The sequence below is a fragment of the Protopterus annectens genome, chromosome 8.part1, assembly GCF_019279795.1.
Source record: "Protopterus annectens isolate FY-2018-M chromosome 8.part1, PAN1.0, whole genome shotgun sequence".
Classification (NCBI taxonomy): Eukaryota; Metazoa; Chordata; order Ceratodontiformes; family Protopteridae; genus Protopterus; species Protopterus annectens.
Window position 1 is genome coordinate 174,191,047 of NC_056742.1, and position 142,028 is coordinate 174,333,074.

At 38.6% G+C, this 142,028-nt stretch overlaps 1 protein-coding gene across 1 annotated transcript; it reads right to left on the bottom strand.

The window, feature by feature from the left end:
- Window positions 1-51,230: 51,230 nt before the first annotated feature.
- On the bottom strand, window positions 51,231-104,048 carry CLEC3A (C-type lectin domain family 3 member A). Its single transcript, XM_044081808.1, has 3 exons — window positions 103,871-104,048; window positions 102,197-102,280; window positions 51,231-53,529 (listed from the first exon to the last, which is right to left on the bottom strand). The coding sequence occupies exons 1-3, from the start codon at window positions 103,986-103,988 to the stop codon at window positions 53,132-53,134; spliced, it is 600 nt and encodes a 199-aa protein (XP_043937743.1). The 5' UTR covers window positions 103,989-104,048; the 3' UTR covers window positions 51,231-53,131.
- Window positions 104,049-142,028: the final 37,980 nt, after the last annotated feature.

The following is a 142,028-nucleotide window of genomic DNA, read 5'->3' on the forward strand; positions in this document are numbered from 1 at the left end:
TGTTACAATCCACCAATATCAGTAAATATGAAAAATCTCTGCAGAAGTAAGTCATCTAAATAATTCCACATTAAAGGGATCTGTAACTAATGAAGCAGTTGCTGCTAGCAAACAATTTTCATTGTTTCATCTACAAATAAAGTGTCTGTTGCCCTTGAAGAATAAATTGCCTATGCAACATTAAAAAAATTATAAGCTAGTAATTTTGCAGTGGGGAATGTATGGCAAACTGATAACAGAAACATAGTTACTAGGTAACTCCTCCAAAGGAGGACATTCATAGTACTGCAGCATCCACTCCCTTTAAAGTACAATATTAGTGATCCATCTGCAGACTTTGGGAGCAGAAACCACAGCCTTCCACATCAAAAGCAAGTATACTACCTGTTGTGCTACTAAAAATGCAAATAACATACCATAAGTACCACTAAACTTCCCCTGAAGCTCTCACTCCTTGTAAAATCCACTTGAGACTCAACTAAATCTCTCAACTTCACAGCACAATACATCTGGAAAAACCAACATTTATTTGGGGGGGGGCAAACGCCCAAAACCAGGGACACATTTTAAATATTGCTTGTTTAATCTTAGAAAGTTGCTAAAATAAAATGTTACGTGTTACCATGTGTTTCCTGAAAGATAAGAAGACTGAAACTTAAAGAGCTATCATTCTTTAGTGAATTCAGTTCTCACTGATTTGCCAGAAAACCACAAATTTTAAGAGGAACAGACCAAAAGTATGAGCAAAATAATCTGTGAAAATCTGGACAGTTGAGAGCTATGGGTCAACTCTCTGAATCACAAGTGGTGGTATGGGTAGAGAATTCAGGCTCTTGTTTGAGCCTGAGTAACACTAACCACCAGGTATACCTAACTGGGGCATTTTACACACACATACACACACACACACACACACACACACACACACACACACACACACACACACACACACACACACACACACACACACACACGGGAGTAGCATAACTCCTTCAAATAAAAGAATAAAACACTCCTTACTGGCATGACTCTGGCTCTGGCAGCACCAACAGAACAGCGGCAGCATAACTCCTGTAACACAGAGGAATAAGAGAACAAGAAGAGCTAGTTTAGTTAGTTAAACTTCCGCAGGTGAATCCATGTTAGACTGAAAACTCCATTTCATTAATTTTTCCCTTCAGGTCTTGCAGATGTAAAAGTGTGTGTGGGGGGTCCCCCTCCCCCTGGATCTATGGTTCTGGCCCCCATGCCAGTTCCTTGATTTAACTTTGCATCATGTGGAGGTGCATATTTGACTTCCATGGACAGCAGATTAAAGCACCACTGTTATGTGGATATTGTATGTCATAGCCCATTTCTCTGAGGACATAAAGACCATTGATTGCTCCAACATTGCTATCAAGGCCTCACTTGCTCCTCATGGAGTCTCCAAGAGAAAGTGTAAGGGCTTTCTCTCCATCAAATGCCAGATGGTATGCAGTGCACAGAGTATACACTATGCGGCTCTGCACCATTCAGGCAGTTCCCAAGATTTACACATCTGGAGTGCGTTTCCAGAGCATTATATTAGTTGGTAGGTGCACATATTGCCACCATATTGGCCATGAATTTCCAAACCCATGAATGTAGGTAGCAGAATACTCATAATTATGTCCACTGTTTTGTGTTGCAGATGATGTTGGATATGCTTTGAAACTGTGGCTGATGACACCCATCCACAGCTCTCAGACTGTGGCAGATGGCCTACAATACCACACTGTTAGAGATACTGCATGTAACATCATTAAATGTGTTCAGAATACTGAAGGCCTAATTCCATTGTCTGGACACATTATGTGCCACACTGCAGTATGCTCCAGAGATCTAATGCAAGATATTTGGGGTCTGTGCCATGTTACATTTCATTATACTGTGAAAACTGGTATATCTATATAGGTTTACTATTAGAATTCTGAAACTGCTTCGGTCGACCAGCATGTGGTCAAAAGGCAGTTTTCAAGTTGGCAGAATGCCGAACCAAAATTCATTGACTACAGTACAGAGAATGGGTGGTGTAGTTTGAGTATTTGGGTTTGGCATTGTACAGGGAGATTGCAGTTCAGTGAGGAAAAGGGAATTAGCCCATTTACTCACTGTAGTGTGATCTTGGAGTTGGTATATTTAATTTGCAGGGAGTGTGTGGTGCAGGGGGGCATAGCCCATCTGCAAAATAGTACAATTAATGTACCATTGACTGTAGAGTGTAACGGTACATTAATGTGCATAGCATGGATGACTGATGTCACCTCCTGCTATGTTGAATACATTGAACTATGGATGTCGATGTATTCATTTTTGCCTTGGTTGCTGTTTCAAAATGCCAAATTTAGCATTTTGGGTTGACATTCTGACTGGTTGACTGATGCAGTTTCAGAATTTCAACAGTAAACCATCTATACAAATCTGTGCCAATAGTGGAGGAACAGCCTGGTGAAGAATCATAAGTGGAACAGGTTGTAGTGGACCTTGAGCAAGATAGAGACGGGTGCACTACACTGACACGTGTATTTGCCATGATAAAAAAAAAACACAGAATAAAACAGATGCATGCATTAAAAACTTACAGACTAAATAATACAGTGCATTGATTGGCCATGTTGCATGTCAGTCAATATTATATATGCAAAGGTCATAGAGATTGGCAAGCCACAGTCATCATTTGCACAGGTGGAGTGGGGTCCAGTGACAGGTTACAGCAGTGCTAACTTAGTTAGAAGGGTCGTGAGTGATGGATTTGGTAACCACACAAAAAGCTAGATGGCTGGAGTGTCAGAGATAATTTCACTGAGTGATGGGATGGAGTTTCCATGGGTAGAATGCAGGCTGAGTGTACTATGTTGTCTTGCAGTGTCAGGACTGGAAGCAGCTTATACAGTGGATGGTGTAGAATGTCAGGTGCATCTGCAGGAATGTCACTGTGGTCCCCACTGTGCTACTCTTGCAAAATGATGATATCTGCAATGCCATATATAGATATGGATAGGTGTTATCAGAGGTAAGGCTATGGGGGAGAAGGTCAGTGTCGAACTGGTGCACCCTGAGTGTGTTGCCAAATGGGATGTGCTCAAAGTGAAACCAGAAGAGTGTTGACCACATCCATGAAAGCAGTGACAGCCCAGATGGATGTGGTCAGCACTCTTCATGAAAGCAGTGAGAGCCCAGATGGATGTGGTCAGCACTCTTCTGGTTTCACTTTGAGCACAGAAGAGTGTTGACCACATTCATGAAAGCAGTGACAGCCCAGATGGATTCACCCATGGATAGTATGCACCAGTTGATGACAAGTGAGCCACCATTACCCGGTATGCCTGCTCCAGGTCCCTTTAGGCTATGTCACTTTGCATGCATTAAAAATTTTGCACGGTCTCTGCAATGGCTGAAGGTCCTCATACAGGCCATTCTGCATACTCATCACATTTGACATAATCTTAATAGTGGCTGTCTGTGGCTGGATCATGTACCTGCACACCTGCTAACTGATGTCAAGGGTATCACCCAGGTGAATAAATGTTGTGGAGCCAAGGTGGTGATAGCCATCTACTCACCTCTTCCTAATGCTGCCTGTGCACTCCTTGGGGGAAGTGTATCCCTTTAACGTTGTCCATGTTAGCTGTGTATCAGAGCTGGGGCTGACATGACCAGGAAGTCCTTTGCTAAGCATAGATGATGTTAGGACTTTATCCAGAACCTCCATAGTCTCCCTCAGCTTTAAGTAACTAGAATGCATCACACACTATTAGCAAGGTTGACAATGCCTTTGTGCCATTAGACTGTGCCATGAACATAGTGCAATCCATCTGTAGAGATCTGCTGTTATTAGCCATGTGCTGACCCATTGTAGTGGATCCTCTTTAAGTGGAACATTTTTGTGTTAATGCCAGTACATATTTGTGACCCCCAACACTGTGTGGCACACAGATTGCTACCTGCCTATACCATACAGAGCACACATGTATCTTGGGGTACAGGTTGTTTTTGTTTTACCACTAATGTCCCTGGCTGGCCCAAGTGCAGATGTGTATGTCTCAGTAAAGCATGCAGAAATGCACATGAATGTCCAACTGGAAAAGCACATATCACTGCTCATTTGGGGAATCCCCTAGTAACACTCAGGCGATTGTCATCGGACCAGTTCCCATATCCAATCCACCATAAATACAGGAGTATACAGAGGGGGGATTTAGAAACTGGTGTGATGTTAGCTGGGAGGGGAAGGAAGGGAAGATGATAAAGATAACAATAAAATTACCTATGGAATAGAGAGAAAGCAGTGTACCAAAAAAGTTAGAAGGAACTGTACCTGCTCAGAATTAAGTTATGCTCCAATTACAAGATTAGGCACTCTTGACATAGTTCATTATGGCTTTCCTTAATGGTAAGTTTGCAGATTATCTGTTAATTGCTTATTCTTTAACTTAGCACTGACTAGCAGAAGCTAAATTCCTAAGAAAACTGTCATATAGTGGAAAGTGTAATAGTTTGGAAATGTTTGAGGAAAAAAGTACAGATTAGTTTGTATCAATGTAACGTATCAAACAGGGAGGACATTTTCTAGAATGTAGTAACCTGTGAGATCTCAGCAGTTGAACCACCTAAAGTTTACAGCTCTTCTTTGAACCAGTTAATTCTTGTAGAGTCACAATAATGGGTTATAGCACCTAAGCCACAGACAAAGCTGGAAACATTATTAAAAGTTTACTTTGAAACTGATTTTTGTGACATTAAAACTGGTCATTGCATGAAAAAATACATCAATAAAGGAAAAAGAAAGAATCATGCTATGGTTATGTGGTAATGGATACCCATAATGACATCACCCTGTACAAACTTTCTAGTGTATAATTAGTTTTTAGCAACAGCTCTGATCTTAAGATAATTGACTTAAGTGAGTCAGTAGTCTACTAGAGTTGACCTTTTCAGAGAACCTGCTAACAAGGTCATAGGTTCATAAGTTCATAGGTTCATAGTTGTTTACTGGGCTAGCAACCACAACGGATCTTTTAAGCCTAGCCATTCATGCCATATCTCTAACAAGTTCTGATACCCTAGATAAGTGTAAGCATGGGTCTGGAAGATGAACCATTTACAGGTTACTTGTCTCCATTAGAGACATAGATGCCAAGCAAGGGACAAATTTCCAGTTTCCCATCCAATTTTTTTGTGGATATGCAGGAGGTCCATCAGAGTGGGGTCTGACAATGCCCTGTATGCCAGGCATAGATCTTCTCTCAAAAGCTTGTAGGAGACAGAATACAGGGATAGGGCCTTGAGGCAGTCTGGATAAGACATATTACTTATACCCTATATTCTTTTAGTGAGGAACGTCTGTGGATATTCCAATTGTTGGGTATGCCTGGTTAGATATAAACCAACTAGGGTATTGTAGTCAATGATAGGTCTGATGAATGCTGAATACAGTGGAACAATGACTTCCTTGGACTTAGATGCCATACCTTTGTTTATAAGTTGAGCAACATAGAATGATTTCCTCACCACTGTAGACGGGTGATAGATCTTGTTTCATGTTATTTAGAAGGCATCCTGGGATATTGTCTGGGCCCATTGATGCAGTGTCCATGGTCTTAGAGAGAGCATTAAGGACATGTTCCCTCGTGATAGTAGGAGGAGTTATATTTGATGATATTTCCTGAGGGAAGATTGAGGGGAAGAGAGGGGTAAAGTTGGAGCTGAATGTATCAACCAGGAGGTTTGCTATATCTTCTGGCTCAGTACAGATGGCTGCATTTACAATGAGCTCTACACACAATTGTGTATTACCTTTAAGGTTGCAGACATAGCTAAAGAATGCTTTGTGGTTGTCCTCGGCCAAGGAGGCCAAGCTTGCCTCAAATCTTGCTTTGGTAGACATTATTTGTCCACTGAGTTGCTTGTTTAGTTTGGTGAGAGTGCTTTTATCCTGCTGGGTGATGCACCTCCTAATTTTTGCCATAGTTTTCTTCCTCCTGTTATGCAGTTGATTGATTTTGTGATTCCACCAGAGTGGCTTCTTTTCTGAGTTAGTTTTGTACTTTTTCCTGGTGGGTACAGCTGCCTCTATGCAGTTATTAACATGTTTGTACAGGGTTTCTGTGAACAGTTCCCCATAGGCAGAAATGTTCTCAGGGTTTATGGGGGCTTGAAATTTTGCCAGGTACTCACTTAATAGCAGGAGGTTAACCGTAGAATAGTTTCTGAATATTCCAGATTTAGCTTGGGGTCCAGGTTTTATTTTTACTTCAAAGGAGACCATTTTGTGGTCTGACCTTACCAGGGAAGGCATTATAATAGGGGGTGTGCAGCAGTCTCCCATATTAGTGAGGACCATATTCAGTATGGTTGCACCCCTGGTTGGTGCATTGACTATCTGGCTCAGGGAGTTTGTGTTTACAAAATGCAGCAATCTCTGTGCATATTCATTTGGTGTCATATAGGATTCCCAGTTAATAGTGGGGTAATTAAAGTCACCCATGAATATGGTACTGTGTTGGATGGTTAGTGTTTCTAATAAATTTAAATACATGGTATGGGTTTCCTGGGTCATAGAGGGGATCTATAGCTTGCAAGGAAGGGGTATTGGATTTTACCTATGGTGATTTGAACATTGAGCAGCTCAAGTGCATTGTCCTGTTTGACCAGCCTTGAAGTATATTTACAGTAAACTCTCTGTTAACCGGAACTCAAGCAACCAGAACTCTCAAGCAACTAGAAAAAGAAAATCGAAGAAATACAGTACAATTTTCATATGTTGCACTTTCTGCCCCCCCCCCTGTAGAAACATATCTTACATTTTTAGAGTTTTAGAGTTTTAAAAAGGAAGATAGTAGAAACATACCTTGCATTTTTAGAGTTTTAGAGTTTTAAAAAGGAAGATAGAATAAATTCCCTCTCTCCCCAACCTAAGAACAAGTCAAACCAAATAGTATAGGCTACAGTGTTAGTCAGGCCTATTTTTAATAGTAACAATTAAGCAACCAGAAAGTACAGTTATCCTACATCTACCCATCCCCATGAGTGCTGGTTAACTGAGATTTTACTGTACTTTTGATGTAAATAGAGACCCCCCCCACCTTTAGTCCCTGCCTGTGAAGTACCTAGCCTAATGTATGGAAGGCATTACCTTGCACTGTTGGTGTGCACTCCGTGGCTTTAAACCATGTCTCAGTGACCGCACAGACATCTGCATTCCCTAGGATAAAGAGAGCTTCTAGGGAGTGGAGTTTTTTGTTTAGACTCCTAGCATTGAGCAGTAATATCTTTAGATGTTCTTGGTTTTGATTTGTCATGTTGGGAGTACTTTCAGTTTGGCATTGCCAAAAAAGGCACTATGGGGAAAGGCAATTTTTTAACTAATATTCGAAAGCCTAGAGGGGAGAGGCGCAGACCATCCCTGTCAAAGCAGTGTGATCTGTTGACCATCTCCTTCCATGCTGACAAATATTACACCCCCTTAGAATGACACCAGAAACTAAGCCAATTATTAAAGTCAATCATCTTTTGTTCATATTGTGGCATCATCCTTGGAGAAGGTACAATGCTGCTCAATGCTAGGTTCCTACCAGACTGAGACACATATTCTGAGAGCTTCATGATTTCTCTCTTCATATAGTCTAGGGAGATACGTCTCAGGTCATTTACTCCCACATGGACTATGACTGAGTCATATTGGTAATTGTAGCCAAATGACTTGAGTACATGCGTAATATGGTGGATCAAAGCCCCTGATAAGCAACTGACTATAACTTTCTCCTTACTCAGCCTGATGAGAGGGACATCAGTGTGTCTCACAATGGAGTCTCCAATGATTAGAATGTTGGATTGTGTGGTGGTTTGCCTTATGGTCTTAAAGGTAGAGGTTCCATGAGATGTAGCTCTATGTGTTGATGTGGGTATTATATTGAAAGAGAGCATTTGAGGCTGCTGAGGTTCTTTGTTATGTGTACTTCATCTGATTTAGGAAGGTGAATTGTGCATGATGGGTGCAGTGTGTGTGCTACTGGCAACCTTATTGACCTTAGGAGTACTTTTATGTTAAAGCTTTGCTTCCAGTGAATGTGTAAATACATCTCTCACATACCATATCAGTTTGTTTGAGAATTAACTCGTTGTCAGTAAACATGAGGCAATTTCTCCATTGCCTCAGGATGCCCATATCCACCATGTTGGTAATGGAGACAGTAGGAAAGTTCATATTCATGGCAACAGATCCTTTTTTATTGACTAGACAGCTGGAGTGAGAATATCAGTCACTGTCAGGAGTATCCAGTTTGCAACTTTGTGGACAGTGCTTGTCACTGCAAACTAGTTGTCCTGTGTACAACTAGGTATTGAAGAAATTTAAATTTGCTTTTACAGGAAAAGTGTCACTCAAGGTGTCTGAGTCTGAACAAAGCACTGCCAAACACTTGAAGGGAAACCAATACGCAGACCCTGAAAATATAAGGATGATGTATTTAGGCAGATATTCTGAAGTTAGAAACAAATCAAGCAGTACTTACTGAAAACAAAGAATTAGCTTGTCAAGAATGTTGAAAAGAGTGGAGTTTCATAAATGGCTACTAGTAATGCTGGTCTCACCACAGCTTCACTCCATTGGGATACAATGCTCCTTTGCTTCTTCTCTCACCAAAAGTAAAATATTAGCACCAAACCCAAGAAGCGAAGCAGGCCATGGCCTGTTTGGTGATCCACAGTCTTGTCCCAGATGATGCAAGGGTCTGTAGGCTTGTCTCCTTTTTCTGGTAGATGCCTCAAATAGCAACCAGACCAATCAGGAACGTTACATACAGACACTCACTCCAACCAGAAACAGTCAGGAATCAATGCATTCTGCTTATTCTCTCACCAGGATCAGAATATAAGCACAGATTCCAAGTTGTCACCTATAAAGCAGTTTTTAGGCTTTCTGGTGATCAGCAGTCTCCAGGAAATAATGTCCCTGTACTCCTTCTCTCACCAAGAGAAAAGAAAAAAGCACTAATCCCAAGATGACTACTGATAGGCAGAATGTGGGCTTTCCAATAACTGGTGGTCTTGCAATAGAAGTTTAAAAGTAAGATGAAAAAAATGGTTTATCCTAAACACTGCAGTGTATACTAAGTAGTTAGATATGAAAGTGGGTAACTTAAGTTTTAGCTGTCTAAGTGGAAAGCCACTATTTTAAAAAGAGCAAGATAGATTGAAAGGGAGTGGGCACTTTTATATTCTGGTACCGTGGAATACAGTGGGATGGCCAATAAATTTAAAATAGTTGAAGGGGAGTGATTTCACAAAATGATAATTTTGTGCTTACTCACATCAGCCAGTGAAGGGAGCGAGGGAGATATATTGTCAAATTAACATAAGGGGCAAGCAACTAGAAAGACAGTGGTGTTTAACATAAGAGTAACAGGGTGAGAGGGTGGAAAACATCTGTCTGACTCACAAGAGACAGCTGTGGTCTCTTTTCATGTTTTAATATGCAATTAAAAGCAGAATACAAGTAAAACATAGTGTAAAGAAAACAAATCACATTATACAAAATAGAAAAAGGCAATAAAGAAATACAAAATGCAAGAAATCACAAACAAACTAACCTTTCCCTCACAGTCAGTTGTAGTAAAGGTTACAAGTTTAGCTGGGGAGATTTTATATGCTTTAAACGGCATGCATTTTATAGTTACCATATTTAGAATAATGTCTGAGTCACTTAACTATGTTTGTAACTAAAGATATGATGTATATTATCCTAGCTGTGAAGATGGTATCAGCAAAACATTATCCTGGAGTTGTCTGCATATTGAACTAGTCTGGATATCCCATAGTGGTCCAATATGGTGCTTACAAAAACTGTAAACTAAAGAAGTCTATACATGGAGTCCTGTGGAGTATCTATTGCGGCAATATGAGCAGAGGACACAGCATGCTCCCATTCTGTTAATTGGGTGCAACCTTTTTCTAAGCAGCTACGAGACAAAGTCAGAATTATCAGAAGTCTAGGGAATACAAGTCATGTCAAGAGCAGGTCTTGGTTTACAATGCTGAAGGCTTTACTTAGATCAAGGGATAGAAAACCTGTGAATTTACTTTGACTAAGTTCTGTGGCAAGATATTCAATCATGATGGAGGGCAGCTTTGCACCTGTGCTTTGAGCTAAATTGATTATTGATCAGTATTTGGTGCAGTTATCAGTGAACGTATTTCTTTCACATTTTGGAGATGGAACATAGAATGGTAATGTCTGTGACATAGTTTATACTATAAATGATACTGTCCTTTGATACAGAGCCTCAACTGAAGATTCAGCATGGCATTCTAGTATACTATGAGATAACACACTTGGCTCAGCACAGAACGGTCTCTCAGTAAAACAACAGAACTAAAGCAAAATAATAGTAATAATAATAATAATAATAATAATAATAATAATAATAATAATTCAACCAGCAGGAATATTAAAAAATACAAATGATTTACTAAATCACACACACACACACACACACACACACACACACACACACACACACACACACACACACACACTGATTTTAGAACAAAATGCCCTTCTTCAGGTGATCCAAACAGAACAAGCATAGTATAATCATTTAATGTTAAAATTGCATTTAATTTATTCCATTTAGTGAATCACATAAAATGCTAAATTAATGATAACAGTACAGATAAAACACTCCAAATAACATGTTATTCAAATTTCATAACCTGCCATCTTCTCAAATGCAGTTTGATTCATATGTAAATGTAGGCAATAATTTCTAGAGCTGTTTAAAATAATTTGCCACCAGCTTTCATGATGCAACAAAAATGAAATCCTCACCTTAAATATTTTTTTATACTAGATATAAAATCAGAAATTTTAAAGGTGACCTCATGATTGGTACCAGGAGATTTTTCAGTTAATACATTACTGGTTCTCATATTCTAAAATGCCATTATAAATGATGTATTCTGTGTCATGATCATAGAAAGTACGATAGTGACCACTAACCATATATATACCACTCCACGTTCCTAAGCTATTATCTTTGAATAAAATGATTTGGTTCATTACGAACAAAATAGTTAATACATTTCATAAAGTTATAAGTACTGCAATAACTCCCCAGGCTAACAACAACAACAAGAGCAACAACAAATAAAATTGGAAAAATCCTGAAAAGTGGTGCACTAATGTTGTGTCTTTCGGCTTTTCCCAGTTAGGGGTCGCCACAGCGGAACTCCGGTCTGCTAATGATTGGTAGTTGACTTTTACATGCCGAGTTACCAGCCCTGATGCACAACCTTCAATGAAGGTACGCCCATTCACGCATGTCTCCACACAGAAGACGCTCTAGCTGAGAATCGAACTGAAACAGTGTGTTACTATGAGGCGACAATGCTACCGCAGCACCACCACAAAGAATAAAATAAAATAAAGAAACACTTGTGAGCCTTCAGAGAACTACACTGTTACCACACTTTAGCGGAAAATGTTTTAATAATCGATTTCGTCAAGTAAATCAACTTCTTCAGAAATACTTTCATAATAAAAAATGCAGTTTTAATGCAATTTCAAATACAAAAATGACCAATCACATTTAAAATTCAATTAACAATTAAATTCACTATTTAACCCTTTATTAGATGGCTAACCTTTTCCAGGCTATGTCATCTCTACTCCCAAAGCTATCTTGACCATTCATCATAGACAAGTCTAGATAACATACCTTCAGCTCCTGCTTTGATAGTTAAAAGAATGTCCCAAATATTTTTGATATTTTCCCATTTTCCTACTCCTAGTTTTATATTTTGTGATAAAATTAATTTAATTCCCTGTTTTTATTGTTGTTAATATTATCAACATTCTTATATTTAATATGAATTAATGGAAACATTAAACCATCTGCCCTCATATCACTTATACTTTAAAATGAACTAATAAAATTTGGTTTACCTATGAGCAATTGATTGAAGCATGTTCATTCGACTCACTGGTTACTGAAAAATGAATGTTACAACTTGTGAGTCAAAAACACTGCAAAAACAGAAAAAAATATATTTTTTGCAGGACACAAGCTCCCTTGCACCCTTCACACACAACCTAAACTAACAATTTATCTATTTTCTATCTATCTATAATACCAAGTACATGGTGACACCACAGAAAAAAAAGGAAATAAATTCCTGAAAAATGCAATGTTGGCTTACAGCATGCAACTTATAGCTATGAAATGTATTGTGATATTAAATATTCAATGACACCAAAAACGTCTGAAAAATGAATAAGCAACACCGGTGTAAACACGGCTTGGACAGGAACAAAAAAATACTTTTATTAACTGAAAAATGCATACAAAATAAACGAACAGTTAAGTGCTTTCATCTGATAATACAGACTTCATCAGAACCGTTCTTAATAATTTTTCAGACGTTTTTGGTGTTGTTGGACATTTTATCTAGTTGTTTTTGGTTGTGTTCGTTGATATTAAATATTCACACTAAAGCCGCTCAACCAGTAATGCATCATTCCCCTGTAGCTATGAAAAAATATGACACTGCTTCTGAAAAGTCAAGAGGAGCAACTACTATAGGGTACATTGGGAGGCTGGAAATATTGTTGTGGAGCTTAGGTATGTTGAAACAGTTATGGCAATGTTGTAGGTTACTATGAAACTTATAGATACAATATTTTGTAGGCTGTTTCTAAACGGTTGAAAAACTAAATTCTGACTATGATGCTCTTTTGAAAGATTTGCTGTTTGATGGCTTATTATCTGAAGCTTTGTGTGAGTAGCTGGATATCAAGGAACTACAATACCCAGTTTTGTTCATCATTCTCAATGCTACAGCCTATAAGCTATATGGGTTGCATTTTGCCCAAGACACAATAACTGGACAGCTTGTAAAAGGTCTGACTTCTTCTTCATTACCACTCAGACTGCTAGTTGGACAGCCCTGAAGAGGGAAATCAGCAGAGTGGAATATCTTCAGTACTGCCTTGCCACCTCGTGAAGAAGCAGCTCAGAGGCTTCACAACGAGCAGCAGATGGTCTTCAGCTGCTTTCTGACAGGTAAGTCCACTTTGGAAAAGACTTCCTCACAGAAAATGTAAGTATTTGTAAAATATTTTAAGGTAGTTTTATTTTTGAAAATAAGGTGTGACCCATTAAGAAATACAATTTCTTTATTACTACCTGTGTCCTGTCTGGGGCCACTATTTTAGCTTTGACTATTGTGGGGGCTTTATTTATGAAGAAATGCACTGCTTACTTTGGAAATATTTCTATAAATGTTTAATGTGAGGCAAATGATTTTACTCATTTTCCAATCATTTACAAAGCAGAGATGACTACATAGCATGCAATGCTTGTGTTCACTCTGTGCAAAATTGCATGACATTTACTTCTGTCAGACTAATTTTATTTGTATGGGGTTTCTGACAGGATTTTAGTGTGCTGCTTGTGAATTACTGTGCTTCTGGAGCCTTTCCATGAGAGGGAAGTATATTGCTTGTGTAAATTATTTGATAACTTACCTTCCAAATGACTCGTTCCAGCAATACTAATCACAGTAGTAGCATCCTCCTCATCACAGAATGGATATTTACTCTGCTCCTGTTGTTTCAGCTTCTGGAGTTCCTAGAAAGAAAAAAGAAAATAATTACAGGGCAGCCCTTGCTAACTATGCAGGCTCAATCTTTATTTATTTATTTATTTATTCACCAGGGTAGAGATTTGGCTATTGTGAGTTTTTTTTATGAAGAAATGTACTGCTTATGCAAACTTTGGAAATGTTTCTATAAATGTTTAATGTGAGACAAATGATTTTAGTCATTTTCCCTTCATTAAGAAGTCTCAAATCTCTCCACAGACACCAGTGAGCGATGCATATTTGGAAGAAAAAATATTTCCAGATGCAGCTGTGTGCATCAAGTATAATTTTCCTTAAAGGCACAGAGGGAACAGACTCCCATCCTGGGGCTGGGTTTCCCTCTCTCTCTCCAGGCCCCAAATTAGACTCCACACTGACCACAGCTGTAGAGCTGAGTCCTCAGCCAAGAGTTTCAAGCCAAGTCTCCACCACCCTTTCTGTGAAACCAGTGCTCATTGTCTCTACTCAAAGTAGCTGACACACACACACACACACACACACACACACACACACACACACACACACACACACACACACACACACACACACACACACACCTGGGAAAGGCTGGCACAGATTTACCAGCTATGCTCCCTCTGCCCAGACTATAAGGTAGATACCACCACCAGAACACTCTGAAGCCAGCTACTCTAAGGCTGTTGCAAGAGTACCCAGTTATACTGAGTAAAATTAATACTAATCTAAATGGTAGTGTTTAACCAATGTAGCAAGGCTTTCAGGAGCACCACAGTGTTATCAAATAAATATAAATACTCTTAAAGGTTAAAATATTTTCTAAAAGACCAGCCACAATGAAAAAATTAAATATATTTAATAATGCATAATAAAAGAACATGAAATACTAAATATCTATTTAGAATAAACACCATAGTTTCATATCACAGGAAATATTAAAAATAACAGAGATGGATAGATTCACACAGATACAGCGAAACAGTACTTAAGTAATCTCACTATATTTTTCTGACTAATCTAAAGAGTTACTATTCCCTGGTTACTTACTAAAGCATGGCAAGATGAAGTGGGTGAATGATCCTTCTTTGTCAAGTTTCAAAAACAGACTGACCTGAGACTTCTGTCTCATCTAGTATTAAAACATTATTTCAGTGCTGGATTACAGAATGAAATCACATACATCTGGTCATCTGACTGTGATTTCCATGCTACCTCCTTTACTAGAAACTGACCCAGAATCTATCACATATGTGTCATAATGGATTCCCTTCAGAATCTTGAACTACTGAAATCTTGAATTTCAGTAGCTCGAGACCAGAAAGGCGAAAGTGCAAAATACTGAAACCCAAGAAGCACGAAATTCAAAATCCCGAAGTTCGGAGATTTTGAATTAGCGGTTCTGGTGTTGCAGTGTGTGAGTGGATGGTTGGAGATGTAGGTCAGTGTTTGTGTTGTATGGGTTTTGGGTAGGGGCTTTAGTGTGTGTCTGTGTGTTTTGTTAGTGTGATGTGTGTGTGCAAGGGGAATGTAGCTTGTATAGTGATGTTTTTGTGTGTTTGTGTAGTGCAACCTCGGAGACAGTATATTTAAGTAGGGGGGGTGTGGGGGAGCAGGGTGGCTTGCCCCCTGCTTGTATGTAGGGTAGGTGTTTGTGTTTGTGCATGTGTAGGGAGGTGTATGTTTGTGTCTGTGTGTGCGGTATGTTTAGTATAGAAGTTGCGATTTTAAATTTCATGTTTCTGGGGTTTCGACTTTATGGACTTTCAGCTTCATGGTCTCGAGATACTGAAATTCGAGATTTCAGGATTTTGAGATTATGAAGTGAATCCATCATAATACACACACATAGAGCTTTGCTAAGATGTGTTATAGCATCCTGAAGCTATAAAACCATTTCAAAAACTTCCACCCTTCCAGGGTAGCAATTAGTTCACCCCTAAGGACAATACAGTAGGATTCATAGTCCTGGTTTTCACAGACATTTTGTCTCTGACTGCAATCAGAACTGTAAGATACAATCGTTATGGCCTTAACCAGGTAATTTAATTACAGCCTATTTTTCAAAGTTAGCTGGACTGAGATTAACCTCTTTTCTTCCAGTATCGTCTGTTACTATATATTCATTTCAATAGTTACAATACAGTCTGACATACAGGTGTATTTCTTTTCTGTCCAGCAGAACCCACTGTTGGTACATTTTTAACACATGCAGCTTTACAAATACATTTTCAACACAAGCACCTTTACAAATCAGTTTGATATACAAATGACATATAATTCTTTACAAAATTCCAGCTAGCTATGCTGGCATATGTTACACATCCACTGCCCTACTTCTCCTGGCATAGTTGGAAATACCTCATATCATCACAGTATGGCGTTTCTGACATGATTTTAGTGTGCTGCTTGTGTATTACTTTGTTTCTGGGGACTTCCTATGAGATGAAAGTGTAAGTATACTGCTTGTGTAAACTATTTGACAACTTACCCTCCAATTGACTCATTCCAGCAAATCTAATCACAGTAGTATCATCCTCCTCATCACAGAATGGATACTTATGCTGCTCCTGTTGGTTCATCTTCTGGAGTTCCTAGAAAGAAAAAAAAATACTTACAAGAGAGACCTTGCAGACTGTGCAGGCACAGTCTTATGTATGTATTTATTTATTTTTATTCACCAGGGTAGTGCACTAATCCAAATGAATCATTTGTAGGCACAGTCTTGGTGAATAGGCTCACATAAGAAATTAACAAAACATATTTACAGATACAAGAATATTTTAAAAATATATACATAGTAACATGTACATATTTACATGTGCAGGAATTTACTACAACATTTAGTCCTTACCTGTGCCAATGCTGGGTGAGTCTGTAGTGGCAACAGTTCCTCCTTAGACAACTAACTTACTTGTCTGGCTTTTTCTGGTGTAATCCTTTTGACCATCCTGCACTCGGGGTCAGCCATGTCCTCTTCGGCTGTCCCAGTGTCTTTTAGAGGCATGGGAGAGCCACCCTATCTGGACCACCGAGCTTTTCTGGGGGGATGCTGCTTGATGTGTTAGAAGAAACGGTCCTCTTGAGGGGCAAATATTCCTTCTCCAAGTCAATCTTCACAGATACTTTTAGAAAAAACAGTTAAAGGATATCTATAAGAAGAGAGAATTTTTTGATCTCAGTAGAGAAATTTTTGCAGACAGTCAATCCTTTTACAAAGTATGCTGTATCTGTTAATCAGGTCAGTCAAAATATTTCTGAGGAAGACATGCCAGATGAGTCTGACATAGACAGAGGCAGGGTTTCATCTCCTGTAGATTCTATAGCCCAAATCTCTGTGGATAATCAATTTTGATCTTCTTCGAAATAAATCTGTTTCTCAGTTTACTGTAAGGATGAATGAGGAGTTTTTATGCAACTAAATATATGTTCCTCATGAAATGAGGGGATATTATGATATTTTTTCTCATTTTATACTTATTTCTCCTCTAGTGCCAGCATTGGAGGAGGTAGATAATGCTGTTTGTAGCAACAATTATTCACAAAATTCAGTCCCCAGTAAAGCAGATAGGCTTTACAATGTCTCTGAAACCAAAAAACACAATTAAGCAAATAGGCTTTGCAATGTCTAACAAACCAATAAGCACTTTTTTTCTCTCCCTAGGTCTGACTGCATAGCTACCTTGACACCTACGGAAATAGGTAACAAGCTTCAAGCATCCTCCAACCCTTCCTTCTAGACTTGTAGGGAAAGATTTTGGATGAACTTGGTAAGAGACATTTTTTCATTCACTTCAGCATATAGAATTCTTATCTGACCCATATGTGGAAGTTTTTGATTTTTGTATAGAGGGTTTGAGAAATGTGTCTACTACTCTCAGCTGAAGTTAATGCCTATCTCAACTTCATTATTTCCAACATTTTTGAAGTATCTAAATGCTGTAAGAAATTGTATGATTGTGCAGATACTGGGTCTTGGACCTCTTCATCTGCTACTGTTTTTTAGGTATGCCTGGGTACATACATAACCCAAACTTTTTTTGAGGAGATAAAGTCTGTAATTTTGAATTAACCTTTAGACATGAAATGTTTATTTGGACCTTGTGTTACTTCGGCCCTCAAACAGTATGATGAGAGAGGAGAAACTGTTTCAGGAAGTTTTGAAGATATTTCAGGCCCTGTTCCTTATAAATCTCCCTGATCCTCTTACATGCCTAAGAAATAGAGCAGACAATCCTTGGCTACTCAGGCCAAACAAGGAATCAAGAAGACAGGGCAGCAAGGGAACAAAAAAAAATCAAGGATCCTTTGCAAAAAAGGTGCAGTGTACAACATCAGAATGACTATGCTAGCATTCGTCCCCCACTCCCTCCTACCCAAATATCTGAATACCTGTCCCAATGACTGTCTCTGTACATGCCCCTTAGGCAACAGATTGTGACAGACTTGTGGGTGTTAAAGCTAGTTCAGGAGGGATACATTTGGCAGTAGATACAAAAACCTCTTTTGGGGAGTTCCTCCTTATCCTCCGAATCAAACAGAATCTGTTCCTGAGGTTGTTCAGCACTTGTTCACCCTAGCTGTCATGGGACCATTGCCATTAAATCAAAGGGGCAAAGGCATCTATTCCAGAATATTTCTGGCACTAAAGAAAACGTCTTCTTGGAGATCATTTCTAGAGTTTCACTTCCATATAGACAGATCCTAAGAGTAATAAGGAAATGAATTGTGTTTATATACATTTCTGATGTAAAAACATTGTTTCTTGTAATGTGCACATCCAATGTGGTTAATTAACTCAATATTTACATGTGTAAATGATACTAGAGCAGACTGATTGATATTTCCATTTGTTAAAAGTAACCAAATGAATATTAATAACATTACTGCCAATCAAACTGGAGAGTTTCTTTTAACATAGAATATGATACTTTGAGTAGACAACTGAAAACAATTCTAAAAATGAACTGGAGAATTCTTTTAGCTAACAAAAAAGTGCTGACAATACTCCATGAGTACATAAATTGCCAGATCTACTTACAGCCACCAAGCCCTGGGTGCTCAAATGCCAGCACCTTGCAACTAGGGACTCTGGTGACTTGTAGCTTGTATAGCAATCTGCTCATGGTCAAACTCCAGTACTTTGTTTGACTGAGGTGTGCCATGGGAAGGCGTGGAGTTGCTGCATCTCACCTTGAACACAGTATTCTAATTCAGTGCAGCAGCTATGGGGATGGGAGTGCAGGCTTGGATATTAGTAGCAGTCAGGAGGGGAGGTTTAGGTTAAAGAGTGGCAAGGGAGTTTTAAATTTAAGGGTGAGAAGTAAGTTTAGGGTTAGGAAGTGGGAGGGGAAGTGTAGCTTTAGGGAGTGGAAAGGGGGGTTTAGGTTTCAAGGAGTGGGAAAGGAGTTTTTCTGTTAGGGAAAACTGGATGGGAATTTTGGATTAGAGAACAGGATGGGAGTTTTATGGTAAAGGAATGATCATAGACTTTAAGATTAGGGAGTGGGAAGGACATTTTAGTTTTAGGGAGAAAGAAGGAGCTTAGGGTTAAGGAGTCCTGTTTAAATGTAAGGGATTGAACAGGAAGCGAACAAGTACTTTAGATTTAAGGAAGTGGAGATTTAGGTTTTCTGATCAATCAGGGACTTGAGTTAGAAATTGGATTCCTATCTTTAGTTTTGGAAGCCAGGGGGATGATTTTAGGGTTAGAATTAGGGTTCTTGTAGGGTTGTGTAGTTAAGTAGGTTTGAGTGGCGGGAGGAATAAATAATTTACTATAAACAGGCTGTTGTAAAATGAAGAAGGGTAACATCAGTAATCCATTAGCTAAACATTGTTTGGAGGCCAACTACAAGGTTATATTTAAATTTCAGATTTTACAGTTAGTACACAAAAATATCGAGTGGGTGTTTTATTAATGATTTATTGTGTTGTAGAAACCAACTGCAAATGTTTTTAAACAGTTCTAGAGTTTATGGACTAAATGAACATACATTTATTAAACTGTGTTTGAGAAGGACACTGATTATGGGTTCCTATCAGTTCATCGAAACTTCATCAGTTCGAACACCATATGTTCGAACTGTGAAGTTTGAAAACTGATTATCGGGAAGCTGCAGAAGACCAAATTCTTTCCCCGGGAAAGAATTTGGTGGGCCGTTTCTGTGGCTTTGCGATTTTCAGCACTGTGGTGGAAAGTTACTGGTCAGGTTCAGGTAAGTGTGCAATTGTGTGGATGTTAGGTTAGGGCACAGGTTAGGTGAGTTAGGGTTAGGGCACAGGTAAGTTGGGTGTCCAATAGTGACAGACTTTAGGGTTAGGGTGGGATAGGTGAGTTAGGGTTAGGACGCGGGTCAGGTGAGTGTGCGATAGTGATGGACCTTAGGGTTAGGGTTTAGGTTAAGGTAAGCGGATAGATAGTAGTGTATGTACAGTTTAGTGTAGGGTTAGATGTAGGATTTTAAGTGCATGTGTGTGGATTGCTGTTTTTTTGGTGTACTTGTGTTGTGTGTGTTTCTTGGAACAGCAACTTTTTTCCCTGGGAAAAAAATCACTGTTCTAAGCCTTCGATGATTTTGCACTTTGAGTTTAGAAGTTCGAACATATGGTGTTCGAACTTCTGCCGTTTCGACGAAGTGATATAGACCCACTGATTATGACATCTGAATAACATTGGTCTATATGTTATTTAGATTATTTTGTTTGTGCTGACATCTTTGAGAGACAGGGGCTATGGGCCTTAACTTCTCCATCACTTCCATTAATATGTATGTTTAAAAGAACTAACAGTTTGGAGCCTGAATCCTACTATTGGTTTAAGTGTGCATATTAATTTTTATTTCTAACTGGATGCATATTTCAGTGGAGGTCTAGGGAGAAAAGTGCCACTGTGGAAAAAAAAAGATGCATAACAATACAGTTTAGAAAAAAAAAATAACAATGCCAATACAAATGTTAGAAATAAAGTTATGTGAAGATTTGTAAAAAAAGGATGATAACTAACTTTTCCATATGTGCAGCATGATATATCATATGTAGGAGCAGTGCTAAGTTAAATATTATCTAATAGCCAAAAAAATTGGCCCATATATAGAAGAGACAAAGAAATTATAATAAGGTGAACTGTTCAGTTACTAGCAGCAGGGTCAGTGGCAGGTAGGTAGGAATTCTATAACATGCTAGGGTGTTATTTAATCTTGACGGTAAACTTCTTACGCAATGAAGATGCAGATAATCCCATATTAATCCTTTCTGAAGTATTTCCAGTTGTCTAACAATAATGTAAATGTGGATTATGTCTTTGGAGTCTAGTACATATGGGAGGGGTTGGTGTTTTCTCCCTTTGGTATTATTAGATGAGTATACAGATAGTTGTCAGGCTACTTCAATGTGCCAGTTTCAGGGGAGCTATCATGAATGTGTATGGTAGTTATACATGTGACATCTGTGCACTGGCCCAGTAATCAAGGAGCCTCAATCCTCACCATTAACACCAGTGAGGGACTTGCACATTGGGAGGATGACAAGTACACACACAGTAAAGTAAAATTTCCATTAAGAGCACACAGAGGTCATAGTCAGTCTGGGGCAGGTTTCTCCCTCTCTCTCTCCAGATCCCCAATAAGACTCCTCACTGGTACAGCTACATAGTTAGGATCTCATCCGAGTGGTCAAGCCAAAACCTCCAGCATCCTTGATGTCAAACCAGTCCTTTGTGTCCCTGCCCAAGTTGTTTAACACTTTGAGATTTGAATTATATATAAACACACACACACTTTTGGAGAAGGCTGGCACTGGTTCACTAGCTATGCCCCCTTCTGTCCAGACTATACAGTAGCTATCACTACCACCAACCACTACTTATCAGTTACTATAAAGGCCCTTACCAACGGGTGCCCAATCTTACTGTTAATGTTATTATTATCCAAATGATAAGTGCGACCAAGATAAGGCTATTCCAGAGTGGCCTGTACAGTGTTACCAAATACATGCAAGTACTCTAATAGCTTAAATATCTGTAAGCAAACTAGCCACAATTAAAAGGTTTAAATATATTTAATAATAAATAATAAAAGCACAAAACTATACTCATTAACTCAGCACAGTGACAATAAAGTTCAGAATAACAACGAAAAGAAAATACTGCAGCAAACTGTGTTCAGTAATAGCCAAAGTTAAAACAAAAAACAAGCGACAGAAACTTTTACTTTTTAATAAAAGCAAATATAAAAGGCAAAGTTTTTGTGTTTCCCCTTCATCAGTGCATACTTGGAAGAGTTTATTAAAATCATATAAATAGTACAACACTTAAACCATATGATACAGCCAACCAATCATGACAAATAAATAATTAAACAATTATACAAACTAATGTAATATAATTTGTTTTTTCTGCAGTACTGGTTTCAGACTTACTGCATTTTTCAATCCTGGATATACATTTGCATTCAGTTTCAAAATCCATGAAAACTGAAGATTTTCTAACATGTTATTCACATCCCCACCCCTTACATTCTTCTGTAATGCTTTTATAACCCTGAACTTGAACGTATGTCCTATACCTTCATCTAATATATATTGGGTCTATATTAGATCAGCGAAAGCTTAAACAAATGAACTTTGATTGATATTGATCGACCTTATTTTAGTGAAAGTCAAAAATATCGAAGCAACAGAAACTCAATTTTTTTCCTAGGGAAAGAATTTGGTTGTCCGTTTCTGTTGCTTCAGTATTTTCAGTGCTGTGGTGGAAAGTTACGGGTCGGATTCAGGTAAGTGTGCGATTGTGTGGATGTGAGTGTTAGGGTGGGTTAGGTGGGTTAGGGTTAGGGCTCAGGTTAGGTATGTGTGCGATTGTGTGGACGTGAGGGCTAGGGTGGGTTTAGGTGAGTTAGGGTTAGGGAGCAGGTGAGGTGAGTGTGCGATAGTGACGGACCTTAGGGTTAGGGTTTGGGTTAAGGTAAGTGTATAGTTAGTGGTGTGTGCATAGTTTAGTGTAGGGTTAGGCGTCAGATTTTAGGTGTATGTGTGTGGATTTCTGTTTGTTTGGTGTGCTTGTGTTGTGTGTATGTATTTTGGATCAATGATTTTTTTCCCTAGGAAAAAATTCGCTGATCTGACAGTTCGAGATTGTAAGCTTTCACTTACATAAGGTCAATCAATCAGCGTTCGCTTTTTTAAGAATTCGCTGATCTAATATAGACCCTATATGTTTAGCCAGGGCATTAGTTTCAATGTTCCTTTTAATTTCGGATTTATGTTCTGTCACCCACTCTTTTAATTTCCTAGTGCACTTCCCTACATAGACAGCTGAACATTGCACACAGGTTGCTAAATATACTATTTGTGTCATAGTGCAACAATCAGATAACATTAAAACAAACAGATAATCTAAGGAATGCTCCTCTGAAATTATTACCTACCTAGACATAAAACTAGAGAAAAATGGAAATGATATTAAAACCAGTGCGCATAAAAAGTCAGTCCATGCTAACAGCTACATGCATAAAAATAGTATGCATGCCCCATGTGTGTTTAAGGGCATAGTGAAGAGTCAGTTTGGCAGGGTGAATAGACTGAATACAGATGAACACACAAATATGGAACAAATTAATGAGATGGCCTTGGAGCTTATTGAGAGAGTTTATGCATATAATATGGTACATCAGGTAATGGACGAAGTATTGAAGGAAAGAACAGGCAAGACAGCTCCATATTTTAGCTTTGAAAATGCATCCCTACAATTGTTGGGGTCAACTTAAAGGGATACAAATAAGCTGAGGCACATAATGACTTTCAATAATAGAACACATGATGTTGAGAGAATTATTAAAAATAATTGGGGCATACTTTTAACTATACCTGAAATGAAACGTATTATTAATGATTGCCTTTGTGTATAGGAATGAAAGGAACCTTAAAAGCAGATTATGCTATAAACAGTTGTCAGTGAGTAAGCAGAAGAATAATTCTAAACAGGGTGAAAGAGCATTTGTACCACATTAGGAAAAAGAGTACATTTAATGCACAAACAAAACATGTTAAACAAACTACAGAACAGCATTCATTTAAATTTGTAGTTTTGGGGAAATCTCTAGAGAATCCAAGAGGAGGTGACATTAGAAGTAGAACTGAAGAACTGGAGGCAGAATGGATTGTGAGATTGAGAGCAGATAGGGGACATGGTCTTAATGACCATGTACCCTTAAGACCTACACTCAGAAAAAGACCATTACGTAGATGAAAGGGATGCTATGTTTTTAATGTAGTTTTTACCTTTAAGAGTCTGAATGGTTAATCATGTGACTGGATTTAAATGGTATAAGAATGGTGTTACTTAGATTGTACTCATACACCTGTAGAAGCATCAGTGTGAAAGTGCTTATGTTTGTTCTTTTATTAAACTGCTGAAAAACCTGGAGCTTTGCCTTTGTTTGTTTTCTGCAATTGGACTTTTTTACTTGTACAAGGGCACCTGGATATCATGGGGATATATTTTTGTCTTGTTTGAACTGCAGTTGCTGTTAGGATATATTGACTGATACATGTTTTATAAATTCCATTTGTAAAAGAAAATATAACAGTGATTTATTGCACTATGACACAAATAGTATATTTAGCTACCTGTACACAATGTTCAGTTTTCTATGTAGGGAAGTGCACTAAGAAATTAAAAGAGTGGGTGATAGAACATAAATGAAAAGTTAAAAAGTACATTGAAACTAATTACCTGGCTAAACATATATCTGATGAATGTATAAGAGATACGTTCAAGTTCAGGGTCATAAAAACATTACAGAAAACTGTAAGGGGTGGGGATGTGAATAACTTGTTAGAAAATCTTAAGTTTTCATGGATTTTGAAACTGAATGCAGATGTATATCCAGGATTAAATAATGCAGTAAGTCTGAAACCAGTACTGCAGAAAAAACAAAGGATGTTACATTAGTTTGTGTAATTGTTTAATTATTTATTTGTCACAATTGGTTGGCTGTGTCATATGGTTTAAGTGTTGTGCTATTTAAATCATTTTAGTAAACTGTTACAAGAATGCATTGATGAAATGGAAACCCAAAAGCTTTGCCTTTTATATTTGCTTTTATTAAAAAGTAGACATTTATGTTGCTCATTTTCTGTTTTAATAGTGTTCAGAATCACAGGAAATACTTTAAAACAACATTGTAGAGCAATCTCGCATGAATATAGAAAACAGCTAGACTAATCTTACTGTATTTCTATCCATCTCTAAGAGAAATAACTGTATCTGAATAACTTACTTACAGAGTAAGACAAGTGCTGGTGAGAGGATGTTTACAGATCCAAGAAAAGATACAAAATGCACTCACTTTCTCTCTGAGATAGCTCTTAAGTTAATAATACACATTACTGCTGAATCATCTCATTCTTCTCACCTATGCCTGTTTCCCAGGCCAGCAGGAACTTACATTTTTAACATGTTTCTGTTAAAAATACTTATCTCTCAGAAGCTGACAATTCTCTCTTAGAAGCTTGCCTGAAACTGAAAGTCATAAAACAATTACCTTGGAAACCTGTAATTATCTTGTTTCCAGACAATAGAAAGAAGACCCTAGCCTAGATATCCTGTCTCTTAGCTGGGATAAACTAACTTATAACACATTGTAAAACTCTTTACTTATCTGTTTGTTTTCTTAGAGTTTTGCAAGTTAACTCTGTATGTCCCAATTTCTACTATGAAACCATACATTTGCATTGACATGTAGTTTATACACATTTCTGCTCTTTTCCAGCAGGGTGCACTGTGGTTACAATCTTGAAGCAAAGTACAGAAGATATAGTTTTCTTACATTTTTAAGGCAAGCATGCAAATCATATTACTATTCACAAATGACGTAGAATTATGTATGAAATTCTATTTTGCTGGGCTGGCGGTGTCCCATTTCAATATGAAACATATTAATATTTTCAAGTGACATATAATTATTTACAAAATTCCAGCTAGCTGAGCTGGCAGCATCCTGGTTTATCACATTCCTTCCTCCAATGAGAACTCAAGCTGATTTTTCAAGTGACCATGGAGGAATGTTGCTTGAGAGGATTGAGCCTATCTGGAAATGCCTTACCCCATTCCCTGTCTTGAGATTCCACCTGACTTGGCATTGCTGATCCCAGTACCATGTTACACTGTCCCATCATATGTCTGCAACCCTAAGCTCCGCCACAGTAATTTGGGATTTTCCTGGCTGGCTCCCTGTAGCCATAAATCCCCCTCAGACTCCTCCTGCTTTGTACTGCAGATACTCAGCACAAGGGCCTCCCTATCATGTTATGGTTTCATCATGTTAACATTGTACAGTTTGTGTCCCTGCTTCCTTCCTAGCAGTTCTACCACGTATTTAACATCACTGACCTTCCTTACCACCTTGTGGGGTCCCTCCCAAGCTGCCTGCAGCTTGTTGTGTCTGACAGGAACAAGAACCATTACCTGCTGCCCTACAGCATTCTCTCTGGCTTGAACATTCCTGTCATACCAGACCTTTTTCTGCTGTTGGGCTTCTGCCAGGTTCTCCTGAGCCAAGCCCATGAGTTTCCTGAGCCTTGTCCTGAGGTTTAGGACATATGCCACAACAGACTCCTTGTGAGATTCACACTCACCCTCCCACTCATCTCAAATTAAATCTAGAGGCTCTCTCACCTTATGCCCATACAGCAACTCAGAGGGTGAAAAACCTGTGGATTCCTGGGGAACCTCTCTGTAAGCAAACAACAGATGGGGAAATATTTGTCCCAGTTCCTCTTAAACTGATCTGCAAATGCCTGTAGCATGGTCTTGAGTGTAGAGTTTAACCTCTCAACAAGACCATTAATCTAGGGGTGGTAGGGGGTGGTCTTTAGGTGCTTCAATCCACAGTACTTAAACAGATAAGCCAGCAGGACTGACATAAAACTGGCACTTCTGTCAGTCAGTATTTCTTTTGGGAAACCTACCCTGATGAAAATCTCTAACAAAACTATTTCAGCTCTATTCAGTCTGCTCAGAGGTGACAAGGCCATGTCCAACCCGGAATTAATGGACATGCTCCACCTCAAAAATCCAAATCCACCAAAACCACTAGAGCTTAAACCTTAGCACAGATATAAATAGGACATGCTGGAGGGATAGATTTATCACTCAGAGACTCCCAATGCTGTGGAATAAAATCCCGGTCCATGTGAGGCAGATCACCTCACTGGCTCTGTTCAAAAGAAATCTTGACCTGTGGATGGGAGATCATAGGTTTAGAATCATCTCTGTGTCACTGCTGGACAGAGGCACAACAAACTAATGGGCACAGTATTTTTTCATATAACTAGGCTTATAAATGCCTTAGGGCAGATAGCCTAGTATAAACCTATGAACCTATGAACCTATAAAACACTTGCCGCCTTTTCTGCCTGAATGGAGGACAGAGCCACTGCCTTGTGGTATCTTGTAGCATAATCTACTACCACTAGGATATACTTTTTCCCTTTGAAACTTGGGGTACTCAGAGGCCCCACCGTATCCATAGCTACCTTCTAAAATGGCTCCTCAATCTCAGGAAAAAGCATCAAAGGAGCTTTGACCTTGTCTCCTGCCTTGTCTATGTTTTGGCACTGCTCACAAGTTCTGCAGTACTCTGTTACATCTCTGGAAATTCCAGACCAATAGAAGTTCTGCATATGTCTCTTTGTACGTTTTATGCCTATATGACCTGCAAAGGGAATATCATGGGCTATGGGTAGAACTGCCAGATGGTAGGCTCTAGGCACTACCAACTGCTGTATCCTCTCCCCTTCTAGCCTTCACTCAGGGGTCCACTCTCTATACAGTAACCCTTTATCCCAGTATACAGAATCCCCCTTCCCTTGAAAATCAGTTGCCTCACTAACTACCTCTCTCAGGCCTTGTAATGAAGTGTCTGAGAGCTGAGTCTGTCTCAGCTCTCTCTTAGTAAACCTTCCCAGCTCCCCTTCCACAGGAAGTCTGGCATCCTCTGACAGTGATGCCTCACTGTCAACCTGAGTACTACTACTCACATCTGCCCTTGCAGTCACTCTGTCCAAGGGAACATCAGCACCCACAAGCAGCTGTGGCTCACCTTCAGTCTCACTGCTACAGGGTAGCTCCCTCCCTGAAGTAACCACCTCACCAGTCCTGGCTGCAAGTGTGCGGTCTGTCTGGGTCTCCCCCATGCTACCAGATCCACATGCTTGTCTCCAAGCCTGACTGCATGCAACTGCATGAACACACAGTATTGCATTATCAATATCATTCCCTAGCAGGACATCTGCAGGGATATCCTCAAACACACCTACCTGATGGCTTCCTTTTCCACCCTCCCAGTCAAGGAGAACCCTAGCCAAAGGTATTTGAAATGGGGTCCCTCTTAAAGCTCTGACTGGAGTAGACTGCCCAGACAAGTAGTGTTCCTCTGTAACCATTGCGGACTTCACAATGGTTATGTCAGAGGCTGTGTCTGTCTTAGCAATGGTCTCTTTGCCATTCACTAAGAAAGGATATAACCGCTTATGGTAGTTTGGTACCCTTGTTGTCTCAAGATAGCCTACTGTTGGCGTTTTGTCATTCCCAGTTACTGGCTCTCTCACTGTTTGTTCCCCACCTTGCCTCCGTGGACATTTCTATGCTAGAACCAAGACACCAAACTTCCACAACGTTGCAAAATGAAGAAAAACAAATACCTGCTGAGCTATGAAGCAGTGATATCACTTTATTCACAATAAAAACATATAAAACTAGATAAAAAACACATGACCTAAGCGCTTTCACCCCTTATAGGGCTTTTTCAGAGTCAGCGTGTTAAACAAACATTCTTATTTCCCATGCAGCATGACATCATATCCTGAGAAAACACCCCCTAAAAATACATTCTTAAAAATCTCATCTTACTGCAGTATATACATAAAATTTACTATCCAACTGGTGATTAATGAAAAGTGAAAAAAACATCACAGACTCTGCACAACTCTCTTTTACCACAGTGTAATAAAAACACCAGTAAAATATATGCATACAGAATGAACATCTTGAAAAGTTGTAACATCCAATTTGTATCACTAGGTGGCATACTTGTCAGTTATAGCACTGTTGCCCTCTCTTTAGAATGGGCCTAACTGATATGTAGTCATTGATCCCTGGGCTTTTGTGGGCATTTAATCTTAGTTGCCATTCAACCTCTCTGATCTCTATTTCTAGCTTAGGGTCAACCCCCCCCCCCCCTCACTAACCTTCACTTTCTCTATAATGAAAAACAGGAACTTTTTAAAATTCCTGCATTGTGTACTGTGCGTATACAAGGAACTGACAAACTTTTTGTTCCTAATGTCTCGGACATGTTCTGAGATCCTTTCTTTTAATTTTCTATCAGTTTTGCTGACATAAAACACCGGATGTGCCATGCAAGATGCAACATATACCACACATTTTGTCTCACAGTTGCATCTGCCAGGGCATTCCAAATTCCTATAGAAGCCAGGAATAGAAATGTAAGATCCATCATTGATGTACATGCAAAATCTGCAGAAACAACACTTACTCATCAGTGATCTAAAAGCAGTGGACCTCTCCTTGCCACCTGATTCTAAAATTTCCTTCAAGTTTATACCGCTACCAAAGGTAGTTATGGGTCTACTGCCCAGCTTCAGTTTGAACTGAGTATCAAATGTTCCTTCCAAAATCTATTCAGTCCCGAGATTATCATCTGAGAACAGTCATTGTATTCTACTACCATGACATCCTGTCCCAAGTGTGTTGCCACATTAAAATTAGTGTCACTCAGGCTGCCTTGCATTCTCAGTATAGGTTTAAATCTTGCATTTCTCTTCCTTGTCACTTCCCTTTTTATTTTTACCAAAAATTCCCAAGGATAACCTCTGTCCATTAACATGTCCATTAATATATTCATTTCCTCTACAAAATGTTCTTCCTCACTGATGAGCCTACTTAATCTCACCAGCTGGCCTTTCGCAACACTTTTTTTTAATGCTGAATAGGATGGCAACTGTCAAACCTCAATAGGGAGTTTGAATATGTTTTCTTTCTGAAGATGGTAGATGTAATTTTGCTACCTGACAGTTCATTCCTGATCAAAATATCCAGAGAAATCTATTTAAATTTTACTTGTTCTGGATGTAAATTTAAGGTACCCCACTGTACTAATTAGATAATCCACAAACTGTAATGCTTCATCTACAGACCCTTTCCACAATATTAGGACATCATCCAAAAAGCATAAATAACACTTTATTTTGTCATTGTATGCAGAATCCAGTACATGCTGTGCATCCCAGCCTGCCATCACCAAGTTTGCAAAAAGTGGTGCACACTTGGCACCCATGGCAACTCCTGTCTTTTGACAGAAGAACTCTCCCTCAAAGAATACAAAATTGTTGGTTAGTACCTCCTCCATTACTTCAACCAAAAAGTTCACCTTAGTAGGTTCATATTTTCTGGATTGGGTTAACATCTGTCTATAGTATTCCAAACCTTTATGATGAAGGATGACACCAAATAAATTTACTACATCCACTGCCAAAAAAATGTAGTCATCATGCGTGTTAATTTCCCTCAGTACCTCCAGGCAGTGCCATGAGTCCTGCACTACCTGTTTGGACCAAATATCTATGTATGCAGCCAGAGGTCCTGTTTTTTATTTCCTAGCCGAGACTATGGGTCTAAGGGGGGGGGGGGTCATACTGTTTTTTGTGAAGCTCGGGTATCCTGAACATGGCTGGAATTATAGGTGCCTCTACTTGTAAATAGTCTAATTCTGCCTTACTAATAATTCCTTGAAAAAAGGAATCATTTAAAAACAGGTCAACTTTCACATAAGCCGTGTATATTTCATTTTGGGATACCCTTTCATATGTAGTACTGTCATTCAGAATGTCAGACATCTTAATAGTGTAATCTAACTGACTCATTATAACCAGACCCCCTCCCTTGTCTGGCTTCATGACCCTGTAGTGTTTGTTTTGCACTAGATCTCTCAAACATTTTCTCTCTTCTGTTGTCAAATTATTTTGTATCACATTTCTAGCATTACAGATCCTCCTTATCGCCCTCTCACATAACCTTTCAAATGCAACCACCATTGTATTACTAGGGGGGATGAATGTGCTTTTTATCTTTAGTCCTGGTTGGTCCGCTGCATGTGGTGTACCTCTTTCAACAAAATGCACTCTCACTGTCTGCTATACAATTTCAAGTTGTGTCATTCTTTTTATGTCAGGTTTAAAGCTGGGTACATAATTGGGACCCTTACACAGCACCCTTAAATGTGTTTCACTAGTTTCAAGATCACTCAGGTTATGTAATGTAAAACCCTGATATGTTGATACACTTACAGCAGAAACATGATTTAGTCACTTACCATGTCCATAAAAAAATGTGTACATTCTTGAATGGAGTCATTATCAGTGCTGAAATGTCCAAGAACAATTTCTTGATTACTTTCAGGCCTCAGTTCCATCTCCCCTTCCCTCTCCCCCTCCATCTCGGTCCCTGCACCGACCAATTGCTCTCCTCTCTCCAAGACTGCAGGCCTCTGTTCCTCAGTCACTCTGATCTACGTACTTGGGGTGAATTCACTAAAAATGTTCATTGTCAGCATTCCTACTTTCTGATTCATTAAGACCTGTGTTCTGCCTTCCATCATGATTAGCATGTTGCATGGCCTCAGTTTGTACTTGAGAATCGTATCTTGTCGGGGGGGGGGTAGGATATGCCCTGTACTCAACATATTCTTTGGCATCTTTATCCAATTTATTAACTTTCCTACTAATATTGTCAGTGACATATTTGTCCATGTTAATGAATACCTTGTCAAACTGTTCAACCCTATGCTCAAATAACAAATCACAAGTAATACCTTTATGCAATTCCAAAATGTCTTTTTGAAGGTTGGTCAATTTACTGACATTCTCCCGAGAGATGATTCTCATAGGTTCCAACCCAGTGTTGTCAAATAGCTCCATTCGTTCCTTGTGCATCTGTGACCCATTTACTGTCACATTTGGATACTTCCAATGACTACATATCAGTTAAGCCCATTCTAAAGAGAAGGGCAACAGTGATATAACTAACAAGTATGCCACCTAGTGATACAAATTGGATGTTACAACTTTTCAAGATGTTCATTCTGTATGCATATATTTTACTGGTGTTTTTATTACACTATGGTAAAAGCGAGTCTGTGATGGATTCATTTTTCATTAATCACCAGTTGGATAGTAAATTGTATGTATATACTGCAGTTATATGAGATTTTTAAAAATGTTTTTTAGGGGGTGTTTCCTCAGGATATGATGTCATGCTGCATGGGAAATAAAAGATGAATGTTTGTTTAATACGTTGACTCCGAAGAAGACCTATAAGGGGTGAAAGCGCTTAGTTCACGTTTTTTATCTACTTTTATTTGTTTTTATTATGAATAAAGTGGTATCACTGCTTCATAGCTGAGCAGGTATTTGTTTTTCTTCATTTTGCAACATTTATATGCTACATGGCCCACTGGTTGTATTCAAAACATTTAACCCTAGGTCCTGGATGTGTACCTGGACTAGTGGCTTCCCCTGCTACTGGCAGATTCTGTTGGGGCAGCCTGGGCTGCTCACCATGGGTTCATAGACCCATGAGCAGCACTGGGTGTCCCTTTCCTGTGCAGTGATGCCCTGCTTGATAGGTATAGGTCTCCCTTCTTCCCTAACTCATCTACAGGAAGGCATTGTCTATCAGCTAACCAGATTCTCATGACCTCAGGCAAAGTGCTAAGGGCTTGTTCCCTCACCAAAAGGACTGCCAGCCCATCAAAAGTGGTGACCTGACATCCACTCACCCAGCTATGAAAATAAGTGCTTAGTTCAGCAACATATTCACACACACTTTCAAATGCCTTGCTTCTATGCAAACAAAACTTTTTCCTATAATCTTCAGGTGTTAGCTTAAAAAATTCTAGAAAACAATTTTTTACAACATTATAATTTAAAAAGTCATTATCAGACAGTTTGAATAGAACATTTATAGCTTTACCAGTGAATAAGGAGGTCAGGAACCATACCCACAGCCCTTGGTCAACTTTATACTGTTTACATACCCTCTCAAATATATGAATGAAATTATCAAAATTATCCCCCTCTGTAAACTGTGGAAGAAATTTACTGACTTTGTTGCTTCTGGGGTTCAGTTACTCCCTTCCCCATTACCTCCATGACTCTGACAAAGAGTCAGCATCTCCTTTTCATGTTGCCTCTGTCTTTGCTTCTCCTCAGCTTTCCAGACATAGCAGCTTCTCATTCTCCTCAGCCTGCAGATGTCACAGTTTGTCATTTCCTTCAGTCTCTAGATGCCGCACTCTTTATGTTACTTCTATTTCCAAATGCTTGGCCTCCAACTCAAGTCTCTTTAGCTCCAGACAGATTTTTAAGTTCTCTGTAGAAAGGTTGAGCTGTCCATTCTCTGAGTGTTGTACATCTCCACGGCCAGTCTGATCATCCTCCTAGTTGCTATTCTTGGATGCAGCTGTGACTAAAGCTGCAATCATGTCTGCTTTAGTCAGGTTTCCATGCACCAGTCCTTTAGTCTGACACATCTCACCCAACTGGCTCATTGCCAACTTACCATGCTCCACTGCTGACATGCTTGCCTGCTCTCACTGACTAAGCTAATAAAAGAAATAAAACAATTGTGATATGAACTCTGAATGTTCACTGTGTGGCTTATTTAGAGTACAAAAACACCTTCAGTGATTACTGTACACAAGCTAAAGGAATTCACTATCCACACCACTACAAGCCAATTAATATGTGATGTGACTATCCCAACACTGCCACCAGTTAATATGTGATCCCCGTGCACTGGCCCAGTAATCAAGGAGCCTCAATCCTCACCACTAACACCAGTGAGGGACGGGCACATTGGAAGGATGACAGGTACACACACAGTGAAGTACAGTTTCCCTTGGAGCACACAGAGATCACAGTCAGTCTGGGGCTGGTTTCTCCCTCCCTCTCTCTCCAGATCCCCAATAAGACTCCCCATTGGCACAGCTATAGGTTTAAGATCTCAGCCGAGTGATCAAGCCAAAACCTCCAGCACCCTTGATGCCCAACCAGTGCTTCTCTTCCCTGGCCAAATAGCTGACACACACACGCACACACACACACACACACACACACACACACACACACACACACACACACACACACACACACACACACACACACACACACACACACACACACACACACACACACACACTTTGCGATTTGAATTATATACAAACATACACACACTCCTAGGGAAGGCTGGCACAGACTCACTAGCTATGCCCCCTTCTGCCCAGACTATACAGTAGTTATCACTGCCACCAACCACTACTTATCAGCTACTATAAAGGCCCTTACCAAAGGGTGTCCAGTTTTACTGTGTAATGTTACTATTATCCAAATGGAAGTGTGACTAAACTAAGGCTATTCCAGAGTGGCCTGTGCAGTACCAAATACATGCAAGTACTCTAATAGCTTAAATATCTGCAAGCAAACCAGCCACAATTAAAAGGTTTAAATATATTTAATAATAAATAATAAAAGCACAAGACAATAGTCATTAACTCAGCACAGTGACAATAGAGTTCAGAATCACAGGAAATACTTTAAAACAACATTGTAGGACAGTCTCACATGAATATAGAAGACAGCTAGACTAATCTTACTGCATTTCTATCTATCTCTAAGAGAAATCACTGTACCTAAATAACTTACTTACAGAGCAAGACAAGTGCTGGTGAGAGGATGTTTACAGATCCAAGGCAAGATACAAAATGCACCCACTCTCTCTCTGAGATAGCTCTTAAGTTAATAATACACATTACTGCTGAATCATCTCATTCTTATCACCTCTGCCTAAATTTTCCAAACTAGCAGGAACTTAAATTTTGAACATGTTTCTGTTAAAAATACTTATCTCTCAGAAGCTGACAATTCTCTCTTAGAAGCTTGCCTGAAACTGAAATTTGTAAAACAATTACCTTGGAAACCTGTAATCATCTCTGTTTCCAGACAATAGAAAGAAGCCCCTAGCCTAGACATCCTGTCTCTTAGCTGGGATAAACTAACTTGTAATACATCATAAAACTATTTACGTATCTGCTTATTTTCTTAGAGTTTTGCAAGTTAACTCTGTATGTCCCAATTTCTACTATGAAACCATACATTTGCATTGACGTAAAATTTAACATTTCTGCTGTGTTCCAGCAGGGTGCACTGTGGTTACAATCTTGAAGCTCAGAACAGAACATATAGTTTTTTTACATTTTTAAGGCAAGCATACAAATCATATTACTATTCACAAATGACGTAGAATTATTTATGAAATTCTGTCTAGCTGGGCTGGCAGTGTCACATTTCTATATAAATCATATTAATATTTTCAAGTGACATATAATTATTTACAAAATTCCAGCTAACTGGGCTGACAGCATCTTGGTTTATCACAATACAGCCATAAACTGTTTAGATATAATTTCAGAACATTTTTGAATATGTTGAAATTGATTGTTTTATAGATGTTAAGGTTTGAAACTCTTGGGTTTTGGCTTGATATAGGTATATGGACCTAATTTTCTTTTTGGGATAATGCTATGTCATGAGCTGAGAGATGGCTGAAATTTTAGTTGAATTATATAATATTTTGTGAGCTGTCTTTAGTTGTATACAGGAGATATGATTTGGAAGTTCTAACCAGCTGAGTGTCTTAAGGTCTATGCGGTGGTGAGCTCTGGTGTGGAGGCTAGTGGCGAAGTTGTATAACTTGTTATAGCATTATTTGAGTTTGGTAATTAGTATAATTTGCACATCCATGTAGTAAGCTATGTAATAACAGTGTGGTAGCAGTTTCTATTTTACGATTGTCATTAAAATTATTATTAAAATTGCTATTAAGCAACAATAATTTGCAGTGTTTTTTTATTTGTATGACATAGCTGATATGATGATCAGCTATGTTTTGCTGCCTTGTATAATGGCAAACACCTGAAAAAACAAATAAGCTTTATAATATACATTTGTAGATCAGATATAATGACTGGTACCAAGGATTCCACCCACCTCAGATTGAGCCCAGTGCCTCCCAGTACAGTCTTATTAACAGTAATTAAAGCTCAACTAAAATTATTTTGTGCATACATTTACACAATATTTTCCTGATTGGGAAGTAAATGGTAACACTCCAGCACCACTAACTCCTTCCAAAGTTGTAAGTTATGCTACCAACAGCCATATTAGATTGGCAAACCAAGAACATAAGTTATTGTTCAAATATGTCAGACTACAAATAATATTTGAATGGTAGCAGTAGCTTAAGTAGTAACACTTTGAAGGGTGGATGCTGACCGTTTTTTTTTTTTGTTTTGTTTTTTACCAGTAAAATGCATAAACCCTTAAGCTGATATGAACAGTATCATCTGTAAGCATTCAAAGTCAGGTAATGTAATTGTTTACCTGAAATAAGTAAGTTAGATTGTTTGTTCAAATAAATATACAAAATGTACAAAACTTGCACAAGGGATTGAAAAATCAAGCACTCAAGCAGAGAAAAAAATATCTGGTAACATTTTAACTAGAAACTTTCTGCTCATAGCTAAATGTATAATATGTCCTTGTGTTCCTGAATTTTAAGTCCACAGTAGAATTTGAAAGACATTACACATAGAGAATTAACAGTTAAGCTCTGTCTACAGTTGTCAGATTCAGTACCTGAATTGCAGTGACCCCTGTAACTTAATAACTTACATTCATAGTCACATTGTTTATATGTTTCCAAACAAGATATTTTGTGGATTTAGTCTGAATATGGCTTCTTGTTTCCTCAGTTACCTGTCCAAGGGGGAAGGGTGAAACTCAGCAAGCCAAAGTCCAAATAACAAAATCACCTTTGACCCAGCTCTCATCTGTTAGCAGCATTAGAATTTGCCACAGAGCATACCCTTTTACAATGAAGAAGCAAAGCACACTGCCTCTTAAAGTAACAAATGCACTTATATACAAATACATTTTGTTTCACGTGCGACATTTCATTGCGAACCCAAGTCCAGTCTTGCTTCTTTTACTTTTTTGGTTTAAACATTTGTTACACTGTGGCTTAGTTCACTTCTTATGCATTTTTCTTTGGGAGAACAGTAGCATATTATTAGTTTATTACAGCAGTCTTCACAATATCATCAATTAATTGGGCCCTGTAAAATCAATGAATGGAATTTAACTTTAAATGGTGAAATATATTTAATGCATTTCTCGCTCCATTTAGGTCATCTGAAGAATGATGCAGTATGTTTTTAATGCATCCTGTTGATGATCAGTGGCTGTTTATCTTGCCCAGACTGGTCCATTAGGCTCAGGGAGGAGCAACATGGTAGCAGGAAAAAAAGTTTCCTCTTTATCAGACCCTGTTTTGGTTGCAGCTTATTTATTACAATCAGTTTTTTGTAAGTGAGTCCCTCTCTTGCAGCTACTGCATTGATTTTATCCAGCCCTACTCACACCTATAATTACTCTCCTCAGATAGTACCCACTCTACTATCCCTGACCTCTCTTCCACAGATTCTTACAACCATAAACGGACAATTTCCTATGGTTTCCTCCTGCTAGTCTGTTTGATATGTGCATCCTGAGACAGTGTAGCAACTGCCTTATGTACACAGACAACCCTCTACTGCTACCATCTAGGAACACAATATGTGTGAGAGATGCAGATACATTAAGAACCTAAGATCTTTGCTGTCTCAGTCACAAGCCAGTACATCTGGCACTGAGAAGGTTGTCTGCACAAACATTATGAACACCACACGTCTAATACCACCCATGTCTGTACAACATACTCCTACATATGCAGGGGTTCTCAACAAAAACATACCTAAACAAAAGAGACCTACAAAGCAAAAGCGCACACACACACACACACACACACACACACACACACACACACACACACACACACACACACACACACACACACACACATCAAAACCCACAGCACCAAGCATCACACACAGTACACATGTCTGTATCTCACAGTCTCTAAGGCCCAGCCACAAACCCAAAATACTAGTCACAGGAGACTCTATTGTGAGACACACAGATGTGCCCCTTACCAGGCTAGACAAGGAGAAAGTCACTGTAAGTTGCTTGTCAGGTGCTAGAATACACCATATCACACAGGTACTCCAGTCTCTTAACAACAGGTACTGTTATGACTCTGTCATAGTCCATGTCGGTGTGAATGACTTGAGATGTACCTCTCTGGACTATATGAAGAGAGACATGATTGAGTTTGCTGAATATGTGTCCCAAGCGGGTATGTCCCTAGCCTTAAGCAGCATCCTACCATCACCCAAAATGATGCATCAATACAAACGGAAAATGATTGGCTTTAACAATTGGCTTAGGTTCTAGTGTCATTCCAAGGGGATCCAGTATCTCACAGCCTGCAAGAACATGATTGACAGACCATGATGCTTTGCCAGAGATGGCCTTCATCTGTCTCACCTGGGCTTCAGGCTTCTTGCAAAGGTTCTTGCTCCCCCCATAGTGCCTTTTTTAGCCAAAGTCATGAGCACAAAATTACTAACATGAAAAATTCTTCTAAATGAAATGTAAAGGTCATGCTGCTAAACGCTAGGAGTCTTAGCATGAAACTGCACTCATTGCAAGCATTCCTTGCACTGGAAGATACTGACATTTGTGTAATCACTGAAACTTGGTTCAAAGCTGTGGAGAGCACCCCAGCCTTACCAGGTTACTAATCCTACCATACTTTCAGACTCCAAATTGAGGGCTACAAAGCCAAAGGAGGTGGAGTTTCAATATTTTTCAAAGATGTACACACCTCCATGCTGGTCAGATGATATGACACAGGAGACACTTCAAGTGCAATTGACAAAACACCTATTCACATTATAGCTAGTTACAGACCCCAACCATGACTCAGGATGCTCACTCCACCTATCTGGACTTACTTGAATCCATCAAGATTCAACCTTCTACTCTGATCCCGGGTGACTTTAACTATGCAACCATAGAGTAGAAGACCTATACTAGCCCAAACATGAATGCCCAGAGATTACTCAACGTTGTCAGTTCCAATAAATTGGATCAGCTGGTCAACACCTCTATGACAGGTGAAAATATCCTGGACCTGGCCCTAACCAACATGAGTAGCCACTGTAGCACCCTTGCAGTGTCATCCTCCTTGGCAAGATCTGACCATAAAGCGATCACTTTTGAAGTCACCATCTCCCCTGACCTCCCCTTGTCAGGGTCAAACAAAAAAGCTTTTCCAAAGCTGACTACAATCTCCTCAGAGCAGGTATAAGCAGCTTCACAGCTGCCATCCCTTCAGCTGGAACTAGCACTAATGTCCAGGCCTATACCAAAAAAGTATATGAGCACCTACATAGCTGTATGGATTCAGCAATACGAGTCAGGACCAAATCATCTTCCTCAAGGAATAGTAAACCTGGCTGGTGGACAGCAGCAATAAACAAACTATATAAGAAAAGGAAAAAATTGCTGTCCAAGACCAAGAAGGAGGAGATGCCAAATTGGAAGCAATCTTTCCTTTGTCTGAACAACAAATAAGGTCACTGGTGAAATCCTCGAAGGCTACCTTCAAGTCCAAATTTGCCACATCCACTGAGGACAATCACAAGACCTTCTTCACATATGTCCGCAGTCTGAAAGGTAACACCCAAATCTGCTCTGAACTGGTGATCAATAAACACCACATATACAAATGCTTTAAATATAATCAACCTGCTGGCAGACAGATTCAGTGAAAAGTCCACCCCCTGCCCCCATCAGTAAACCAGGAGATCCCCAGCACCTGCCCCCCTCCCCTCATTACCAGGGAGCAGGCCTTTAATGCCCTTTCAAAGGCAAAAATACAGTTTCCATGGGACCCAATAACATCCCTGGCTGTATCCTACATGAACTGAGGCATGAGCTCTCAGCTCGATTAGGCACCCTATTCAATCAAAGCCTGAGCACCAGCTTCATCCCAGGTGAATGGAGGACAGCCACTGCTTATCCCTCTACACAAAGGTGGACCATCCACTGACCCAGGCAGTTATAGGCCCATCAACCTAACTAGCCTGATCTGCAAGGCCATGGAATGCATTACCATGGACCTTATAAACAAGCACATTGGTAACCTCCAAGCACTTGATCCACAGAGTTTGGTTTTGTCAAAGGGAGATCATGCCTGTTAAACTTGGTTGACTTCTTCGAAATAATCACCAAAGCCATGGACGAGGGGAAGACGGTGCACACCAACTACCTTGACCTAGCCAAAGCCATCAATACTATTCCTCACTCGGTCATAATAGATAAACTCTCCTAGCTAGGCATCAACCCATATGTTACCAGATGGGTAGCTAACTGGCTCACTGATAGAACCCACTCAGTCAAAATAGGTGAAGCCACCTCTACTAGTAGACCCATAATGAGTGGTGTACCTCAAGGATCAGTCTTGGGACCTCTACTATTTGGAATATACTTTTCTGAGCTGCAAGCCAAAAGCAGTGGTCTGTGGCTGACCAAGTTTGCAAATGAATGCAAGCTGGGTGCTGTCTTAAATTCCCCTAGTGATGTGAACATCCTCGAAGAGGGCCTTACCTGAACTAAGGACTGGTGCCAGAAGCATGGCCTCAAATTGAATGCCAAACAATGCATTATTATCACCTTTGGGGAAAATGGCATCCCCAGTAATTATCACATTAATAACAATCTACTAAGCATGAAATCAGTCATGAGGGACTTGGACACCCAGGTTGATAGCAGCCTGACTTTTCACCACCACATTGCCTCCATTGTACAGAAGGCTTTCTACATGACCCACCTCATAAATAAGGTTATTTCATCCAGGAACAAGGAGGTCATAACATCCTTGTACTCTTCCCTTATCAGACCCATTATCAAGTACAATGCCCCCTTCAGCATGTACCTTGCCAAGCACATGCAGCAGCTGGAGAGACCACAGAGGTACTCAACCAGGAAAATCCAGCATCTCAAACACCTATCCTATACAGACAGGCTAAAAGCCCTGTCCCTCTACTCAGTCTCATACATACTGCTCAGAGGTGACCTGTGTGTGGCCTACAAGGCCATCTCAGACCCAGCCTTGATGGAGTTGCTGCATATCCGTAAGTCAAACTCCACTCACACAACCCACACGCAAGGCCTTAACCTGGTCTGTGACATTAATAGAACTTGTTGGCAGGATAGATTTGGGTACTAAGACTAACCCCATCTGTGGAATAGATTCCCTCTCCATGTCAAGCAGAGTACTTCTCTAGCCCTCTTTAAGGGTAACCTAGATGACTGGATGAGATACAGAAAATACATCCCTTTGATCCCACCTGAGTCCCTGCTGGACAGGGGAAACAGGTGCTGACTTTGAGGGAACATGGACTAAATTCCTGGCTAGGCTTATAAGGGCCTCCGAGCCAATAGCCTAGTATCATCCTATGAACCTACGAACCTATACAGGGAGAGGAGCATCAGTGTGCCGGAGAAACCCAGATCAGAAATTAAGGATGCTGGAACTGTTATTACTGGGTACCAGAAGGGACAGGATACACATGATGTAGGTACAGTACCAGAAGGGACAGGATACACATCTTGTAGGTATAGTACCAGAAGGGACAGGATACACATGTTGTAGGTATAGTACCAGAAGGGACAGGATACACATGTTGTAGGTACAGTACCAGAAGGGACAGGATACACATGTTGTAGGTATAGTACCAGAAGGGACAGGATACACATGTTGTAGGTATAGTACCAGAAGGGAAAGGATACGCATGCTGTAGTTATGGTACCAGAAGGGACAGGATACACATGATGTAGGTACAGTACCAGAAGGGACAGGATACACATGTTGTAGGTATAGTACCAGAAGGGACAGGATACACATGTTGTAGGTACAGTACCAGAAGGGAGAGAATACACATGATGTAGGTATAGTACCAGAAGGGACAGGATACACATGTTGTAGGTATAGTACCAGAAGGCACAGGATACACATGTTGTAGGTACAGTACCAGAAGGGACAGGATACACATGTTGTAGGTATAGTACCAGAAGGGACAGGATACACATGTTGTAGGTACAGTACCAGAAGGGACAGGATACACATGTTGTAGGTATAGTACCAGAAGGGACAGGATACACATGTTGTAGGTACAGTACCAGAAGGGACAGGATACACATGTTGTAGGTATAGTACCAGAAGGGACAGGATACACATGCTGTAGTTATGGTACCAGAAGGGACAGGATACAAATGACGTAGGTATGGTATGAGAAGGGGAAGGATACACATGATGTAGATATAGTATCAGAAGGGACAAGATACATATGATGAAGATGTGGTACCAGAAGGGACAGAATACACATGATGTAGGTACAGCACTAGAAGGGAGAGGATACACATGATGTAGGTATGGTACCAGAAGGGACAGGATATGCATGCTGTAGTTATGGTACCAGAAGGGAGAGGATACACATGATGTAGGTATGGTACCATAAGGGACAGGATACACATGATGTAGGTATGGTACCAGAAGGGATAGGATACACATGATGTAGGTATGGTACCAGAAGGGACAGGATATGCATGATGTAGTTATGGTAGCAGAAGGGAGAGGATACACATGATGTAGGTGTGGTACCAGAAGGGACAGGATACACATGACGTAGGTACAGTACCAGAAAGGACAGGATACACATGATGTAGGTATGGTACCAGAAGGGAGAGGATACTCATGATGTAGGTATGGTACCAGAAGGGACAGGATATGCATACTGTAGTTATGGTAACAGAAGGGACAGGATACACATGATGTAGGTGTGGTACCAGAAGGGACAGGATACACATGATGTAGGTACAGTACCAGAAGGGAGAGTATACACATGATGTAGGTACAGTACCAGAAGGGAGAGGATGCACATAATGTAGGTATTGTACCAGAAGGGACAGGATATGCATGCTGTAGTTATGGTACCAGAAGGGAGAGGATACACATGATGTAGGTGTGGTACCAGAAGGGACAGGATACACATGATGTAGGTACAGTGCCAGAAGGGACAGGATACACATGATGTAGGTATGGTGCCAGAAGGGAGAGGATACACATGATGTAGGTGTGGTACCCGAAGGGACAGGATACACATGATGTAGGTATGGTACCAGAAGGTACAGGATACACATGATGTAGGTATGGTACCAAAAGGGACAGAATACACATGATGTACGAGAAGTGACTGGATACACATGATGTAGTTGCGGTACCAAAACAGACATGATACACATTATGTACGAGAAGTGACAGGATACACATGATGTAGGTACAGTACCAAAAGGAACAGGATACACATGATGTAGGTATGGTACCAGAAGGGACAAGATACACATGATGTAGGTGTAGGGTATAGGGTAAGTGGAGAAAGGATAAAGGAAGGAGGAATGGAGAGTAATGAAGTTGTTAAATTCAGTTCAGGGGCAGTTTAGATAAGTAGCCAGCTATTTGTTTCTTCCAGCGAACTGGTGTAAAACAAACAGAAAGTTCTATTAGTAATATATTGAGGGCTATTAAAATGACAACTGTTTAAGAAAGAGCTAGGTTTGTAGGAATATATATGTGGCATGTAATGCCCTTTTACCATTGTTTTCAGTGTCAGTTGTAGTGGTCCCATGGGTGTTCTTTTGTATCTCTTCCAGAATAATAAAAAATAATTATTCTTCTGGTATTGACTTCTTTGGTAAAGTTAGAGGAGGATGCTTATTTGCTAGAGTAAAATTGCATTTGTTTAGTAATGACCAGAAAGCAAAACATCATTCCAGGCTGTTGCAGAGTTTGGTAAAGAAAACAACTATTTTATGACAGATTCCTAATACCGACGACAGCAGTCAGGCTAGGAAACTTATAGGGCAGCTCACTGCCTTGGTTGACAAACCTATGAACCGGAAGGAGAAGACTCGGCTCAAGACCTGGGAGCACGGCAGCAACGACAGAAGAGGAAGAGACCTTGTTTTGGAAGTGGGAGAATACTAAGGGAAGGAGATGAACCGAACGGTTCAGTATTCGATCCGGCAGTTACTCCGAATGCTTTTCAGGAGTCGGAGACAGAGGAAACGATGGTCAACTTTAGTGATGTGACGGAAATATTGGAATGTTCACAAGGTACTGTTTCTAATATGAATACCGTTGAAATGAATCAATGGCTGAAAGAACAACGTAATTTTAACTTTAATGTCAACTTTAATCTTGAAAATGGTGAGGGGCAACACCGACTAGCAGTCAACGCTGATTCTTTCAGTAAAAAGGTGGACAATGCTTCTAAGTTGATGTATAAATATAAATCCATTATAGTAGAAAATGGTTATCTTAAAGAATGTTTGAGACGGAAAATAGTCCCTAAGGGACTGCGTACGTGGAAATACCCAAACAATGTACAAATTGGGTCTATTTTCCACAATGAACTTGTAAATGTTTTTAATAATTGTGGTTTAGAGATTGTGAAATGCATTATTGATGAAAACAACAGAAATTTAACAATGATTCATGAACAAATTATTGAACTTGATGGTTTAGTTAAGGAAGATCTGGTTTATAGTATCAAAGAAGAGAGACAAAAATATATGGAACTTAAAAAGGAAATAGATGGAAGATGTAATGTATTAGTTAACAGAAAGATGGACAAGTTAAAAAGGGATGTATTAGAATATGAAAAGGACATAAGTTACCCTAAACCTGTGTTTAATGGTGCATCCCTACACAAAAATACCCACAAGAAGGAAGGGGGATATTATGTTGATTATAGAAAAGGGGAGCCCCAAACTGAAACTTTCTATGATGATTATGACACTGAATTTCCACCACTAGGTAGATATGAGGGGGAAGAACATTTTAGGAATGGTAATCAAAGAAATTTTTACAGGAATGGGGGGACAAGAGGAAAGGGGAGATACATGTAATAGACCCTTTGACTAGTGAAAAACGGAAAACAACAGAAGGAATAAAGAAAAAAGGTAACAAATATACAAAGGGCGGGTTCACCATATACAATTTCAGTAATATACAGTTGAGGGGTGAACATTTTTCTTTATTGGAAAAAGGATTTAAATTTATTCCATTAGTCAAGGGGAATAGGGTACAAACTTTGTTAGACATAAAATTGTTTATGAGGAAAATGAATCTAGAACTTCTATTCAAAAAGGAAGGGATTGATAGGAATAATATAAATAAGACAGAAGAACAAAGAATATTAAAGAACAAATCTATATTCAACCCACCTATCCATGCTCAACTAAAAAACTTTGAAAGTTATATGGAAAATGTGATTAATAAAATGGATAAAAAGGTTAAGTATAAGAATAACTTAGAAATGGGGGAAAAGAAGATTTTGGAAGAATTAAAGGAAAGTGCAGGTATCAGAGTTATGAAACCCGACAAGGGTGGGGGGGGTCGTGATCATGGATGTCATAGAATATGAAGGGAAGATGAATGACATTTTGATGGATACAACTAAATATAAGATTGTCTCCAAGAATGAGATAAATATTGCCTATAGACGGATAGACATGATCCTGGAAGATTTGACCCTTGAAAAAGTCATAGAAGGGAAAATGGTGGCATACCTTACGGTCAGTAAGCCAAAGATACCTGCCATCTTCGGTATACCGAAGATACATAAGGATAGTAAAAATCCCCCATTTAGACCTATTGTAGCAGCAGGAAGTTCAAAAACTACACCCATGGCAAAATTTGTTGATGTTAAAACAAAACACATATGGAAAAATAAGAAAGCAATACTGAGAGACTCATGGGATCTACTAAGAGAATTAACTCCAGAAATTTTTGACAAAGAAATTATTTTTGTAACAATAGATGTAGTAGACCTGTTTGGATCCATTCCATATGAAAAAGGAATTAGAATGTTTGAAGAAGAAATATTTAATGACAAAAATTAAAATTTGAAGATAAGATAGCATTTTATGGATTTAATTTTGAAAAATAATTTTCTTTTTCATAAATTTTCAACAAATTTGGCAATGGGGGCAGCTTGTGCCCCTACTTTTGCCAATTTAGTACTTGCCAATTGGGAGGAAAAATATATTTTTGAATCAGGCTACATGGAGTATTGTAAGTTATATAAGAGGTTTTTAGATGACATAATAATTTTTTGGATGGGAGGTGAGGACAAGTTGAAAGAATTTATAAAATATATTAGTGGTACAACGGACTTTTTGAAGTTCACATATAATATGTCCATTAAGAGTATAGCATATTTGGATATTGAGATTTATAAAAATATGGATTTCTTTGACACTAGGGTATTTAGAAAAGAAACATATGTTAACTCATTCCTTCATTTTGATAGCGGACACCCCATTTACTGTAAGAGAAATTTAGTAAAGGGGCAGTTCGTCAGAGGTTCAAGGATGACAAGCTCTGAAACTGATTTTACAAAAGAATGTGATAAATTAGAACAGATGTTCCACGAAAGAGGTTACCCAGAGCAGTTTACTAAAAACTTGAGGGATGAAGTTGAAATAGGGAGAAAGGGAAGGTTCAAACCCATCATAGGGGAGAAGGAAAATGTACAAAATTCAGAGACCAATGAAGTTTTTGAGAATGAAAGTTATCAGCAAGCATTGGTTCTTGAGTATAATGCCCTTAATAAGTCAGTGAAATGGTTATTTCAAAAAGAATGGGAGAAATTTAAAAGTTTAACTGACCTAGAAGGGCTCCCAGAGCAAAAATTAAAGGTGGTATTTAAGAATTCAGTTAACGTAAAAAATATTTTGGAAATTGGAAAGGTAGAAAGAAGATTGGGTGACAGAGGTAACACATCAAGAGTAGGTACCTATAAATGTGGAAAGTGTAGGCAATGTGGGTTTGTTATTAATCAAGAGAAAATATATTTAGAAAGTAAGAAACTATGGCTACAAAGTAAGGGCTACTTTAATTGTGATTCAATAGGGCTGGTTTACTTAGCAATATGCATGAAATGCTCATCCTACTACGTAGGGAAAACTGAGAGATCCCTGAAAAAGAGGATCTATGAGCATATGTATGAAATGGGTAAATGCAAAGAAACCAATGCACTTTATAGACATGCGCTCACATGCAAAGAAAATGATTTTAAATTCTTTGTATTGGACCAAGTTAAAAAAGATATTAGGGGAGGTCCTTGGGAGGAGAGTATTAGTTACAAAGAATTATGGTGGCAAGTGGCCCTAGAAGCCAATAAATTTCCTGGTCTAAATGAATATATATCCATCTTACCATTATTAAAATTAAGAGCTGCTAGAATATAAAAAGGTGGATGTAGTAATTATAAAGACCAGCAGATGGCACTATTCTACATTTAAAGTCCATATAAACTGGGTTTCATGAAAGTTTTTTTAAAATAAAAATATATTATATTTTTAAAGGCATGTTTTAAACAAATTAAATCAAAGTTGTGCTTTGATTTACTAGTAAAAGTTTTTTTAAAAAGTATTTAAGTATTAAAATTGCATAATATTGTTTTAACAATAATATATACAGTGTTTTTAAATGAATAAGAATAATAATCAAGTGGTAAAGCAAGTTCATTTGTTGATTTGAATTAATAGGCATTAAATGATTGGTTGAATGAAATGAACCTATGTATATTAATGAATGTCTACTAGGGGTTGTGTATCTGATGAAGTCCATAGGGGACGACTGGGAATAAAGCGTTCATTATTTTGTTCAAAAAACTGTGTGGTGTATCCAGCTTCTCAACTTCTTTTTCGATTTTCTTTTTTGGATTTATAGATTCCTAATATAACATGAGAACAGAAATGTCTCCGCTACTCTTTCATTATGCCAGATGCATTCCTGCTGTCAATAAATATTTTGCATATATTATATACTTTAGTTGGCCTGACTCCTTTTGTTTATATCTATTTGTACTTTATATACTTCTGTAGAACTGTTCCTTTTTCCATATAGTTTAAGTTATGTGGCTGCAAGTCATTGTGACTAGACAGTTATGCATATGATCTTAAGAGTTATTATTTAGGATTCAGAAAAAAATCACTTGTGCTCATGTGAAATTTATACAGCTGTGAAAAATGGAATTCAGAGAGAGCTTTAGCTGCAGTGAAGACCTCATTACTGGCTCATCTGCATGCCTCTAAAGCACATTTTCTAGCACTAGTGCTGTCAAACCTAGTGCAATACTTTGGAGATTTTTGGTCCATGCATCTTGCTTGCACAGCCTGCCCACATACATTCGGAAATTCATACACAAACACACATATGCACACACACACACACACACACACACACACACACACACACACACACACACACACACACACACACACACACACACACACACGTTGAGATTCATGATACAACCACCCAATATGCAAGCAGACCCACACTCACGTACACACACACAGACATGCACACACACACATTCACCCAACTCCACTTATGCCCCCACAGACATACACATGCACTTCTGCACATATACACACACACTCACACCCCCCCACCCCTACGTCTCATCATATGAACTTCACTGCATTTATCTGCACAGTGACTTCTTCCATTGAAGTCAGTTGATATCTGCCATGTATGAGTGTGTTGAACTTTCCCCCTCTCCATGGTAATTTACACTGCTGAGCAAGTCTCTGAATCACTCAGCAGTGTATGTCAATAGCCTTAGGCATTTCTGGGGGAGAGCACTGGGCTAATTAGAATTAGCTACTCCTCTAGATTGCCTCATTACTATCTGCCACAGCTGACAAGACCATTCTCTGTACTGATACTCCTCGCTAGACAATAATCAGTGCATTAAGGTGGAGATGGCTATTAGGAAGTCAAAGATGTTTGTGGGAAGGCTTACTGCCTGCAGTAACCCTTTTGGAATTCCAGCCTTTATATAAAACTTACAGATGTATGAGAATTCACCATTATATTATAATGCTTTGTCTTTATACAAGCTGAATGTGTTCATAAATTGTTGTTATTCGTTCTTCATATTTCATATGTATATGTGATGTACATAAGAATTCTCTGCCTGGTAAATGAGATTTACCTTATTTATTTTGAATGTATTTAATGTTATTTATAGAGGTAGCATAAATCTATGTAACCTTATCGGTCAAGTCTACAGTACCACCTCCATAGGACACTGTAGCTTTGAACAGAGGTGCTGTGTGCCTTTTATTTAGTTATTCTGTTAAAGAAAATAAATGCTTCTGCCAAGTTTCTTTACTTTAACAATCAATCAATTGAAATGATAAATACATCAATAAATGTTGTGTCTTTCGGCTTTTCCCAGTTAGGGGTCGCCACAGCGGAACTCCGGTCTGCTAATGATTGGCAGTAGATTTTTATATGCCGAGTTGCCGGCCCTGATGCACAACCTCCAATGAAGGTACGCCCATTCATGCATGTCTCCACACAGAAGACACTCTAGCTGAGAATCGAACAGGACAACGTCTTACTGTGAGGTGACAATGCTACCACAGCACCACCACCGCAGTTTCATAAATATATCAATAAATAAATTAAACAAATAAATTGCAGAAAGGTGACCCTAACTGAAAGGTGTGCTAAGCAACCACCTAGTTACATATCCATAACACTTGCCATGACTGTTTAAGGATGTGCAAGAGACGTTAGCTTGGATGAAAGACAGTTTTGATGAGTTTGGTATATATGCTCAAGAAATCAATGGTAACAGCATTTGTAGGGGATAAAAAAGCCAGTAGGGCTACCATAATCAAAAGAAATAGAATTTGGATTTTTCTCCAACAGTATGAGAGAGACTAGTAGGAGTAATTGGGAAGAGTTACAGGATATGGTAAAGGGCTTGCTGGATAATTGGAGAGGAAAGGTGATAGCAGTAATTAGGATAACAGAGGTAGTGAAAGTAATAGAGGTCATACTTTCTATGCTAAGACGTGTGTCTCAGATAAACAGCTGTATTAGTAGTGGATGGCCCGTGACTTGTGTAAATGGAGAGGAAAGAGAAATAGGACATAGAATGTATGAATGAGGGCCCAGAATGCATCAGAGAGATGTCTGCCTGAATGTTAGAGGTATGCAGTGGTGTTGAACATATAACAAAACCCGAGAGTTGTGGAAAATAAAAAAAATTGTTGAAAGATATAGTAGGATGATGATGACTGAAGGAGGGAAATGAATATTTTTAGCGAGATAGAGAAAACAACAGAAGTGGGACTGAGGAAATTCATAAAAGATGCAAGGGAAGGAAAGGACCACAAGAGATTAGAATTAGGCAAGTGAAAGGCAGTGACAAATAATTCAAGAAAGTATTGAGGAATGGAAACAAAAAGGGTTGTGATATATTGAATAGATACAAGAGTAGGGGGAGTGAAAGTAGTGTATGATGTCTAAACAGGTGATTGGTACTTTGGGATTAAACATAGGAGGTTGGTTGGTGTATACGGCACTAATTAGGAGATCAGATGCAGAGAAGGAAGAGCAAAGACAGAAGTGAAAAAAGAGAGTGTTACATGAAAGAGATGTGCCTGGAGAGGAATGAAAAAAGGGATGATGGAGTATATGTGTAATGACTTGGGAAAACAGGAGGAAGCAGTTGTTTTAATACGCTCAAGGAAGGGTGGGTAAAAGCAGTTGTTTTAATATGCTCAAGGAAGGGTGGGTAAAGGAAAATGAAAAATGAGTAAAATATGACAAGTGGGCTTAAGCATGACAAATGGTAAAGAGCTTGAACATATCAGGGCTAGTGTGAGATCAGCATATAATGCTGTTACATCAGTGGCATTGCACTCCAAGGATATTAGAAAAAAGATGTCAGTAAGATTTGTATATGGTGGGGATACAAGGTACTGGAGAATGAATGGCAGGCAATGAAGGCAATATGGAGCAAGTTGTCGAATAAAGAAGAAAAGGAATGTTAATGTTCTGCTTATCTGGAATAGATGCAGGGCAGGAAGTATAGGTGAGAGATGAAATGAGATAGAGGCTGGTAACAGCAAGGTGGCTGAAAAGAGAAATGCCTAGGGCTAGGAAAGCAAGTGATATTAGTAGCATCAAAGCAGACAGGACAGAACAATAGATAAAATTAACAGCCATGAATGAGCATAATAGGAGGTGGGTAAAATGATTAAATGAGAAGCTGGTTGTGGTAGGTTGAGGTAGAGAGAACAGATGTTGGGACAGTGACAGAAGAGAAGTACAATGAGTGAGTAATATAATATGAGGGTGGAATTAACATATACATTATTATGAGTTACATAAGGGATAGATGAAACAAATGGGAAGGATAAGTATTATACAACAAATGACTTTATGCACCACATATAATATTAAACACAGCTCAGTGTTGTAACATGGATGGAGTGAAGCTTCTGTTGGGTTTCATATGCTGTGTCTATGTAAATCCAGTAAACATGGTTCAGAGTAAAAAATGCAAACTTATTTAATATTTAACAGTTAGCCATAAGGCAAATATTAAGCTGACCAATGAACCTATTTAGCATTATTCTATCATTATCAGAGCTTTATTCATCATATCACTTTAAAACAACAGAACACAAATGTGTGATTTCACATTACATTTTAACTTATGAAGCAAGGGAGATTGTTAGTACATTTTGTTTATTTAAGCAGCACACTAAGAACATTTTGTTAGAAAGTTGATCATATCTATAAGTTCATGTCTAAAAACATTTGTGAAGCAGAAGATGAAGAGCATTGTGTTTAAATCACACACACATGGGGCAAACAGCATAACAACTTAAATGCAGAATCATGTCTTACATAGAAAATTTAAAAAAAAGTATGTAAAATAAAAATAAAAATGTACAGCTTGAGCAATGATATAAATTCTAAAGTAGCAGCATATAGTCAAAAGCAGTTTGTGTAATGAAAGTAGAGTTTATGAGCTATAATAGTTTAATAAAAAATTAAGGTGATATTGGCTGCGATTCATAACGAACCAAATCATTGCATAACTTAGCCTTATCTTTACACCCAAAGACTGTCATGGACTTAAATGTATGGAGTTAGCTGCATTACAGTGCATTAATTAATCGATGCTCTCAGTACTATTGCAGGAGTTTCCTACAAGTTTGAAGTAACTATGCTAATCAGAATGAAAAACACAAGGCTGTAACCTCACAGCATTGTGCAGGCAGCACTTGCATGCCCCATCAACCCCCAGACCACTCCTCCATGTAATGTGTAGTAATATAGTTATACTGAGCACTTACGCCGACATTATTTATCACAAAAGATGTATATTGTGAAAATGTAGATGTTCACTATCTAGAGTCCTTCCCACTCATCCCAAAATAAGAAATAAAATGTTTTTTGTCTATGCACACCCCCCCCCATCCCAGAGATGTACAGGATAATATAATTACCCATGTCCAGAATAAATGGGCAGTAAAAGTTATCCAGGTTATCCTACTTACCCCCACTATGTACAATAAAACGTCTTGCACTAAACTGAATCACTCTTTTGCACCATAATACACCTCACTGTGCCAAATCAGGCAGGTTCTTGAATATGCTGCATATACAGTTCATATAAATAGCTCTTACATTATAGATTCATAGATTAGTACTAGGCTACCTGCCCTTTCAGGCCATTTTAAGAATAGCCAGTTACCCCATGTGAGAATCAAACCCTGCACCTTGTGTCTGTAAGGTAAACACCTTAACCATTGGGCCAATCTCCCACCCCTGATGCCAGCTCAGTAGGACATACTTATATGCCACAAAAGATTCAAACAAACTGATAAGCATGGTAGCAGTGGGACAACCAGATAGCTTTGCCTTGCTGATGTACATGTAACAGAATTATCTAGAACTGCACCTACCACAATAGTATACAGTAGAGAACACACAGTATATGATGTGTTCATGCTGGGCAGTCTTCAGAAGCAGATATATCTATGTCACTGTGCTATATACCATAAGATTATGGGTTCTAGTTAGTCATGACACTGTTCAACTTTTTTATTCAACTGGGCAGAATGCAAAGCATGGTATAGCATAATGCTGACTAACTCTCCGCTATGCTGTACTAAGTTATTGTACAATGAAGGGCAAATTTTTTACTCCTTCTTACACCATGCTTACACCACTCCTTCTTACACCAACTGTTGAACAATGCATTTATAAGTAGTACACTTGAATCCTGCTGGAGGAAGCATGGTGCAGCAAACAAAATGAATGTATGCCTTATTGTGCCAAAACAAAACATGCAAATGAAATTGCCCAAAAGAAGTAAATTAAGGAAGAAAGATAGAAAGAAAGAAAGAGCAAAGTTCAGGAAAAAACATTATAAGCAAATATACTAACTAGAAGAAATATTTAGAGCCTGCAGAAATTTTATGAATGGAAGGAGAATTACAAACAAATAACTTATTTAAGTATTATTTATGGAATAAGAAATTCACAAATATACTTCTTGGCATCACGGCACACTTCATCTTTCCATTTGCCTTGAGCTTTTTGTGAAACCATTGCACAGTTTTCACGTTTTCCTCCATCTGGCTGCTTTGTAGAGCGATCCCAGTTGAGAAAGCTGACGGCAATCCCATTAACATCAACAAATTTTCCTTCATTTACCATGTCTGTAATACCTAACCACCATTCTGAAGCTTCCGGAATGCTTATCTTGCCATATTTCATAAGGGCATCATTTTCATCACTATTTCTGGGAGTAGCAAGTGTCCCCCCTTGTGCAATGCAGTCCTCATTTGCTTCATGGAAATGCTTGGCTTCTTCAATTGCCAGGTAACATTTTTTATGAATCTTTGTGCCACGGAGACATACTAAAAATAAAAATCAATACAAGAAGAAATAATGATTTAATGAAAAGAATAATTTTTTTGAATTTTTAAATTACTTTTGCAGCCATTTTCAAACCCTCAAAAGACATACATAATAGTCATTTGGTAGCTCTATACCATAGAGTAAGAAATTCCATCAACTGTTGACATGTTTACAGAACACCATGAATGGATTGTAAACAAAAATAGATAGCAAATTTTACAAACTGTTACACAAAACAGGGAACAACACCACAGTTGAGCATATCAACCAACATTTAGTCTTTATGAGAGGCTTATACTGCATTGTACAGCAGTTTGCATATATTCCATACAAATGCAGTTGTACATATTTTGTCTGCCTGACCTAACACCAGTGAAACCACACTTTTTCATACTTAAATCAACACAAGAATATACATTATTTGCATACCTGGGGAATGTTAATCAAGGCTGAAATTTGAATGAATACTGCAAAACTGACAAAGGTAGCATACATGGACTTTTTCTGTCTGGTACTCTGTAAAATATTCCATATTCCTTTATTAAAATCATTTAACCTACTTGGGGTGCTAAACAAGAAGAAACATTTACTTTGATTCTGCTTCAAGGACATATTCAAACGGCCTGATTATTCTTTCAGGAAACTGAATATTTCAAGCATAGACCTAAAACAGGTAATTATCCCCACAGACTGCATGATGTCTAAGGCACTGAATAATAAAGACCTCATGAAGGTAGTTTATAGTAAAGGGAAGCTAAATGTCTCATTCAGCCAGCTCTACATTATAAATGCACCAAGTTACACACTCATCTAAAGTTGCCAAGGATAAGTAATGACTTTTTCATCAGCTCGTCTGATGCAGCAGTGGGGTGCATCTCTCTAATATATATATATATATATATATATATTTGTGTGTGTGTGTGTGTGTGTTTGTATATGTGTATATATATATATATATATATATATATATATATATATATATATATATATGTATATATATATATATATATATATATATATATATATATATATATATATATATATATGTATATACATACATACATATATATATATATATGTATATATATATATATATATATATATATATATATATATATATATATATATATATATATATATATATATATATATATATATATATATATATATTCACTATGGAATCTCAAAATACTGAAATGTCGAATTTCAGTATCTTGAGACCAAAGTGTCGAATCTGCAGATGCGCTAAACTGCAGAATATCGAACCTGGAAATGTTGAACCCGCAGTACTGACTGCACGTTGTGTGAGTATTCTTTTTTAAGGGTTTTGGGGAGGGTTTGTGTGTTTGTGAGTGTGTCAGGGAGTGTTAGGTGTGGGTTAGGGTATGTAGGTGAGAGTGTGTCAGTGTTGAGAGTGGTGGTGTTTGTATCTGTGTGATGTCTGTGCGAGGGAGGTGTGGAATGTATGTTGGTAGGTTTTGTGTGTGGTGGTGTTTAGTGTGACCTCTGAGTTAGTATATATAAGTAGGGGGAGTGTGGGGGTGCAGACCCCCACATGGGGGGTGCAGGTGGGCTTGCCCCCTGCATATATTAAGGGTAGGTGTGTGTGTTTGGATGTGTGTGTGTGTGTGTGTGTTGTATTTCTTTTTTGAAAGTGTCGGAAGGTATGTGTATTTGTATGTGTTGTGTAGTGTGTGCTGTGTGTGTTCGAGAATTTGTGTTTCACGGTTTTGTGGTTTCGGTAATATGGATTTTCGGCTTCATGGTCTCGAGATACTGAAATTTGATATTTCAGTATTTTGAGATTATGAAGTGAATCCATATGTGTATACACACATATATATATATATAATATATCTATATATATATATATATATATATATATATATACATATATATATATATTATGCATATACACACACACACACATATATATATATATTTTTTATGCCTATATATATATATATATATATATATATATATATATATATATAAAACATAGGTGTATGTGTTTTATAGATTAGATATGTACATATATATATATATATATATATATATATATATATATATATATATATATATATATATATAAAGAGAGAGAGAGGGAGAACATTATCACTATGTTATTTGTTCATTTGTATTTATGGGCTACGATAGTGTAAACTGGCATAACAGTTTTCCAATGGGGGCTTCATTAAAGGCCATGGATAAAAGCTCCACACAATCCATAAGATTATTTTTTCAAGGAAAGCATAGTACACACATATATGTCAACCAAACAGCTAAAGAAGAATGCCGCTGTATACAGTATGTTCAGTTATGCAGTTACTTTATTGCTTCAATGTAGAAGTTTGCTATACATGTTATTAAAGTTATGTATAAGTTCAGTATTGCTATTATTTGAATGAAGAACATACATAATATCTGAATCAAGCAAAAATAAATTTGACTTAAGCTAGGCAAAATATAAAGTGATACTAGGGTAAAGAGGAAGAACTGAAGAAATAATCTAGTGAAACTCAGAATACAAGATGAACTAGCTTAGATAATGAAGGAAAGATGAGTGGGGCTGAACACAGGGAGATGCAGAAGAGATAGTCACAAGATACAGGGAATATAGGAGGAGAGGAGGATTAAAAGAATATATAGTATTCAAGAATATTATGGTGGGAAGAGTTAACTGATAAATGAGAAGGCTAGGGTTTTATTCAAGGATGGCAATTGGTAATCCTGTCTGCGATCAGACTGCCCCAGCCTGGCTTCCTTTCCATCAGGACTATGGTTGGTCCCTGCCATTACTATCTTCAAATTGCAAGTTGACTGCAGTGATAGTAAATGTTTGCTGGGATCCTAGGAAATCAAAACGGCTGGAGCCCCCAACACAAAATTATTATTGGAAGGCACAAGCTTTGCTAAATAAGATGCTAAACTAGTTAAAGTCCTAGGTGCCAAACTCTGCTAAATAGGATACTTAGCTAGTCAAACTGTCTTATGGGCCAGTAATAAAATAATAAAAGATGAATAAGTCAGTCAGCCAAATCAACACTGGTAAACATTAATAAGTCAGAACAACATAATCAGATATGCCCTTAAGGACACTGTTTATTTATTTCACATCTGTTACTAGTTGGTGAATTGTTCCCAGGATTTTTTTCAGAAATTACATACCTTTATGAGTTGAATATATACTCAGGCAGTCATTAACTGAAGCAATGTAAATTAGTGCTTTGCCTTTAGCAGTGTAAGGAAGAAGCACTTCAGTTCAGGAGCAAATACAGGCAATATACAGAAAGATAATCATGTACGAAAACAGAGTAATGAGCAAATACAAAATATACACAAAGGCAAAGATACCAGCAAAGCTCAAAGCATATAGTAAAAAAATATAAAACATATAATCCAGATTACTTAAAAAATACATTTGTTGAACAAATCAACTCCCCAAACACATTCTTTAAAACGTATGCAGATGAAAGTATAATTTCAGTCACAGTACCAAAATGAAAAGGGCCTGTTTAGTACTAAAATTAACAGAAGAAGAACCTAACCAGTATTAATAATGCAAATAACATGGATCTGAAGAATGCAAACCGAGGAATCATATGGAGATGGAATACCTAATGGATAAATTGTACATATATATCAGAGCAATCAGACTTTTTTGGATAGCAAAATCATCAGAAAAGAATCTAAAAAAAAATCTTACGAGAACTGCAAAATTAAGTAAAAAGATCCTTGCAACCAAACTACACTATGGGACCAGGAATAAAGTCCATATAAATCAAATCAAATGCACCTGTGAGCTGAAATTAACAGTACATCACTGAGTAGTAGATTCAAGCAAACAGCCAGGACAGTGTCAATCCGTGATCTGTGCAATAATCATAAGCATACTATCAAATCTCTAATCTGATGTTGCCTTACAGTAATCTGTCAAAGCGAATGAAAATGAAAGCAAGCAGCATCATGGACAAAATGGTGTAAAAGGGGCGGCCAAGATACCAGGCATGCCAAATAGTATGGTGTTTACAAACATGATTAAGACAGTGTGAATGTAATCAAGATGAAGCATGGAATAGCTTAGAAAATATGGAGATACTAATCCCCATATTCCTTTCTACAGTGGCAGCATGTCTTCCAATATACTCAACAGAATGTGCCTTATAATGTTCCTAATTTTAGAAACCTATGAGTGTTGTTTTCTTATGTCAATAATGTAAATCTTGTTGGTTTTATGTTTTACATTACAGGTGGTGCATTATGGTGGCAACTAGCCTGTTTGCATACACAAAACATTATGATGCCCATAGGTTCATAGATCGTTACTAAACAAGCGGTCCATGAGAACATTAAGGAACTTAGTCCAAATTTTTTAGTTAGCTCACTGCTATGTCTGTTTAAGTGACCTGATTAAGGTCACACAGCAGTCAATTGGAGGTTGAGAGGATGAAATCCTGTACCACAGCTAGAAGCTTATTAACCACTCATACTCTTCATCCTCTGTGGTGGCAGACTATTTATTTATTTATTTCACATTTGTTAACCAGGTTGGTCCAGCTGAGAACAGGAGTGGAGACCCAAGAAGAAAAGTTCCAGCAAAATGTACAAAATGTTCAATTATACAATTTTTCACAAAGTTTTCACAAAAAATTGAGTAATAATAATAGTTACACATTGATCACAAAGTTGAGTAATACAAAAACAGAGAAAGTAGCAAGTATAATAAGACTTGTAGTATATACATAGAGGACCTGTTACAAATCATACAGGAGAAAGATAATTATTTATTGGGCAAAAAGTTGTGAGAAGATACCATATATGTAATAATGTCAATACTTTCTGTACATGCTGTCTGAGTTGTTTATTCTGTCACACCTTTCTAATAATTTTGTTAAAATATATCCACACGTGATTGTGCTTTTTCTAATGGAGCATTCCTTTCTGGACCTTAACTGAAAAAGGGTTATGCTTGGATGGACCATCCATGTCAACAAATAGCAATAGACAATGTAACCCTAGTCAATAAAATATAAGAAAAGAAGAGAATGTAACAAAGACATTTATGCCATCTAAGAAAGGTAAGATGGCATATCATTTAAAAGAAGTTCATCCATTCATTACTTTTGCTCTAGTACTTACTACTGGGATTTCTGCCACAGAATGTCTAATATATAGTCTGATTTCCAGAGCTTATCACCCTCTTCCTCCAGCCTGGATAGACACTCACATACCTGGGATTTTTTTATTTTGTTAACACATATAATGAATTAACACTTCAGACATAGGCAAACATACATGTATATAAAACAAAACAAACCACATTAACATATTCACTGTTACAAACATTATACATCACATACATTATTTTATACAATATTTGTCAATCCAACATTACATAAGTTGCTCATTTCCTGCCTTATCTTTTACTCATTCATCCCCCCAACATTATTTTACATGTAGTGTTCCCACAATTTTCATTTTGCTATGTGATTTGCTCCTAGAATTTTCTAAAGATTCCATTTTCAGTTATTTTCTCTGTTACGATATTCACTACTTCAAATGCAGTTGGTTTAGACTTTGATTTCCATTTTCAAGTAACTGTTTTTTTTTTTTGTAAAAAGAAAAACCCATGATATCCCCTGAAGTCTCAAAAAAAAACAGTATGCAACCTCTACTGGGTCAAAAACAAAAACAAACCAAGCAGAAACTTCACAGTGTGGAGGTTGTGAAGTTCACTCCTTGAAATATGTCATGCAACTAGTTTACTAATAAAAATCAAACTTTAAAATACATACTACAAAATAATAAAATAAAATAGTAGGTAGTCCACAGTTGAGTTAAGAATGGAATATCCTTTATTGAAACACACAAACAAGTGATCCTAGTTGAGTTTAATGAAAGACATTAAAGACATTCATTATTTATATATAATCAGGTTATTTGGAGCAAGGGATTGGTTACAGATGGTGGGTCTGTTAAGAGAAGTAAAAGCATTTAACTCATTCCTTTAACCAAGTCCCCCTTTTCCCTTAACACCATAGGGTAAACTGAGACTGTGCTACCTTAGAATTGAAACTAAAAAGCTAGAGACAAATTAAAATATATAATATAAGAACAGCTTATTAAGGCTAACCTACTAATCCAAACTTAATTAAGAAACCAACTCAATAACAAAATGACTAACTAATTAACTAACAACAAATTAACTAACAATAAGATCTACCACTATTTTGGTAGATCCTTTTGTTAGTTAATTAGTCATTTTATTAATGAGTTGGTTTCTTAATTAAAAATGTTTTAATTAACTAATGAAACATTAACTAACAAAAATATCTACCACTATTTTATTATTTTGTAGTACATATTTTAAAGTTTGATTTTTATTAGTGAACTAAGTGTATAACATATTTCAGGGAGTGAACTTCACACCTTCCACACTGCAAAGTTTCTGTTTTTTTTTTTTTTTTTTTTTTTTTTTGCAGCCACCAGAATTAAACTTAACAAGGCTTTAGTATGTCTAGACATTTCAGATCCTGTATCCCAGCTCCAAAAAGAATAATTTCCTTAGGTACACCCATTTGCTCACCTAATATTTCTGAGTACTTTACAGGGAATTTTTAAAGTCTGTCAAGTCATTAAACTCCCAAAAAAATATGTTCAAAGTTACCTCTTACTTCCCCCATCATACCTCCAAAATTTGTCATCTTCCTAATAAAAAATTCTTTGGAGTCTACTTGGGATATAAAAATACCTCTGCAAACTCTTCCAAGCAAAAATCCTAAATCTTCTAAACTTTGTTGCATATTTGGGAGCCATACATACATCCTCTCATTGTTTCCTTGTAAATTGTTTATCCAATCTCTCTTCCAAAATTTTTCCGATCATCCTCTGATTGACTCTTATAGTTATTGTGAAATATTTTATATGACCTACTAATTATCCCTTTTTTAACAGTAGCATCTGTTCTAGAGCCAATTAAACATTTACCAGGGCAGGTATTTTACTTATGATTCCCACTCCCTTTCCCTTTTCCTATACTCTGACATCAATCCCTGACAGGGAAGGCAAGCTATAGCCTGCAGTCCAAATGTCTTCTTAGCCTCTTCCCATTCTATTACCTTTCCCTCTCTAGTTATTTGCTCCCTTTACCTTGGTTACTTTGCCAGTTATCTCCAGTAAATTGTAACCCCTCTTGCCTTTTCTCTATACCTCTAATTGTAGTCATCCCTATCACCAGAATCTCCTTTCTCCATTCTCATGTTGGCTTTGTTCTTAGAATACTTTCTGCTACTTTATGAATATAATATTCTCTATGACTGTTGTTATTCTCCTTAAGAATCTTCATCCAAAATCCTACTTTCTCCTTATTTCTTGAATTTCCCTCCCACTTAATCATCCCTTTCCATTTCAAATTATAGCTTTCTGCTTGTGTTATGCATTTCTGCCTTAATTGTGCATATATTAAATATCCCTTCAAATCAGATGATCCTAAACTACCTGGTTCTATTGGAAGGATCAACTTATCCCACTGGACCATTGCATTCTACCCCCTCCTCAGATAAAATCATTCAACTTGTTATTAATTGCTGTCCACAACTTCTTTGGTTGCTAAAAATATACCCGACTTGCATATAAACCTTAAGGGAATAAAAACATTTTCACTGCTTGCATCTTGCTGGCCATATCCATAAACAGTTTTTGTATCATCTTTTGTTTAGTCTCTTCCCAGATATCCTTTGCTGCCAAAACAGAATCCTTTTTATCCCATACTTCTAAATACTTCATTTTATTGTGTCCCCATAAATATGGGTATTGTTGAACCAGATCATATGTGGTTACATAGTTTACAGCTACAGGCTTTGTTTTGTCTTCATTAATTTTATATCCTGAAAAAGTTGAAACTATCTCACAATGTTCTGTAACAGTAAGATGTCCTTTTCTGGTTTTATCAGGAACAAAAAAAAAATCTGCAAATAAAAGCAACTTGTCTTGATTACCATGCCAATTATATCCTTGAATTAATTTCTGAGTCACTTACTTTCTTTGCCAATGGCTCTAAATATAATACAAATAGCATGGGGAAAGAGGACACCCCACCTGGTTCCTCTGTTCAAGCACAACTTATCATAGAGGAACTCTACCACTTATATTTTTGCCTCTGATCCCTCCTATATCTCCTAATTAACTTTATTGTTATATCAGGGAATGCAAATACTTCCATTTCCCTGCTTATAAAATCCCATCTTATTATGGCGGATGAGTTCTTTGCAGCAAGACCTCTCAAACAACAGTGGTATTTTCTTACTTTCTGCTTTCCTCTGGGTTGTCATTGTTCTATTCAAATTGTCAAATGTTTGCCTCCCCTCTACAAAACCACATTGATCTATATCTATCAATTTTCGTAAAACCTTTGCCATTCTTTTAACTATTATAGGTTTAAACACTTTATAATCATGGTTTAAAATTGAAATGGGCCAATATGAATCTGATTATTTTGTACCTTTACTGTCTTTAGGTATTACATTCACTGTAGCTTTCTTCCAGGATGGTGGAACGTCCCCTCATTTTAAAATACTGTTAATCAAACCCTTCCAGGTCTTTATCATTTTCTTCACTCCTAACTTCCAGACTTCCACAGGAATGCCATTTAATCCAGAATACTTTCCTGTAGATTGATTATGTCACAATTTTTATCTCATCTCATCCTATATTAACTGTTAATAGTTCAGCCTCATCTACCTCTAACCTTGACATATTTAAGCATTCCATAAATATTTCCATTTGTGTTTTTTCTTGATTTCCACATTCCTCTGCTTTACGTAAGTGTTCATAAAATTTCTGAACTATCTCTAATACCTCTACAGGATCTTTAATTATTTTTCTTGTTATAGAATCCCAAAGTTTGACAATAACCTTTTCTACTTCCTTTTGACTAAGTTGTTGTGGTAAGAGTTTTTGTAGTCTGGGTCAATTATCCAAAAAAATTCCTTAGCAGCAATCATTCTAATCTCATACATACTGTATTATCCAGATATTATCTTATTTTCTCTTTAACACTCTGCAGGCATGCCTCTTTTTGTTCTGTAAGATTCCCCTTATTCTCAATACTTTATTTTTTGTCAACCCCTTGAAATAATTCTTGTTACTTCTTAACCATATTTCTTTTTTTCTTTTCTCTCTACCATATTTTAAACTCCCACTTACTAGCTATAACTTCTGAAGACATTGCTATCTTCCCTAATAACTCTAAAATAATTTCCACTACCCATTGCTTTCACATCCTCCCTTTTTAACAGATAGGTGGAGAAGTGCTAGTGTCTAATTTTTACTTCATTAACCTGCATTTTTGTCTTAGTTGTTATTGGCGCATGATCTGAAAATGTCATTGGATGTGTGTTAAAGCTTTTAATTAAATGCACATGTTCTTGTGAAATATAATTTCTGTCTAGTTTAGCTCAGTTATTGTACCTTGGGGAATAATATGCAAATTCTCTATGAGTTCCTACTACTAAATTCACATCTTCCATACCAAATATTTTCATAAATTTCTTTAGAAATCTACCCTGTTTTGTTATATTTCCTTTCCAGATCCCCAGATACTTCCTCACTGTTGCAAATCAAGTTCTATTCCCCACCTATACGTAATATTCCCTGCTGAAAGCTGATTATTTCTCCCGACATTTTCTTAAGCTCTATAGCAACAGTTTTAGGTAGAATATAACACATGCCAGCATAATCCTCATCCCTTGCCAGTAGCCCCTTATTACTGCAAATCTACCATTACCAGCTGTGTGCAGATTTTAAAATTAATTCTCAGACACAACAGATTATAGATATATTTAAAAAATCTCATGCAAAACAGTTTGGCTCCACAAAAGGGGTGATAAGTTATCCTAGTGACATCCAGGTAACTCCAGATATTGGAATTAAATTATATTATATTGAAAAGGAACTGCACAAACTGGATCCAAACAAAGCACAGGGAGGAAGGGAGGAGACAGAATTAGTAACAATGACCTGAGAACACTTCAGCAAGGACTTATGGTACCATTATGTCTATTATTCACTGGGTCATATAAATATGGGGAGATTCCTCAAGATTGGAGACGTGCTTATTAAACCTGTGTTCAAGGGAAAGGGGAGTAGGACACATCCAGAGTCATAGAGACCCATAAGTCTACTTTCATGTTATGGAAAAATAATGGAGAAGGTAATATTGGATAAGTTATTGTCAGAAATGGATAGGCTGGGACTAGAAACCATATATCAGCATGCATAATTTGAAAATAGATTTATTACTAACTGTAACATGATGTTCTATAACAATATAGTAACAGCTATGAATGAAAAATTGTGTTGTGATGTAATTTATATAGATTTAACTTCAGCATTTGTCAGGGTCATATACAAAACACCGATCAATAAATTAGTACAACTAGGTACTGATGTACTCTTGATAAGATGGATAGCTGTATGGCTTATAAATAAGACATGGCAAGTATCATACAACAGCTGGACAGGTGAAATCCTTAGATAGAGTTAGAGTGTCCCACAGGGCTCTGTCCTATGCCCTTTCTTGTTTAGATTGTATCTTTCAGACCTAACTCTTCATCTGAGGTGTTCTACAGTCTATATGCTGACAACCTGAAATTGCGTTAACTGATTACATGTATTATGGATAATGCATATCTGCAAAATAACTTGACCAAATTGACCATTTGGGCACAGGAGAATAATATGCTGATAAATACATCAAAAACTAAGCATATGAGATTTGGGAAACATCAATTGAAAGGTGAATATTTAATACAGCACACAGTGATTGAAAACTGTAGATTCATTTAAGGACCTGGGTATATGGGTAGATTCAGCTATGTGTTTTTCTAATCATATCAACCAATTAGTTAATGATAATTATAGAACTATAGGTTGTATAAAAAAGATTTATAAAGTCTAGGAAATCAAAAATGATGAAGTCATTGTTTTTTAGTTACACTAGAGTGAAACTTGAGTATGGAATAACAATATGGAAACCCTATCAGAAAACAAGCATGAGTAAACTGGGAAGAGTACAGCGGAAATATGCCAAGAGCATCACGGATGTGAACATTTAAGTCATTATTAAAGACTAAAATATCTGAACTTGTACAGCATCTCTTACAGATATCTAAGAGGAGATCTTATTTAGGTATATAGGGCATTTAGAGACAACTACCTCTGAGAATGTTTGGGGTTATCAAAAAGTACTATAGAATCATCAGACAATCTGTGTAGAAGATTATGTAGGAATGAGAAGTGTACTAATTGGTTCTCTGACAGAATAGCTGATGCATGGAGCAGACTACCAGATTACATTAAACAAAGTACTAGTTTAGATATTTTTAAGAACGGCCTGGACACTTACTATGGGAACAAATATTGTGGTATATTGGCAAGCTAGAAAGGCCTGTGCTTGAAATATTTGTATGTATGTACTATCTTTTTCCTCCTCTATCACCATTAGAGCTCCTCTGCTAATTAATATAAGTAGTCCAATTTTCTTTTGTCACTGATATTCTGATGATCATCCATCCTGAAATCCTTTCTTTATCAACTTCGCATGCAGTAAACAGATTCATCATAATAACTACAATACCAAATGTGCCTTTTGCATGAGTTCTGGGAATGATGTTTCTATTTGCAATATCTACTAGTGCTTTAGTCATAAGACTATAATGAGAAGTGAACAATCCCTGCAAGACTATCAAGAAAAGAAGAAAATGAAGTCCATGGACAATATCATTACTATGCCTTCCATAATATCATATTCTATCACAGACATTCAGATAGAAAGAGAAAGAATAACACGCTAAGGCAAAGAATGAATGGGAAGCAGACGCTGAAGTCCTTGTATGGCTTTAGGATGGCAAGCCTGGTGATGTACATTCACAACCCTTGCTGTATGCATCTGTATCACTTGATGCCTCTGGTGTTGCTCCTTCAGGAGCTGCCATGTCTTCAGCCCCAGGCACATACTTCTGATCTAAACACCTTCCAAGAGATGTCTGTCAAACTCTCACTGCAGATGTCTGACTCTAATGGTCATTTCATTATTTTAAAGGGGAAGGATGGAACTTTCGCTGTGGAAGTGTGAGTAGATGTCCATGTCTGAAAGATAAAGTCAGTTAGTGGCAATTGCCAATGTACCTAGGACTCCAAGGCATCACCTAAAATCAGGACTCCTTTAGCCAAACAAAAGACATCTATGATTTTAATCTCCCTGATATTACCTGGATTTCAGGCGGAAAGTGAACCCTCTCCCACATTCCCTTCCAAGGCTCAGTCTAAGGAATGGTTAAAACTGGCCCAGGCCTTCCTTTAATTCATACAAAACTTTTATCCAGCTATGGATCAGTCATCCGTGTCTGTAGTCTGATTTGTTAAAAGAAAGAGGGATCCCTTTCCATAGAAGGGCTCAGACTCTTCAGACAATAAAGAGGAAGAATTGTTTTATATTTTGCAGATGTCTTCCCCTCAAATGTGTGATACAAACACAGAAGGCATTATGTTCTTTACTTTTACCGCAAAGAATATCTCATTTAGTGGTATTTTATGTAAAAGGAAGGAGCATGTTACATGGGTTGCTACAAAAGGCCCAGGTACCCATACCTGCAATTTTGATTTTTTGAGCCTGGAGGTGTCTAAACCAGTGGCTATCCTTTCAATTTTATGAAATGCAGAGGATGTTTTCCTTATCACAACTCGCTGCCAGGAAAAAGTCTGACCAATACTATAAGGTCAGGACTCTCAAGTTTTATATAAGAGTTCCACAGCTGATCCAGCAGTGGTGAGTTTGCATTCAGAGAAGGAGTCAGACCTATATTCTTTCCAGTGACGAATATAGTTGGAATAAATTCTCAGCAAGTTGATGACAAAGCTAGGGGAGATATCTGAATAAACTTAGAAGGCAAAGCTATACTTCTCCAAAGAATTACTCAGGTAGGAAGGCATGCCTTTAATTGTGGCTGTGATGCTGTGGATGCAGCATCTCATTGCAGAAGACATAGGATCTATAATAAAAAGACATACCTAGCTGTGAGTTCAGCCCATGTAAAAGGATATCAAGACACAGTTCCTAAATTTCCCAGTAGCCAAAAAACCAGGTCTTTCAGCCAGCCATAACAGAACTGTCTGCTATCCTTCCAAAAGTTGGCCATACTAAAACCATTATGACAAAGGTGAATATGTACAGGGCAAAAAATAGCAGTGTTAGAAAAAAAATGACAGGGTTACCAGGGAGCAAACCTTGAGTTCTCAGGGTTGCATCCCTCAAAGGGAGCAGCCATGACTATCCCATACTGCATCCTACCATTCCCCTCTACCCAAAGCCCTGCCCAACCATAGTCCTCCTCCTATCATTTATCTCCCATCCACCATCATGTGGGATGGCTGGCATAATTCTCAAAGAGTACAGAAACATGAGCAAAGTGAAATGCATCTGGTGAATAGAAATTCAGAGACACAGGTGATATTTACAGTCAAAGCCAACATTTGCAGACATCTCACCAGTACCAAAGGATCAAAAATGCTTAGTAAGTTCTCCCAGATGTGAGATGTACTTCAAGGTGTGATAGAACTGATCCCCAAATAAGAGAAGAATAAAGGATTCTGTTTAAGACTTTTCCTAGTGCCTAGAAAGTTGGGATCCTGGAGGCTCATGTTGGACTTTTCCAGGTTAGATACCTTCTTGAGGGTTCCATAATTCAAGGTGCACTTGCAACAGGTCCTTCCTCCCATCATTTATCATCAAGCTGTAATGATAACTCTCATTGTTAAAGATAGCTACCAATGTATTTCCATCTACAGTACATTACAGTAGACACCTTCTAAGATTTGAAGCAGTGGACTCCAATTACCACTTTATCTCCTTGCCCAATAGTTTAGCTACTATTCCCAGTGTGTTTACAAACTGCTTGACTCCAGTGATTGCGTATTGAAAAACCAAGGACATCCATATCTATCTTTACATTGATGGCTGCCTGAGTAAGGTCCAGTCTCAGAAGGTTGAATTAAAATGGCTCTTATTTTACAATAGACTGTCTCCAGTCCTTAGGTCTCTCCATCAGTCTACCAAAGTCAAGCTTGATACCTTCTAAAGAATTACCTTTCTGTGAATCACCTTGTTTACCACTACCCAGAGTGCTTTTCTCCCATGAGAGAAAAACAATAACACTGTATTTTTAGGAGCTCGATTACAGCCAGCAATCCACTAAAGTCAGTGGGTGCATGGCATCTACAGCTATGATGGTACCTCTAGGAAGGTTGCATACTAAAAGTCTCAGTGCTACCTCAGGAATGCATGGAACTAGCACTGCCAGAACCTGGAAGAAAAGATCCTCATTCCACCTACTATAAAGAAAGTATTAGAATGGTGAAACAGGCAAGGAGGTCTGAACAGAGAAGATCCTTCCAAACAGTGTCCCTCAAAGCAGACACAGCCTGAAAAGCTTAGTTAAATGGCTGAAATCTAGGCCAAGCAAAGTAACTACTTGAGCAAGACACTCATCAACATAAAAGAAATGCTGGCACTCATCAAGACCATATTGGCATTCAGACCAGTCTGGCAAAAGGGAATACTTCAGGTAATGTGGTGCATATACAATGAAGGGAGGACTCAGTCATACTGCTATGCAGCCTGGCAATGATTGCTTAGGAAACGGCTCTAGAATCAGATGTGAACCAAAAAGCAGCCTCCACTCCATTCCACTTAAACTCATTGCAGACTGAGCAGATCAAAGGTGGATGCTCACAAATTGTTTCTGAAAAGGAATGTGTTTCTGTAATTAGGCAACAGGTTTGGTATCCCAGAGACTGACGTCTGTACTTTGAACAAAAGATAACTAAGGAAGTTCGGCTTCAGAGTATCATACAAAAAAGCTTCAGCAGGGTCTAGTTGTACATGTATTTGATCCAGTCCTGCTTGTCCCCAAGATGATCTGAAAGGCAAAGGACAAAAGCCTATTATGCTACTGAAAGCACCATTTTGGCCCAGACAACATTGGTTTTCTCTTCTCTTAGCAGTAAACAGAGAGTAGCCATTAATACCAAGGTGTGAGCAGACGTTTGACTCATAGCAAGGGATCCTTATACATCTAACATGAAGACCTTGCAAATGACAGCACAGATGACATGCCCTTTCTTCAATGCAAACATTCATCTGAGGACATGTTTAAAGTCTTAAGGGAAGCTTACTAAAGGGAAATATTAGCCAGCCAAATTGAAAGGATTCTCCCTCTGATGCCAAGGTAGGAATCAAGACCGTTGTACAATCTTTGCTATTTGATTCTGCAATATCTGTCTAAGCTGTACATGACAGGCCTAGCCTATATTGCAACGAAGGTACAGCAAACAGCTAAAAGGCAGGAACTACACAGTGCATGCAATAGGTACCTCATCAGAGCATGTGAAGGTGACCAATGGTGTCCCTTAGGGCTCAGTGCTGCGACTTCTTTTGTTCAGTATTTGCTTTTCGGTTCTCAGTAAACCAGGGAATTGTTATGGCTAGGCTTGTATAGGCTCTAGGGCCGATAGCCTAGTACCACCCTATGAACCTATGAACCTATTAAGATCTCTAGCTAACCAAGTCTGCAGGCAGCAGTAAACTGAGTCATTATTAAGCTTCCCTCTGATATTAAAACCTTTCAGCTTGAACTTACACTTGTAAATACTTGGAGTACTAGAAATGGGCTCAAATTAAATGCTAATTGTCATGACTGGCAAACAACCTCCTCTCCAGTGTACTACATAGACAACACCCCACTCCAAATGAGAATGTTGTTAAAGACCTTGGAACTTGGAACTCCTTCTCCTTTTATCATCATATAATGATAACAGTCAGAAAGTCCTTCTACTCAGGGTACTTCAGCTGCAGATTTGTAATGCATTCATGGCTGAATGACTATAAACCATCTGAAGCTCAATAGTCATGGTTATATATACCACATTGCAGGAATGGAATGTTCTAGTTTATCCCCTAATGACAAATATAGGATGTCAGACTAGAATTTTTTATTAAAGATGTACAATTTGGGGATTGCTGTTTACAACAAGATGACCTTACAGAACCAGGCTTCAGCAGTAGTCAAATCATCCCGTTTTTATTTGAAGAACATAACCCTCATCAAGCACCAGATTTCATCCTTAGATCTTCCTGTTTTGGCACATTCCCCCTGGTATCTTCTGAAATGGATGATTGTAAAGCTCTTTACTCAGGGCTTTCAGGTTGTGAACTGTATTGCTTGCAGTTTGTTCAAAACTCCATAGCCTGGTCACTGACAGGGGTGTCATGATATCATCACATCACACCATTTCTGAATGAGGTTCAGTGGCTGCCTGTTTATCAAGGTATTATTGTAAGGAGTCAAGGTTCTGGATTATTTAGACTTACATGATTTATGTCCTCTTTGTCTGTGATACCAGCTGTTGTGGTATCTGCCACCATCTTATCCCCTATGCTCAGTTATGGAGAAGTTGTGGGCAGTTACAGTACTGAGGTTTGTTTCCTTTAGTTTTTAGACATTTCCTTATCACAGGCCATGCATCTGAACTATGCTGCCTATGTAGCTAGATGAGTTCCCTTATTGTGTGTGAGTTCAAGCACTACTTAAATGAGCTGTCTGTATGAACTATACTATTGATTTCACATATATTCCTTGCATTTTGTCATAGCCTTATTCTCACAGTGCATGTTATTGTGTATACAGCTTATTTTACTGTCTTTTATTCTAATGTACTTGTACATATTTAATATCTGTATTGACATTTTATCTTTAATCATAATGGTATTGATCTGTAGGCCCTAAGTAAGTTAATAAATGCCAACTTAAACTTGAATAGCCCTTTTCCCAAGTCATAAAAAAAGAGGAGTGTTGGACCAAAGCCATATGCTCACCAAAATACAATTCTTTCTTGAAGTGCCAGCTGCCTTCTGGTCATTTTGCTTTCAAGTTCTTATGCCATATTACCAGCCCCTGCCTCACAAAAATAAATGTATCCATTTGTCCTGCTCCCACCATATCTGCATTTATATCACTTGTGTATGCCATGCATCACTTCTCAGACTCCTGGCTAAGATCAAGTGTAGTATCTGACCCAGGAGAATCTGAATCACGTTGAAATTAGCTGTGTAAGCAGTATAGTCATGAAACTCTATAGTGCACTACATTAAGGCATGGCATGCGAGAGCAATTCAGTTTGGTGTCAAAAGCAGTGCAACTACTGAAGTGGGAGAGAGTCCCTGTAGACAAGAAATGAAGCAGTCACTTCATCAATGAAGACTGGATTGGGGTGTACCTGTGGACAATGAGTACCGTCTTGCCTTATAAAGATGGGTGGAGAGTGCACCTGCTCAGTTAATAGTAGGGTAACTTTTAGAGGGAGGCAGAAACCGTAGATAACAAGCTTAATGCTGTTTCAAAAGTTGTGAGGTGAGAAAAGAAAACCTTAGGAAAGTTTCATATGGATAATGTATTAGGTAGTAGTTCCAAGGACAGTTTTTATGTTTACCTTGCATGTCATGATGAAGAAAAAAAAAAAAAAAAAAAAAAATATATATATATATATATATATATATATATATATATATATATATATATACTGCCTGGGTAATACTGTAGAGTGGTACCTACTGACATATACTGCTAATGCCATACCATGAAATTCTTGTCCCACTACATGGTACAAGAGTCAGATTGACTAGGATGGGATACTTTTACTATGCTTTGAGGGAAATGAATGATTAATGTATTGTATAACCCAGTCAGGTAATGCTTCACATCGAGGTCCATGACAGCTCTTGATCATATTGTACAGAGTGCACTATTTCAAGACATAAATCTTCATGAAATTTACCCACAGTTTATTTCTTTTTATTTATTTACCTAAAAATATTTAATGTATGACATCAGTAACAACAGACCCTTCATCTTTGCTGGGACAAAGGGCTTCTGTCAGTTAAAGTAAGTAGTAGATGCCAAAATAGTTGTCTGTGAAGGATATAGTATTGTTTCAAAACCTCGGACAGCATTCCAAGTAAACTCTATTCAAATGTTTTAAACAGTACACTAGAACAGTAAGTATAATGTTTTTACTTGCAGCTCTGTGACACAGAAGGATAAAGCGCTGACTGCAGCCCAGCTGATCCAGGACTGACTTGTGACACAGACAATGGATGAACAGGCCATGGAAGGTGGGAGTCAGAAGCTATTACTTACTCCCCACTCAGGATGGTTGAAGATGTGTAGTCTGGTAAGTGGAGAATATGTGTCATAACATGCAGCATATGAGCTGAGGAGGTGCACTTGCCTCTGGGAAGCAGCATGCTCATATGTGGTAGCTATCACTGAGTGTGCGTGTGTGTGTGTGTGTGTGTGTGTGTGTGTGTGTGTGTGTGTGTGTGTGTGTGTGTGTGTGTGTGTGTGTGTGTGTATTTGTGTGTGTGTGTATTTGTGTGTGTGTGTGTGTGTGTGTGTGTGTGTGTGTGTGTGTGTGTGTGTGTGTGTGTGTGTGTGTGTGTGTGTATTTGTGTGTGTATTTGTGTGTGTATGTGTGTGTGTGTGTGTGTGTGTGTGTGTGTGTGTGTGTGTGTGTAAGCATGTATACAGCCAGGGATGGCATAATAGGCTTGTGCTTTAGTTGGTGCACAGCTGCCAGGGGATGGGGATAGGCAGAAGCAGACAATCTCCCCATGGAATGTGAATGATCGCCATACTACAAATCTCCCCATGGAATGTGAATGATCGCCATACTACAAATCTCCCCATGGAATGTGAATGATCGCCATACTACAAATCTCCCAATGGAATGTGAATGATCGCCATACTACAAATCTCCCCATGGAATGTGAATGATCGCCATACTACAAATCTCCCCATGGAATGTGAATGATCGCCATACTACAAATCTCCCCATGGAATGTGAATGATCGCCATACTACAAATCTCCCCATGGAATGTGAATGATCGCCATACTACAAATCTCCCCATGGAATGTGAATGATCGCCATACTACAAATCTCCCAATGGAATGTGAATGATCGCCATACTACAAACTGCTTTTGCTCTGTTTATTGAATAAATTGGCTCTGAACATGCTGGGAGGCAATGTTTCACAGGAGTGGAGAGAAAAGCATATAGAAATATTATCACTATTAACTTTCTTTCTCCAGATATTTTCTTTTGTTTGTTCCTTACTAGACCTGCCAAATGGCTCTAGTAATTTCACCCAGTTGGCCCATTGTTTCTGCCAAAGGCAAGGTTGTATCATCTCCAAGCTATGTGAGAAGTCCTACAAACCATTTGTTCATACTTGGAGTACCTTATTAGCTCATCTGCTCCCCACCCCATGGCAAGATTCTGATTATAGGGAAAGTATCAGCTTACTGGACCAGTAGGATGGCCTCCACTCCTCCACTGGAGTGTCCCCTCCCTTGCAGTGGCTCACTGGGCTTTAGTTCCATACTGCTGACAGCAGGGAGTGTGTTTTTCATAATCTCTCAGCTTACAAACATGCATGCTGGCAGTGCATGATCCCAGGCTTGTGCTGCATGGGTGCAACACCTAGTGCTCCAACTATGTGAAACTGAGGTGGTGAGCTATAGCTGTCTTCTCCTTCCCCCTCCACAGAATGGGTGAGCTGACAGCAGATGATCATTCCTATCCTCCCTTGCCAGTTCTTACAGATGCCCCAACCACTAGTCAAACTCAGGTCACCCAAGCCATAGTTAGGGCTTTATCAGGTCGCCTATGCCATAGTTAAGGCTTTATCAGGTTGTCACCATACCGTAGTTAGGGCTTTAGCAGGTCACCCATACCATAGTTAGGGCCTTATTAGGTCAACCATGCAGTAGTTAGGGCTTTATCAGGTCACCACTATTCCATAGATTTATTGATTTATTTATTTTTTTATTTAACATTTGTTAACCGGAAAAGTCCGACTTGGAACAAAGCCAATTTTCAGCGGATGCCTGGGGAGAAATGCTCCAGATGCATGTCTTTGTAATAGATAGGGCCTTATCGGGTTGCCCATGCCATAGTTAGGGCTTTATCAGGTCATCCATGACATAGTTAGGGCTTTATCATGTCACCCATAGTTTCATAGTTTCATAGTATAGTACTAGGCTATCTGCCCTGGGGCATTTGTAAGCCTAGCCATAGTGATGTGGCATTTGCCACCCCATGAAATGGTACAAAAATGTACAGAATAAATTAAGAATATTGTGTCTAGTAGTGACACAATGAAGGTCCCCTTATATAATAGAATTAGTTTACTGTGCCCCTGTCTAGCAGTGACACAGATGTGACCCCAGGGGTAAACTTACGATCTCCCATCCACTCATCAAGATTTCTCTTGAAGAGAGTCAGTGAGGGGCTCTGCCTAATATGAACTGGGATCTTGTTCCAAAGCATGGGAAGCCTCTGGGTTATGAATCTATCCCTGCAGCATGTCCTATTCATACTTGTGCCGAGGTTTAAGTCTTTAGCTCTCGTGGTCCTGATGGACTTGGATTTTTTGAGGTGGAGCATGTCCATCAGATCCTGATTGGACATGGCCTTGTACGTCAGGCAGAGATCACCTCTGAGCAGGCGGTATGATACTGAATAGAGCTGAAGTTTCTTTAGTCTGGCAGAATAAGACATATGTTGGAGACCCTTGATCCTCTTGGTGAGGTACTTTTGTGGTCTCTCCAGCTGTTGCAAATGCCGGGTGAGGTACATACCAAATGGGGCATTGTACTCAATCATGGGTCTGATGAGGGAGGAATATAGGGGTACAATGACATCCTTGGATCTGGATGTGAATCCCTTCATGATGAGGTGTGCAAGGTAGAATGTTTTTCTAACCACTTTGGCAACGTGGGTATCAAATGAGAGGTCGCTGTCGACTTGGGTCCCTAGGTCTCTGATTACTTTTCAGTACTCAGTGGGTTGTTGGCTAGGTGATAATTTGTCGGTACTTTGTTTTTCCCAAAGGGAATGACTATACATTTTTTGGCATTTAGTTTAAGGCCGTGACTCCGGCACCAGTTGTCCGTTTCTGTGAGGCCTTTTTGTAGGATGTGTGTGTCTGCTGGTGTATCGACTATGGCGCCTAGTTTGCAGTCATCTGCAAACTTTGTCAGCCACAGCCCTCCCGTGTTTGCTTTAACATCTGAGAAATAAATGCCGACCAAGAGGGGTCCCAGGACAGATCCCTGTGGGACATCACTTGTGACTGGCTTTGAGTCTGACATTGCTCCAGTGATTTTAACTTTATGGGTTCTGTCCTTTAGCCAGTTTTTCAACAAATCACTGAAGCCTCCACGATAGCAGCAAATATTATTTTATTGGAATAAAACAAGCGCTTTCACGCATCTAACAATGCGCTTCATCAGGTTACAAATTTTAAACAACAGGAATTCATTTTATATAGTAAAATATACACCCAATTAACTAAAATTCAGGCGGGAAAAATAACAATTAAACAATTATAAATCCTTGATTAACACTTGTAATTAGATTCATGCCCATATATGGAAAGCATTTCCTGTAGTAAGACTTCTTTGAAGCATCATGTGAAAATTTTTTATAGAAATACGTTAGATAAATGTAAGTGTAAAATAAAAGTGTTCCCCATCCTTTAATCTTCTATCCATCTGGATAAACATTATAGTAGATTTGAATATGTTGTAATATCTTCTTAGCTACAAAGAATTTAATCTGCGACGAGTATCATATACTGCGTTCATTCTGTTATTAGCTACAAATTAAAATACTATACCATATCCATTTATACTAGCACTGTATGAACCTTTACACTAAAATAAACAGCATATATGTTGATACATTCATAATACAAAAGGTTATCATAGATCTAAAATAATATATATATCTATGCAGAAACTATGTATTATATGAAATAAATAAAACCATCAACTATTGTACAATAAAAATATATATGGTATAAGAATGTATAATTAAATTAACACCATGATTCCATGTCAAATAGAAGCATATAGAATTAATATAGAATTAATATAAAAATTATTTACATAGCTTTATAAGTCCCTGTCTATACATATAACCAATTATTCATCTATTCCTGATACTAAAATCAATTCGCAATTACATTTATAATAGTGCTGGTCTAATATTAATCGCTGTATTTAGACCTGGCTCTATATGTGCCCTGAGCAATAATATCCATTTTAGCTCATAAAATTCTAAAGTGTCACGTGCATTACCTTCCCTTCTACTTGGATAAAGTATCTGTAAGACTCTAAATTTAAACAAATGCGATGTAAACATTTGACAATGTCTGGCTAGAGCATTATTGATATTCATTTTTTGTATGTCATATAGGTGGTTATAGGCTCGATCTTTGAGCCTGCGTGTTGTCATGCCCACATAATATACATTACAAGAGTCACATGTCGCCAGATATATAATATTTGTAGTATCACAAGTAGCATAAAAGTTAGGTATAAAATTATATCCTGTCTGCATGTTTTCATATGATTGTTGGACACTAATGTGCTTACAAACACAACATTTATTACATGGATAGGTTCCTTGCCTATATTTCATCCTAATGTCTAAAGGAATATGTAGTGTTTTCTCTTTACACAATAATCTTTTCAAATTAGGACAGTTACTGTATCTGAAGGTGGGGTGTGTACCCACCACATTCTTCAGATCTTTGTTCATATAAAGTAATTTCCAGTTCTTCTGGATAATCTCTTTTATGTATTGAATATCATTAGTGAATTTAATATCATATTGTATCTTGCCCCTATTCGATCTAACATGATACCTATATCCACTTGACTTGTATTTAGTACAAGTCATATTTATTTTATCTTCAGATATCAGTTGCAGATGGTCAGAATATCCCCTATTCATAAAACATTCATTTTGAAAACTCAAAAACATTTCTCTGTCCTTAATATCACTACATATTCTAGTTATTCTATCCATTTGATTTTTCACAATGTTAGGAAAGATATGGCGTGGATGCATGCTCTCATGGTGCAATATGGCATTTTTCCAGCATGGTTTTCTGAATAATGATGTAGTAAATCTATTCAGATTATTTTTTATTATTACTACATCTAGGTAGTTCACCTTATGTAAAGAGGCTTCATAAGTGAATCTAAGGAAAGAGGTGGTAGATTCCATATACTTAATGAATTCTTCTAAGGACTCCTTACTCCCATTCCAAAAGAGTAGGATGTCATCCACAAATCTCCTGTAATATATTGCATTTATAGCAAAAACCTCATTATTTAGGATATAGGTTCTCTCCCACTCAAATACAGCTATATTAGCATAGACATTTGCACAGGGGGTACCCATGGCTACCCCCCATGTCTGTCTATAGATCTTATCCTGATACATGAAAATGTTGTTGTTAAGTATAAGCTCTAGCAGAGCACATATTACAAACTGTTCACTCTGACTGCCCATTTTAAATTCATTCAAACAGCTTCTAACCGCCTCTACACCAAAGTCATTGGGTATACTTGTGAACAAGTTCTTTATGTCTAAGGTGACTAATAATGTCTCTTGATTTATTTTTTCAATCCATGGTGAGTTTTCAAGATCTTCCAACAATTTGTATGAATTTTTTAATATGGTAGGAATTTTGTCTATCAAAGGAGCTAGTTTATATTGCACATATTGTGATGCATTCTCGGTCACCCATGATTGGCCTGATACTATAGGCCGTATTGGTGGGGGATATATCCCTTTATGCATTTTAGGGAGTCCCTTTATGATGGGAATTAAAGGGGCTTCTATTTCTAAATAATCATATAGTTGTTTATCAATGCATCTTGTCATTAGGAGATCATATAAAGATTCTTGAACATTTCTTATTATTAACATGATTTCTGATCTATTAATCATTATATATGCTGTGTCATCACTCAACATCATAATCATCAGGTTATTATAGAAGCTGGAGTCCATTATTACCACCCCCCCCCTTTATCTGCGGGTTTAAATACCACACTCTCATCATTGCACAGCGAATCTAAGCTGCATCTTTCTATTTTATTCAAGTTATAGAACAATTTTTTATGTCCTTTCTCTTTGTAATAGTTGTAAAAGTCAAATTCACATGCTCGTAAGAAGCATTCTATAGAGCCAGGTATCGGTGGAGTAAATGTACTTTTCCTTTTAGGAGCCATAGGTTCAGGTATGCCATCAACACATTCTGGATTCTGAAACAAGAGTCTCAAAGTCAGCCTTCTGGTAAATTTCCGAAGCATTATGAGAGTCTCTGACAGTTCACTGCCTCGTGAGGGAATATAAGATAAGCCCTTATTGAGTATGGAACATTCAATTTCTGTTAATTCCCTGGATGAAATGTTAAAAAACAGGGTATTCAGAATTTTTTCTTCCTGTTCTGCCAGTTGTCTCCTGACATCTTGCGCTTCCCCCTTCCCCTGCTGGTGGAGCGCATCGGGGCACGTTGTTTGTATGGGAGCGGGGAGTTTAAAACCGAAGCCTTATTAGAAATGGCACTCAATATACTTGTACCTTCTTTAGGTCTGGCTCCTGTTGTTAGAGATTTTAAACCTTGCTGGTTGCAAGGTAAAGATGAAACAGAAGAAGTGAAGTCTACTTCTGCTTGCGGTGAAGTAAGTACACCACTGTTAGATGCACTATTATCTAAATTAATAGGAGTCATATTAGTGATTGAGCTATTTGCCAAATCATTATTAGCCCGATTAGTCTCTCCAGCTGCTACTGCTTCATTGTACCTCGGCCAAATAAAAATATTGCCGACATGAAAATCATTACAATCTCTTTTCAGCTTTTTTAACTTCACTTGTTCCAGCTTGTTGCTATAGAAAGTCACTTGCGATAACATATTATTAAGTTTGGATATACAATGCTCACTTTTGTATCTTGCAATTATATTTTGGTGCTCACCTTCAACTTTCTCAATAAGTTCGTTCTCCGTTGGTTGGAAATAATCAATGAGTAGTTTCAGGTAACTGTTACCAAGCTCTAGATTGAGCTGTTGCCACCTCCGTAGGAGTTCTGGGTGCGCCTCTCCATAGCTCGGCATACAGAGGACACGCATGCCCCGCGGAATGACCTTAAAATGCAGGCATGCCTCCAGATGTCTCCTCTGCCAAATGAGTCTATGGAGTTTGCAAAGATTATTCTCCAGGCTCCTCAACTCTCCATAAAAATCCTGCATGTTCTCACTATGGGTATTCACCTCCTGTGCAGCGTTCCCTTGAATATTAAAATTCAGTAAAGAATTTTCACGTTGGTGGAAGATGGTATTCCAGTTCACAGCATCACTAGCAACTTTTGGTGTATAATCCAATTCTATGTTGAGATTTTCCATCGTGTGATGATTAGCCGGAAACAAGAAAAAAAGAATCCAAAGTATCAGCAGCAGACCCAGCACGACCATCCAAGGCTTCAATAAAGAAGTAAGGTACAAGTTGTTCAACAAATCACTGAAGCCTCCACGATAGCAGCAAATATTATTTTATTGGAATAAAACAAGCGCTTTCACGCATCTAACAATGCGCTTCATCAGGTTACAAATTTTAAACAACAGGAATTCATTTTATATAGTAAAATATACACCCAATTAACTAAAATTCAGGCGGGAAAAATAACAATTAAACAATTATAAATCCTTGATTACCACTTGTGATTAGATTCATGCCCATATATGGAAAGCATTTCCTGTAGTAACACTTCTTTGAAACATCATGTGAAAATTTTTATAGAAATACGTTAGATAAATGTAAGTGTAAAACAAAAAAATTCCTCATCCTTTAATCTTCTATCCGTCTGCATAAACATTATAGTAGATTTGAATATGTTGTAATATCTTCTTAGCTACAAAGAATTTAATCTGCGACGAGTATCATATACTGCGTTCATTCTGTTGTTAGCTACAAATTAAAATACTATACCATATCCATTTATACTAGCACTGTATGAACCTTTACACTAAAATAAACAGCATATATGTTGATACATTCATAATACAAAAGGTTATCATAGATCTAAAATAATATATATATCTATGCAGAAACTATGTATTATATGAAATAAATAAAACCATCAACTATTGTACAATAAAATATATATGGTATAAGAATGTATAATTAAATTAACACCATGATTCCATGTCAAATAGAAGCATATAGAATTAATATAGTCATCTGCAAACTTTGTCAGCCACAGCCCTCCCGTGTTTGCTTTAACATCTGAGAAATAAATGCCGACCAAGAGGGGTCCCAGGACAGATCCCTGTGGGACATCACTTGTGACTGGCTTTGAGTCTGACATTGCTCCAGTGATTTTAACTTTATGGGTTCTGTCCTTTAGCCAGTTTGCAACCCATCTAGTGACATAAGGGTTTATATTTAAGCTGTTGAGCTTATCTATGATGCCTGAGTGGGGTATTGTGTCGAAGGCCTTAGCCAAGTCCAGGTATGCTGTATGGACTGCTTTGCCCTCGTCAACGGCTCTAGTGACTGTTTTGAAAAAGTCAACCAGGTTTAAAAGGCAGGATCTTCCCTTTACAAAACCGAACTGGGTGGGGTCAAGTGTCTGTAGGTCCCCTATGTCTCTGTTTATGAGTTCCATAATGATTCTTTCCATAGCTTTGCAGACCAGGCTGGTTAAGCTTATGGGGCGGTAGTTTCCAGGGTCTGTAGAGGCACCCCCCTTGTGAAGTGGGACCACTGTAGCTGTACGCCAGTGTTCAGGTACATATCCCGAAGTAAGGCTAAGGTTAAATAGCATTTTTATGTGTGGGTTTAGCTCCTCTTGGAGTTCACGTAACACGCAACCCGGGATACCGTCAGGTCCCATTGATGCTGTGTTTTTTGCTTTGTTTAGGGCGGTTCTCACTTGGACATCTGAGATGACAGGGAGCTTACATTCAGCTGGGATAAGTATTTCTTCTTTTGGGGGTGAAGGAGGGGAGAAATTTGCACTGAATCTGTCAGCCAGAATGTTGGCAATATCTGTGGGTTCAGTGTATTTTTTATTGTTGTGAACCAACTCTGAGCATATCTGAGGGTTTCCTTCAGGTTTCTAACATAGCTGAAGAAGGCTTTGTGGTTATCTTTAGTGTCCTTAGCGATTTTTCTCTCAAAGTTGGCCTTGGATGTTTTTATGAGAGAGCGTAGTTTTTTGCTAATGTTGATCAGAGATGTCTTCCCTTCATGGGATTTTGCTCTGACGTGCAGTAGCTTCCTTCTTTTGTTATACAATTTGTTTATGGCTGAGGTCCACCAGACAGGACGCTTACCTTTGGTGGAGAGGGACTTGGATTTGTTTGGGATTGCATGATCCATGCATTCTTGGAGATGTCCATAGAAAGCATTTGTGAAGGATTCGGCATTGTGGGATGTGGTATCCACTGGCCCAGTGGGCTTAAAGGATACCATCTCAGTCTTAAGAAGAGTGAAGTCATGCCATAGTTAGGACTTTTTCAGGTCACCCATGCCATAATTAGAGTTTTATCTTTCTGTGTCATGGAGCTGGCATTGGATGTTGTTTAAGACTCCATACTGAGATCTTAAAAGAGCTGCATGACAGAAAATGGTGAAATATTCTGTCACATGGTTACCATTTATACAGGAAAATTGTGCTGAGTAGAAAACCATGCTTACATTCTGCACCTTTTGTTATATGCCATCTTACTTCACAGCACCTTTGCTAAAGAAAATCTGCACAAAGCCAAAAATATTGGGGGGGGGGGGGAGTAAAGACCAAAATATGGTACGATTTCTAAATATTACTCTAACTTAGAAAATAAATAGAATTATCAACATGCATTTTGTTAGCAATAAGAAGTACACAGCTCTAACATCTGACAACATAATTCAGTACTGAGAAACTGTAGTTTTCAGCCTTAATAGTAGTGCAAACGTTCCTTAAGGAAGAACAAAACAAAAAAAGGGAAAACTAGGTGTACAGGAATGATTACTGATGATATCAGAATATGAGTTATTAAAATAGACCATTGTCAAAACTTGTTATATAAGATCAAAGCTCTCTTTGTATTTTTATCAAAAATAAGAAAACAGGATTAAAGGTGGTATCACTTGTTTAAACTGTGGTTCATTATGTTTAAGGAGTAGTTCCTGTATAACCAGTTTTCCTTTTTCTTTTTGTTTTCAGCTGTAATAACAGGCATTATTGACTTGACTGTAAACCTTACTGATTACCAGAAAACCAAAACGTTTCAAGTGACAGAATAAAAATATGAGGCAAAATTCAGGGCATTCTACAAAATTCTGGATAATTGAGAAGTACATATGATACATATTAACACTGTCATAAAAAAGCATAATTGCAGGCTGTGAGCAATTTGTTATGAGTCAGATAGTACAATGAATACATCTTTTAGGTGGTAATTCAGAAAAAGTGACTGAGATGAAATACTGAAAAGAGCAAAAGGACTGTACCTACTGCGGAGAAGCTTGTGTATCTCACATTATACTGTGGGAGATTACGCAATTAACAAACATTAACTGCTATGCTTTGGCAATAAGCTAAATAAACTGAAACAGTACTGATCCGCATTCAGGCATGCAGAACCATTGATAGTATTTATTAGCAATGGATAGTTAAATCACATAACAGATTCTTTCCTTGTTCATGATATTTTTTGCAGAAATCCTGAGGACTAAATCTAGGATGATAGTCCATGGTGAATATCAGACACTGATGTAGCTTCAGAAGAAAAGCACTTAACCAATGTGTGTGTACCAGTGTTAGGCCTTAAAACAAGCTCTAAACCTCATAAGAGGGTACTGAGGAGTTTGCAACTAAAATATTCAGGGTCAAAAGCCCTATTACACTTAGAGTGTCTTACATTTTTAAACAAAACAAGCACTGATGCATGTCTCACAGTAAGAGATTTGTTCCACAGCCCTAAAAATCTAACTATGATCAAAATTTTCTTTATTCTCACTATACATTACATTAATATGAAATAACAAGTTACAAAACTGAGGAGTTTGCAACTAAAATATTCAGGGTCAAAAGCCCATTTATGCTTTGAGTGTCTAACATTTACAAACTAAACAAGCACTGATGCATATCACACAGTACGGGTTTTGTTCCACAGCATTAAAAATCTGTCAACAAAATTTTCTTTATCCTCACTATAAATTACATTAATATGAAATAACTGGTCATCAAAGTGACATGCAGAGTATGGCTATAGATCTATAAATAGAAAGTACAGGTTGTCTTACATAGACTAGAATTCTAAATGTATAATTACTAGTGTGTTCGATTAAAGATGTACATTCAGCTATCAATAACAATAACTCACTAAATAAGAACACCATACACGATCGCTGACATCAGCTCACAAGATCCTTTCTGAATTTCCTACTTGCTGTGTACTACTGAAGATCACAGGTTCAGATCAGTGTGCATTACTAATTTATCACTTCCTGTATCAGAGGTGGATGCATAGAGAAGGGGAAGCTTCTTCTATTACATTGAATCAGCTGTTTCCTTTTCTTTTTTCTTGAAATAAATATATGCCAGTCCTAGGGCTGTCCCCACATCACAGAGATTTTTTTGCTGGGGGGGGCTTGCTTCTCTGCAAAAATGCGTACTTGTGCCTTTTATTTCGTGTGTGTGAAGTTTCAGGTGATGTGTGTCGTCAGTTGATGTTTTTGGACTCTTCTACTGACTTGACTTTTCAATGTGTATAGTAATTTATTAGCTCCTTTATATATGTCCTTTAATGACTTGCCCTGTAACCTGCTAAGTGAAACAAGGGATTCTCTGAAAAGGTGCCTCCATGAAAAGAAAAATTAACAAGTTGTTATCAGCACACTTTTATTCCCATAGTGCAAGCAGGAAATATGATGTATACTGTGAAACATATATCGTCACACAGAAATTCTCAATGTAAAACTGCCCTAGTGTGAAAGGTACACAGTAATTTATTTTGTAGGCCAAATTTTATTGAGTGGCATGTCCTGAAAGCCTGCTGTGTATTTCTACACTTTACATAATGTAAGAAGACCAGCTTTTTCAGTGTGAATTAAATAAGTGTAATTTTTTGTGGTAGGATTTGGTCTGTTACAGTTTATATGTGTTGATATTTTTTATGAGAGGAACTCTCTGTCCTGCCAATTCAAATATTACATTAATGCAAAGTAGAGTTTTAGTATAGTGATTTTTTAGTTCTGTTTAAAGTACATTTTGTGAAGTAGAGTTTCCAGGTAGCTTATAAAGTAATGAGATTATACTTCGGGTAACAGTATGTCATCACCTAGGTCTGGATCCACTTTTAAAACAACAAACAAAAGAAAAGTTCACATTGCATTAAATATTTTATCAACTTGCATATTTATTTGGGAATTCAGTACTAGACAAAACTGTTGATTGTTTGGCTAGCCAGCTGTCGTAAGGTATTAATGCCACATCAGGAAACAGTGGTTTCATGTCTGGCATTCTGCCATAAGAGCAATGGAGGCTCTTTTCAAAGTATAAGCTTTCATAGCCAATAGAAAGTGAAGTCTGAAAAAGTTAATACACTACCGCCTACTGCTGTTAATAAAAAAATGTAACATTTTATCTTATTATGGAAACAGTATATTTTCTGTCTTTCAGCCTTTCAGTCTCCCATTCCCATAAACTTTATACACGTACACACAAGCACACACATACACATGCACATACATAAATAGATAAATAGATAAATAGAAGGATATGAATGTATATGTATGTGTGTGTATATATTAAGGGCATAAGCTTTATTATTTGTTATATTATTATATTTGTAGCATGTTTTCCTCTGTTCAAAAATGAATGGATTATGTAGACTTGCTCACTAAAGCAATTATATAAGTCAGCACTAAAATATTAAAAGCACTACACCCTCACAAACTCCCCTTGAGTACCTCGTTCCCCATTGGCCCTTTTTTCCAATTATAAAGGAATTCCCAATACTATTCTAGCATGTCCAAAGGTCAGTTGTCAATCTTCTCTCCAGTCCAGCTGGTGAATCTGGGAATCTTGAGGCAATGTTACAACTGCCTCATGTACACAGACAACCCTCTCCTCCTCCCAACAAATTCCAGCACATGTGAGAGATGCAACCATACAGCCATAATGGAGGCTAAGCTCTCTCAACTCAGTACTGGCGAAACCAGTCAGGAGGAGAAGGAAACCACACTCACTACAATTCCAGTCTCACATAGACCTACCACGACAGCAAACCAAACACATAAACACACAAACACATACTCGGAAGCTCTAAATAAAAATCTGCCTAAGCAGCAGAGACCTCCAAAGCAGACACCCAAGCAACCGCTACCCCAAAACAAAACACGTGCAACACATAGCTCACAAAGCCTGTGCCGTATAGTCACAGCCCTTAAGGCTAAACAACACACCTGATACACTTGTAATAGGTGACTCTATCGTCAGGCACACTGACGTCCCGCTCACCAGGCTGAACAAGGAGAAGGTCACGGTGAGCTGCCTGTCGGGCGCTAGGATCCGCCACATAACACAAGCACTCAGGTGACTCCAAGGCAAGTACAAATATGACTCAGTCATTGTCCATGCTGTTGTGAATGACCTGAGACGTACCTCCCTGGACTACATGAAAAGAGACATAGAGGAGTTCTCTGAGCATGTAGCCCAGGCCGGTATGACCCTGACGTTGAGTAGCATCTTAACCCTCACCAAGAATGATACCACAATATGAAGACAAGATGATCAATTTCAACAATTGACTTAAGCATTGGTGTCATTCAAAGGGGGATCCAATGCCTGTCAGCCTGGGATGACATGCTCGACAAGCCACGATGCTTCGCTAGGGACGGCTTGCACCTGTCACCCCTGGGCTTTTGGATATTGGCAAAGGCTCTTGCTACCCCCATAGTGCCTTTTTTAGGCAAGGTTCAAAAGACAAACCCACCTCCATAGGTATCACAAGGGATAAGAAACTAAGAGTAATGCTACTCAACGCCAGAAGTCTAAACCTCAAGATGCATGCACTCGAAACTCTCCTTAGCATGGAGAACATCGATATCTGTGCAGTAACAGAAACCTGGTTCAAGGCTCCCAAGAGCACCCCAGCACTACCAGGTTATACCTCATACCATGCTTTTCGGCCCCAAAACGTGGACCAAACCAGAAAAGGGGGGGGTATCAATATTAGTCAAAGATACCCACACCTCCAGGTTGGTGGCACAGCACGAAGCATCAGAGACTATCCATGTGCAACTAACAGTGGGTAAAACTGCCTTCCAGTTTATAGCCTGCTACAGACCACCCTCCCAAACCCAGGAACCCCACTGGGCCTTCCTGAGAACACTGGAAAATATGAAGGTCTCTCCAAACACCATTATATTGGGTGACTTCAACTACCCAAACATAGACTGGGAGCATTACTCTAGCTCCAGCACCCTAGCCCAAAGGTTCCTAGAATTTATAAACTCAAATGCTATGGAACAACTTGTTACCACTCCCACAAGAGGGGAAAACATACTGGACCTGATCATCACAAACATGGGGACTCTATGCTCCAGACTAGAAGTGTATCCCTCACTGGTAAGATCAGACCATAAACTAATCTCACTGGATATTCACATCCCGACTCCACCCCCTGCCCTGAAAACCACAGTGAAAAACTTCTCTAAAGCAAATTTCACACTTCTCAAAACCGAGGTGGAATCCTTCAAAGCCCCCCAGGCCTGTGGAAAATACGGCCTAGACCGCAGAATCCTTTATAAATGCATTCTATGAACACCTTCAGGAATGCATGGATCATGCAATCCCAAATAAAACCAAGACCCAATCCTCCAAAGGCAGACTGGTGGACCCCAGCCATAAACAAACTATACAATAGAAGGAGGAAGCTACTACATGATAGAGCAAAATCCCAAAAAGGTAAGGCATCTCTGATCAGTATTAGCAAAAAACTACGGGCACTCATAAAATCGTCTAAGGCCAGCTTCAAGAGAAAAATTGCACAGGACACTAAGGATAATCACAAGGCTTTCTTTAGTTATGTTAGGAACCTGGGTGGGAATTCCCAGATATGCTCAGAATTAGTCCAAAATGACAAAAAAATACACCAAACCCACAGACACTGCCAACATCCTAGCTGACAGGTTCAGCGCAAACTCCCCCCCCACCAAAAGGGCAAATATCTATCCCAGCAGAGTGCTGTCCCCCTGACATCTCAGATGCTCAGGTAAGAGCTGCCCTCTCCAAAGCAAAAAACACAGCATCAATGGGACCAGACGGTGTCCCGGGCTGCATCCTACATGAACTCCAAGAAGAGCTAAAAACAAACATAAAACTACTGTTCAATCTCAGCCTTACTACAGAATATGTACCCAAGGAGTGGCATACAGCAACAGTGGTCCCTCTCCACAAAGGTGGTGCCTCAATGGATCCTGGAAACTATCGCCCCATAAGCCTGACTAGCTTGGTCTGCAAAGCTATGGAAAGGATCATCATGGACCTCATAAATAAAGATATTGGGGACAGACACTGGATCCTACCCAGTTCGGCTTTGTTAAGGGCAGATCCTGCCTTTTAAACCTGGTTGATTTCTTTGAAACAGTCACCAAGGCCATTAATGAGGGGAAGGTGGTCCACACAGCCTACCTGGACCTCACAAAAGCCTTCGATACAATACCCCACTCGGGCATTATAGATAAGCTCACCAGCTTAAATATAAACCCCTATGTCACTAGATGGGTTGCAAACTGGCTCAAGGACAGAACCCACATGGTTAGAATTGCTGGAGCCATGTCAGACTCCAAACCAGTTACAAGTGGCATCCCACAAGGCTCAGTCCTGGGACCTCTCTTGTTCGGTATATATTTCTCGGAGGTACAGGCCAACATGGAAGGACTGTGGCTGACCAAGTTCGCAGATGACTGCAAACTGGGTGCCACAATCGACTCTCCAGCCGACACAAGCATCCTCCAAAAGGGCCTCATAGAAACAGACAACTGGTGCCAGAGCCATGGCCTCAAGCTAAATGCCAAAAGTGTATAGTCATCCCCTTTGGCAAAAACAAAGTGCCCACAAATTACCACATAGGTGGTAATCCATTAAGTACAGAAGAAGTAATTAGGGACCGGGGACCCAAGTTGATAGTAATCTCTCATTTGACAACCACATGGCCAAAGTGGTTAGAAAAACATTTTATATAGCCCACCTAATCATGAAGGGATTCACATCTAGATCAGGGGAGGTCATCGTGCCTCTTTACTCATCCCTCATCAGGCCCATAATTGAGTACAATGCCCCTTTTGGGATGTACCTTACCAGACACCTGCAGCAACTGGAAAGACCCCAAAAGTACCTCACCAAGAGGATCAAAGGGCTCAAACAGATGCCATATGCTGCCCGGTTAAAGAAACTCCAGCTCTACTCAGTGGCATACCGCCTACTCAGAGGCGATCTGTGCCTGAAGTATAAAGCCATGTCCAACCCGGAATTAATGGACATGCTGCACCGCAGAAAATCCAAATCCCATTGAGCTACGCACTTGAGAGACTTGAACCTTAGCACTGAAATAAATAGGACATGCTGGAGGGACAGATTCATAACCCAGAGGCTCCCTTCACTCTGGAATAAAATCCCAGTCCAGGTTAGGCAAAGTCCCTCATTGACTCTCTTTAAGAGGAATCTTGATGAGTGGATGGGAGATCATAGATTTACCCCGGGTATCACTTCTGTGTCACTGTTAGACAGAGGCACAGTATACTAACCTCGAAAAAGGGCATAGCAAAATTAATTTAAAATGGGTGGCGAAAGCCAAACACAGTCTGGTTAGGCTTATAAATGCCCTAGGGCAGATAGCCTAGTATGAACCTATGAACCTATGAACCTATGAACTGGTAAAACTTTTATGATCCAGATAAAACCTACAGGCCTATAGAAGTTCAACACTGTTGTTCTAAGCTGGGGGCAAGCAATTAATTTGAATGTGTAAGTGTTATAAAATCCTTAAGAAGAAGAAGCCACATAACAATATGGTGTTGCAGGTCAGTATATGACCACATCTTAACTGTGTTTGTATTCCTTAAAAGTGAAGCAAAGTGGAGACAGTATATTGTTTGAGGGACGGACATGGACAGTTGTGAGAGGCAGCAGTATTAGACCATAGAGAATAACAGGAAAACAAAATCAAAAATGGCTGTACCCCTGTTCTGTGTTTGTATTGCATTACTGAATACTCTCATGACAACTGATTTTAATGATAGTGTGTGATACATGTGCAAAGTGCTAGTCTGAAGGCCTAATGAAAGATTTTAATTTGTTCCTAATGCCATTCACTTTGTTTAATCGTGTCCCTATGGAAGAAAAAAAACTAATAGCTTAGTATCACTGTATACCATTAATATAAAAAAACTTGTACAAGTTTCAACAATTTATTACATTGTGGTGTTTGTGCACACACACACACACACATATATATATATATATATATATATATATATATATATATATATATATAAAAAATATATATATATATATATATATATATATATATATATATATATATATATATAAAAAATATATATATATATATATATATATATACTCTTTAATGCCCAGTCACTCAGCCGTAAAGTAATTGTATCTTGTTAGCTATCTGCTTCTTATCTTATGTCTTATACTGAACAGTTTATTAAAAAGGTAATGGAATATGTCATCTTTCTATAATATAAAGGAAAAATAGGCAGAAGTTAAAATGAATAATGCTATCTGTCTTTGGTAATATGTAATCAATTAGCCAGGATTTTAAGTGTGTCTCAGCTAAAGTGCTGTTAAGCCCCTGGAATGTCTACCCTGGTAGTTAACTCATAATATGGAATGATTTATTGTGCATATCACATTTATTTGCTTATATCTGTTAATCTGAGCAGTACACTCATCCCAGAAGGAGCCAATTCAATCACAGCCCAGAAGATCCAACAGTTTGAGGATGTAATAAAGTATTTTTCAGAAAAAAAATAACAATTTATATTACCCATATCTAAACACAGCAATTACTTTTGTTTGCCAGCTATTATATGTTCAGGTGAAATTATTCAGCTAACAATATTTCTATCATATATTGCACTGGCCCTCAAGTATAGCTTAAAGTGCTGCTGGTGAGGTTCATCCTTTTCTTCAGACTTTAAGGTATGGTAATAAAAAAGCCAGCTGTCTTTATTGAAGAACAGTTTATTTTAAGTAGGACACACACACAGGAGTAGGTGTACAAGTGCTCAGATTTATATTATAACATTGTACCCAATAATCAGAACATAACATAATTGTAGACAAGATGATATGCAGGGTAGAATATGCTTCAAGAAATCACAATGTGGTATTCAATTATATCAAAAAGCCATGTTCAACTGCCTGCCACAAACCTATGGAGGGACCAGTAGACCAGCAGGAAAGAATCCTAAAGTCCCCTAATGTCACCAGTAGCAGTACAGGAATGGTGGTGTGGGGAACCACTAGACACGAGGGAATACTCTTAAAGTGCTGTATTGGCACTATCTACAGTACAGGGATCAGGGATCGGGGGAACCACTAGACACCAGGGAGCACTCCTAAAGTGCTGTATTTGCACCATCTGCAGTACAGGGATTAAGGATGGGGGAACCACTAGACACCAAGGAATAATTGTAAAGTGCTGTATTGGCACCATCTGCAGTACAGGGATCAGGGATGGGGGAACCACTTGTCACCAGGGAATACTCCTAAAGTGCTGAAATGGCAACAATGGTAGTATGGGGAATGAGGGTGGGTCTGATGTTCTAGACCGCCAGAGTTTACCTTTAAAGTATTGTAATGGCACTGACACCACAATGTACGATACCAGGTAGGAGGAACCTGTACATACCAGGAATTACTGTGATTAGAAGTGCCATAATAGCATTGAGTAATATTGGAATTGGAGATGGGGGGATACACTAACTATCAGGGCATATTAGATAAATGCCATAATGATACTTCAAATATTATGTAGGTGGAGGGAAAATTTGAGGGCAAATAGGTTACAGACTGGCATTTGTGTGTGTGGGGGGGACAGTGACTTAGGGGAGAATGCCACTGCTTACATGAGCAACTGTTTATGGGTCTATATTAAATCAGTGAATGCTTAAAAAAGCGAATGCTGATTTATCGACCCCATATAAGCAAAAGCTTATAATCCCGAACAGTTAGAACAGCGATTTTTTTTTTCCCCAGGGAAAAAAAAATCACTGTTCCAAAAAAAGAAAAAAAAAAGAAAACTTTAAAACATTACATATAATGGGGGGCTTTGCCCCTCACACCCCCCCACTTAAATATACCAACTCCGCACTACAGTGATGAAAATGGCAAAATAATGAAGGCAGCCAAGTGATTTTTTTCCCAGGGAAAGAATTAGCTTACATGCCATTTCGGTATTTTGCCATTTCGTGCTTTCAAGTTCGATCAAGACGCATTTGTAAGAATGCATCTTCGATCATATAATAGGGAACCCTGTTTACTACCACAACATGCAGATCAGCAATGATGTGCAGATTATAGTAGTAGTAAATGCAATTCAGGGTCATGCAAGTTAGCTGATGATAAGTTCTTACCTCATCACAACTAACGTCACTGAGTTGCAAATGGATACTTTTTGGGAGAAGGGCCTATCTAGCACATGCCATATGGCTCCTTATAGGCACTTCAATGAATTCCCTGGTTTGTGTATTTTCTTTGAGTAATGGAGATTTAAGAGGTGACTATATTAAGTATCAGGAATATGGGAGATGTGCTCACACCCATGTGTGGATTTTGGTGGGTTTGTCCACTGCATAAGACAATATGTTCACATAAATGTCTTCATAATTTTCTGATTAAAATCTGTGCATTCATGGTTTAATACTGTACATTTTGGAACATTTCAACAAACAAATACTGTGACTTAAAGAACCTGTATTCTTATATCCGAATTGTGCAGTTACCCAGTGTTTCCATAATGCTCAATATACAGACTGATAATACAGTCCAGTGTTGGAGTATGAAAAAGTTAATATAAGTGTTGTTGAATATTTCTTTATGAATATTAGTTTTAAAGCAAGTAAATTAGTTGATGAAGGGTTGCCAGCAGAAGGGTGAACTGATTAATTAGGTGCAAAACATCCAAAATGAGAGTATTTTATGGAATACCCAACATTCATAGGCAGCTTGAAGACTCACGTATGAGACCAGTTATTGCTGCTGCAGATTCCAAAATGGACCCTCTTGCAATATTTATATAGTATATGATAATGGATATACTCTGCAGGTATGAAAAGTAAAATGTATTGAGTGTTTTCATCTCCAAATGCAAGACTTCTTCAGAATAAGTTAAAAAAAGCACAAACTTCCCTATATATACACGCACAGCCTCCTGCACAAGAATTAATTGAACACTAATCAAGTCCCCACCCTTAATTAATACAAGTCACATAAAAAAAATCCTGACTGAATCTCATGAAAACACTTCATAAAAATTAAAACGTACTCATACTAATAACATTTAGACCTAAAGAATATTAATTTAGCCCATTGTATTCATGAAATAAAGCCCTTATGTTGACATGCATTAACACTGCTAAATGCAAAGAGCAGATTTTAATTTCATTAAGGGGCAAAGTGTAATTCTATTATTAAGTCCAGGATAGATGGAAGCATTCAATCTAACCTGCCATTTCATTTCTAAAAACTCAAGATAATCATCAGAGGGACCCCCTCTTGACCCAAGGTCTACATTATCAATCACAGAAAACTTAAAAGTGTGGTTAGGATGGTCTCTAATATGCCTGAACAAGGCATTGTTTTCATTTTTGTTAAGAATGTCATAATTCTGCTGATACACTCTCTGCTTAATGGCGCTCTTGGTCTTACCCACATAGAACCCTTCGTAGAGCTGGAACATAGCGACATAAACTACCCCCTTAGAATAACAAAAATATTTCCGTCCACTTTGGCAGTTAATTCAGCCACCACCGATGAAAATGACGCAATGGAAGTTAAAAGTAAATGTAAATCAGCTCCCTGCATGCCAGACTGCTGTTCTCCACCTTCCAAAAGCAAAACCACTTAAACCACAAGGATAAGAACCAAGAATAACAAGGGAAGTAGAAGTAAGCGGACAAACTCCACAGGTATGAAAAGTAAAATTTATTGAGCGCTTTTGTCTCCAAATACAAGACTTCTTCAGAATAAGTTAACAAAGCACAAACTTCCCTATATATACACACACAACCTCCTGCACAAGAATTAATTGAACACTAATCAAGGATGAGGTTGTTATCAAGAGAACTGATGGTGTTTACTGTATTCGTTTGGGTAACAGAGATGGGATGGGACAAAATGCTTCCCTTGAAAAGGCTAACAGCTTAGTGTTACCATTTACAAAAAATGTTTTTAATATCCGTAACATTGTTTTTAAACATTGGAATGTATTCACACTGGAACAAGAGTTAATTACTGTTTTGTTAACACTCCTACTATTGTATATAAGAAGGAGACCTCATTTAAATGTATGTTGGAAAGAGTTCATACACCTTTTATGGAAGGTGGTTGTTTTAAATGCGGTAGGTGCCCTCAGTGTAAGTTTATGTTGGAAGCAAAACAGGTCAGAATTCCCCATTTTGGGGTGATAAAACCAAGGAAAAATATTTTTGTTATTCTAAGGGGGTAGTTTATGTCACTATCTGCCAGCTCTGTGAAGGGTTCTATGTGGGTAAGACCAAGAGGGCCATTAAGCAGAGAATGTATCAGTACAATTATGACATTCTTAACATAAATGAAAACAATGCCTTGTTCAGGCATATTAGAGACCATCCTAACCACACTTTTAAGTTTTCTGTGATTGATAATGTAGACCTTGGGTCAAGAGGGCATCCCTCTGATGATTATCTTGAGTTTTTAGAAATGAAATGGCAGATTAGATTGAATGCTTCCATCCATTCTGGACTCAATGATAGAATTTCATTTTGCCCCTTACTGAAATTAAAATCTGCTTTTTTTCATTTAGCAGTTTTAATGCATGTCAACATAAGGCATAGAAGCCGCAGTGGTGCAGCGGTAGCATTGTCGCCTCACAGCAAGAGGTTCTCCCGTTCGATTCTCAGTTGGAACGCCTTCTGTGTGGAGTCTGCATGTCCTCCCTGCAGTCGAGTGGTATTCGAAAGACATGCATAAATGAGCGTGCCTTTGTTGAAGGTTGGACATCAGGTTGCCACCTCGGCACCGTAAAAATCTACTGCCAATCATTAGCGGACCGGAGTTCCACTGTGGTGACCCCTAACCGGGAAAAGCCGAAAGAAGAAGAAGAACAACAACAATGCATGTCAACATAAGGGCTTTATTTCATGAATACAATAGGCTAAATTATTTTTCTTTAGGTCTAAATGTTATTAGTATGAGTACGTTTTAGTTTTTATGAAGTGTTTTCATGAGATTCAATCAGGAGTTTTGTTTCATGTGACTTGTATTAATTAAGGGTGGGGACTTGATTAGTGTTCAATGAATTCTTGTGCAGGAGGTTATGCGTGTATATATAGGGAAGTTTGTGGTTTGTTAACTTATTCTGAAGAAGTCTTGTATTTGGAGACGAAAGCGCTCAATAAATTTTACTTTTCGTACCTGTGGAGTTTGGCTGCTTACTTCTACTTCCCTTGTTATTCTTGGTTCTTGTCCTTGTGTTTTATAATGGATATATTAAACGGCATAAGGTCCTTCATTAAAAGTTCTTCTATTTGATCAAGAAATTAAAGTCTCTTTGTGAAGAAGAAACTATGCTCATTCTTTTCTTTGCCCCTGAATTCAGTTAATCATCAGCCCCTCCTGAACAAATGGTTCATTTGTTATCCATTACTGAAGCAAGGGTTGAATGGGAGAGGCCGTCATTTAGACAGCTATTGGGTGTAGTTGGAGGTTTTTGACTGCTGAATTATCCCAAACATGTACCCACCAAAGCATCTAGGACACAGGTGTCTTTCCCTTCACTTCTTCAAGGGGAGTTTCCTCTGAAGAAGCCCCGTCCCACCCCTTGAAGCATGAATAGTGACTTCACTGTCTCCACTAGGGAAGTCACACAACCTTACATTATTTGCTTTAATATTGCTACACACTCAAGTGTGCTAACTTGCACTACATTTACAATATATAACCGATGAGAGAAAGTTTACTCTTCAATTTTTCCCTTAGATCTTGCTAGACCGCTTCTCTCTTGCACTTTAATTAGCTTATTTACCTAGCACTTCATCAGGCTTTTTGTAGGAATTATTGTAGCACACATAAGTGCTATCAGCACTAGATGTCCTATAAGGAAACAGCTCCAATACTTAGTAATGATGACCATCCCTCCTGGCATGTCTAAAGGTCAGTTTCCTGTGCTTTCTTCTATTAACCTGGTGAAATTGGGCATTCTGAGGCAGTGTAACAACTGCCTCATGTGCACAGACAACCCTCTCCTCTTACCTCCCAACACTCAGACTTATGAGAGATGCGCTTATATCTCCAATTTGGAAGCCATGCACTCTCCAGCCAAGACCAGAATAGCTGGTCAAGAGGAGAAGGTCAACACCTGCACCACACCACATGAAACACATAGCCATCCAGAACACACACCATTACAGCCCTCACATGAAAACACAAACACACACCCACCTTTGCGGAGGCTCTGAATAGAAATCTACCCAAACAGCAGAGACCTCCAAGGCAGAAACCCACTTGACCACCACAACACAGCACAAACCACAAGACATATAGCACACCTCAGTGTGCCCCTCAACCTAAGCCCCTAAGGCAAAACAGCTTGCCCAATACAATAATCCTCCCTGGTTAGATCCGACCACAAACTAATCACCATGGAAATCCACATCTCACCCACACCCCCTGCAAAGGTATCCACCATGAAAAACTTCTCCAAAGCTGACTTTGGACTCCTAAAAACAGAGGTGGCTAATTTCACGGTACCCATGCCAATGAAAAATAGATGCATGACTGCAGAATCATACACCAATGCACTGTACGAACACGTACATAAGTGCATGGAATAAGCTATACCCAACAGAACCAATGCTCTCCTCCAAAAAAGGAAGCCAATCTGGTGGTCCCCTGCCATTAATAAACTCTACAACCGAAGGAACAAACTGTTGCAGAAAAAGATGAAGCCCCAAGACTGGAAAAATTCCCTTAGCAACCTCAACAAAAAGTTGAGATCCCTCATCAAAACTTCCAAAGCTAGCTATGAAGGCAGAATAACGGCACACGCTAAAAACAACCACAAAGCCTTCTATATTTATATCACAAATCTCTACAGCAATACCCAGATTTGCTCTGAGTTACTGCACAATGGTACCTCCTATACTGAGCCAACAGATATTGCCAACATACTGACCAACAGATTCAGTGCTAACTTTACCCCTCTCTCCCCCCCTAAAGGACCAATCTCAATACCAGAAGAATGCTAGGAACTCAGCATTACTGCAGCACAGGTTAAAGCTGCATTGTCCAAGGCCAAAAATTCAGCTTCCATGGGACCCAACAGTATCCCTGACTGTATTCTACATGAATTACAAAGTGAACTGGCACCACATGTGTGTGCCCTGTTCATTCAGAGCCTCACCTCAGGCTTAGTCCCTACTGAATGGCACACTGCTACAGTAATCCCTCTCCATAAAGAAGGAGCAACTACAGACCCTGGAAAATATTGCCCCATTAGCCTAACGAGTTTGATATGTAAGGCTCTGGAGTGCATCATCACGGACCTAATTAACAAGGATATAGGGAATCTTCAAAATCTAGTTCCCATGCAATTTGTTTTTTTTTTTGAAAGGTAGATCATACCTGTTCAACCTGGTTGACTTCTTTGAGTCAGTCACCAGAGCTCCGGATGAAGGTACGGTAGTCATTACAGCCTACCTCAATCTGGCCAAGGCCTTTGATACCATTCCTCACTTAGGAATTATTGATAAACTCATCAAAATAGGCATCAACCCCTATATCATTAGGTGTGTTGCAAACTGGCTCACAGATAGAACCCACAGTGTGAAAGTAGAGGACTCCAAGTCAGACTGCCGACCAGTCATGAGTGGAGTCCCTCAGGGATTGGTCCTGGGTCCTCTCCTGTTTAGCATCTACATCTCAGAAGTCCAGGTCAACACGGAGGGACTCTAGCTGACCAGGTTCACAGACAACTGCAAGCTGGGAGCCATTATTACCTTCCCAAGTGATGCAGACATCCTACAGAAAGGCCTCACTGAGACCAATGACTGGTGTTGAAACCATGGCCTTAAGTTTAATGCCAAAAAATGTGTCGTCATCCCCTTTGGGAAAAACTAAGTTCCCACTAATTACCACATTGATAGGAGCCCACTGAACACTGAAGGTGTTATAAGAGATCTGGGGCCACAGCTTACAGCAACCTCTCCTTCGACCACCACATTGCCACTGTGGTCAGAAAGTCCTTCTATGTGGCACATCTCATTACCAAGGGTTTTGCATCCAGGAAGAATGAGGTCATCATTTCTCTCTACTCTTCCATCATTAGACCAATCATAGAGTATAATACCCCATTTGGCATGTACCTCACTAGACACCTGCAACAGCTGGAGAGGCCACAAGGGTACCTTACAAAGAGGATCCTAGGCCTTAAAAACATGTCCTACGTGGACAAACTCAAAAAAACTCCAGCTATTCTCTGTCTCATATCATCTACTAAGAGGCGATCTCTGCTTCACTTACAAAGCCATGTCTGACCCAGCTCTGTTAGAAATGCTACATCTAAAGAAATCCCAGTCCCTCTGCACCACATGCTCCAGAGACCTCAACCTCATTACCACAATCAACAGAACATGCTGGAGGGACAGGTTCATAACCCAGAGACTGCCCATGTTCTGGAATAGACTTCCCATACATGTCAAGCAGAGCACCTCACTGGACCTCTTCAAGAGAAATCTTGATGAGTGGATGGGAAATAGAAAGTTCACCCTTTGAATCAGTCCAGTAGTTCTGCTTGATAGAGCACTGGGAACTAATGTCTGGTGACACAATGCCTGGCACTTCTATGGGCTAGGCTTATAAAGGCTCCAGGGCCATTAGCCTAGTACACACCTTTGAACCTATGAAACTTGTGTGCCCCCAAGTGGATGCATTCCTCCCCGGGGTAACACTCCCCAGCCCATCACCCTTCACTCATTCCCCCCTCCCTACCTGACACCTGCAGTGCTGGGGCCACTAGTTAAACTGTTGTCACCTGGATTGCAGTCTGGGCTCTAATCTCTGGGCCACAGAGCCAAGCTTGTAGAAAAAATATTGTTTTTTTTTTTTTTTTTTACTTAATGAGGGTATGGATTTTTTATATTCTGTAATCCTTCATGATATAAAATTAAAGTGGCTTGCACATATGCTGCATGAAAGGGAAATTTTAATGTTACCAAAATTAGGCTACTTAGGATATGTATGGCTATATAATTATTATCTAATATTTTCCTTTTAAAAATAATACTTACAGAGACAGAAGGTGTAATGGGTGCCACTCTGAAGGACACTTTATAGATGATACAGAAAAGTACTGAACAGGATTTGGCTCAGTTTTTGGAAATGTGAAGTAATTCTACACATTTTTAAAAACTTTATGCTGGATACAATATTCTATCAGTGAAATGTTTAGATCTTTTGGTTTATAAAGACAGACAGTCTAGAAATTTGTTCTCTAAGATTCAAAGGAAGGATGTAAGTAGTAATGCATTTTGCTCTATAAGATTATGACTATTTTAGTAAGATGACAGGTCAAATATGTGGAAAGGATGGAAATTAAGTAAAGCAAAGGGTTTTTGGTAGGAATTATCCCTATGGAATTGTGAATGAAGCTGTTTCTTTACAACTTTTATAGAGGTAATAATAGGCAATGTCCACATGATCATGGAGTTGTGCAAAGTAATACCAGCATCAGTACAGATTACTAGAGCTACCTTATATATTTAGCAGATTCTGGAGGGATATAAAACCAATATTTTTTAAAGTCTATCCAGAATTATATGCAAACAATCTATTTATAGAAATAAAAGAAATACATTTTTTGGAAAAAAAGCACAGTAGCTGTAAGAGGGGACTTAAATGCATAGATTGCAAACTCTTGCAAGTTCATTATTGAAGGTTCCATTTTCTATGTGATTGTTATAAAAATTTTGAATGTAGTTTGATTTTCTCTCTGTAGCATGCTTTACATGTATGGTACTGCAACTAGGTTAAACTATATGTGTTTTTTTCTTCTTAGGCTGAGACTGAAATCGGTCAATTGTGATCAGTTCTCTACCTTGGTCAACCAATTTTAAATAAAATAAAATAAAATAAAAAAGGTGTATATTGCACATAAAAGAGTTAAAGTGGCAGATTCAAAGGACTGATTGCGTTGTGACAGATCTGAATGATACCCTTACTTGTAAATGTATATTTAAGGCAAAAATCACTTAAGCATTGAATTTTGCTATATCATACTGTTATGTGATTTATTATACTGTATTATTTAAGAAATGTTTTCCCTTTGAGTTTCCCTCTATGACTGCTGACCATTAAACCAGCATTTACTGGACTTGAGCCTATTCATTACCTAGGGTGAAATTTTCCCCTCAGATACTCTAGGGTGACAGTCATCTGGAGAGGCCACTTTTGTAATCATCCTAGCATTCATTGGAAATTTGGTGTTCTTTGTGGTATCCTGTTAGTAAGAGCATCTTTTACTGGCCCAACCACTCACCTTGTGTGGTGATGTGGCCATCTATGTCACTGCAGGGACACCTTTCTCAGTTCACACATGGTCCTTTGCAGAAGGGATACTGTCACGGGCTTGTGTAGTCATGTCCATGTTGCCAGAATAACAAATAATAGTTATAGTATGACATAAATCAATCAATCAATCAATCAATCAATCAATCAATAAATAAAGTAAAATGCATTTAAAATCACTGGGAAAAAAAATGCATTATCCCTTAAAATATTACCATTTTGTTGGCTACGTTCTTAGCAATTACATTTAACTTCCACTCATTTAAATGGAAGAGATGGATGTGAAAGTGAACTGTTCTGTAAGTAAATGATTGTTTCCTCAGGCACCCAGTGTAGCATTCATAGCATCATTTATCAGGGACAACATGTGACTTTATTAGCAGAAGGCCCATATGACATAGGAACCAAAATCAGGAAAACGAGTATCAAATGTAATATTTAGAAAAGGCTTCACTTTACATAATCCTACATTTAAAACTTATGTTTGTGTCCATTTACACCTCACTGTTGATCTTGGCTTTTAATCTTGCAGAGTACGTTACTAGCCGTGTAGTATTTCATATGCGTGCCAAGGGGGAAAATGAATGCATTGTATGTCAGCAAATATAGCAGATTAAACTGACAGCTTATAGCAGTTCAGTTAAATTTCATTATTCATTTTCTTTATCTGTATACTTAAGCAAGTTTTGTATCATGACTAATAAATGAGTATGACTATGTAATAAAATAAATATGTGCTGAGCGACTCCTTCGGTGGGCATCTAGTATATGTTACACAGCAGCGTAAGCGTTCCACCCGAGAGCGCGTTCCTGTTAAAAAATAAATCAAAAAAAACCCAACCACAGGCATACCTAGTTGCTGTGTTTATTAGCTACTACCCGGTTCAGTTACAATAGCTAATGTTCATTGTTCAAAGTGTTCAGACAAAATTACAAACACCAAATTCAGGTTTCCAAAATACGAACGTTGAAAGCGTTCAGCTAACTTCAGCTAACATGTCAGTAATTGAGTTTTAAAAACAATAAGCTCAACAATTTAAAATTTCCGTTCTTTATTCTTTCTTTATTCTAAAGTATATTATCAAAGGCAAAGGGCTTTCTCCAACCCTCGAAAACTAATTACAAAACAACATACTTTTAAAAGGCACAGCCTCTAGGTCTAATAACTTAATTCTAAATACCCCATCATAAAAATCAACTTAAATCATATTACATTATTTATTATCTATAACCCTTTATAATTTTTATCAATTTTAACAAAAAAAAACATTTAAAAAAAAACATGAGCCTAGAAACAAACCAGTCTCAGTTAATTCCAATAATACTTAAAACTCTATATTTAAAAACTAAAGTGCATCAGTGTATTAATTTTTTCATATGGAGAGTTCTTATATTTCTTCATATTAAATAATAAAAAAAATAATAAAAATTCATGAGGGCTTTTTTAATAATATTCCTGTCTAGAACAGACAGACATCACAATTTAGTCTTTGTTTGTTGCTCTCTCTCATCTCATCATGATTAAATAAATCACGCTTTCTGTCCTACAATCATTGCCGTCTTTAAATTATATATTATCCTAGTAGGTGATTTAAACTTTGTATCAGTGTTTTTATGAAAACACATTTTACAGTAGTTACAGGGAATTGTGTTTTGTGTGTGTGTGCTATTATATGGGTGTTATAATTTTATGACACATCTTTTTTTATTTGGCTTATTTCTATAACAAAATTTGGTATATCCCTACCAAATACCAATCTTTTTCTCTCTTTTTCTCTAACCAAAAAATGCTAAATGTTTTATGATAAATATCTTTCAATTTATGATTTTAGCAACTATGTTCTCCTCTATAGTCTATCCATAAATAAACTTCTGTTTCTGCCTGCTTCTTCTTCTTCAAAAATGATAGTAGGATTTTAGCCGACGCCTCATGATCTCCCTTTAATGATGTTATCAAGAATCAAATGTCATATAAGAATTATAACAATCTACAATACACACAGTAAACACAATCCTGTAATAACTGTAAACACAATTTGTTTTCAAACACTGCATACAACACAGTTTAAATCATCACGGGATAGAATAGAATATAAATTTAGAACGCATTGTAGGACAGACAGAAAAAATATATATAGCCCAATGTGTGTGTTCTGATGTATATAGATAGGAAAAAGACAACCACAAGAGAGAACGATAAGAGAACATATGTATGTAAGAATTTTTGTTATGCAAGTGATAACTAAGACCATTAGAGGAGGGATATTGAGAACTATACACTGAACAACAAAGCTAAATGGATCTCATAATGTAGGTCAGATCATAGAGTTTTAAGTTATTGGAATTAACTGAGACTGGTTTGTGCTAAGTAAGACAGAGTATTAAAATGATTAAAATGAATAAAGGGCATTAGATTATATAATGTCGAAAGTTTTTATTCAACAAACTGGATGTACTGACAAGTTAGCTGAAAGTCGAAAAACAACGCTTCATGTCTTTGATTTTTTGAACCCTGTGTTGGTGTTTTTTCTTTTTGAATCTAGTATATGTTGCTTGGTGAACTGCAAAAAGCAAAGAGCTGTTCACCAGAATACAGAATGAATATGACTTCAGTAATTTTGGGATTGCCTTCTTTAGTTTTACACCTACATGCCCTTTCATACTGCACATGATTACATTTCATGATTCCTGTCGTGGCTGGCCATAAGCTCTGGATCATATATCTTCATTTAATGTAATGGTTCTTACTCACTTATATATGGTATGTACATACATGTGAAAAGTAAAGTAAAACAGCTGAGACCACATCATGGTCAGTGTATTAAACAACAAACAAAATATTTACCTGTTTGCAATGCCTGCATTTCTTTAAGTGAATTCACTTCTTTCCACAGTTTTTCAATTTGGGTCTTCAAGTCATCATCATCTCCTGAAAAAAGAAAACTCAAAATGGCTATAAGTGAACAAGATGTTTGGAGCCCTGCACATGAAGTGAAGGAAGCACACATGTTAAACAGAAACACTTGCTTTCAGTAAAAAGAACATAATTAAACTTTTATTACATGTATTGTGAACCAGTGCATTTGAAGTAATATTTCTTGGGATAATTCTCAGGCATAAGTAATAATATCTGTGACTTACTAACCTCTACAAAGAGCCCAGTGTTTAACAATGGATTACCTAAATTAAACTCTGGTCATGACATTAGCTATGTTTCTTTTTCTATGCCTAAATCTTTTGCAAAGAGCTGTTATACATGGCTAAGTCAGTACAGAATAATACATGCTTTCTAAAGAAAGTATTTATTTTTCTGTATTTGCCTACAGTGTACACTATTGATTGATGCAGTAGCATATTATCTACTATCATTTAGTGCTGCCTAATCATCAGTGTTAAGTCTGATAATAGTACACAGAACAGATTGATATCACCTCCTCAGCCAGCAACTCACAATACAGTTAAAATACTGTCTTTGTTCATAAAGCAAGCAGAGATGTAAGCAGCTACAGCCAAAGAGAATCTAAAAAGGTGGTGCTGGCTGCTGTATAATTATCAATAAATAACATTTATTATCTGTATGTCTGCCTGTCTGTGTGTCTGTCTAGCTTCCTACTGGGCAGAGTCCTGTGTCAGTTGGGACCTGGGAAGACAAGCTTCAGACAAACAACATAAACCATTAGCAGGATACAGTGATGGAAACAAAGTTTAGCATAGTCAAATATATACTCCAAAAATGCTTAGCAGAGTATAATTAACATGAGATTAGTATAGGTTGGATAAGGTCGTAGTTTTCAAATTAAATGCACTGCAATGCATGATCACATATTAGTGACTGCACAGTAAATGCCAGTTGAAAATGCTGTAAAATATTTCCTTAATCATGCATTCAAGTCATTCTAGTTGAAGCCGGTATGAAAACACAGTATGTAAGTTTCAGTGTGTGTGTGTGTGTGTGTGTGTGTGTGTGTGTGTGTGTGTGTGTGTGTGTGTGTGTGTGTTTGTGTGTGTGTGTGCGTATGTGTGCGTGTGTGCGTGTGTGTGTGTGTGTGTGTGTGTGTGTGTGTGTGTGTGTGTGTGTTGCAATAAACAATGCAACTTTAAGGCTAATACAGCTGCTTAAACAACAGAGAACAGTTAAAAGTACATGCTATATAAAATATCAATCATCTCAAAATGGAATTCTATGTTAGCTTAAGTAATCAATGGCAACATATTACGTTTGCTGTTACTTGAAGGCACTTAGTTCCCTATGTGGAATTACAGATCATTAAATTATACTGCTTTTGTCCATTTAAGGGTAGTTTAATAGTACTGTAGCACAGATAAACATTTAGTAAATATTGACGTTTGTGTACCATAAGATATGAACAGACTCTATTTATGTCTAAACAGATATTTTCTTGTGACAGGTTTGTCTTTTATCCTAACTCTGGATTTCTAGGCTTAAAATAACAATTTTATTTTGCCAACAAAACTCACATTAAGGGAGAATTTATTTGAAAGAGAGTTCACAATTTACCTCTGACATGTTTCACTTTGTTTCGGTCAGGTTTTGATCTTGCTGACTGCCCTTCAGTTTCGTCCAGTAATAATACTAGTAACGCAAAGACAAAAATGATCACCCGGTTTAATGCCATGTTGTTTGCCGATAGTCCTTATGGATATCTGAGGGCACTGAGTAGTGTAGCATAAAAGCTCTGTCTGCAGTCATACCTAAACAGCGGTAACAGGGGGCAGTTTTATAGATAGACTCTTATTGGCTGTCTGGCCACCTAAGTTACCAAGTGAGTTAAATGCCTCATCTGTCTGAAGCACAGTCTATCTTCTGTTTCCATCCACAGCATAACACTTCCATTCATATTAATTTCCCATTTCCATTTTCACAGGCATGCCTTCAAGTCTATGTTTAAAAATATATTGGTATTTATCTCCTAAGATTTATAGCAGCTTGAACATGCAAAACAATTTGTAATCACACTGTCCCTAACAGCAATATAAAATATATAATGTAAAGCAAATACATAATACATAAATAAATAAACTGAACAACTTGCTTTCATCTAGTTCATTCTAAGGCATGCTTTCACTCCTTATTGTGATTTTTATTCAGAAAAATGTGAAAATCAGGGAACTGGCTGAAATGCATCAGTAAGCTGTTTGGACTTCCAGAAAGCAGGTTTTGGAGGGGAGGGGAAATTAAGCATTTTACTTAGAAATGTCAGGATTTAGGATCATTCCTAGTGTTTTGGGAAATAACAACATAATAGCCTTTGCATTTCTCTTTCTGCTTGTAAAATGTGATTGTGGAAGAGATGAATGCAAAATCAAGTACCATAAAGTACAAGTTCTGATTTCATTGTATTCTAAAAGTGAACATGGGCACAGAAACTTACGTTAGTAACTCCAGTTGTATTTCCTAGCATGACATGCTGTTTTTCTTGTCATGTCAAACAGCTGTAGAATTCAAGTTTTACAACAGTGTCTAGAAACTTCATGCTTAAAGTTAGCAGACATTAATATACTAAATAAACAGCATTATGTATTAAGTGGCTTATATTTTGCAGCATAATTTCAAAATGATTGCAAGGAAAATCAGAAGACAAGACAGGACATGCTTGCACAGACTTGTCTCAGATCTGGTAATATTATTAAAATATTTGTTCCAGTCTTTGGCATTTACTAGCAGACATCTTAATCTGTGAAGTCAACTATCATGCTAATAAAAAAAAATAAACACTAAGAGGTTACTGGTTCTAAGGTTGTTTTAATCAGAATAGCTGCAGATCTTCATTGAGACTGTAACTTACAAACCTTTCTTGAGAAATGTTAATGCTTTTACTTATGGACTGTGGATATCTTCAGGCCAATAGAAGTGTTTTCTTTTCTTTTTTTTTTTGTTACATGGCCATCCACCATTTACTTCTAGTTTCAGGAACAGAATCCTGAAATAATCAGGACAAATGCTCAAAATCAGGGACACTTTTCAAAATATTAGCACTATTAACTTGAAAAGTTGGCAGGTTAACATGCATTTTCTGAAGTAAAAAAAGTCTAAAATTATTAATGATTGTCTTTTTTTTTATTAGATGTGATCCACTACTTTTTTCTTCAAATAACCAGTTTTAGGAGGGATTGAAAAGGATGGAGAAAAAAAGGAACCAACATCAAGAACAGCTGATGGTTGGTGCAATCTGATGATTCAAACTTTATCAAGAAATATGAAGCAAGCAAATCAAAAATCAATGCTGACCAATGATACACTTCTTACCCTAATATGGATCCACCAAATGGATATACCAGGAAAAGTCACTGTGCCAGTTCATACATAACCAGTCACTGTGTGGAGTGGAAGGAAATGGTCCTTTGAAGAAAATGTGTGTGTGTGGTAGAAATGGTGTGTTCCACAAAGGGTCTCTGGAAAGAGAGCACATGTTGCCTAGTGATGTCCCTCGACAGGATTTTCAGACGGAGGTGGATGGCTGCTCAAAATGGAGACTTTCCACGACTGATGCAGAGTAGGTCATTGCCAGAGTGCACATGGTCCCAGGATGGTCAGCTGAGAATTCCCTCACAAGCTATGTGTTGGATTCTGGTGAAGAAATCCTGATAAAAATCAAGTGAACTTGGAAAGGACTAGCATGCATAGCCAACTGCCCCTGATTTCATGGAATGTCCCTGATTTTCGTGTATATTTTTTGGTGTATTCTTCATAAAATGTCTGACTTTTTGGAAAATCATTGAGGATTACACTTTCTAAATAATGATAAACATTTGAGTCTTAGGCTTCATACCCTTCAGAAAACACATGCTATTGCAAAACCTGTTATTGTAGTAGCTCTCTAAAAATTTAAGATCAATATTTAAATCACTTTTCTGATTTTTAGGCCTTTGCCCCCTATTATTTTTCACTTTGCCCATGGTTCTTATGCTAAAATGTCAAGAGCTATGCCAGCATGATGGGAAACAACTGTCAACTACTCAGCATAGCCTGCTCTGAGGACCAACAGAATTGAAGGAAAGCAGTTTACTATAACAAGGATTCTGAAGGTCCCCTAGAGAGGGTGGGATTGACCTCTGCAGGGGGAAAGCTCAGGATATTCCAGGATCAATGTGTACCCCATGCCAGATCTTGGATAATCATGTCAGTGTCAGTGGTGGAAAACGTAGCACACTCACTTTTAGAAAATCAGAAGGCTGTGGGTACTGTCACCTGAAGTGGTCACGCAACCCATAACGTTTTGGTGCTAGAAGATCAGAAGGCTGTGGATTACATTACCACCTCAGGTGATTAGAATGCTGATACTGTTATGCAGAGTTGGGGGTGGGAGCTGCAGTCCTGAGTGCATCATCCTTTGGATGAGACATTAAACTAAGATCCTATGTGCTTGAGTTGGTGGTAGTTCAAATGGATATAAAAGATCTCATCACATCTAATGAAAAGCTGAAAAGTTCTACCTTGGGTCTCCCCTAAAAAGAGGTGGCATTTTCTACTACTATGAAAATTTGCCCAGTGAGACTACTTGGCTAACAAACAATAAACAAATATGGCCACTAGCTCAAGATGTGACTATTATACTAGTATGGACTAGTGACCTGTAGTTAGTCTTTGATGTCCCAATCAGGTGTGACTAGATGGACACTAAGTCAATGAGCATTAAACAGAAGACAGTGAGAACAGGTGGGAGACTATAGATGGAACTCTGGGACATGCCTGGGAAACAGGACACATGTGTAGCCTTGCTGCTGACTGGCACCACTGACCAGCAGACACAGACTGGCCTTGTTGTGGTGAACCTTGAAAGAGTTTACTCTGATTACTGAGAAAAGAGAAAACACCATGTGCCAGCCGAAAGTGAGGGGGTGCACCAGCCTCAAAAACATTACATAAGGTAGGAAAATTGTAAGGTCTTCACAGAGAAAAGACCTATAGAAGCCAGGAGAGCAGGATATGGAAGACAAGAATGTCCTGAGAAAAGCTACCTGGTCTCTTACCTGCCTGGGGGACCAGTTGAGCAGAAAGGGTTTGAGCTTGCTGCATGCCAGAGAACAGGATAATAATCAAGGGATGGAAACCTTGCACTGATATGGAAGACAAGCTTAGTGCATCTTTATGTGTTGGACAATGCAAAACTCTAAATAAGGATAACAGAAAAAAATGCCTGCTTGACAAATCTATTGAAAAGCAGTCTCCATGACACCCAAGCTAAGAGATGCTATCCACAAGGGATAGGTGGTCAAGGGGCTCAGATGGACTAGTAAAATGCCAGATTGTTAGATGACAGATATGTCACTTTTGATTGCAGTTCAGGCTGCTTATTGCTTAATGCTGATATTGTAAACTGTAGAAAACAGAACTTACAAAACAGGCTAGAAAAGTATATACATACAGAACAAATAAACTGCCAATGACATAAACTGAGTAAATAATTCCTAACCTAATTTAAGTTTGGGTGGCATAGTATTTTATCCATATCTTTTTTGGAAGGCAGCATTATTAAGCATATTTTCACATTTTGTCATCACTTACTTTTTATAATTTGTCACTCTTATAATGTATTTTCATAAAATTTGTTGTGCTTTCTCATTTGTCATGAAAAACATCTTATCTCTCATTTGTATTTTTCTGCTATACTTCTGACCTCACCCCCCAGTGAATATTAATAATTTTCTTTAGTGAAAACTACCTCAGTATCTTACACAATTATCATTTTGAGAATGATCCTCCCAACAAATATACAACATCGACAGGCAATATTTTCTTCCATCTTTATACATGTGTTGTCATCCTATGACCATCATCAGACATTCCAACATGTTTGATTTCAGATTTATTTGAACCATCTGCCAAAAGCTTATGGTATTCCTGTCCCATATTGCACATTCCACTTCTTAATTATTTCTAATACACTTTCAACAAGCTGCCACCATGTCAGTTCTATCATTTCTATTCTCCCTTTTGTCAGACATTTATTATGGACATGATTTAAATTAATTGCCAAAGCAGGGTCCTTTTCCTCATCTATGGTGCCTTCACTAGTGATTCTTTTTGCACTCCTCACAGCAACAGTTAGCCATTAGCTGCATCCTGGAGTCTCTCCTCAGTCATCTACTCCACCCTTTGTCTGACACATGACTTATTCCTTAAAAACCTGGCCCTGAAAACAGGGGAATCCTAAAGTATTCAACTGCAGAAGTATTCAGAAAGGTAATTGATTAGAAACTCATTGTCAGATAATATACAGTTATAATTGTTACATTTCCAATTTACATTTAGAATGTGATACCCACTACAACATTATTTGTAGTAGAAAAAGATTTGACAGTTGTTTATTTTTTCCCAGCACCTCATTATTTGCATGTACTATTACTCCTAATATGCCTTATTGCTGGAGATAGGTTTATAGGTTCATAGGCAATTACTAGATAGATTGTGTAATCCAGTAAAGTGTTACATAAGTAAGCTGCTCCAATCAAGCCTTATTATGTGCCCTAGGAATGAATTTATGAAGATCTGTGCAGTTGTCAAGCCTTGTTTTAAAGGTGGTTAACGTATTGCATTGTTTGTTATGTAAGGAGAGTCTTGTCTGTGGACAGAGGATAAGATAGATTAGAGTTGTATAAAAACAGCAGGTCAGATTTATGCTAAAATGAAGACTGATACCATTAGACTAGGGCTTTTTAGTATTACCATTCCTTTGAAAGTGGAAGACATAACATATACTGTTTTTTTCATGGTATGTGAAACAAAGCAAAGGTCACCATACAGAAGCCTGCATGAGATGGAATAAAGTTATAGACCATTTAGAGTATCTAGTCACTTAGGAAGCTTAATCTTGTAATTTTATAGTAAGGGACTGTTGGGTCCTTATGTGTTGGGCAAGATATTTAGGACAGGGTACATTGGAAAGGGGGCTTTGTTTTCTGTCAAGAGACCTAATGATGGAAGAGATGAATTATGACTGTCATAGAGCTAGGGTATATGAGTTCAGTCATTAGCTGAGCAAGGCAGAATGACTTTTTTCCTGAAAATATGAAGATAAGTGTTATCCTCTGCTCATACAAAAACACAAGCAAATAGCTGCACTCACAAACACACACACACACACACACACACACACACACACACACACACACACACACACACACACACACACACACACACACACACACACACACACTTCCTTCACCACTTCATTGTAAACTAATACAACTAAGTCTTATTGCTTTTTGTTGTTGATCATCTTTTCATTGCAGTGTTAAAACCAATATAAACAGATAATACTCATTTGAAACAACATTTTACAAAAGAAATGTAAATGATGGATGTAGTAATTCCTTCAGATATTAACATAGTCATCCACTATAACAGGAAGAGATAACTGTAAATTCTAATAATGTAGTAACTAAAAATGATTACAATCATAATAAGGAAAAGATAAAATAAAAAGCCAAATCCTTATATTGCTAAAATATTAACTACACACAAGAGAAACAAAAAGAGCCCTTACTGCATAATAGTTTAATACTATATTTTCTAAGACAAACCCAGAAAAAGAAGTGAATTAAACAATGTAAATATTGGAAGAAGGTATTAGTATTTCATCTGAGTATTCAAAACTTGCTAAACAACCATGGTAAAAGCCTGTTATTGAAGCTGTTGTTTTGAAGCTGTCTTTCTGCCATTTTGGTTGTTTAGCAAGTTTTGAATACTCAGATAAAATACTAATACCTGTGGTGTAATGCTCCTCCAATATTTACAATATTTTCTAAGACTTCAGAGAATCTAAAAACTTGTGTTCAAATTTTTAAGTTTCAGTGCTCTTAAGTACCTAGGCATATTAATAGCAAATATGTTAATTTATTTCAGTCTGTCTATTATCTGGTGATAAAACATTTGACCAATGCAGTGGTCAGACACAAAATGAGAAATGTTTTCTCTTCATATTAACATCTCAGCAATTCAAAATGGCTTGCTATCAGATTCATTTCATAGTGGTGACTTAAAAAAATATGCTTTCCATTTATAAAATTTCAGAGATTATTAACTGTGAGGTTTAACAAAATATGCAGAATATAAACATCTAATGACCATAAGATAAGCAATTTAATGAACTGTGTAGATACAATTAGCCTTAATTTTGCTGGATCAAGTTAGATATTAAATAATCTTAATGTAGTTTTTTAGAAATTGGACTTATAAAGTAATAAAATCTCATTGAACACTGAACATTTCAAATGGGTAAACTAGTGTACAAGGAGGACCCAGTGAAAAATGAGAGTAGATATTTATAGCATATAATCCTTACGCCATTAAAAAAAGTTTTGCCATGCCAATATTTTTGCTATCACTATCATAAGTGACTCAAGGCCTTGTCATAATGCTTTGACTTTGTTCATTGCTCTTTCTATAAAAAATACATTTTTAATTTTTGTCCAGGATAGTTTTAACTGTATTTGTTTTTGTATAGCATTGCTCCATTCTCTAGTCAGTCTGCAAAGATGTTTATAAATGCTGTTTATAATGCTATGTATGTTTGTGTGTATGTGTGTATGCGTGTGTGTGTGTGTGTGTGTGTGTGTGTGTGTGTGTGTGTGTGTGTGTGTGTGTGTATGTGTTCATGCACTGGGAATCGAGGTTAGGGTCATCAGTACTGCAGTAAAGTTTGCACAACACATTTTTGCCTGTATGGAAGATTGGTGATACCCTCACAGTAGCAGTTATTTTCTTGCATGGTTTCATAATAGGTGAAAAATGGTTTATTCTTTATGTTTCTGCACATTTTTTTCAATGATACACATAGTGTATCCATTCTTCAGTCATGTTTTTCATCTTCAGTTAATGGAAGCTTATATTTTGTACATGAACTCATTGTCATTTGCTTTATATATTGCTTGAGTGCAGACTTTGGTCTGTATGACAAAATAGATCATAAGATCTGTGGTTGACCTGCAGCAGGTTTTTATCAGTCCTTTGGGTTCAGGCATTTATTGACTAATTCCTTAAAGGTAGCCCCTTACACTAGTAGAAAAAACTTTTATTTCTTAACAGTAGGATTTAACTTAGCTCTGAAATGGGTTAATGCTTGTATGGTGACTGCTTGTGCATCAATTTATAGTTCCCTATCTTAGTGTACTGCTATCAGCAGATAAGACTAAGCCAATAATGTAAGACGTATAATCAATATTATGCTCAAATGGAGAAACTATTTTACATCTAATGAACAGATGTTTTGCTTAAATAATAAAAACAATATTAATCTATACAGTTGCTCATTTTGTAAGCACAGTAGTGCTAAACAAGGTGGATATTACAAGTGAAACGATGGAACTTTCAGTGCTGTAGAGGTACTCTACTTGTGATACCAGGCCTCACAATAACTTTGAACAGTTCATTATTACTCTGTAATCCCTACTCTGTTGAGCATTACTGCTTCCTTGAATAGGATAAAGGCTAAAAACATGGACCTTAGACTTCTCCACACTTTAGTGTTATATAAGTTGCTATCCAGTTTAACCTAGCAGGACGAATAGAATACACAGTGATTATACTTAATTTGAAATCATTGAATAGGTATTAGAAATAGGTTTAGTTGAGATTCATGTTTGTTTTAATGAAACTTTATCTTATCTTATATTTATGAAAACTGTTTATCAAAATCAAAGAGGTCCAGACAATATTTGTTGCTGATACAGGCATAGCCATTAAGAAAATGAAAAGCATCATGATTTTTGACAGTGGAAGAAAAAAATGCTTAAAATAAATGTCAGCTGCAACTAATTAATTTAAGAGGGATAAACTGTGCAAACTTATCAGAATAACATCAGTGAGAATATAATGCTCATTTAGTACTGGTTGACAAAACTTTAATATAGATTTTAAATTAAGGTCCTTTAGAGTTTAAAAAATAGAAATTAATCAATGTTGGTTGACATAACTGTAAAATTACAATATATATTTTAAATCAAGCTCTTTTTATGTTAAAAATAATTTACTCAAGAACTTTGAGGACTTTAAAGCTTCTTAAAATATTAAGGGTAAAAAAGGTAAAACTATAGAGTTATAACTGATTTGCACAAACTCATTATGCCAAATTGGTAACCAGAGGACTATTTTTCCATTTGGAGGGTGATATTTTGCACACAATTTGGCTGTCTCGGTAAGTGAACAATACCAATATCAATTTTGCAATTTGAATCCACATGAAACATTAGGGGCTGACAGTTTATAGTATGGTAGTCTGACAGATTTTGCAATCATATACATTTTAATAGTTCATTGTGTATATCCTTAAAGATTTTAGATTGTACACATTGATACATTCAGTTAACAAAAAAAGGCAAAACAGATTCATTTTGATAATGATTTATTCACAGTAAAAAGAATTTCACGTATTTTATCTAAGTCTTTGTGGAAAGTATACTGGATTCTTACAATAGTATTTTGATTATGGTTCATATAACCATGTGGATAAATTATGCCTAGATATTTAGAATGATAACTACTTTTATGTCAGGTAGACCCAGTAGATTTAATGAAGAATAGGAATGCATGTGGGGGAGTAAATTTAATCTGTTTAAGTTCAACATATAATTGGACACAGATGAAAACTGCAGTAATATCTAAAATTTCACTACAGTGATAAAAGTTATTTATAATCAGCTGCAGAGATGTTGTAAGGTATATTAATGGCATACAAATTGTGAAAATATTCCCAATACTAAAAATTCTAAATACTGGTTAAATAATTGGAAATTAGGGCAACCTTGCCTAATACATTGCATATTGAAATAGTGGTAGAGTAAACTTGGTTAATATACAGAAACATATAAGAATTAACAGTAAGAATACAAAGTGATTTATTAAATGGATATGGAAAATCAAAAATATTTCAAGATGTTAATATAAAGTTAAGGATGATGAAATGCCTTAGTTTCATCAAAAGTGAGAGAAAAATGATTACTGTTTTGATCATTAAAATATTAGATATTCTAGTGCAATTGTTTGACCACACACCTGAAAGATCTGTAAAAATATTTTCAGTGAGACACAGTTAAAAATATGACTTTCTTAAACCTGTTTTCTATAACAGCTGCATATATTGTAATGTCTAAATTCATTAAGGCTATTATTAGTTGTTTGGTTTTAATGGATCTCTATTTTACTTTGTTAGTTTTTAATACAAATTAGAAACCCAACTACTTTGTATATAGCTGAATAAACTTACAAACATTTTTACTAATTTTGACATTAAATACACACTGTAGTGTACACCTGCACCTTAATTTTCTTCATATATCTTACAGTATGCAACATTTCACTATTTTGAAAGGGCATCTAAGTAGGAATAAAATTAAGGAGAAATAACTGACAAATCCAGAGGAAAGTATTACTTTAGTCAGCATTAGAACCATTAAAACTTAATCAGGATTTCTAAATAAATCAACAAAGCATTTGAAAATAATATCAGTATATTTTAAAGTGATTTATATTTCTAGGTCAGAATTGCTTGTCTTGGCCAGACCAAAACCACATGTGCCCAGTGGTGCTTGCCCACCAAGAAGGCGAAAATGTAAGTAAAGGATTACTCATAACTCTGATAATCAGTAAATCATTGATACATTTTGAGTGGACAGGGACATTATAAGGGTCAAAATGGGCATGTTTGACCCAAATAGGGACACATAGTTTTATCATGTGGATATATATATATATATATATATATATATATATATATATTTTTTTAATATGGATAATATTGGCTCTAAATTTTAATTCTATTTGAGCCCATTCAGTGTAATTTGCAGGCATCTGTGCTTCTATGACAGCTGGGTGTTTATTGAGGTATTATGTCCAACTTTTATTTTTAATTTGAAGTAGAATGTCCTGAGTATTGTTTGAAATCAATGTATTTTCCATAAGCTTGATATCCATGAGTTCACCCTTCCTTTGATTCTTCATTGTTTAAATGTGAGGCTTGGCTTATTAATAATCGACTTATCTCAGATTTAAATGACACCCACTGTATAGTATTTTAAGTTGAAAAGTGAACAATTTGTTTTTTTAAGTCAACCAAACTCTTACTGAAAACTTCCACTGTTTGAAGGATAGGGAATAGTTTAGAATTAAATAACAAATTATACACTTTTTGATAATGTTATAAAACTATTCATATTAATTTGTCAATACCTTTGAATAATATGAAAAGAATCTAGTTTCAGTTTTACAATCCACTATAAGTTAAGCAAGAGAACTGGATAAAAAAAATAAGTTAATTCAGATTAAGATATATGGATACACAATTAGAAAGTAAATTCAGGTCTATTGGGGCAGAACGTTCTGAAAGGATCTGTTTAAGAAAGAGCTTAATTCAAATGTAATAAATATTTGCGGTGTTAAGGTTAGAAACTTCAGCCTTATCCTTCCTGTTCATAAACTAACCAAGAACAATGTTCAAATCCTCATCTATAATTTCTTAATAATTTTGAAATTATTTTAAGTAAATAGTTACCCATAAGAGACACAATAAAGGACAGCAGATATACTGGTTTATTTAACTATGGAACCTTGGAAATTAGACATCAACATTTCCCTGCTGGAACAAAACCAGTAGTAGTAATTTGAATATGAGTTGCTTATTTGACTAGTACAGAAATACCCAGCTTGTTCTTTGAGTAAATTGCAACAATAATAACTTGCAAACATGTTTATATAACATGTGGATTTCCTGCAGAAGCATACATTTAGAAACAATTTTCTTTTGTTGAACAATTTGTGGCCAGTATTCATAGTCATTAATGCAAAGACAAGATTCATGGAGGTCATTTATGCTAATTTGTGGTGTTCTCAAAAGTAGTTATGCAAAATGAGCAGATAATGAGATGACAGTGAGAAGTGACATAAATGCTTGTATGCTAATTAAGACTATTTTACACCATTTGTAATTCATAGTCAGTTTTTCCTGCTTTCCACCGATTGTCACAGATGTGCTATAAAAAGGGAAGCCTCATCAAATGTATCAGATATGCAATTTCAAAAACACTATCTCTTGTGGTAAGCTTTGCTATTTCTAGGTCAGAGCTGCTTGGCTTGGCCAGACCAAAACCACTTGTGTCCAGCGGTGCTTGCCCACCAAGAAGGTGAAAATATAAACAATGGATTACTCATTATAACTCTGATAATCAATAAATCCCTGATATGCTTTTAGTGGACAGGGACATTATAAGGGTCACAGTGGGCATGTTTCACCCACATAGGAACACTGAAGAAATTTGTGGACTTCCTATTCCTGTGGTCACAAAACTATGTCTATTCCTCACTATACTGGCTACAGTGAGCTTCCAGGGATAGTCTGAGGGCACCTCAGGGTATCACAGGCTTCTGCCTCGAGGATATTGAAGGAGTTCCTGGATGTACACTTGACACATATGGATTAGAGTATGTATTTCCTGGTGTCACTTCTGACATAAGTTCTTACTCTGCCTGCCTTTTATGGGATGGCAAATTTCCCTGAGGAAGTTGGTACAATAGGTTGCACCCATGCTGCAGTTAGGGCCCCTCCTGGTCCACAGGGTGAGCAGTACCACAATAGGAAGGGCTTCCATTCAATCAACTACCAGGCAGTGTGTGATATATGGGGATGCATCACCAGTGTCTCTGTCCAGCATCCTGGCAGTGCATATGATTCCCATATCTGGCACACTAGCTCATTGTACTGCCTCATCCTGTATTGTAGGATGCCCAGTGGTCTTGTTGTTGGATAAGTTGAACATATTTTGTTCTTTTTCTTGAGTAAGTAGTTATTCATGCTAAATGTAATTGCTGTATATTAATCTTAATTTTCTTATTTTGACTCCCCTCTTTCTTACTCTGTTTTTTTTTTTTTGTAAGGGGATGTTGGCTACGGAATGGAGTCATGGCTCATGACTCTGGTTAGAAATCCATCTGGAGCTTCACAGGATAAATATAACACATCCCTGTCCCAGATCTGTACTGTGATTGAGAGGGTGTTTGGCCTTCTGAAAAGCCATTTCAGGTGTCTGGATGAGTCTGGGGGTGCCCTTCAGTATGAGCATCTACCAGTTGTAGGATGTTTACTGCCTGTTGCATTCTGCATAAGATAATCATGCACCAGTCTGATAGTGAAATGACCCATACTGTCATTAAAGCTCCTAGCTCTAGTCCCACTTTGACAAATGATGACCAACTGGCAGCAGTAGTAAGGAATTCCATGTGGCAGACTTGTGCTTGGCATGCGGCTGCACAATTTAAGAGGCAGCATCTAGTCCAGAACTGTTGACCAGGACATTTGGGTTAGTGTTCTTTTTATTTTATTTTTTTAAACACATAGAGTATAATTGATACATACAGTGATACATGTGGGCTATGCTTGTGATGCATGATCTACTGTCACTGTTCATCTGACATCCTCTCTCATCTTAAAACAATTGTTTTTATTACAAGCTGTTTGCCTGAGTGCTCAGTGATTCCTGATCAGTGATACTAAAAGGCAGCAAATCATTAAATAAGTCAACAGTTGCATATGCTGTATTTAATAACTGTTTTGTTTAATTATTTCAGTATTTATTTAGTTGTGCAGTGATGAAGGTGTACTGGCAGCAGTTAAGTGTATATGGCATGATGATTATTTCAGTCTTTCATTTCTGTATGATGTAGTGGACTTGGAAATGTCTGCTCATTGCTATTGTGATTTCTTATGTAACCTGTAAGCATGTGGAATGGTAATGCATGCATCACTGAATTTTGGCCCACTGTTAAGTTATGTTATCAAATGTACATAGGCTTCTCCCCTCCCCACAATACAATTGCATTTAAATGCAAATTTACAATATTGCTGTTTCAGAATATGGTGAAAGCAATAGCTGGAAAGGGAAAAACTTCACATATATAGCCACCCCCAATCCCAAATTAAACCTTATTTCTAGTACACAGACATATTTATCAATGAATATAAGTCACAGTTGCTCCAGATCAAATGAGTCATACACAGTTCCTATTGATACGGCTGGTGATGGTACAACTGATCTGGAGGATGGGTTACCATGAGAACTATATGATGAGTTGGTGCAATGGTGTGATCTATAGAAGGAAGGTGACCTGTCAGTGCTGCATGACAGTGACCTTGAAGTGGAATGTGAGGTTCTCCTAGATGTAGGTGGCCATTGACATGGCCTGTAAGAAATGTGCTGTGATTTCTCACTGTGACTGCTGACATTACTGTCTTGAGAGACAGTGTTAGTATCATGCGATTTCTGCTCCACATGTCCAGATAGTACCCCATCCCCTTCCCCTGGTAAAACCGACTCCAGCTTGGCTCTGGTGTGTCTGAACCAGTCTATGAATGGAGGCTGCAACTGATGCCTGGTGTGCCACCAGGCTTCACACCAGTGAAACCATGGCATTATTCCTGCTCTCTGCCAATTCAAAGTACTGTTTGAAATCTTCACACATACCCTGTAGGACTTTCACTATTTCTAGCTGGCTCTTTGTTGCACTGGTTTGAGCCATAGCTATGTCACAGCTCAATTCCTGTTGTGTAGCCAATGCTTTACATGTTTCCTGAGGTATTTCAAAATAATTTCTTCACCTGGCACCTCTTTGAAATGTTGTCAGTGTTGGAAATATGGACTCACACTGCCTGCCTTCATTCTCAGACTGTTCTTTTGCATGTGGAGACACTGGTGTAGACGTGCAGGTTTGTTCCTGGTGTACAAGTGTGAGTGGATTGTCAGGCTGTGTTTGACTTTGTTGATGCAGCATCACTTTCTATAAAGTTACTAACATGTTGTGAGGTGAAGGAACCCGCCAATACACTGGAAGGCTACCTGCCACATCCTTCAGTTGGCCCCATAAATACAACTACATTATCATCACCATCAGCAGCAGCAACACTCATTGTACTGCTGATTTCATCCGTATTTATTGGTACAGTTGAAATGTTTGTTTCTGATGATGAATCTGTAAAAGAAATCATTACAATACATTAATAGCAATGCAGCAATGTATTATAAAGAATCCTTACAAAGAGGGATTGGGACACTTACCTTGAAGTCTGCATTAATTTTCATTAGCAACTGATGTATAAGGCTGGCCTAATAATAATGAATTGTGACTTGTTTTATTACAGCACTGTTTGTCACCATTCAATTTTAAACATTTAAAAGGTGTATACTTTAAACCCACCTTCAGCAGCTGATGAATGCAAATGCTGCTGCAGACTATGCTTTGAAGGAATAGTGTCCACACCACCTCAAATTATTCCATGTGCATCATGTATCAAACTCATCCCATGGATGGACAGAAGATATTCATTATCTGCTGTTAACTTAATAATATTCAGACCCCCCCCCTCCCGGTTGTAGTCCTTAAAATTGCATTCTGTCTGGCTTTGCTTCTAGCATGTCCTACCATATTATTTGCTCTTTTCTTGCACTGTGCCAGAGATCTGTTTCTGTCTCCAGCTTCATGATTTCAACAACTACTTGGCTCCACTGCGCCTCTCAGCTTATCTGGGCCACCCTTTACCAAAAAGAAGTTTACTATTGCCCTAAGTACTGCCATGAGTACACAGTTGTCCTCATGGCTAAAGTTGTCATTTGTATGCCTGGATCCCTTATTCACCATCTGTAGTACACAAGAAAAACAAAAAGACAGAAAAAAAATAAAAGGGCTGCAGTCAGGTACCTGCCACTGTACTGTCTGGATGACATCAGCAGTTAAACTATAAACCACTGGCCTGCTATTCCTTCCACCAACAAAAATAAATAAATGAGCAAGCAGAACTGTGATTTCATAGTATATAACTTGAGCTTATCCAGTACTGATGAAAGTGATTACACCAAATTCAAAATGCAGTACTATCTGCCATTGCCAGGTATTCTTCCCTCACTGACAGTAGTAGAACGCTTTCACTATTCATCTGCATTTCTGTCTTCTGCACCGTGCACACTCTCAACTGCAATAATCAGATTTTAGCAGTATGGATAATACAAAACATCTGCAATAATGTACTGTTAACTTATTACAATTTCAAGGAACAGCACCACATGTCAAACAACTTGCAAGCACTTCACCATAATTAACCAGTCATGAAATGTTATAATTAAATGGACAATATAGTTCAAAATGCATTGCAACTGACCTTTAGAACATTATGACAGCAACAGTTAATTTGCCTATTAATAACTATTAATTAATTTATAATCTTTTTTTTTTCACTTTTTGATGTCCGTGGTATCCTAATAAATTTGCCATATAACTTGGCTATTAGTGAATCAATATGGTGCAGCTCAACCTTGTGCATGAATTCAGGCTGATGTACACATTTAAATCCACAAGGCACACTGGAACACACACCAAGAAATCTCCAAAGGAACTCTAGGCAAGAGCAGAACTGAAGTCAAACTTGTTAAGCAACAATTTATTTTTTTTTTATGTTCGTGTCTTACTTGGTGGAATTAAACAGTGGAACCTTTGCTGGTGTGTTTCCTGCCTTCTACTAGGCTGTTTTGGATTTTTTTCTTGGTTTTTGGTCGTTTTTCTACACTTAACAATTTATTTCCCCAAAGCTTTTCGTTCAACTGATAGCCGAACTTCTTCAGACAAACAGAGCAAACAACACCACACCCATATATACATCTCCCTTTACAAACACATGTTAAAACTAATTAACATTTAAAGGGACTATACAATAAATAACAAGACTGCAAGTTAAAAATAAAAAAAAACTTTTATACATGATCAATCAAATATTACCCACTAAATAAAAACCAACATCCTCAAATGCTGGACATGTAAAAATCCTACTTAGACTAATATAAAATAAACCTAATCCAGTAAAAAATCAAACAATCATGAAATGTTACCCCAACGTTCACATTTCAAGATTTATAAAAACATGCTGTTAATATAATGCTTGCTTAAATCTCATACAAACATGTAGACAAATGGAAATAAGTACACATCAATATATGTGCAACTACCATCAACACAAACATCAGATGGCCATTGCTCTATCTCAGTAGACTTCTTAATTTCAGTATGCACGAAAGAGAAACCTTGTCATTAAGACCCGGAGCTCTGTAAGAATTCAACCTCAGCTGCCAAATCAATTCCTGTCTCTCTAACAGTAACTGGTAAGGGCCCCCTTTTACATCTGATGTAATTTGATTTAAAACCCTAAACACAAAAGAGTGAGTGGAATTCTCACTACATTGTTTGGCCAGGGCATTCTCTAACCTAGCCTTCCTTATGCTGTATACATGCTCATAGATCCTTTCTTTCAACTTCCTGTCAGTCTTGCCCACATAAATTGCGGGACAAAGCTGACAGGTAGCAAGGTAAACTACAGACCTCGAAGAGCATGCATATCTTCCCTTTATCCTGTAAGTTTTGTTAGCAACTGAAAAACTGGCCCCAGTTGCCAAGTGCCTGCAACAACTGCATGCCTCACACTTGAAAGTCCCATCAATCCGGTGACACATTCCACTATTCATCTCCATGATACTCTTTAAATTATAACCTTTTCTGTAAGTGACGTAAAGTCTGTCACCCAATTTACTTATTATGTCAGAATCAAAACTGAACAAACCCTAGTTTCTCACCAGGATACACTTTATTAAATCTGCCTCTATACTGTAAGGGGTAATAAATCTCATCGTAAAACTCAACCCATTATCCTCCACATTATTTTCATTAATGGAAACAACAGAAAGGGAGCCTGTGTTAGTGTAGCCAGTACTAGACATCATGGTTTGCCCTGTCAAAATAGGTTTGTAAACTCCCATTCTTCTTTTGTTTTGTACCTCCTCTCTTATTTCCAAAATCATTGACTCAGGGTAACCTCTCTTGGTGAACATGTTCTTCAAAACCTCACCTTCTTCAACAAAGGAAAGGATCTGAAATACTGAATACTGATACTGAAATTAAGAAGTCTACTGAGATGGAGCAATGGCCATCTGATGTTTGTGTTGATGGTAGTTGCACATATATTGGCGTGTACTTATTTCCATTTGTCTACATGTTCGTATGAGATTTAAGCAAGCATTATATTAACAGCATGTTTTTATAAATCTTGAAATGTGAACGTTGGGTAACATTTCATGATTGTTTGATTTTTTACTGGATTAGGTTTATTTTATATTAGTCTAAGTAGGATTTTTACATGTCCAGCATTTGAGGATGTTGGTTTTTATTTAGTGGGTAATATTGATTGATCATGTATAAAAGTTTTTTATTTTTAACTTGCAGTCTTGTTATTTATGGTATAGTCCCTTTAAATGTTAATTAGTTTTAACATGTGTTTGTAAAGGGAGATGTATATATGGGTGTGGTGTTGTTTGCTCTGTTTGTCTGAAGAAGTTCTGCTATCAGTTGAATGAAAAGCTTTGTGGAAATAAATTGTTGCTTAACAAGTTTGACTTCAGTTCTGCTCTTGCCTGGAGTTCCTTTGGAGATTTCTTGGTGTGTGTTCCAGTGTGCCTTGTGGATTTAACTGGAGTTTCTTTGGTATACCTAGTTTGTGATGTACACATTTAGTATGCAAATTAGACTAATTTGTATGCATGTCTATGAATCATAGTATAATGCAAATGTGTTCTGAAGTACATTAATGTATTCCAGATTTTTGCCAATTGTGAATGTGCATCACTCAGTACATGAACAAATCTGAAAAATCTGCAAACTCCAAAGCAATCTGCAGCAATGCCAAGCTGTTCACAGACACATGCTGCTTGGCCTAAACTACACAATATAAAAATATACTTGTAAAATTCAAAAAGGAATTATTTGAATGTCAGGTTGAAATTAGATTGATGGTTAATCCCTGGCCATCCAAGTCTGCATGTCACACGCAGATAAGTCCTACAAATAATGTTCCTATTAGTACTGACATTTATTTCTCTATTAATCAAGAAAAGGAATGAAAAAAGGAATAGGTTCCACTGCACTGCATGAAACCAAATGCTGCTAGAGTAGGCCAGGACAAAATGTAAATGTTATGAAGAAATATTACTGGCAATACTTATTGTTAAAGATAAATTTAGAAATAATCCATTAGTAACTGTATGATCAGGTAAGTGTTTCCCTTAAGGGAAAAAAAGTGTGTGACAAAGCAGGTTTGGTTATACCAAACCTGTCAATGTCATCAATACCTGGTGTAATCAGCATGTTAGTAAAAAAGGCTTTGTGACTTAATCAACCATTACACCGAGTTGTCTGTTAAGATCTACCAATAAGGGTCTGGTAGAGGTATCCAAAAGCAAATATATACTCAGGCGACTCCCTATATTCCTGCACCATTGCAAAAATGTAGAATTCCCTCCCACTTGAAGTTAGGACACAGACAAATATATTTTCAAAAATCAGCTAAAATCCTACCTCACCAAGTCCTGGATATGTACATATTCCAACCCAGGCTAACTCTTTTATTATCAACCTAGCCTCTTTAATCCCTTTGTATCTGTTACAAGGTCTTCCTAGATCTGCAAAGCCCAATTAATACCTTCTAATACAAGTTACTTCAATTCTTAAGGAATTACATAAAGGTAAATTCAGCTTAGCTTGCTGTTGTGTATTCCAATGTGGTGAAACTATGTTTAAAATACTGTAGACTACTACATTGTTAAGTTTTAACAAAGTTGTGTATTTTCTTTTTATCTCTCCACTGTATGACTAATACTCCTATGGGAACCTTTGTCAAATTGTTAGCTTGTTTGTTAAACTGTTATATGCTTTCTTTCAACTAATATGTTGTATGTTTAAACATTTGTTGACTGTGTAATTGTACTGGAGCTTATCTCCCAAGGCCTCTGCTGGAAATGGGCAACCCTACCCAGTCGAACTTACCCGGTAAACACATGTAAAATAAATAAATAAATAAATGTCACACCCCACAGGGAGTGGTTCTAACCCTGCTTAATACATACCACCCTCACCATACTTTCCTCATTCTGGTTCTGGCTCCTTGAATGATGGCAGCACCTGTGAAAGCATGTGGCTGTGCTCCTGGCTGGTCTGAAAAAGAGACATTAGTCATGCACTATATTCTCCATGACTTGTACCTGGAGAAGATCTGGGCATGCATGCATACGTGTATATGGAAGAAAACAGATATCTCCTGCTCTGGTCAGCAGTGCCGTCATGGGTATGATGACTTGCAAAAGCATAGTGCTGACCAGCTGGCTGAGTGACTTGACCATGTTAAGATGAAGGCCAGAGTTCTACAGTAAGTACAATTTTTAATATGTATATAGTTGTGTGTGTGTGTGTGTGTGTGTGTGTGTGTGTGTGTGTGTGTGTGTGTGTGTGTGTGTGTGTGTGTGTACATATATATATATATATATATATATATATATATATATATATATATATATATATATACATACATGAAATAATCAACACTTTATCTATTTTTGAAAGAAGAGACCTGGTTACTAAAACTTTCCCCAGGATTCAGCAAGCTCTGCACAGTGTGCAGGAATAGTGCAAGAGCTGCTGCAGGCAATATGGCTGACGTGCGATACAGGAATGAGTTCCTGGGACATGCATGAGCGCTCCTGCACTATTACTGCACAGACACAGTCCCTGTATGCTAATTACCTCATTTGCTGGTGAAAACCATGCAAATGAGGTGAATTAGTGATCCAGGAAGCAGGCAGGCATCCGTACAGGAATAGTGTAGACTGCAGAAATTTATTCAGCCAGTAGCTGAACACATTTCTGCAAACTACAAAACAGAGGCATGACAGCTCATAAAAACACATGTATTAGAAGGGTTAGGCATATCAAAGGCCAAATATATGGCCATAGGCATGAAAATAAGTAGCAAAATTTTAAAAATTAACTTTTTTTTGTTGGCCGATTTCGGCCATTTAAGCGCAGGGCAGTGGTGCGCAAACGGGATCGGCCCAAAAATAATAAAAAAAGCTGGACATAAGCTTTTAAACCAAAATCATAATTTTGCCATAATAGTCACTGGCATACATAACACAACAAGACCATGGAATAGGGTTACTAAGGGGGAATGACTGAGTGTCGGTTTTGTAACCATGCATCAGCAGTCAATCCTATGCAAATGAGGGCAATGATACTGAATCACAGATTTCCCCTCAGTGATAGCTTGCACCCAACTGTTTAGGTGCAATAATATCATGGTGTAAGCCTAAGAACTAGATGACTTCATAAGGTTGTGTGTCATGGATGCTGTAAGCTTATTGGTGCTCTGTGGCCCATGTTTGCTCTTATCTAAGCACAGCTAAGGAAAGGGGTGTGTTTGAAGCTGCCTTGCAGTATTTACATTGCCTAAATGGATGTGCACGCCATGCACCGGATTTTAAACAAAAACAGAAAATAGCAGCTCAGTTCACATCTGAGCACTAGGTTTGTGCAGCACACCTCGGCGCTTAAACAGGAAGGCAATGGGAAGGGAAAGCAGCAGTAGGAAGGTAATCAAGGAGAACTAGCATAGCTGGCAGGTAAAATGTATCAGAACCAGCCAATTACACAGGCAGGTGAAATGTATCAGAACCAGCCAATTACACAGGCAGGTGAAATGTATCAGAACCAGCCAATTACACACGCAGCAGCCCGGCCCAGCCCAGCACACTACTATAAACTATGCAAACACCTTTCCCTCTGGATTTCCCACAAACTGTACACCACTGGTGTACACAAACAGGAAAGTTTTATCTAACAAAAGCAACAAAATGATAGGGGCTGCTTTTGCTCTCATAAATCAATATGTGGAAGAGGCTGAGGGTGATGAGGATGAGAATGCTGATGACCATCCCACAGTGAGGAGAAGGAGAAGAGTGTACAGACCCAGGGTAACCTACCAGGGGCTACAAGAGCTGGAGATAGTGGAGCACTGTAGGGTGGACAGGGACCTCCTACAGCAAATTGTTGTGCTGTGCTGGCCATGCCTCACCCACAGAACCAACAAAGGGAAACCCATCCCAGTGGATACCAAGGTATGTGTAGGCTTAAGAATACTAGCCACAGGTACCTTCCAAAGGTCAACTGGGGATATAATGGGGATCTCACAGGCATCAGCATCCAGGGTACTCCACCAGTTGCGGGATGCCATGTCAGCACATGCCGGTGATTACATATATTTCCACAACACCCATGAAGCGTTGACCAGCAGTATGCATCTCTTCCACCAAATAGCAGAATACCCTGAGGTAGTGGGTGCTATTGATTGCATGCACATACACATCAGAGCCCCACCTGGAGAGTGGGGTAGGGTCTACATAAACCGCAAGGGCTTCCCCTCCATCATCTGCCAGGTTGTGTACGATGCCCAGGGCATTATAATGAATGTGTGTGCTGGCAGTCCTGGAAGCTATCATGACTCCCACATTTGGCATATGACACAGCTGTACCAGAGATTTACCAATGGGGACATCCCATATGGCCACCTAGTGGGGGATGCTGGTTATGCACTGCAGCCATGGCTGATGACACCCATCAGAAATGCACACACACCTGCACAAAAACTCCATAATGAGGCACACGCACAAACCAGAATCATAACAGACCATGTGTTTGGGATGCTCAAGTCATGATTCCGGTGCCTGGACATATCCGGTGGAGCCTTGCAGTACTCTTCAGCTACATGTACCCAAATTGTCATTGTATGTGCCATGCTACACAATATGATCCTGCAGAAATAGCTGCAGCAGGAACAGCATGGGGCAGGGCCACACAGCCCCCCACCATTGCAAAGGCCAGCACAGGCACAGAGTGACTCAGAGGGGGAACAACCTGATCCTGCCCTTATAGGCAGGCAGAGGCATGCCCAGTATGCCCAGGCTTTGGCAAAGAGGCAATGCATAGCACATGGACTGACATGGTAGGAACCCAGGGAATGACACCTCTCTCTGACTCGCACATACAGTAAAAGGGATGCCAAACATGACACTACCTGTGCATAACCATGTATAGGGAGTGTACTATGTGCATCTGACATAGTCAACCCTTCAGAACCATTCTCAATACTGGCACAGCCACAAGGTAAGTCACTTTCACTATCAATTACTAAATGGAGTAATATGTTCTGCTACTTGTATCTATGGTATGGATTTGAGCATGCAAGGGAATCAGGTGGCTGAATGGGATGGCAGCAGACAGTAGACACCTATATGGGCAAAGTGAAATCCATAACAAATACTGGTGTCAGCATAGTAGGCAGTAGTAGAGAAGGTGACAAATCCCACTGCAGAACACATGGTAGGCCAAATGTGTGTGTCCATAGGACACACACATACATGTCAGTGAGGCTCACATACCCAACAACAGTCTCAGCCAGCAGGACAGATGTAGATGACCACAAAGAAAGGCTGTGTTAAGGCTTCTGATTGATGGCAATGGAGAACAGCCCCCCCCCAGACCTACACAGACAGACAACAGGTCAGGCAGTAGGATGTTAGTTCTAAGGGACAAGAAATCGGAAACTGAAATGTAGATCAATAAAACCTAAGAACTGTAGTACACTGATATGCCTCTAGTGTGCATGATAGGTCAGAATACAGAATGAAATGGAAGCCATCAGAGTACCTGAAATACCAGTACAGTCATAGCAAATGTTTACAGTTGTCAGGTGTCCCCCCCTCACAATCCTATGTAGAAATGTAGTAACATATACGTGTGGGTATAAAAACAGTGTAGCACAGATTACCTGAGCTGGCCAAATTAGCAGGATAGATTGTTGCACGTGTACAGTATGCAGGGCTCTGTGTGTTAGGTTGTTTTGTGTTGCATATTGTGTGAAAGTGGTCAGCATGTAGGCATGGAGGGTTGTGTCCTGGTGGCCTATGGCCAGTACTGTTGATGACAGGGCCAACAACTTCAGTGCCAAACACAATGCGTCCCAACAAGACCCAGTCCAGCAGTAATCCATACTAATTGTTCGGATGTAATATTTATCACCATCTGAAAGATGGACATGGCATGAATGTGGGCCCAAGCATACACACAGTACACAGGTGGAAGTACTCTAGACAGAGAGTGTATAAAATCTTACTGTCAAATGGACACACCTTTGGAATTGTACATACAGGTTAGCAGCAAATTTGTTGTCTGTGTAGTATGGAATACTGATGTAGTCTGGCCAAACACTGGCAGACCACAAAAGGCACAGGCATGAAGTACTGAGAAACTGCTGATGTCCCCACACAAGCCAACATAAGGGGAATGCCCCATGTATATCTGTGAGTCAGCTGCAATAAGCTTCCATAGCACACATGCACTCAGCTCACCACACCATCAGCCACAGATTCATCACAGGCCATATCCCTGCTGTTGGGAATGAGTACAATATGACCCCAACTTCTGTATGGGATTAGTAATACCGACAGAATGCAGCATGTTGAAGAGGTGTCCCATGCAGGTGTGTCCCTAGCTGGAAGCAGCACCCTGCCAGCATCCCCACCGATGGATTAATAAGGACAGAAACTATTGCCATTAACACCTTGCACACCTTCCCTGTCACCCCAGGGGAATCCAGTGGCTTGTAGCCTGGTACTGTAGGAGTGACAGAATGCACTGGCCTGCAACAGATGGCCTGCATCACTACCAAATGCCCTACAGTCCTCTGTCAAAGGCCTCTGTCTCACCCATACTGCCAATGTATATTTTCTCATGGAGTCCCAAATAATGACATAACACAGTCCACAGAACACAAATGCAAGGCCATGTCAACAAATTCCAGTAGCATGTCCACCATGTCCAACTGCATCAACTGTGGACCAACCCCTAAATACTGCTGGGATGAAGTGATAACTATAGGGATACTTATCAGATATTGCTTGCATAATGTTAGGAAGAGGTTAGAATTATAGGGGGGGGGTAGAAGCATGGACACCATGGAGTGTGTGAAGTCTGAAACTCTGATGTGTGCCCATACTATCCCTGCCTGCAAACCCAGGAATGGGTGGCTACAAACCTTCTCGTAAACCACAACGTGAAGGAGAAATGACCAGATATATGAGCCCTACCTCTGGGTAACCTGTGTGAATCTCTACAGCTGAGAGGTATAGCCACAGCAGGATATGGCCATTCTGTCACGTCGATAGATGTACACGCATGGGATCCTCAGCTACCACAGTACCAAGGTGCTGGATGATTTACACAGACCCATCAGCAAGTGTCTTCAGCTCCCCCTCCAGAATGGCATGATTGTGCAAGAATATGTAGGCTGCAGATGACAATACTGTACACAGCTTCATTCCTCTTGTATTCCCTAGGAAATTACTGCGAGCACATACATATATCTGTCAGTAGTTGATGACATAATACATCACAGTGTAAAACAGTACATATGTCTGAATATCTCTGCTAACACCAAAACCATGTGGCAGAAGCAGCACAGACACAATTAGTTACAGTATCCCACTATTCTTTGCCCATTGTGACTCCATATTGTCAACCTATCTACAGATATCCTCAGACAAAGGTTGCTAGCTGTAGGTGTAGAACACAAATGCCTGCACTGGAGTACAGCCTACCTGGAATGGATTCACACATTTAATACAAAAGGTCATACCGAGCATGCTCCCACACATAGAGAAACGAAACCCATGTCTGACAACAGTATACAGAAGGGTCATACTGGGCATGCTCCCACACTTAAAATGAAGCCCATGTCTGGCAATAACAGTGGACTATACATATCTGTCAGTCACAGATGTCTGTGCATGCACACCACATTGCACACCAGTCATGCTTTGCACATACATCAGATAGGAATACACACATATATCCAAGGACAACACACTATAATAGGTCAAACATGCACAAAGAGAGATGTGGGGAAGAGAGAGACAGACAGTAACAAAGAGCTTCCCATCATGAGGCCTGTTCCACCCACCACACATCCAATTGGCCAATATCACATGATGTGCCAATGTCTATCACTGTAAACATTTGCTTCTGGTAGCCCTCAGCACTATAGTGTCTGTAGTGCTTGTGATAACTATATAACATGACAGTACAAGTCATTATTCATCTAGCAGTCATATACACAGTTCTGTCAAATGTAAAGTCGTGTGTGACTGAGTGTTTTGTGTGTGTTTCCAGAGGAATGGTTTACGGCCCATTCACACACACTGCACTCTCCATTGCCCTAGGTTAGCTAGTCTGCTGATGTCAGTCACCTTGAAATACCCTTTTGGACAAGAATAATCCCTAAAAGCTCTGTGGCTCATGCAATAACTGTGTAATACTATAGTGTAATGTACTCGTTAGGTAGGAGTTCTAATCCCAGACATGGCAATTGTGAAACGTTGTGTGTGTGTGTGTAGGGATCAATGCTTTTGAGGCCATTCACAGTCACTACACCTTCCATTGTCCTATTTTAGCAAGCCTGCTGATGTCAGTCACCTTGAAATACCTCCTTGGACACAATTCAGCGATGTAACCTCTGTGACACATGCATAACTGCATAATTCTCTAGTGTAATGTACTAGTTAGGTAGTAGTTCTAATCCCAGACATGGCAACTATGAAACCCTGTTTGTGAGTGTAGGGATCAATACTTTTGAGGCCATTCACAGTCGCTACACCTCCCATTGCCCTACTTTAGCAAGGCTTCTGATGTCATTCACCTTGAAATATACCTTTGGATAAGGGCTAGCCCTATAAGCTCCATGGCACATGCAATAACTGCATTATGCTATAATGTGATGTACTAGTTAAGTAGGAGTTCTAATTCCCAACATGGCAACTGTGATGCTTTGTGTGTAGGTATCAATAATTTTGAGGCCATTCATGGACACTACATCTCCCATTGCCCTACTTTAGCAAGGCTGCTGGTGTCAGTCACCTTGAAATACCTCCTTGGACAGGATTCAGCCCTGCAAGCTCTGCAGCATGTGCAATAACAACATGATGCTATAGTGCACTGTACTAGTTAGCTAGGAGTTCTAATCCCAGACATAGCAAGTGTGTGTGTACATGTGTGTTGGGAGTAATGCTTCTGAGGCCATTCACAGTCACTACACATCCCATTGCCCTACTTTAGCAAGCCTGCTGTCAGTCATCTTGAAATACCTCCTTGGATAAGATTCAGATCTGTAAGCTCTGTGGCACATGCAATAACTGTGTAATGCTATAGTGTGATGTACTAGTTAGGTTGGAATTCTAATCTCATACATGGCAACTGTGGAACTCTGTGTGTACAGACTAATGCTTTTGAGGCCATTCACAGTCACTACACCTTCCATTGCCCTACTTTAGCAAGCCTGCTGATGTCATTGATCTTGAAATATACCTTTGAGAAGGGCTAGCCCTATAAGCTCAGTGGTGTGTGCTATAAATGTGGAGCAATGTGGTAGCAGTAACTGCACAGCTATGGGGTTTGAATCTCATCTGTGGCAAGTGTTTGTGTGTATACACCAAAGATTTTGTCCCTATTTACAGCCAGTAGACATCTCAGAGCCTGACTTTAGCAGTCCTGCAGATATCATCCACCTTACAAGTATCTGTTGCAAAACCTATACCATGTCAAGTCAGTGGTGCATGTCGTAAATGTGTAACAAAATGGTCCGTAAAGGTTGTTAGATAAAGGCTGGAACCTCACCCCTGGCAAATGTAAATGTGTGATTAGGGTAAAATTATTTTTGGGATCTCTCACCCACTACATCACCCAATGCCAGTATTTACAATACGGTATATTTAAGTAGGGGGGTGTGGGAGGCTAAGGAATGAGGTTTTGACATTGTAAGCTTTCACTTACATGGGGTCGATTAATCATCGTTCACTTTTTTAAGCGTTCAATGATGTACTATAGACCCTATATATCTATATATCTATATATATATATATATATATATGTATATATATCTATATATCTATATATATATCCATATTTTTGTTATGTATAAACATGACTGTTGCTTATACCTTCCCAGATGTATCACACCATATTTATCTGATATGTGTATATTTAGATACAGCATACTTGATTCAACACTAATATCACTAACAGGTACTATACAATTGTAAAAGTAAAAGCAGTTGTTCAATACTATTCAGTATGACTACTGACAGATATATTGGAAAAAAACAACAACCATTTTCACAGTGGTGATGGCTTAGTGGTTAACTGCTGTGAATATAGTGTACAGGGTCTTGGGTTCAAGACCTGCAAGGGCTGTTAATTTTGTTTTTGGGCAGAACAAGGGCTGTTGGATACAGAGTGGTTAAGGCAGTTTTGAGCAGTTTTAAGTGGGTTTGCATGGGTTTGCAGAACGGTAAGCACTGCTAACGTACTGTTAAATGTATGGCGCTTAGACTATTTCAGCTTCGCTTACAGTGCGCAAATCTGCTTATCATTTATATTGCAGCAATGCTGAAACCTGCTAAGCATGGCTCAGCCCTGGTAACCAGTGAACACATTCAAGTCTGATAAAATAGCAGAGTAATGACATCTTTAATAAGTGTATTTAATTCCATGTACATAACATGCCTCTGTGTGCTGTCATTATAGTAGCAAGGCGAGTGAGTCCTCTGTCTGGGACACCTGAGTATATATGGCTTGTACAACACTCTTTTCCATTTGAATGTGTTACGTACATGGGTAGTATCCCAGGTTATATGCAGTCACACTGGCATGTAGTGTATTATTACATTTCTACTGTTGACAGTGCTTTACCAAGTAAAAGTAGATTGCAGATTGTAGTACCGGAACCAAACACCCCTGCATGCAAAGATGGACTCTGAGTCCTCACTGTCATGTTCTTGGTGTGTGGGCGGTGTGTCATTAAATATTTCCTACTGGATATCGATCTGACATGTGGATATTAACTGTAGACTACTGTGTGTATAGACATGTCATTGAGGGCTGCTGTCATGTAGTAATGGCATACCTATCAGTGTCAGACATCTATCAGTCAACACATTCATCCTAATGCATAACCAGTTGGCTAGCTGATGTCTGTCCTTTGTACAGATGTGCAGATGTCAGGTATCCATCTTGGCTGCTTACAGGCAATCTATGCTTGAGTGACACTGACATGTCTGCCCAGCTGTGTTATGAATGCCACAGCTAGGAATCCCCACCCTGTACGCACCACATGCCATGGATACCTCAACTACACTAACACAGTCAACAGAACATGCTTGGGTACAGGTCTCCAAGACAGACACTGACCATGTTATGTAATACATGTTGAATACATGTCAATTGGAGCACCTCACTGGCCCTCTGCAAGATGCAACCAGATGACTGGATGTTGCATTTAACTCTCACCCTGAGGATCACTCCCGTGGCATCAGTTGATAGATGGCCTGCTGGCAAATGGCAGGTGGCATGATACCACTGTAACTGGTTGGAAGTATGATACCACTGTACCCATAGCCCTACTCTTCCCATCTCTCCATGGACAATATCCTGGTACACACCTATGAACACCTGCACCCATGGATCCCAGTACTTGCAAATGTGTCAGTGTGCATTACTGAAAATAACAGTGTCTGTGTGTTTGTAAACATGTAGTTGATAATACCCTGAGGCCCTTCACAGCCACTAGTCAGATATGGCTGCTGCTGTAATGGACATTACATGTACCTTGTTACACTCTTCACACTATGGGCTACCTGGAGTACCAGCACAACACTGTTGTACAAATGGGTAGATAGGCATGGGTTACCCTCTGAGTCCTGGCAAGTGTGTGTATGTGTGCAAGTGTGTATATTTGTAGGATACAGCATTCTGAGGCCACAATCTCCTTATACAATGTACCTTTCCACACAGTATAAGGGATAGTGATGTTGCTGACCATAGGAGAGCCATGACAAAGCATCACCCTACTATCCATGTGGCATGTGCAATAAATGCATATCCCTGTAGTAGCACTCTTGAGATAGACAAGGGGTTGTATTGCAGTCCTGGTCAATGTGTGATGGTGGGTATGTCAGAGTATTATCATGGGTTTCAGTGAGTACAATATCCAATGTAGGGTGTGGGTGCTGGGTATACTGTCTTTACACCATGGTACCCCCAGTACATGTCCCAAGGTCCATTGTATGGGGACCACTGTCACCATCAACCACACAGATAACTGATTACACTATCCAGCCCAATGATTCATGTGTTATGTGCAACTTATCTGTAACAAAATGGACACACTGACAAGGTAGTTAGCACTGATAAACCCAGGTCTCTCAAATGTGTTTATGACTGTTATGTGTTTGTCAATGTGTATATGACAGTATGCCACACTATGTATTGTTCATAAACAACCAGCACATCCCCCATTATGATAATGTACCAGGCCTGGTGATGTTCTTCACTTAACATTTAACCTGGAACACACCTCATCCTAAAAGCTGTGTGGTGTGTGCAATTAAGGCCACACACATTAGTAGCACTAAGCACCTAGGTATGGGTTCTAGTCCCAGTGTTGCCAAGTAAGAGTGTGTGTGTATGTGAAGGGATCTACTTTAGTTTGCAGAATATATATGTCCCAGGAGGTCATGTGTCCGAGAAATGACTGGCAAATGCTAACATTTCACAGGTATCATCTTCTGGAAATTCATTCCATTAAAACTAGTAGTAGATGTGTAAATGCCCTCTTTGCCACTGCATATCTGTACAGCAATACTGGGGTTGGTATATATAGCTGGGTGTGGATCTTGTGGACACAGCCACCATCATTGTTGTTATTGTTGAGTGTATCCCCCTGCTTAGTTGGCTGTAATACTGTATAGTTCATGTTAACAGGTTAAGTAGTTGTCAATCACACTATCTGTGGTTCTACACAACCCCACACCATCCAAAGGGTAGGGCTGTACCACCCACACCAGCGCAACTTTGTTTACCTAGTTGAGGATTGCACTACATTGGGGAAGGGGACATATACCCTACCAGTACCATTGTCAGTTACATTAAACTAGCAGACTATTATTTCCCAATGTGATGTTGTGCCTATTCTGTCTTGGTGGAATTACATAGACTAAAATGGGTTCATTGCAAAAGTACATGCATCCACGTGTACAGTATTCTCTGTGTAGTGCATCAACAACAAAGCCTGTGTGTGCGTGTTGTGTGTGTGTGTGTGTGTGTGTGTGTGTGTGTGTGTGTGTGTGTGTGTGTGTGTGTGTGTGTGTGTGTGTGTGTGTGTATGTTATACACAAACATGTAAACATGTGGTGTGTACCACCCAGTACACTTACCATTGTCCACTGTAGAAGGGCTGCTTACATCAGCCACCATGCACTCACCTGTATACACCCCTCAGACCTATCAGGCATGTGGAACATGCAGTAACTGTTATACAGACCTGTGACTTGTGTTCAGCTGTACCCAGGCTATGGCACAGTCAAGGTGTCACCACAGTGCCATACCCCTAGTAGGAAAGAACAGCAGACCAACATCCTGCTGACACATAGACACCTACAATACAAATGGAATACATTATGGAGACCACAATCACTCAGTGTTAATAGCAGCTATAATGCATCATGGCTGGACAGCTACACATCCTGATATGTAAGCATTAAACTTTAGTGCTGAAAACATGTTACACAGAATTACATTGATACACCGTAGTAGAGTCACCCTGTACATCAGAACCATATTAGCTTGTCCCTGCATCAATGTTATGGATGACAGGGATGTGGCACAGGTATCATCATATGCACAGGGTGTGTTGTGGGTTTGCCAGAGACCTAGGCTGAGCCATTCATTTGACATCATGTGTGTGTGTTAGGGGATTTCATTATTAATTGGGCTGTGCAGATGTGGTGTGTGTAGGTATGGGGTTGCCCTAGCTGTGTTGGTGATGTGTGTGTATTCATGCACACAGCTCTGCCATGTGGCTGCCGTATACAGGGGTTTGTTGGACAGCTGCAGAATGTACCTGGCAGGGTGTGTAGTTCACCATCTCTGGCCAAGGACATGAGAACTGTGCCTGCCAGGGGTTCCATGGGCACCACCAGGTACAAGCTATGATATGGTACTCTCCCCTAATGACATATGTCCACTGGATCTGGGTCCATCTTGGGACTGACCAGGGACATGTGCATGAGACCCACAATATAGTAGGCCACATGTAAGTGGCCAGGGCCACGTTCATGTGACCTGCTATGTTGTGGTGTGAACAGTGCCCCCCTTCAGTGCTGGGGCTGGTACTGCTACTATGGGAGCAGCTCTGACCTCTTGCATGTCCACGTCGACCTCCACTTGTTGGTGTTGCTGGCCTACATCCACATGGCTGTCACACTACTCCCATCATGCTCAAGCATAGACATTCCACGGTTGAGGATTCCTACCATCTCACCCAACCGTCTATCCAGGATCTTTGCAAAATAATGGTGGGCACCTGCAAGATCACAGATTTTGTCAATAAAAGCAGAATGAGTAGCCCTCTGCAGCCTCAGACCCTGTCTGGTATACCATTCCATATGTGCCTGTGCCTCCATGATGGCTTGAAACATGCATCTGGTGACACCAGATGTGGCACTTCTGCCAGGGACATGATGACCAGCAGCCATCCTACGAGCACCCCTGTGCATCTGCCTGTGTGGTACCTCATTGTGCATCCAGCTATGGCTGCTGTGTCCAGACACACATGCCATAGACAGCACACTGTCCTGTCCCATGCCACTACTCGCCAACTGTATAGGCAATGTGACTGTGTGTGGGGATTGGGTGAATAACTGTGGGATGTCAAACGATGGGACAGCTTCAGCTCCTGACAACCCTGCCTGTGCCTCAACACACCTATCATCATTGTTAGAGTCTGTATGGACACTAACATCAGCTTGGCTGCAGGAGGGACCCTGACCCACCTTGCCACCTGTGAAAGGAAAACAAGAAATGCAGTTTAAGACCTGTACATCATTGCTTAACTGTACACAAACACACACACACACACACACACACACACACACACACACACACACACACACACACACTTACAGGTGAAGTTGTGCAAAGATATTACACACAGACCTCTCATTACCCATCTGTCAACATGCATGACATATGGCACTCAACAGCATGCACTGCAGCTATAGACAATCCCTGTTACCAACATTATACATTTCTGTGCTGCATGGGTTGTGTTAGTAGGTGATGCCCCTTCCCCTAGAACACACTGCGTACATGTACACAGTATTGCTGTGCACCTGTTCAGCACCCTGGCATGTACTGTGCACCATACCTCACAGGTGTACACGCCATTCCTGAATGTGTATATGTGTGTCAGTTATGTTTACTCTGCTGCTCACAGCCCCTATGTGTTTGTCCGACACATGCCTGGGATGATATGTGGACAGATGTCAATAGTGAATGCCTGATGTCTGATTTGCAGATCTCATCATCAGCGGTGCATGTATGACCAATAAATTACAATTACACTGACAACCTTCAAACCTCACTGGGGCTATGAGGAGTGTACACACCCTTACTGTCATGGCACCCTCTTCCCTGATATGCCATGGGGCCACAATACTGCATATGGTAACATTACACAAACCTGATATGTGACATATGACCTGTGCAATAAAATTCAGTATTAAACAGATGTGTTAGTTGTGCAGATGCTGATTAAGATGCATACAATCTGTGGGTGCATAAGTGTGCACACCCTTAACATGATGGTTTGTAGCACCAACTGTTAAGTGTACTACAGCAGTAACTATTCCTGGAAGTGGTATACTAGCATGGCCCATCTGCACTTGCCAGTATTTGGTTACTCTGCCCTACAAATGTCCCCCAACTCTGCAAGAATGCAAAGTCAACTCATGTGCACAGCCCTTGGAGGTCACATAGTGCCTTCACTATTGCTTTGGAGTCAGGGTTATGTCTGCCACAGTTCAGGAACTGGACTGTGCACAGGAACAGCCATTCTTAGTGAGCTTTGGATGTCTGCTTCAGTTCACTGTTGTGTTTCAGGATGACACCCCTCCCCATCCTCAACCTTTTTGCAGATGCTTGACAACTATGGGCTACACAAGTGTTATTTTGCAATGTCCAAAATTCAGAATACTATGTGTACCGGCCTAGTCCCTGCAAATGAATGACAAACATACAGGTGTTCACTGGCACCAGCAAGGTATAGATGGGGATGGTGGGCCTGAGGTGGAGTGAGGTGTTATGCAGCACATGTATCTTAATTGATACTGTCTGTAGGTTTCAAACTTGGTCTTGGTACACCATTACACATTACAACACATGCCTTGGAAGACTTTTGATGTTATGCATATGCTACCTGTAGAGAGCCCTGGTTGATGTTTCCTGTGTAACAACTGTCCCATCTGATTACCCTAAACCATGGGCCACAATTATGCAAAGTCCAGGGGATTGTCAACACAGGTACTGCACAGCCAGTACTTGCTACACATTGCTGCAACTCCCTCAGTTTTGCGGCATGTTACTAGGCAGCCTCCATGACCAGTTTGTAACATGTGTCGTCATCTGTCTTGGATGGTCATCTGTTTATTTTCTACATTAATGCTGTCGCATACATCCTCGTCACATACATGACTGTCTGCACTGTTTACCATGGTATATGCAATGGTGAGGTAAAGCTACATATCCTACTCCTGCATGCTACTTGTTGGATATGGGATCCATTCCATGGCTTGTAAGATGTATGCAAGCCATGGTTGCCTCTGTTGCAGGTGAGTGGGCAAGTGTGATGGACATACGTCTTGGACAGCAGACCATTTCTTGGTGTGATATTGAGGACCTGTACTTGCTGGAAGGTGCATACTCATGAAGAGTGAATGCTGTCAGTACCTCAAAAGCTGCGCCCACTATATGTTATTTGGAATGTGCACACATTTGCTTCCAGTGTTTGTTAAGGTATGTATTCCCCATATTTGCTGTCCTAGCATAAGATTCCATATTGCACATTCATTGCTCAGGTTAGGACCAGATTACAGGTTGTAAGGGTTGTGGAATATGGTATTGTGATATGCCGTTGTGTAGATCTGTAACAGTTGCAATTGTAATAGCGGTATATATGCTGTTGTAGCACTGTGTAAGGGTGATGTTTCAGACATGTTCCTACTGTAGGCAATTTGTCCCACCATTATGTCCATCTCTGTGCATACATCTTGCAATGACAGGTTTTTATTTATATTGCAGGACTGTTACATACCCTTCAGATATGCCACCATAGTGACCACTGTGATGCAGTGCAGTTAGCAACAATAAGTGAACATGTACAGCATGCATTATGGGTATGTGTGTTAAATGTGTGCATGGCAAATACCATGGCCATAACATGGCCGGTGTATTGGCAAACTGGAACAAACAACACCATACTCACCAGCTGTAGGCTGCTGCCCCAGAGGTATACCACAGGGACCTACATAGTTGTGTGAGAAATGTGATATCAGTAGCACACCTGTGGCATCGGTACAGGGTGGGAGCAGCATTTCAGTACATCAACAGTACAAACCCACAATACTACAGATTATGCACATCTATTTATTACTATAATGCAGCAAGAGACTATATATATTTTATCTCACATATGCATGATTAAACTCAACAGATGCAGATGGATAAGCAACAGTGGTCTACTGATGTGCCCTGGGGCCTTACCTGCATGCTCCTCATCCATTGTGTGGGTATCACCCACCTCCACAATGCTATCCACTGGTTCGTGTCTTTACTGGTGGGCAGATGCCCCGAGGCTGGCGAGGCGCTCTTCAGCATGTGTCGGGGAGGCTGGATGGCATGACACCCCCCCTGTGGCTAGCTGGTCCCTTCTAACTGTAGCAGCACGCTGACAGGCGTGGCAGATTAGGTCAGTGCAACAATGTCAGACCTGCTCATAACTGCGGTTATGAAGGCTGACATGATTTACCCTGTGGACGAGCTCATTCCACAAGGTGGTACTCTTCTGCAGATCATGAGCTGTATGGCCAAAAAGGGTGTGGTAGTGCTGCACCAGGTGGTTTATTATAACCTCATTTTCCTGGGGGAATAAACTGGCAAATGCTCTCTAGACATGGTGCCTGAAAGACATAAAGAGGAAAAAAAGATCTGAGGATCTCATACTGCAAGGATATAATAGTTGTTAATTGACATCTCTGTCTCCCCTCACCATATCTGTAACAATAATCTGAACACACAACTCAATGGGTATGTTTACAGCAAACCTACTGTTGGGACATATATCGTATTGTACAACAGATTGTGCAATGGGTTTCTATTCATGTTCCATGTTGAAACATTACCATTGGTGTTCTGTTGCTAACGATGTCACCTGTATGCCATTGTAAGGGCCACTATGGTTCCATATATGCATGTGTTCTGTTTACTATGTTACTGCTCCAAATCAGGTGTTTTGTGTTAATGGGGATATCTATGCATGCTGTTAGACGTACTCCTGGAATGTGTGGACTATTACTACCTACATATGTTCTATAACTGACACAATAGCATGTATGGGAAGCCAGTTACTAGCAGAACCACCTCTCCCACCTCATCTGGCGATGCTACCAGGCCACAGCACATCTGGGACCCACCCCATGACCTCATCATCTGCTGGTCCTGCACTACCTTCAGGTAGAACCACCTCAGGGGATGGTGTTCGTTCCCCCCCCCCCCCAGGAGCACACACAGATAGGATCCTGTCACCTGAAGTCAGGTCCAGGGTCTGGTGCATAGGGAGCTCCACAGAGACTCGGGGGATGTGCTACACCACCTTGAGGCCCTCAGTACACAATTACAGGGTCCGCATGCTCCTCCTGCTCAGCCCCCAGCTCAGGCACCTTCGGGACCGTGAAGGTGCACTTGTGACTGCCCATGGGTAGGGACCTTGGTCCCACTGTTCCCATTTGGGGACTCGTGGGCTTCCACTTTCCAAACACCACTTCCCATCCAAGGTGTTTACCCACCATGTGTCATATACTGCCCCTGTATGCTGCCTTGTCTGTCTTCCAACCCAACCTACCTCCCCAAATATACCTACTATTCTTCCCCAACATACCAAGCTCACCTTCACAAACAAGGGCAATGTGAACATGGATTTCACACCAAACATAACTGTCCATCTCGCACACACTTACTACTGTATATATATATATATATATATATATATATATATATATATATGTGTGTGTACAGATATGTGTGATGTTTTCTCACACATATCATGTAACACTGTAATTCAACAGTAGGGGAAATGTATTTATATATATATATATATATATATATATATATATATATATATATATGTGTGTGTGTATGTGTGTGTGTGTGTGTGTGTGTGTGTGTGTGTGTGTGTGTGTGTGTGTGTGTGTGTGTGTGTGTGTGTGTGTGTGTGTGTTCCTGTTTGTGTGTTTGTGTGTGTGTGCGTTTGTATATATATGTAGACACACACACACACACATATATATATATATATGTGTGTGTGTGTGTGTGTGTGTGTGTGTGTGTGTGTGTGTCTGTATATCTGTAGACATACATGTGTGTATATATATATATATATATATATATATATATATATATATATATATATATATATATATATATATATATATATAGGGACAGATTGCAGGTAAGCCTATTACAAACCTATGACATTTGTGCATGATACATTTCATGTTACCATGATTGTGGGGTCTGAAACTTATGTGTCTATCATAACTTCATTACTTCCACCACCAGCTATTTGCCACACTAATATACGTCTTGAGGTACAGAACACACACTATGATGGCTTACATCTTGTCATTCAGTGCTGATCTGCAAAGTTGACAGGTATGGCCCACTGCCCACAGGGCCAGATGCTATGTCCATAGCAGTTGTTCAGCAGGACATCATTACAAGTCTTAATGGCACATATAAATCTTTCCACATCATCTATCCCATTATTACAGACCAAGTACTACATTCAATTACATGCATATATGTTTCACATACCTGTTGTATTGTCCTCTCTTGTAGGTACTCTTTTATGTGTCCCTTGTTTTATATACTTTTGTTTTGTTTTGGTTTGTAGTTTTAGTTATTTCTCTCTCTCTCTCTCTCTCTCTCTCTCTCTCTCTCTCTCTCTCTCTCTCTCCACTACAGGAATTTAGCTGCTTTGAATAGATTGCAGCATGGATTTTGTAGGTGATGCTCATTATCAGGTGATGGCCTCTGCACCAATCAGTGTTCACCACTTGCTAATTGCATACAGCCAGCTGTGTAGTACTTCCAATTACTGATGTCATGGCAACCCATTTATATAAATTACTACATCATGTGGGCATTGTCCCTTTACCTTTCCTGTATGGAAGACATCCTTCCTGTGTGTGGGCAGCAGTGTTAGAGACAGCAGGTAGCAATACCTCTTACAACAGGACTTGCAGACACAGGCCAACTACATATTTGTATAAGATTCCAGACCTACGGACAGTGTGAGTTTTTTGTTATATGCATTGTATACCACTAGTTTTACAGGGATTGTGTGTACATGCTAGTTTTGCATGGAATACAGTCTGTCGGCATAGCTCTCAACTGTGGGCTTAGCCACATGATGGCCAGAGGATTGGCTATGTTTTGTCTGTTCACCACACAGGTCTTGTCTCTGATATATCAGTGGCATTCTCTCTGTTGAGTGCTATCAGTACATGGCTACATCCATTTGTGTTTCTGACTTCATATTCCCGAGTAAGGGTATGTTGCAACCAATCCTGTAAAACCAGCAATTTCA

Excerpts from the sequence above, each read along its gene's own strand:
- CLEC3A (XM_044081808.1), bottom strand. The coding sequence starts at position 103,988 with ATGGCATTAAACCGGGTGATCATTTTTGTCTTTGCGTTACTAGTATTA. Across the intron at positions 102,281-103,870 it reads CAAAGTGAAACATGTCAGAG|GAGATGATGATGACTTGAAG; the intron begins GTAAATTGTGAA and ends TTCTTTTTTCAG. Across the intron at positions 53,530-102,196 it reads AATGCAGGCATTGCAAACAG|TATGTCTCCGTGGCACAAAG; the intron begins GTAAATATTTTG and ends TTTTATTTTTAG.